This window comes from Archocentrus centrarchus, chromosome 12 (assembly GCF_007364275.1).
Source record: "Archocentrus centrarchus isolate MPI-CPG fArcCen1 chromosome 12, fArcCen1, whole genome shotgun sequence".
NCBI lineage: Eukaryota > Metazoa > Chordata > Actinopteri > Cichliformes > Cichlidae > Archocentrus > Archocentrus centrarchus.
In genome coordinates, this window is record NC_044357.1 from 7,146,806 (window position 1) to 7,251,829 (window position 105,024).

The 105,024-nt window shown below is 40.7% G+C and overlaps 3 protein-coding genes across 3 annotated transcripts in view; 1 reads left to right on the forward strand and 2 right to left on the reverse strand.

Annotated features, from left to right (window-relative positions):
- Window positions 1-2,109: 2,109 nt before the first annotated feature.
- On the reverse strand, window positions 2,110-69,780 carry col27a1a (collagen, type XXVII, alpha 1a). The gene is made up of 61 exons (XM_030743303.1): window positions 69,423-69,780; window positions 65,250-65,320; window positions 58,359-59,995; window positions 55,274-55,327; window positions 49,102-49,155; window positions 47,545-47,598; window positions 47,346-47,399; window positions 39,796-39,840; window positions 37,542-37,595; window positions 37,052-37,096; window positions 35,947-36,000; window positions 35,172-35,216; window positions 31,971-32,024; window positions 29,666-29,710; window positions 26,631-26,684; window positions 26,361-26,405; window positions 25,346-25,399; window positions 24,915-24,968; window positions 22,246-22,299; window positions 22,113-22,166; window positions 21,637-21,690; window positions 21,440-21,484; window positions 19,616-19,669; window positions 19,458-19,502; window positions 19,309-19,362; window positions 19,162-19,215; window positions 17,026-17,079; window positions 16,326-16,379; window positions 13,030-13,083; window positions 12,772-12,816; window positions 12,319-12,363; window positions 12,142-12,195; window positions 11,103-11,156; window positions 10,720-10,773; window positions 10,555-10,608; window positions 10,401-10,454; window positions 10,195-10,302; window positions 10,061-10,114; window positions 9,837-9,944; window positions 9,693-9,746; window positions 9,533-9,586; window positions 9,287-9,343; window positions 9,129-9,182; window positions 8,992-9,045; window positions 8,841-8,894; window positions 8,254-8,307; window positions 7,943-8,050; window positions 7,454-7,561; window positions 7,187-7,294; window positions 7,044-7,097; window positions 6,204-6,266; window positions 6,068-6,121; window positions 5,944-5,979; window positions 5,795-5,812; window positions 5,641-5,676; window positions 5,529-5,555; window positions 5,351-5,401; window positions 5,084-5,252; window positions 4,890-4,999; window positions 4,565-4,783; window positions 2,110-4,435 (listed from the first exon to the last, which is right to left on the reverse strand). Exons 1-61 carry the CDS (start codon window positions 69,473-69,475, stop codon window positions 4,289-4,291), a joined length of 5,421 nt encoding a protein of 1,806 aa, XP_030599163.1. The 5' UTR covers window positions 69,476-69,780; the 3' UTR covers window positions 2,110-4,288.
- A 27,717-nt stretch (window positions 69,781-97,497) lies between these two features.
- b3galt9 (beta-1,3-galactosyltransferase 9) lies at window positions 97,498-98,580 on the reverse strand. The gene has a single exon (XM_030742106.1). The coding sequence runs from the start codon at window positions 98,452-98,454 to the stop codon at window positions 97,498-97,500; it is 957 nt and encodes a 318-aa protein (XP_030597966.1). The 5' UTR covers window positions 98,455-98,580.
- A 2,748-nt stretch (window positions 98,581-101,328) lies between these two features.
- psmd5 (proteasome 26S subunit, non-ATPase 5) overlaps window positions 101,329-105,024 on the forward strand; it is a 6,680-nt gene continuing 2,984 nt past the window's right edge. Inside the window, exons 1-7 of the mRNA XM_030742706.1 lie at window positions 101,329-101,557; window positions 102,608-102,752; window positions 102,836-102,949; window positions 103,031-103,159; window positions 103,473-103,582; window positions 103,698-103,840; window positions 104,064-104,255. Of these exons, the coding sequence (XP_030598566.1) occupies window positions 101,385-101,557; window positions 102,608-102,752; window positions 102,836-102,949; window positions 103,031-103,159; window positions 103,473-103,582; window positions 103,698-103,840; window positions 104,064-104,255 (1,006 nt within the window). The 5' untranslated portion in view covers window positions 101,329-101,384. The remainder of the gene's footprint in view (window positions 101,558-102,607; window positions 102,753-102,835; window positions 102,950-103,030; window positions 103,160-103,472; window positions 103,583-103,697; window positions 103,841-104,063; window positions 104,256-105,024) is intronic.

The window sequence follows — 105,024 nt, forward strand, 5'->3', positions numbered from 1 at the left end:
TTGGTCAAAGCAAACACCGTGGGGAGGTTCACAAAGGCTCAAAAATACATACGCCGTCAGCTGGGAAACTCTTTTCAGCTGTCATCCAGCCACAGGTATATTATTGTGCTCGACAGTTGCAGGAAAAGACGATGAGTTTTTAATTATAGTGCCCAATAATCCGTATCCTGTGCACTTAGTATCGATTCAAAACTTCCACTTTTGGATCAATATCAAGATTGATCCAAAACAAAAAGGGCCAACATTGATCAAACACTGTAAATTTGGATCAATATTAGCGCTTCCTCTTTTCCAAGAGCACATTAGGACTAAACTAGTTTTAGTCAAGTCCAAAAGGAAATGAACCAGATGACAGATTTGTGTGTTTTCCCCACATATTTACTGGGATGGTTAAAAAAAAAAAAAAAAAAAGACATCCTTTGGGGTGATTTAGTGAGTAGGACGGCGGGTGTATTGCTTGGTGCCGCAGCATAATTAAGATTTGCTCCACTAAGTAGACTAATTACAACATTTAGTACAACGAGCTTACAGTAATGACTTCAGTCTGTATTTTATCGCCCATGTAAGTTCTGAAAAACATCTATACCCTCCCTTGTGTAAACAGCCGCTGCACATGAAATAATTCAGAGAACAATAGCGACATCATGTGGTTTCTAAATTTCAGGCAGTATTAGTCATTGTTTAAGTTTGGGCAGTTTGCATGTGTGGGAGAAGCAATATTGCTGCCCATCAACCCCAGGAAGGGTTATAAGGCCATTTCCAAACAATCTGAATTCCATCATTCTATAGTCAAAAAGATTATTCACAAGTGGAAAACATTCAAGACAGTTGCTAATCTTCCCAGGAGTGGAAAACTCAGGCAAATTCACCCCAAGGTCAGACCGCGCAATACTCAGAGACACTGCAAAAAAAAAAACCAAGAGCTACATCTCAGACTCTACAGGCCTCAGTTAGCATGTCAATGTTAAAGTTCATACCGGTACGATTAGAAAAAAGAAAGAGTGAAAATGTATGGCTTGTTTGAATGAACATGGCAGCATGGTTTATGGTAGCAAAGTTGCACCTGAACAAACCACAAAACATCTGGAACAGTGTCTTTTGGATAAACGAGACCAAAGTGGAGATGTTTGGCCATAATGCACTGCTCTGTGTTTGGTGAAAACCAAACATAGCATATCAGCACAAACACCTCATTCCAACTGTAAACCATAGTGGTGGAGAGGTGATGATTTGGGCTTGTTTTGCAGCCACAGGACCTGGGCACCTTGCAGTCACTGAGTCAACTGTGAACTCTGTAAAGCAAAGTATTCTAGAGTCAAATATGAGGACATCTGTCTGACAGCTAAAGCATGGCTGAAAGCGGGTCGCACAAAAGGACAGTGATCCCAAGGACAGCAGCAAATCTGCAGCAGAATGTTTGAAACAGAAAAGGCCCAGTCAAAGGCCAGACCTCAACCTGATTGAAATGCTGTAGTTGGACCAGAGCTGTAGATAAATGAATACCCACAAACCTCAAAGAACTGAGGGGGTGTCCGTGAGTTCCAGACTTCAGATGGTCACAGTCTACAAATGAGCTGCAGCAAAGTATTAAAACAATCCCTATATTTATATTAGTTTCTTATCAGTTAATTCTGAGTCTGGGAAAATGGATTGATTTGTTTATTCCTTAATTTGTCCAGACAAGCCAGTGGGCACTCGTGACAGTATCTAGAGGTAAAATGTCCATGCTCAATACTTTTGAACCCAACTGTAGTTGTAGGATCCTGAAGGCGTCTACTCAGCTAACCATGGTGTCACCTTGTGGAAAAAGTTACACCCATCTGGAGTCATATTGCAATGTTGAAACACACTATGTGTTTAACTATAGCTAAGTTCTGCAACCAGTGGTGTGAAAAGCCTTTGTATCTGCTACCCTTATAAAACAGTACATATGGATTGATGATGCCATGTGACCAAGGACATTTTTACTGTATGTCAAAGCTACAAATTTTTACAACATTATTAGACTGGTAAATAATAAGTTATGTTTCCCATCAAGTTTTATGGACAGCGGTTAAAGTAAAAATTCAGACACAAATTGAAAGTATTTATTGAACAAATGGACACCGAACAATGACTAAAGAGTAGACAGAGAAAGGATGAAGGCACCAGAAACCGTCTTATTCAGAGTTTGAGGACTTGCTTGCCGCATTTGGCTGATATTTCCAAATAGGTTTTAATTATAAAGGCAAAAGAAAGTTGCCTTTCCAAGTCCTGTGTAAAATTGTGAGGTATTCTTAGCTTCTTTAAATGTCTACAACAGATTTACAAAAAAAAGAAAAGAAATGGGAAAAAAAAAATTCACATATTTGCATAATTCTTTAAAACACGAGTTATAGTATAGCACAGTCCTGGTACAGTACATGTTTGATTATCATAGAGGAACATAACAAAAGTTACAAAAATAAAAGAATTAACATTGCAATAAATTTGTTCTCTGGAGTCCCAAATTTACACATAAAACAAATCTATAAACTCCAAGACCAGTTGGGATAACTGATTTCTAAAGTTGTCAGAGAGAGTAGTATTGCTTCACCCAACAGAAACCACATTAACAACATTAAATAACATTAAATTAGCAAGAGGGGATCCACTGTATACAGCAAGGTTTACACAATTATACACATGTGTGTCCAGCTACATCAAAGAAATGTTTTTTATTCCATTAAAAACTACCTCCACTAGTTAGTTGTGTTTCTAAACGTAATACATACAGCTGTGGGAGAGGAGGGGCTTTGTACAGAAAAAAAAAAAAGTCTTAAAATTCCTTAAAATGCTGAGATTTATCTGGGTATACAAAAGCAGAAATCAGGGTTATTTTTTATAGTTATCTCTAAAACACACCAATCAGAATGAGCTCTCTAATACACTTAAAACTGCAGCACTGAGCAGTTTTAAATAAACAATAGATGGCTGACTCTTAGGGAGCTATGTAGTGTTGGATGGGATATTCTAGTGCATTATACAGCTATGGCAATATTTTATGCAGGTCTTTAATTGAAGTATGCAGACACTATAAACATTAGGATATTTTAGCACAGTGTTGTAAATAGAGCACTACAGTTAGCACCTTAAACAATTTACATAGTACCATGAATTAGAGAGGACTGGCTTATAAATGGAGGCTAATACAAATTCCTGTATCCCCACTACTCTCTCATGTGGCTCAGTTCTCCTCTAAGGACTGCTATCAGAGAGATTATGACTGATGCGGACTAAATAAAAACACCTACCTTTTATTGTCAATGATAAATAAAGAAGCAAGGACACTCCACAGTTAGAGAAACACTACTGAGAACTAGAGCTCCATAGTCTTCCTAAATCTGACCCCTAATCTCCATCCAAATTCTCCCTAATCATCAGTGGCATCTGGTTCACTAAGTATTTTATATACCCCCCGTGGATATGTATTGGCTTGTGGCTTTGGATGTAATTTACTCATGGCAGACTGCGTGCCACTGGTTTTCCCCCCACACTGGGGAAATCTCCCAGTGGAGTAAATATAAATGTGACTTCTGCTCAATTTAAGCAAACAACTCTTCCTCTGGATTGATTCACCTATGCAAGATCATGAGGAGATGAGCACCAAAGGCAAATAAAAATGGCACCCCTGAAAAATCCTTCCATATAAGTTTAAAATACCAAATTATCTTCTCGCTTTCTATTGCACTTAGAGATTATTTCTTTACATAAGATATACATGTATAAAAGTTAATTAAAAGCATATGTATATAAATATGTACATTGAACTAATCCAGATTATTGAATTCCTGGTATTTCCAAAAAAAAAAAAAGTACACACAGTATACAGACTGTATACAAAAATAAGTTACTACAATGTCCACTGATTAACTTGGCCTTTGTCTCCCTTCACTTAGCAATGTTCTGGAGAGATTTTGTGGCATGGTGCCTTTATTTTCTCCAAGTAGACGTATATGAGAAGATCCTTTTTGAAGAGCCTGAAGAAGCTTTTGCCACACTGAGAAGCTTTTAGTGCAAGAACTCCCCTGTTCCTTCTCAGCTCTTCTTTGCACCCCCGGCTCCCTGTTCTTCCTCCCTCTGTGTTTGCAGTCCAACGGGAGTTTGGCAGACTGAAGCAGGATCTGTTTGAGGGTTGGTGGTATCTTCTTGCTTGGACAGTGTTTGGCCATGGTTTGTTTGGTTTGGAGGAGACTGCTCCATTTTCCACCTATGTGAATGTGTCTTGCAGAGGTGGTTTTTCATCCCTCTGTGCTTGGAAGACACAGCCTCACAGGAAGCAAACAGGGCCTACTTCTAGGTGGTAATGAGAGCCAGGACTTGCTTTTGGGAAGTTGTAGACGTCGACCACAGGGAGAAGGGTGGGGTCCAGGGAATGGAATACAAAATGTGTCTGGTGCCAGCGTCCATCTTTTAACTGAAAAATCGAAAATATCACAATTACAACTTTTTTATGCTACAGATGTTGGTATGCTTTGAATGCCTGAAATTCAGTAATTATATAATTTAAAATATACTGAACAAGATAACAGCATCTCAATCTTACCCAGCAGGAATCCTCCAAGACGTCTGGCTCCAGCTCTCCTCCCACCTCAAACACCTCCCCACTCCAGGCCTTGAATTTCACAGACCCTGTGGCAACAGGCTGATCCTCAGCTGACCTCCAAATGGAGACATCCAGGCAGTGGATGATGATGTGCTGCACGGCCTCTGAGCTTAGCAGGTGCAGGAAGTTCATCTGGACGGGACCGACACTGATTGTTGGCTACAGAAAAGGAGGCAGTTACCAAGTTTGTTTTGTTTGTAACATTTGCCATTCTCAAAATTTTAGAATTGTGTAGACACTGGGGCTATTACTGTCTCTTGGATACCTTGGACACTGTTACTGGTTTCAGGCAAGTCTGTCCACCTCCGGTAAAATTGCAGGAGACTTCTATTGTATCTGACATGCAACCTAGGTTGGGGTCAATCCAGTAAGTGCCTGAAAATGCAAACACATTTGGTATCATTTGTCTATCTTGACAAAAAAACTGTTCACCCTCTGCATCACGCACACCATCCTCACCATCATTTAACTTCTGTTCACAGCTGTGCAGGTCCCTACAGATACGTGCAGGGTTGTCCCGAGTGCCGAGTGGGTTCTTGAGGCTCTGGATCAGGTTCCTGAGGTAGTGGAGGGTCTTGGAGATCTCTGCACCTTGGTCCAGCATCGGCAGGTCCATCACAGGCTTATTCTGGAGAACAGACAAAAAAAAAAATAGTCTTTTAAGTCATGAACAGATAAGTATAACAATGGAGAAATGGAGAAACACTGTCATAATTTTCCACTGACCTCAGTCCTGAGTGGGGTGGGTAAATCCCCAAACAATACACCATCTTCTTTCTACATCAAAAAACAGTTTGAATTCGATCACTGACATTGTATCTTTTTGGATAACACATCACAGCATTTTTAATCTTCTTTAAGTCTTATTGGATGTAATGAAACAAGCAAATATAACATGTCTTACAAATGACAGAGGGACACCCGGAGGACCCTAAAGGAAATAAAAATAGGTAATTAGACAATGAATCGTGCATCCTGGAGAATTACATTTGGGCAAACATTAAGGGAAAACCTACTGGACGTCCAGGGGGTCCACGAGGTCCAGGAGATCCCTAAATAAGGGAGAGAATGTAATTTCCATATTAATTATTTTTCTCATTAAGAGTAAAATACAAATCAACAATTGTAACAATTGTAACAGGAGGAAAAGGCAATGCTATGCAAACATACCCTTGGACCTTGCACTCCCTGTTTAGAGAGAGAGAGAGAGACATATTTTTAGCCTGGATATTGCCATCAAATCTATTTTTTTTTTACAGATAATGTAAACAAATTAAAATAAAACTGATAGACATGAAAAAAAGATAAAGAAAACTCACAGGTTCGCCACGATTGCCTTTCTGTCCACGAGGACCCTGTAAGGCGATGTACACAAACCAGTCAGTGTGCTGAAGGACATCAGCATAGAGAAATGTTACAGCTTATGTCATGTACAATACATACTACTCTTCCACTGGGACCAATAATTCCCACAGGACCAACAACTCCTCGTCTACCCTAAAGGAGAAAAAAAAAAAAAAGAATGACATAGGGTTCCAGAGCATTTCACTAACATGAACCAAATTATTACATGACTTACCACTGATCCCTGGGGCCCTTTAGGTCCCCGTATGCCCTTTGGCCCAAAGTCTCCTGGAGGCCCCTGAAAATAGTAGTGATACATATTTATACACAGTCATTACACACTTTGTCAGTTCTGCTTAAAAGATATTTTTACACTTTAGCCTATCGCTGTCTATATAGTTTTGCTTTGTTATGGAACACTGGATAAGCTCTAACTGCTTCCATATTGAATTGAATTTGGGGTGACTTAGGAAAAATGAGCTGTAGCTGCCTTACTCGCCATGTCTGTCTTTGATTGGTCACACACCAGCTGATATGAGTTTCTTTAATGTGTGTATAAGATGTGATATATAGGTTTCTAATACTACACAACACAAACTTGTGCACGCACCAACAATTTCAGCTTAGTCAGGACCAGGTGTTGCAATATCTAGACTAGACCTGGACAACAAATCAATTGCAGTGCCAGTTCAGGCAGGAGACCACGTCAAATTTAGCTGAAGTCCTGGCAGATCAGCTGATACCCTTCAATGCATTCAATTATCATAGAGTATGTACTGTTTACACTGCTTTAGTCTGCATTTGCTGTACACCTGCAAGCTACTTTGTAACCCACCCCCCACCTGAGCTGTCAAAGATGCTTGCTCTCTTCTGAGCTTCGATCTTCCTGCTGTTCAAACTAGGTCTAGCCCCATCTGTAGCTGTAACTCAGTACTTAAAAAACACTTCCAGAAAAGTCACACTAGCTGTAACTGCTTTGTTTGCTTGCCTTTGTATGGTTTAAAGACTGCGCACTACATTTGAACAGCTCCATATATGTGTGGAAAATTGTGTTAGTGTTTCATTGTAAACATACCCTTGGTCCAAAATGTCCCAGAATCCCTGGAAAACCTGGTTCTCCTGTGTCACCCTGAGTGAGAATAGTGACTGAGAATAAGAATAACAATTCAACATCTATTCCTTGTTACATGCACTACTGTATCTGTTGCTGACACTCACAGGTTGTCCTTTAGGTCCTTTATCGCCCTGCAGCCCTGGCAATCCCGTTCCACCTTTGAAGCCTCTTTTTCCTGGAGGTCCACTCTGACCTGGAAGACCCCGCTCACCCTGAATGGATGAATACACTTTCATTAAGGTTGCTGTACCAGTATTTACCTTGTATAAGGGAGCTGCTGCCTACTTTAAAGAACATCAAAGATGTTGGTCTTTATTTTATTCATTGTTTAATAGAGAAACACAGTCAAGCGTACTACTTTTCTCTCCTACCTTTGGTCCAATGGCCCCCTGATCTCCTGGGAGTCCTGGAACGCCAGTTTTACCACGTGAGCCAGCTTTACCAGGAAGACCAGCCTCCCCATCATCACCATGCTCTCCCTAGATTCATATCGAGAAGGTCAAATGAAGAAGAAGAACTTAATTAACTGCTTTTGTCCTGATAGTGGCACAACAAGAAGACAAAATCAGCCTACCAAACTGGGCATTCATGCCTTTAGAGCACATTCAGTTCAAAATATCAACTTTTAACAAAATACATTAATTATTAAATAGTCATAGTATTTTATGATTATATTTATGGTTCCAAAGGGATAGAGTTTAATAAATCTGTATCAGGGGACAGAAAGCATTTTGCCTATCTACATGAGAGGTAGCAAATTCATAAAGCTGTTTTGCATCTCTTGGACTAATTTCCAGGATAGAAATAGGATTTAAAGACCAGTAATGAAGTGATGAATAAGATTAATTTGATTATCTCACCGGCATTCCTTTACTGCCATCTTTTCCTTGAACTCCATCCATCCCAGGTACACCCTCCTGCCCCTCTCGGCCCACCACACCTCTCGGACCAGGAGGACCACCTACACCCTGAAGAGCAGAGCAGGCTTATCAGATATCTGTTCCAACTCCTGTGCGATGGACCATTTGACGTACTTTTACTTGACAATTAACACAATCCATTTTATTGATTATACATTTTTCATGATTGATAGTTTGCAAAAAATGTGTCTTTTTAATGAAACACTAAATAAATAAATCAGCTGTGAGTGTACAGAAAGGGAGTCGCTTACTTCCGATCCTCTGGCTCCTTTTGGTCCTGACTGACCCTGTTTGCCTTTCTGACCCTTAAGAGTGAGAGAGAAAAAGTTTTAAGTGTGCAGTTACTGAATAGGTATTATTTATGGATTATTACGAGTGCGTATTGACATTTTCAAAACACTTTTATGGTACTTGGTAAAAGATGATTAATGATGATGGTAATATTACATGCTTACTGGGATGACATGTTATTCTCAGCCCCAAAATGATTGCACAGTCCTGTACCCTTTGTTAATTTTTTCTGATACAATATTATATATAGAGTAAATTACTCTTTAAGCACTGAACTAGCATCCTGTAAAGGTTTGCACTGGCGAAGCTACTCACATCTTTTTTACTTTAGCAATGTTACCTATAGCAAAATGCAGAAATGTTCCAAGTATGTATTTAAACATTAGTACATTAATAGTTGCATTTACATACTGGCTACTTAAGTCAAAGGACTCATTATGCAAACTGGCCGATTTCCCAAACTGTAGACCAACTGTAAGACATTGCTGAGAACCATTCTTAAACATGAACATCACACACATCATCGTTTTTGTTTTCCAATCCTTACTTGATCTCCTTTGGCCCCTTTGGGCCCTTGCTGCCCTCGAGGTCCAGGATGTCCCTGAAATTGGCAGTTATGTTAATGAAAGCATATAAAGAAAAACTGGGTGACCACGCCTGGTGTCTGCGTGTGCACGAAAATCAGCTTTGAGACTCACTGGTGGTCCAGGAGCGCCAGGTCTACCCCGCTCACCATCCACACCGATTTGACCCTTAAACATAATAACAGATTACTAAACACATAACCACAAATGAATATTCTAAAAAGCATGTTGAGTGATGGTACTGTACTTACTTTGTATCCAGGATCTCCTGATTCCCCTCTTTCTCCTCTGTCGCCTGGAGGTCCCTGATACAACACAAAGTATATTAATAAACTGAAAATTGCATGATTTCTGCAACTGTATAGAAGACAAACACAAGAGAAAGAAAAGTAAATTAGGTGTGACTTACTATGTCACCTGGAGGACCGGGAGGACCCTCTACCTTTCCATCATCCCCCTGCTCACCCTGGGGATAAAAATGAGAGCAGTAAGAATTAAAATTTTTTTAAGGAAGACAAACTTTCTTGATGCTTTCAAGCTTCTGAAATGCCTCGTGAATGTTACATATCTAGCTTATACTGGGCTATCTTGGGGGCAGACTGAGTATTTGACCTATGATACAATGGAAGAATAAGAGAAGCATGTCAAGATGTACCTTTTCCCCTTTTGGTCCTGGAGGCCCTATGGGGCCTTGTGGTCCCTGATGGCCCTGCAAAGACAGTCACAACGAATCACACGATCTAAAATGACAACACAAATTGACCAAAACTAACTTCCTTAATTGTGTCACGTCAGCACATTTTTAACAGTCTTACCTCATAACCTGTAAGACCAGGCTCCCCCTGTTGACCCATTCGACCAGGAGCACCCTATAGAAAACAAGAGCTGTGTCTTCAGTCACACTATCTATTAAATAATTGTTGTGCAAATTGCTTTACATCATTACTATTCCACCTTACCACATGTCCAATAGTTCCTCTTGAACCCTTTGGCCCAACAAAACCTGGTGGGCCAGTCTTCCCCACTGGTCCAGTCTCGCCAAGATAACCTTGATTACCTTTGGCACCCTAAACATAAAGGATGTTAAGATAAGTTACGGTATACCTGTAACTTATCTTAACACACAGCATTTCTTTATTTGTCATTATTTGTGAATGCTTGTGAGATGATTTGATGTTAGTACCTTTAGCCCTGGTTTGCCTCGTTCCCCAATTTTGCCAGGTTTCCCTTCTGGACCCTACCGTGAGAAATGGGTTAGACTGAGGTTTAAGAGTCTGCGTGTGTGCGTGAATTTTAAAAGAAATACAGCTGATTTACCCTGACACCAGTGAATCCAGGACTTCCAGGTGGGCCCTCCTTTCCCTTTTGTCCAGTTTCACCTTTTTCTCCTTTGTCACCCTCCTGACCCATGTCACCCTTTTCCCCCTGAAGGTGCACGATGGACAGCGAGATTCTTATACACCAAAACTATTGCTGTGGTTTGGAATAAAATATCAGGGACAGTTTGTAGAAAACATTTTTACCTTGGTTCCATCAGGACCAGCTGGACCAACTTCTCCCTCTAGGCCTGGCTCTCCCTACACAGAAACACACGCACATACACATGCATAAATATACTACATTCATGAAACAAACAGGGATGACAAAGATTTAATAGCATAATTCAGATAAACATACCCGCTGTCCTATTAGTCCCTGCTCTCCAATATTCCCGGGAAGTCCAATGGCTCCCTGACACACAAAGGCACACCGATATTAGAATTTGTTATCCTGTGTAACAGCACAGTGTAAAAACACACAGCATAACCAGGTAAATATAAGTAAACAATATTATTCTCTCACCTTCTCCCCTGGCTCGCCTGGCAGTCCTGTTTCACCCACTTTTCCTGGAGGACCCTTGAAAATACACAGAAGATGAAGAGAGGAAAACAATGAATGACTTTTTGCCATTACATATGAATAATATCGCAAGGTTTGTGTACGCATTGTCATGAGAGAGAAGAAAAAAGACCCCATTGTAATGTAGTTGATTCAATTAATCCGACAGATTGGTTGAATTAGAGAGTGTTATTGATCCACTGGGACAGGATGAAGAACAGATGCCACATATTTAATCATTTAGCCTTCACAACACTCTTTTTGTGCATGCAAATAACCAGTGCGACATTTTGCCCGTGGAATATGTATACATGCTTGTCTTTAAGGATGTGTGCGAGTGCGCTCACCTTTTGACCAATTTCTCCTAAAGGTCCAATAGTCCCACGTGGCCCTGGTTGTCCCTAAACAACACAGGTGTTTGAATTATAATCAGATTAAAAGACAAATAGACATGTTTCACCCTAATTAAAATCAGCTAGACTTTAATCTGCATAGATAAAAAAGGAGGAGGGGGGGGTCCTCTAGCTGATGTTTACTGTGAATGTGCCCGTGGCAGATAAATCAGCACGCCATCTGTACCCAGTTTGGGTCTGAAAGCAAGGACTAATTGTGTCACTGATTCTGCTTCTAAAACACTGATGCTTTGAGACAAATACTTCATAAATAATCTCAGAGACAATGAGTATTTCTTACTTACTGACTACAAACATTGTAAAAAGTAGAGACATAATCATGAAGAATGAAATGTGAAAAGATGAGTTTTCTCTGCTCTACAAAGTTCACAGCAAAAGAGATTATGCTAGTGCTCAATTTTCTTTTTAGACAGGAAGTCAGCATGCAAACTAAGCCTCAATTTGTGCCCTGCCTCTCCCGCTGTTCATAAAATAAAGCCACAAGAAGGACAGCAAATCTTTTAAAGTAAAGCCTGGATTCATTATGGCAATAACGAACACATTTATTTCCCTGCAAGTTCAGCAGTTTAACACTTCTATAAATACGTGTTCTTTCTCAAAGATCGATCTTTTTTGTCACTACTGGACAGATGTGCGACGAGTGAGACAATTCTTTGGCTGCAGTAGAGGAAACATTTAATATAGGCAAATATATTTCTAATAAGCACTCAAATATGTCTCATAAACTACCTCCTGGCTTTGGAGCTAACAGGGCTGGGCAGAGTGAGCTATGCTGTTGCTTGGTGCCAAAGGGAATGTAATAAAACTCTCAGAAGAAGGGAGAGGAAGTTTGATGAGCTGGAATGAAAATATTACAGGAGACTGAAAAGGAAGGTAAGAGGCTGAGGATGGAGGGAGATATAAAAACAGGGGAGGTGTAAAGGCGCAGAAGGAGCAGGAGAGGCATAAATGAGAAGATGGAACAGGTTCATACTGGCTCGCCCGCTATTCCCTTGTCCCCTGGAGATCCAGAAGGCCCCTGGATACCCTGGAAATGGAAAAGTCACATTTATAAATGAACAAATTAGAATAGAGTATCATGACTCCATCAAATCTTCCTTAGTTGTATTTAGTTGTACATTATTTATTTGTGTGATTATAAGGGACTTACAGGAAAACCTTTAGGCCCGGTTTCTCCTGACTCTCCCAGCTTTCCCTGGAGGGACACAATAAAACAGGTATAATTATTAAATGCTTCCACAGTGCAGTAAATGCAGAAATATTTTATATTGATGTTGTATTTACAACCCTTTCTTTAAAAAAAGATAACTAGAAAACACTGCATCAGATGCTCAAATACTGTATACCCCAAATGAAAGGAAGTCTCAAAGTTGAACTGTAATTCCAAAATCCCACCAACAAACCATAAAAAACAAACAAATAAAATGAACCCTCCATTGTCATGTATGTAAATCTAACCCACAGACTGTGGGCCTCCATGCTGTTGGTATCATGTAGGTCATCTAAATCATGCTGATGTCTCACCCCTCCATAGGGAACATAAACACCAAAAAATGTATGAGAGGAAGAAGTGGAAAAGCAGAAAGGTACCCAGGAGCTTTACCTGTGGTCCAGGGAAACCTATTTTTCCTGGAGGACCATCAGGGCCCTGTGGAAAGGAAGAAGGATGAGAGCTAGCAGCTGTCTGGACATATCACTTTATTGTAAATTTCCAGGTTTCTGAGTGGAAAAACAAGAGCTTGTGTGCTTGTGTGGCTATTTTTAGTGCACAAGATGCTGATTTAGCCATTTTGTTCTATTATACGCTGTTTTATGACTTGTGTCTTGCGCAATTTGATGAAATAAATCCCGGCGTCCTTACCTTCTTGCCCTCTGACCCCATCTCTCCGGTCGGACCATCAGGCCCTTTCGCTCCCTGAAACACGAGACAGCTGTCACTTCACCAACAGATGTCACTGTAATACTGCCAGACAGCCACATCATACTGTAAACAAACATCTCTGTACAGTTTGACACCGACACTACCCACACGCTGGAGGCCACGTGAGGGTTACGGTGCCTGTAAACTGCATTTGTCAGGATAGAGTCAAAAATAATGTATGTGCATGGAGGCTTAGTGTAAAAACAGCTGCTTTGCCGTAAGTTCTCACTGATGGCACTGAAGGTCACTCAAGTCAGGAGATAAACATATGCGTACAGTTCACACTTAAACACACATTTTTAGAACATATGACTGTTTATTTTACATGTATGCACCTGTCAAACATAATCAGTCTAAATCTGCTTAAAGGCCAGCTAGTCCTGCAAATAGTGATAATTAATAGGAACCAGGCAGTGGATCAGTGCACTCCATCTGCTTTGCACCTGCATCCAGACATCTCTCTCATCAGCGCTGTGGAAGATACTGGCTCACTACCACAGAGAAGATGCTCGCTGACTGATAATGTGACACCATACGGGTCAATCGCATCTGATGGTGGCTACAAACAAAAAGCATTTAGTTGTGACTTTCTCAGGATAATTCAATATTTTAAAGGAGAAATCAAAAAGCCTATAACATGACAGCTCCACAAAGGAGGCCTTGTTGTGAGAGTGATTGATGACTGGGCACAGTGGGAGTTTGGCCCATGCAGAACACCGCTAGCTGAAGTGCTATAAGCCTATTATACATGGAGCTGGATGAGCACTGCTCATTAACATTCCTGTCTGGGGTACCTGGTACCCACTGGTTACATTTACATAGCCTAATTAGCCGACATGTAGTGAAAATATTTTATTCTATCTAGACATTAAAAAAACAAAAAAAAACACTCAAATGTTGCGCCTAAAACTTAATTAACCACATCAAGTTCCATTAACAATGCAGAACGGGAACATCAGGAGCATAAATTCAAAAGAGTCAGCATCTATTTGAATCGGCTCAATAAAACCAGGATGCTGCCAAGAGGGACGGATGATTCGATGACTCTTCAGTATGGAAAACATTAGCAGAGGATTTCTAGTGTTTAGAAGCCATGAGGCGTTATTAGACACAAAGCATGATTGGGTAGACTGGTGATTCCTCATGGCTGGCATCCACAAGTTTCAGTGAAGAAGTTTGCTTTAAACAAGAAAAGAAAAGCAGCGGTACTAACTTCCCAAGGTCTGATGCCAACATGCAGTTTTATCTGGTTGCCTTTGTGTTTCCACAGTTTATCCATGTCAGAAAACACCAGCGCAATATCTCAGTAGAGCCAGATGTCACAGTTCACAAGGCCCTGTGCTTCAAGCCAAGTAGCGAAAATCTAAAACACATATGGTGTTCAAATCTTAGTTGTATGCAGTCTAATTTCACACTAAGATGTTTTATTCAAGCATGACAAAGTCTTTAATACAGAGCTTTCACAAAACGGCCTTACTGAGTTTTTCTATCCAGCGGGAACGTTAAATTGCTTGTGTCAGCCTGGACGTAACTGTGCCAATCAGTTTTAGTTTGTGTTTATCTGCTTCATTAAACATGGAGAATGCAGATTACACTAAATTTTTTTTTTTTTTTTTTTTTAAAGTTTTGCTGTGGCAGAGTTTGTGTGTGTTTAGACAGTGGGGGTGCGACATGAGTGTCTGCACACTTAAGATCACAGCTGCTAACCGAGTGTGTATGAGAACAACTCCTGGCTTACTGCACCCAGGTTTCTAATCTTGAAAAACCCAACATACTAAGTCATGTAGCAGCAGGCAGATTTATTGGCAGTGGAAGCTGCTGACATTAGTATTAACTGAAAACACAACTTGAGATATTAGCGTGTGGCCGGGCCCATCTCCCGTGGATTCTTCAGATAAAGAAGCTCAGTGCGTTTTAACCCTACTTTCCAGCTGGCTCAATGGACCAAAGCAATAAAAGTTCCCTAACTGAGAACAGGCTGAAGCTGAGGTATGTTCACAACTGTAAAGTATAACTGACCATAAACATCAATACAGAAATTGCCATTATTATCTTACTCAAAATTCATTATTATTGCACCTGAAAGTTGTTGTTTAATTATGAATGCAAGAATTTTTCCTCTGTGGTGTTCCAGATGCCAGATTTTATGAGCAACATTAATTATCAGGAATGAAATTTCTCTTGATGGTATTTATCCAGATACTATTTCACCTCTTATTCCCTGTTTGTCTGGTTATCGTCTTTCAAGAAAGTATGCTGGGGTTTTATGTGGTTCCCCTGCAAAGGTGGAATTTAACACATCTCTGTGTTGTTACTGGCATTATCTGCCAATTAGCTCACTTGCTGAAATCTATTTTGACAGAATTGGTTGCCATAGCACTGGGGAAGTGTTTAACAGGTTTTAACAGGAAAAAAAACCCCACAGGTGCAATGAATTATTGTAGAGTAATAAGCAGTGTAATATAATGTAATAACTCATTGCTCCTCCCACTTAATAAGTGAACCACTTGTAGCCATATTGCATTTGTTACACTTTTGATTGACAGTATAGGTTCAATTTGTAATGCTAATGTATTTACATCTAATGTTTTCCATAAAATAAATAATCCGAAGTTTACAAGTGAGATTTTTAAAAAATGAAGAAAGATTTAATGGTATTTGTGAGCCATGTTTTAGTTCTCTGCTAAAACTTAGAATAATTAAATCCAATCTAGTTAATTATTAACATAAATCCCGTTCCCCCAGTTTACTATATTCATCTGTAAGCAGCTTCCAGATGAGCCACAAAAGCCAGATCAGAGTTTCCAACCACAACACAAGCGATGTTGGACTAACAATGACTCTTTCCTATAACCACCAGTCATTGTTCCATTTCTATGGAATGAAGAAAAGACTGTTTGATTTATATCACTGGAGCTCTTCCAGCACACATAATGAGCACCCCGTCTAAAAAAAGGATGAAACAGACTAATTCTTTAACTCTGAAACTGCATATGTGTGGAAGGACCTGTGTCCTTTGCAACATCGATAACATCTGCTCAGATCCCATCACATATCGCTATATTGTGTTCACCGAACAGCTCCGAATGCTGTCGCACACAGAAAAGGGTGCGTACGCACGCCCTCCTGCCAGGTCTGTGATCTGTGCTCGAGGCTGGGATCTGTGACACGGTGACTGCAGAACACCAGTCAACACCTAAGCTGCAAAAACAACTCACGTAAACCTTCAAACTTACCCGCAAGCCTTTAGGCCCTCTGGTACCAGCTGGCCCAGTAGCTCCAGGAGGGCCCTGATAAACAAAGGAAAATGGGGGATAAAGAGGAAACAAGGTGGTGGGGGGGAGAGATAAAACAAAGGTTTACACTGACAGAGCACAGAGACCCCTGGCTGTTGACCTTGCAGGGCAGCCTGACCTCAGGAACACACTATAGGGTTTGTTGTTAGATCTGTCACTCACACCAATTAAAGGGTCTGCTCTGGAATCCTGTCCTGCTGCACCCCAAATCCCCCATATTTATGTTTGTTTTGGTGGCTCATTGGCCCCCACCTTCAACCAATGGTCGGCCCGCTCTGTCAAAGCTGGCCAAAGAAACCGGGGCCAGGGGAAACTTCTAATTGGTTATAGGTGTTGGGCTTTTGACTGACAGGAGGGTAATGCAGATCCAGCAGGAGGCTGCCAGGTCTTATAATGCTCACAGAAACCTGTGAGTTATTAAAATTGCTTAAAAATATCATCTACAAATGCTAAAAAGATACCTTTAAAAAAAATTTAACAAGCAACAGTGACTCAAAGTTCATTTATTAGTATTTTAAATGTCCTTAAAACAGCCACACTTACTATTGTTAGTAACCATCTACTATGATTAGAGAGGATCATATACAACAATGAATGAGTAAAAAAACAGTACAAAATATGCAAAAGAGTGGTGACTTACTGGTCTTCCCAGAGGTCCGGTAGGTCCGACCTCACCCGGTGCCCCGGGGTGACCCTGGTGTACGAACACAGATAGACATAAACTAAGCACATAGATTACAACTGACACAAAACAGGAAAAAAACAAAACAAAAAACACAAATAATGACACTGACACTTTCAGCTATTACAAAGTAAGTTTACTTAAGCGGAGAGGTGCTGACATAAAGGCCAAACTGATTCTCTAAATTGCAATGAAATGTGTTTGAGGCAATAAACTGTACTTCTTTCACACCCTCACTGGTAGTTCAAACGTACATCGGGATAAATATTCCATCCACTGGAAAGAATGTTTTTTACGTAATGATGAAAGAGAAAGCGGAACAGAAAGAAAATAGAAGGCACGAGGTGATGATTTTATGTTGGAAAACATACTACTTTTGGCTGCTTTTCTCTTTTTTATTGGAGGCCATTTGTAAAAGCTTAACTATATAATGGGGAGTACTTCAGGCGGACTACTCAAGACAGCTGAGTGTAATAAAATCTATCCAATATGCAAACTTATAGCACAGTAGGTAGCTCTGATGTCATGAAGGAATAAAACAAAGATGCCTACAGTGTGAGCTCTCTGTTAGCAGCTATAGATGTCTGCTGGTCAGCTCCCTTCACATTGTATGATGCAGACTTTTCCAGAGGATCTGTTTCTGCTTTGTAGCTGAGTGAGCACGCCAACAGAGAACTTCCTTGTGTGTGTGTGTGTGTGTGTGTGTGTGTGTGTGTGTGTGTGTGTGTGTGTGTGTGTGTGTGTGTGTGTGTGTGTGTGTATGTGTATGTGTGTGTGTGTGTGTGTGTGTGTGTGTGTGTGTGTGTGTGGTGAAGTCCTCAGAGAAATCTAACTGGCTGTCAGCCAGCAGGAAACCTCTCTGCTTGAGCAAGAATGATGACTAAATTCGTATCTACTCCGGTGAGTCATATACATTAGACAGTCCGTAAAAGATAAAGACCCTACATGATAAAGAGGTCACTAAGTCAAACTTTGAAAGAGCAAGGTAAGCTAAGTTATCCTTTATTGATCTTTCTCTGCGCTCAATGCATCCTGAGTATTAAGAGAATCGTGCAGCCACTGTGTGGAGCCTGAGGACCAAGTCCAGCTCTAAGCCGGCACCTCAGTCAAATCTCTTTGGGAGAATTTAACTTGTAATATTTTTGATGGCAGAAGAGACATGCTTCTCTCAGTTTGAACTTAAAACCTGAGGCAACAGTACTAACCACTGAGTAGAGCAGAGATGTCAAACTAATTTTAGTTCACGGGCCACATACAGACCAATGTGATCTCAAGTGAGCCAGGCCAGTAAAACCATTGCATAACAAACTCTAAAAAAAAAAAAAAAAACCTCTAAATGTTGCCCTTTCTTTTCATTCTCAAAATGAATGAACCAGCCATTTCCCTATACTCTATGTCTCAGTCCACTGTCATTATGAAGAAAGCATGGAAGAAAGGCTACTGTAATAACATTTAAACTCTGCAAAATCCTACATTGGTTCAGACTAGATTCCTTGGCGGGCCTGTTCTGGCCTGTGGACTGTGTCTGACACCCCTGGGGTAAAGGAAAGTGCATGACACTTTGGGAATCACTCAGAGGTTCTACAGATGGAAGAAAAGTTATCAAGGGTTTTCTCGAAAGACAATATCCTCTTTCTGCTTTTGTGCTTACTTCTGAGAAAATTCCAGCAGCACTTTGCTGCCCATTAATACCATCAGAGAGGTAGAACATCAGAATGGATCCACTAGAATTATTTCCACCTTTGTTTGAATGAATATTACAAGTTGCTTTTTTTTTTTTTTTTCCAGCTAAAGCCCTCTTGCCAATTTCCAAACCACTGCTTAGAATACAGGGTCTTAAGTTGTCTACACGAGCAGGAACATCTTGAAAAAAACCCAAAATATTCTGACGTATTCTTGTGGTACTGACTTAAGCCTTCACGGAACTATATTCCCATGGGAATAAATGGCAAAATTTAATTTAAAATGAAACTTTCTTGGGATTTTCAACAAAGACAAGACACCCTCTGTGGAAAATCATGTCATTTCATATTTTAGCTGACTCAAACATCACTGTTTGTCAGCCTGAAATCCCTCCACACCGTTTTGTCTTACCGTCGGTCCCTTTTCTCCAGGTGGTCCAGGAAGACCCATCTCCCCTCGATCTCCCTAAAATTGGACAAGCACAACATTCACTCTTCAAAGCGACCTTGTAAGGACAGTTCAAATAAATTTATGGACAGAAAAAAAAACTTTTCTTACCTTCTCTCCTGCCAGTCCTGCCTCTCCCACAGGCCCAATAAAGCCCACCAAGCCCTGAAACATTTTGAATGGATGAATTAATAGATGTTTGAATTAATGGATTGGCAAAAAGCTTCAACGCAGGAAGCCGCAAAGCTAGGGTTTCTTACTCTCTCTCCCGTGGGTCCAACATTTCCAGTGATGCCGGGCTCTCCCTGCAGAGAGAAATATGCGATTACTTAAAAGATTACAATAATAAATGTAATGTTCTTCAATGTTTTTGACAAAAAAAGAGACAAAAATCATGAATAAGAGTGTTTTTTTTTACCTTATCTCCCTCTGGCCCAACTTTCCCAGGGAACCCTTTTCTGCCCATTCTGCCCTGAAATATTTTAGCACAGGATAGTGAATAGTTTGACGTGCACTTGCCAGTGAACGCATCATTAACGTTAATCACAAATTCTCAGTCAGTATAAAGGATCCGTTTCCTGTGAGATGACAGTTTGAAGAGAGAAGTGGGAAGCAGTCGGTTCACTGTGCATGTACATATGCAGTGCGGTTTACAGGTAATGCTGACAGTACATTTTGGCAAGCTGGGAAAAGAGTTCAATGACTAACGCACAGACAGTCATTTCTGGGGTTAAATTGGGTGGAGGTAAGGGGGCTGTGCTTTTTTACCGGCAGTACCACCTTGAGGTCAGAAATGCCTGAGCCAAAGCCTTCGATTGTGTGACTCAACAGTTCCAAAGTTTACTCCAGATAGGTCAGCTGCTTTTGTAAGGCAGTTCAGGACAACACTTTATTTCGCTCACACACAAAGAGATTCTTGTAGTTAATTAGAGCTTTCCAAGAATTCTTGTGACTTGTTAACATCTGATTTAGATTAGAGAAAGAGCATACACTATACCAAGAGATAGAGAGATGAAGAGCAAACAAGAAGATGAGGGAGAGGATAAAAAAGAAAGGCTAGTGTAGGGACAGAGTATCAGTCTGTACTGAAGCTCAAAGACAGCTAGCCGATGAAATACAGGAGCAGGAGGCTCTGTGGCACCTGGCCAGAGATCAATCACAGCTCCCAAAGGAGTCATACTGAACTTCCCCTCGGAAGGAGCACAAAAAGACAGGCGAGTGGGTGGGAGGTGGGTGAGTGTGGAGGGAGTTAGGCTGAAAGAAAATGCAGATGAGCGGAAGGAAGACTAAGATAACACTTATTCAGGTAGCATCTAGATAATGAGTTTGTTTTTCTGTGGAGCGAAAGCTTGAAATTTATTATGAAAATAACCTTTTGTGTTCATCATTTCAAGAAGATTTTGATAAGCAAAGTAAACAAATTTTATGTTTCTGCAGTGGCCTATTACTGCCTTCCAGCATTTTATGACATTTATAATTCTTTCCACTTATAAACATGGTGATGGCAGTTATCGCCCCCTAGTGGCCATAATCAGGAATTGCACGGATCATGAGTGAATTATCCTGAGGCTACAACAGGCTCTGTCAGACAGCATATGACTTCTGACTTGTCCAAAGCAAGATAAATCCACAAAGACCACCTACTTTATCACCTTTCATATGATCTCTAACTGTGGTACAACAAATTTTAGGGATGCATAATTAAAGCTAAGCAGTGAGGTTTTACTGCATAGGATGGAGCTCGCTGAGAGTAAAAGCGAGTAACACGTGATTTAGAGCAAGCCATATATTGATCTTACATAGCTTTTTCTGTCTTTGTGGTTAGGCTGCTGTCTGCTCTGCAGTAAAAATGTGCTTCGGGGCACAAACACCATGCTAATTTCAACACTAAGTATTAGTTTAGTTAATTGCCAAGCTTGGAAGCAAATTTAGCTTAGACTAAGTGACAGCTCTGTCCCATCCCCTCTTTCTATCTTTGGTGACAAGTTTACCACAGATAGAAATAGGATGCTTCTGCATGGGATACAATTTAAACAAACATGCAAAATTATAAGATGTAACTACCGAAACAGGCAATTATAGCCCTTGTTTCTCAGTAATCAAACATATGCACATCTTGTTATTCTAACATGATACACTGGTGTGAAATAATGAACTTTATGTTTTGGCCTACATTAGGCCTGATTCCCTTTCTCTCTTATCCTCTCTTTTCACAAGACCAGGTGTTTAACCAATAACTCACCTCAAGTCCTGTTGGGCCCGGTGGTCCAATTGGGCCCTCGTCTCCCTGGAAACAGATGATATTGATCTTAGCATGACGTATGTTTAGGGACATTAACTGTCCCAAAGGAAAAAAAAAAAGCCTTGTGCCATAAACCTTTTCATGCCTTTAAGGCAGTCTGGGGTCATTCTTATGTGGGTGGCGTCTGACAGTCTTACCTCCAAGCCAGGAATCCCTCGTGGGCCTGGTAAACCTCTGGCCCCTAGTTTTCCCTTGATGGGTAAAAGATAGTAAAACAATGCTAAAGTGTAAAAGTAAATGTAGCATTTACACATGTGTTTTTAGCCACAGTAGCAGCATTGTTACAGGGAAACAGATACAGGATGAATCCTTATGACTCTGGTGTTATCTGACAGTTCCTCAAACGCCATCATCTGGACAAATGCTTACTTTGTCCATATGATGCTTGATTTATGATCAAATACAAGCAAAGGTAACCCTCTAAATTAAGGAGATGGTTCACATTCCACTTAAAACATCATATAAGCATTGTCACTGTGAGCCTGTTAGAGGGCTGACATTAGCATTTAGCTGAAGAGCCACTGTATCTCTCCTAGTGTTGCTGTAGAGTACCAGCTGTGCTCTGTTCCTGTTTTGAATCATACCTTAGTTTAGAGATCATAATTTTACTAACCTTTGGTCCTTCAAGGCCATTCTCTCCTGGTGGTCCCATGTCACCAGGGAAACCCTAATAATAAGGGGATGTATTATTATTCTGTCTCTGAAATACAGACATCAAATGCAACAACAAACATGTAAATACTAACTTCAGGGCCCGGAGGTCCGGGTGCACCATCGGGACCCTTCTCTCCTGGCTTGCCCTGTAAAACAGAAAAATTAAAACATGAAAGATGTGAAACAATTGGATATTAAAGGATATAAACAATCTTGCTGAAAATTAGATGCACATGCCTGTGCATTCAAGTGTAAAGCTACAGCTAGCAGCTGAGTCCTGTGCTACGAAGTAGGATTTGGGCTTATCCATGAAACTTCAGAGTTAATCGTGGGTATGAATGTGGTTCATTGCTCTGGAGCAGGTTAGGTTTGAAATTAGAGATCAACAAGTATGAAATCATTGCCCACTAATCAATCAATTCTCAGTAAAACAGCGTCACTGTTCCTGAAAGATCCCTTGGACTCCTGTGCATGAATAAGGTGTAAATTCTTCGTCTTTCCCTGATGAGCATCACTAATAAATGCAGAGTCTTAGACGTAACTTCATTCTTTTATATTTTTCCTGTTGGCTGCAATTTTATGGTTCTATAAGCATTAATATATGATCCTAAACAAGACAACTATTTGTACCTTATAACAAATTTACACGTACAGGAAGCCTGTGGTTGAATTTGAATTTTTTGAATTGTTGTTGTTGTTGTTATATAAACTCATATTTACTCCTTGCAGACTGTGAAAAACCACCAGGACTGCACCCGAAAAGAATAAAAATTAAGCGTCTTGTGCACATCTAAACATGAATTTAATGGAATAACAATTGCAATCCATCAGATTCCCTCGTGTCTCAATGGTTTGTGTTGGCTTATCCAGTTGATAGCCATCACTGTGTGACCGTTTAGCCTGGTTGCCAGTGTTAGTCTAAATGAATCCAGATGGCAGAAAGATATCCTGGATATGTCAGTACAGGGCCCAGGTTAGCTTAGCTAAGCACAAAGACCAAAAACAATAGTAGATCTTTCCTAAGGTAACAAAATCCAACTTCTAGTAACTTAAATCCTCATTAATATCAATATATACCCGAGTAAACACAAAATGTAGTTTATAAATGATGATTTCATTTATTAAGGGAAAAAAACCTACTTGTCCTTTTGTGAAAAAGTAATTACCCCCTAAACCTAATAACTCGTTGTGCCACCTTGGCAGCGAGAACTGCAGTAAATGATTTTGTCCCACTCTTCTTTGCAGAATTGTTTTAATTCAGCCACACTGGAGGGTTTTCAAGCATGAATGACCTGTTTAAGGTGAACTTGCTGGTGTGTTTCTGATCATTGTTTTGCTTCACAACATAATAAAGTGTGCTTGAGTTTCAGGGCTATAAAATCCTTAAGGATTTTAATCAGGACTGGGTGTGGTTAGTAAAACTGAACTCAGCTTTCCAAAAAAGAAAAAAAAAAAGTGGCAAATCAATTAATTTATGAACTAACGTTGGGGTCAGTTACTTTTTCACACAGGGCCATTTGCAGAGCTTTTTTTTCCCTCTTAGTAAGTGAAATCATCATTATCTTTGTGTAATATTAACCCTTTCATGCATAGTGTTCACTACAGTGGACGGCTGTTCAAAGCTGTTCTCTTGTATATGCCTGTGTTTTGTTCATATCAGTCAATACAATGGATGCTTGTGATCATCCCATACACTGCTACCGATTGGCCAGTCACGGGGAGTTGCTTTTTTAAAATTTTTATTTGTTATTTGAATGTAATGAACAGAATCAGGATTAGTGAATATTAGCAGTAGTGACAGTCGATCTGAGGATGCAATATAATTTTCTGTTACTGGTGTGTTAAATACACGTTTCTCTGGTTGAAAAGTCAAATGCATGGTGTCCAGCTGAGTGGACATATTTGTAACTCCATGGAAAATAGGTTTATAAACAAAATTTTAATTGCATTTTTTTTTCTTGCCTAAAAAGAAATAAAAACATTTAGAAAAAAAAAAATCTTGACTACAATTTGAAAGGGCTACAATTAGTCTGATGATCTGAAGGGTGACAAATATGCAAATCATATATAGTAAATGAGAACATCCAAAAAAGCTCAAAGTTGACCTGAGAGACTATAATGCTACCTTCAGCTGCTCCCTTATTCACAAGGGATCACCCCAGTGGGCAGCTCCACATGTTTGATTTGGCAGATTTTTTCCAGCCTTCCTGACGCAACCCAGAAAAGGTTTGTATGCTCTCTTGGGATCAAACTAGGGGTCTCTCACTTGTTAGGCAAATATGTAAACCACTACACTATGGAGCCACTTGGCCTTAGAAATGATGCTGATGACAGCTTCCTGGCAAAGAGCACTGACTTCCTGGACACTCTAATGACTGCATCTCAGCCTCACGGTGAGGACAAAACTAGAAAATCATTGCTTCTGGCCGAGAAATAGTCCTGGACATAGCACCCTATAAAAATTGTTATGTTTACTCATTATATTTACTCTTGATTTTGAAAACATTGGCCAAAAAGGATATAATGTGCAGATTTTGGACTTCGTAACAGCAGTACCTGGCTTGGTGTCTTTATGCTAAGATAACTAGCAGAACTACCACTTGAGTTTTGTCTTCTGACCAAACTGTTAGCGCAAAAGCTAATAAGAAATTAAAAAAAAAAAAAAAAAAAAGTAAATACAGTAAACTATTCCTTATCTAAATTATCTCCACATTTTAAAGTTAAATGTATTCCTGGTTTTCAAGCTCAGACCAGAACTAACCTGTGGTCCTGGTTTCCCATGGATGCCTGGTAAACCTGGCTCCCCCTGGATGCCCTATCCAACACAAACAAAAGTTTAAAAGTAAGAGAGACAGTCAGACAGGACGAGAAGCTTGATTTCTTTTCTAGTGAACCAGACATTCGACATGCATGACTCTGCTCAGGATTGTGTTATCTCTTGGGGCCACTTTGCTCTGTGATGGTTTAGAATTTTGCTTACACACAGAGACAAATGTGGAGGGTTAACATAAAATACATTTCCTTAAGCTGAACAGCAGACATCTGGAAAAGTCATTTTGCAAAGACAAAGGCTGTGCAATACGAGTGTAGTACAGGTAGCAGGCCGTACAGTGGCTGAGGACGTCAGAAAGTGGTGAGTTGGAGGGTGTGTGCATTTGTGACACGCACAAGTGTGTTGCAGAGGTGACCCACCTTGTCTCCTTTGTATCCAATCTCCCCTTGCTCGCCAGGAATCCCAATTTCACCCTGGCAGAGAGAGAGGAGGAGACGAACACACACACACACAGGAAGATGGATGAGGTATGGACAGAAAAAAAGAAAAAATGGAAAAACATTAGGGGGGAATGAAATGTTCTACTTTTTCCAATTACATTCAAGCTTTTTTCTTCTTCTTAAAAACAGACAGTACTAATTAGCAGTTTGTACTTCATGAATATCCACACATACAGTGAGTGTTATTTGTTGCATTAGCCAAGTATTTCATGTGGTGTCAGTCTGTATTATGAAGGGCAGTTGCTTCAGTTTGTCACACCACATGTTTTGCAGACTAAGCCAGTACATAACAAAAGAGTAATTGCAGTAAACACAAACGAAAGTGAGAAGTTTTAAATAAACTAAAGTGAATTTCAAATAAGGCCTATGACAAAGATCTTTCAGTCATTTTCAGATCTGGTTATTTGTGCTTTATCATCCTTCAGGTTTGATTTTGTACTGTGCATTTTTCTGGTTTTAGTAGAGGAAATATCAGCCGGGATCAGCCAGCTGAAGCAAATGCAGGCTCATTTTACTGCTGTCCGTAAAAGGCCTGCTTGTTGAGCCTTCTTAAATCATCAGTATTCAGCGGTCTTTTACAGACTCTTACAGATACCTTTAAGCACCTGTAATAAAAGGGCTTTTTAAAAAAAAATTACTATTATTTCAAGGAAACGTCTAAATTTTCCTTTGATTTTGTTCAATAGATTGGTTGACTGCTTTAAATTGAAATGTTCCTATAATAGATTTTCACAAAAAATGTATATGGAAACCTAATTTAAACCAACTGAAACAATCCTCAGAGGTTTATATAAGTGTCTTTGCAGGTGGCAGCTAATAAAAACATGCTGTCTGTCTAAACTTGGGACAGAGGTAGCTATGGTAGGATGCAAAAGAGTACATATCCATTACATGCTGCTCAAACACAGGCCAATAACAGGAATATTCAGATCACCTTATCACCTTTCAGTCCTGGTTCTCCTGGATTTCCAGGCACCCCCTGGAAGAAGCACCAACAGATTGGTTGAAAGGCACCCCCGAAAAACAAAATATACCAAGAGTTCATCTTTATGGCACAACAGCCATTTGAGAATGGCCGTAAATCCAAATTGCAAAGCTTCAAAGAAGCATTTTTTGATCTTGATTTAGCATATATATAATAAGAGATAAAAGATAAGTCTGTAAAGGCAACAGTTTCCATCTGTATGTGTGTGTGAGAGATTACCTTCAGTCCAGTAGGCCCCGGAGGGCCAATCTGTCCCACAGGTCCCATATCACCCTAATGCAAGAAGATGGGATAAATACGAAACATATTCATACTTAGTGATATCACATGCATAAAGAACAAAGACATGGCTCAGGCTTCATTGATGGAAAAAAAACACACATATGATAAAAGTATACTTTGGAATCCATTAAGAATAAATTCACTGTCTTGCTTCCAGGCAGTGAATTTCATAAAACAATGGGTGATAATATATGACTGACACTGGGAAGAATTAATAGATGTTGTTATCAGAAGCCAAGACAGTGCATCTGAAGCTTAAATCAAAAAGTGGCCTCGGCTCAGTGAATAATGTTGCATCTCCATGAGCGACAGAGGATGTCATTGAGTATAAGCTGCAAAACTGCACCTCAGAGCAACTCACTTAATTTGGTATTAAGAGTTAAAAGGCAAAAAAAAAAAGGTTTCTTCTAATTGAATGTAAGCTAATTCCTGATAATTAAGTCACATCCTGATGGAATAATTTGTCTCTAAAACAACAGTATCTGCTCTGTGGCTCCAGTGCTCTAATCTGGTGGCATATTTCCTGCTCGCAAATCGCTAGAAATGCATGAAAAAACACATCAGGATTCAGGTTAAACTATGACCCTACCTGAACTCCCAACACACACTTAGCTGTTTTTTAAAACAGCAAACTCACTCCCCTATAGCCCTTTTCAGGCATGGGGTATGTAACATTACTTGCATTATCAGTCTCTTACAGTGACATCATTCTGATTCAGACATGGATAACTGCTATGTTCCTCACAAATTAATTCAGACATGATTTTGGATTATGTGCAAAAGACTTAATGCACTTGTGGCGACACAAATTTGCAGCATTGGCTTTAGTGAAGTGCGACCACACCTTTGAATGCTTAGCTCCACCAACCATGGTCACTAAGAGCAAGAGCTGCGTGTATTATTGTGTGTGTCTCCGTTTTTGTGTTTTGCAGCACTGTTTCTGCAGTGAGAAATATCTGCCTCTGCTCCTTACACAGAGTGAAATCTGTCTGTGTGCGTGTGCTTGTTTCTTTAGCTGCAAATTCCTCCTGCACGATCAGGAGTTGAGCAACCAAACTTGGCACACAGGTACATCTTGGGCCCCTGAAAGTTCTTATCTATGACAGATATTATGATGTCATCATGTTACCCAGCAATCACATACCAGTGGGCTAAAATGACTTGTTTATGCAACTATAACACCTTACAAAAGCATCATATCATCTTTATTTCAGAACAATAAAAACTAATTTATATATACAAAACTTCAGTTACTCATCACATAATCAGATGCCATAAGGTTGCCTGGAAACCAACTCGCAACAGGCTAAAAAGCCCTGTTTTTGCCTTTATGCACCTACGATACCTTATGAAGCATCCCATCATTTTCATTTCTAGACAAAAGCACAAACAGGTCAAACAGTAATTCTATTATGGGCTTGTACTAGTAGTGAAAATGTACAATAAACAATCACATTAAGCATTAAGAGTTCCTTTCACTGTAATTAAGGGGCCAAGCTCAGCTCCTGAAAAACAACCCCACACCATAACCCCCCCCCTCCACCAAACTTTACACTTGGCACAGTGCAGTCAGACAAGTACTGTTCTCCTGGGAACCACCAAACCCAGACTCGCCCATCAGATTGCCAGATGGAGAAGCGTGATGCATCACTCCAATGAACACGTCTCCACTGCTCTTGAATCCAGTGGTGGTGTGCTTTACACCACCACTGGACTCCACCTTCAGATTAGCTCTGCACACTGAGCTAATCTGAAGGCCACATGCACCTCAGCATCTGATGACCCCGCTCTGTGATTTTGCATGGCCTACCACTTGAGTAGTTGTCATTCCCAATCGCTTCCGCTTTGTTATAATACTACTAACGGTTGATGTTGCACAGGTGGCATCCTATCACGGTACCACGCTGGAATTCACTGAGCTCCTGAGAGCGACCCATTCTTTCACAAATGTTTGTAGAAGCAGTCTGCATGCCTAAGTGCTTAGTTTTATACACCTGTGGCCATGGAAGTGATTGGAACACCTAAATTCAACGATTTGGGTGGGAATGTGAAGAGTTTTGGCAATATAGTGTATCACAGAAATGTCTGACACAATCAAAATTGTCTGCCTGTAATAATATTTTACACCAATATGTCAACTGCTAAACATAAGGAAAACAAAATTGAGAAAGATTGAACAATTTATCTATTATCTGTGCATTTCTAAGAGAGAGGTGCCATCTAGACACTTTCTCTTCTTAAGCATTTGCCAGTTTTCACCCAAAGCTCAGAGCCTGCAGTCCCAGAGAAGGGTGAATGTATATTTTTGTCTTTGAAGTGGTGCTCCGTCCTGCTGCTATGTACTGTACATTATACTGTTGGATAAGATGTATAAAGAGGACACAAAGCTCAGACTAGGGCTGTAATCAGAGCCCTTCAATTACAGGCCTACTACCACCACCGGTGGCCTAGAATAGGTCGGGAGGAGTGGCAGCAACGGGTGAAGACGGGACACAACAAGAGAAACCAGGGAGACATTATAATCAGACACAATTATGTGGCTGTCGGGCTGGGCAAGGATAGAGGGCAAGGTGATGGGTGGGCAGGGGGGCAGCTCTGTTCTAAAAATAGTTATTAAAAGGGAGCTTCATGAAGAGAACAAGCCCTGTTAAGGTCCGTGTGATTGATAAACTATAGATGACTGCCATGTTCTTCATGTGAGAAGAAGGCAGGAATAATCTGTACAAGTCAGGCTTTGCACTCACTGTGAAATAAATATCTTCTAATCTAACAGCTATCCACATTCACTGAATAGACATACAATAGTAAATATATTAATAATTAGTTTGCCATCAAAGTGCCAGGCAGTGTAAATATCAGCAAATAAAATGTTCTCTCTTTTTTCAATTTTGCAGGTATATTCACTTTCATTTAAACATTTGCAGCTGTGAATGATCGAGATTGTGCACAAAAACACACAAACTATAACTCACAATAAGTCCAGGAACTCCGTTTGGACCGGGGGCTCCCATGTCACCCTAGTTAGAGAGGAGGAGAGAGAGAAAGTGAGATGAAGGGAGAGGGAAAAGGAGCAACTTTCATGGGTTATTGGCTCTTTTTTTAAACAAACATGCTCAGAAGAAGTGGCTCTGTGTTCTTCGCAGCTTATGAGAGCGGGACTGTGTACATGTATATATGTGTGCATATTTGTGTGTGTGTGTGTGTGTGAGAGAGAGGGGGGGGGGGTCTCAGAAGCAAAAGGGATGTGAGCCCATCGTCCCACAGTGGCTCCCTCAAATATGCAGGTTCGTTCTGCCTCAAAAACATGGAAGACAGTGGACAGAATTTGTCCTACCTAAGGCTACCAACAGACTTTACTTTAATCCAGCATAAAAGATGCACATAGTGTCTGGATCATAGTATCTGGATCTGAAAAGCGAACCCAATGCAGATGAGTCTGAAACCTGCTTTCATTTAATGGCCAGCAGCGGGTAACTCCTCTGGGTGCAAAAAAAAAAATCTTCCAGTTGTGTAGAAGTGTAGAAGGGCCCTTGGCTCCCTTGCTCTGTGACCTCAGTAAACACTTTCCTCATGACTTTATAGGCTCAATCATGGTTATATTGGATAAATCTGTTTATTTTGTAACTTACGGTGTATTATCCAGAGTATGCTCACTGGATACCCTCACTAGCAAATTGAGTTTCCCATTTCTCATTACGCCTGGTTTCAAAGCATCAAGATGGCAACAGCAAAAATGATGGCATCCGATCACATCAAAATGGGATTACTCTAACCAGTGGGTAATTTCATCTTTTAAATGGTCTTTTTGTTCCTTTAGCATCATCATGAAGGTGACTGTTTTAGTAAAGTGTCTCAGCAAACATGGTTTGGTCGTGCTCCTCCAGATATTAATTATTTGGTGATCGACTGACTTTTCATGCCGTCATCAACACCGTCATTACTGGTTTATGACAAAATGCCAGCAAAACTGATGACATTCCAAAACTGATGACATTCCCATCAGCCTCACAGGAGGTTGATGGGAATGTAATGGTACATGTATCTACAAGACATTTCCTGTCTGTCTCTACTGAAACTACCCACAAAGACACAAACAAACAAGGCGTAGCATTCTCTTTGCATGCTGATATAAGTGCTAACGCATGACTGACAGTGGCGCAGTGGATAGGTGTTTGCCTTGCAGCCGGAGGGTTGCTGGTTCGAGCCCCTGTCCCTGTGCTGCGTTATGTCCTGTGCTGGATGACTGATCTGGAACAATCACTTTGTTGTGCGCACAATGACAATGAGTTGAATCTCTTGTTTTTTACGCATGTATGATTAAATAAGTATATTCAGTTTTTTTCCCCAACATTTTAACTTTCATTAAGATTTGGAGACAACTTGCTTGCCTTTAGACACCTTTACCTTTTGTATCAGGAGTAAAATGCATTAAACATGCTGTCACATGCAGAGATGACAAAGAGTGGAGAAGGAAAAAGTAAAATGCAAAAAGTAAAAGCTTGCCATACAGATTATTTCATACTATATAGACTAACATTTGATAAATTCAAAGCATAATCCACTCTGGAAGATGAGTCTTTTTCTCAGGAAGAGGATAAACGTCAGGCCTAAGAAAGGATTTATTAGGAGTTTAGTTGCCTGCTCTACAAGACTGACTCATCGGAAAAGTCAGGGGTGAGTGAAGTGTTTCCTAAAACATGCTCTTATTTTTATTATGTATATTTCAGAGTGTGTCAAGTGTAACTTGCTGATGTGTTTATGTTTTTGTTTTACAGTTTTCCCTGACGGGCTAATGAAGTGGTGCATTTGTAGGAATATCCCAAAATAGTTGAAATGCTATGATCAAATTATTTGATGTCTTCCATATGGACAGGATTAAGCTACAGACTGGGTTTGCTGGTCCATCGTTAATGAATGGGGAACCATTATTCAAAATAGCATCCTGTTACATCATTTAGTATTCTTGGATATCGTCTTCTTATAGCCTAATATATGTGTGTGTTGGTAGCCAGTGAATAGAAAAGGCTGCATTTGAAACCAGTCACTACTTAATACTGCAGGTTTTTCTTAAATAAGTGCCAAGTAAAATGATCTACAGCAGCTGGAGGCATGACATGAAATTAAATACAGTAGTGACGTTTGTCCAGAACAACTTCAAACAAAAGAGAAACACAGAGGCAAACTGCTGGACTGACAGATAATTTCACCACAAACACTGTCAAAACACTGCAGTAAACACAAGCGGAGTGTGTGTGGGTAAGTGGGCGTGTGACATACTGGCTCTCCATCTGGCCCAGGTGGTCCTCTCTCCCCAAAGTCCCCTGGAAATCCCTGAAAACAGAGAGAGGAACTTTAATGTCCGGCAGCTCACGAACGGCGACACAAACATAGATGTTCAGAAATTTATGCTTGCACTTCAACTCGGTGGCAACTGATTTTTGGGCCGCTTAGGGGGAAGTGGACAGCTGTATAAATATGGCATTGAAATTGATCTGGTGAGCAGCATCTTACAGACACATCCATCTGGAGTAACACTATCAATCAATATAGCAATGCTTCTGGCCATGTGATGTCCAATGTAATCTGCCAAATACTCCACTATGTTCACCATGTAGTCACTAACTGAATCAGTCTGTCATTTGATGCTGAGCAGGAAGTGTACTGCTGCTTTTCGGAGCTTCTTTATTTGCAAGTATTGCCTGCTACATCTGAACATGACACATTTAAGTACATGCAAGGAAGAAAAAAAACAAACCAGTAAGCTGAAAGATGGTATAAAGCTCTTTAGAGAAAATGATAACTGCAGATGGGTGATCATTCTCTTGAGGGTCATCACTACAAGTCATGTGACCTGTTGCTGAAATAAGCATATTTTGGTTGACAATTGTATTCGCACTGATTGTGCAAATACTGATGCAATTAAAAAAGAAATTAATTGTAGCATGGTGTGTTAGAAATACGGTCTTTCGGAGCCACAATGCAAATGCAAAGCAAATCATTTCATCCTTAACCAGGGAGTCAAATTTACAGAGCACACTTTTATAAATACTGCTGACTGTTGCACAGCCAAGAGTGCTGCTACTGTAATAGTGCCGCAATTATAATAATTTCACAGAGTCAAATATAGCATTAAATATAAAGTAATTTGAAATATGTACAAAATAAGAGTATAATTGCTCCATTAAAGGCATTAAATCTATCAGCTGTAGGGTGTGGGTAGCCAACTGTTCTACTGTTCTGCCATCAGCCAAGTAATTACTCTGTCCATTTAGCAGTAAAAGGGAAGCTAATCAGAGCTATGCTAACAGTTGGTGGTGCAGCACAGAGAAACCACATCTGCATAAAGCTCTAGGGACAAAGTGCTTGAGTGCTTCTAAACCAAACCATTCAGAAGCACTCATAATGGTTAGGTTCTGCTATTCTGGCCTCAATGCATTGTTTCAAAATGCCAATTACTGCTACCTCCAGAAAATGTCAGTTATTTCTGCAAGAGTGGAGATGATTCAGATATACTGCATTTAAATCTCTGTCTATACTTAGAAGTAAATTGTGCTGACTGAGCGCAACTCCTTCGCAGCTTATTTCTTGAAAACAAAATGCCATTTTGAGCCCATTTTTAAACAATAATATATCCCTTTGACTGAAATGTTCAGGTATCCTTTAATCTGCTAAAGCTTTGCATCAGGTCAATGAGGCGATCCTAACAGCACTAACTGCTGTAATTGTACATTGTTTCTGTAGCAGGTAGAGTACCATGCAAAAAAAAAAAAAAAAAGAAAAGAAAAAGAAAAGTAGGGTTATTGTACTGCAACTTACTTTATAGCACTATGAAATTGTGCGCACTGGGGGAAGCACAAGTGCAACACAAATCTATGAAGCATGACAGTGACTTGAAAAAAAATGAATCATATGGTTGTCACTGCTGCAGTATGAACTAAGGACAAATGTGGGAAACGCGGATTTGCCAAGTACTTAAAAAGCCTTTGAGGAGAGTCATATGAGCCTTTAGTGTATTTTGCTTTCACATTATGTCAGACCACCCTTTTCATCAGCTTCGACCTTAGAAAGGATCAAACAGCAGCAGCACTCACTGTAAGATACTGGGCTGATATGAAAGAACAACAACGGATGAGCCTGATAAAGACAACCACCAACAGACAAGCACAGCTGAACAGAAATATGTCTCACAAAAAAGTTACGTTGAAATGTTGGCAAAGCATTTCGGAAACTTTTTAAGCTTTCCACTGTTTTAGATATACTCCCTCTTGACTCTTTGGTAGATGGCAGACTGTGTGTATGTGTGTGTGTGTGCTTCCTCGACAGAGTACAAGTGCTGTGGTGACGGCCATTAAAATGTCTGGCTCATGTTCCTGTGGTTCTTCTGTTCCATCAGGGAGGAGAGGGATGATCTCTCAGGGATCATCTCATTAAGTATCCAAGCTTTCCATTTTCCATGCAAAAGGACTGAAACCAGATGACAGTGATGACGATATGTGTGTTTTTCAATTCCATTTGCAAGTCAGAAATGGCCCACTAAATGTATTGAAATCATCAAAATTACTCAACTCCTCCAACAACTCTCTTCTAAGGATGTTTAGTATCAATATGTATAATAATTGTTATGCTTGGTGACACTAAACAGACTAAAGTGTTTATATTTTTATATTCCTTCTGCCAAAGCTGTGAAGAAACCTTCTGTAACTTTTTTCATGGCTGGCCTGTCTTATAATGCAGCCCTCTTTAAGTGAGGAGAACACACACATGCGCACACAGTTAAAAAAAATCAAATCAAATCAAATGGAAATACAAAAGGAAAAAACCAGAAGTGCTAAATTTGCATCTGCGGCTGCTTCTTAAACATTCATCTAATTACAGAATAAGCTTGTACTTCTAAAAGGCTCACAATAGTGGACACTCGCTTGCGTGTGTTTAGACGTTTTGGCCTATAAATGCCTTATTTACTGAGAAGCCAATAAGCAACAGCTGCAGAATGATCTCAGCAGTGTGTTTTGGGGTTACACACTCTTTCTAAAACACTCTGTCAAACTGACTTTGAACACTATATCTGACACACACAACAGAATCAGCGGCTTCCTTCCAAATGGCTTGGCTCCATGCTGAGGGGGACCAAAAGCCCTTTACTCCAACAAAAGCCTTTTTCTTGTTGCATCCAAGACCCCAACATGCGGCTGGTGGGACTCCACTCTATTCAGGCTGCAGTTAACCCTTCCAACAGCCATGGAAACACTGAGCTGACTTAAACAGTGACGTAAATCCAGACCTTATAAATTTTCATACAAGTATGTGTTGGATTTTTTTTTGCACCAACAGCTTTCGGAATGACCCAAATTATATATATATATATATATATATATATATATATATATATATATATATACATTCAAAATGAGCACTTCCAGCACAATTTATCACAGTTTTGAAAGATTATCTGCAAAGTATGTTGAGACAAAACTTTACCGGCCTACCCATCTTGCCCCTCTTCCCTGGTTCGCCGGGCATACCCTGAAAATCCAAACAAGTTCAAGAGCGAGAGAGAGCAGAGGTACAAAAGAAAACAGAACAGAAAGGGTAAAGAGGACAGAGAAACAAAGAAGAAAGACAGAGTCAGACATTATGTAAAGACCATATCAAAACAAAAACATAGCACTTTTGGGTGAAACCGGTTCAAGCCCAAAACACACTGTTAAAAAAGCCATAGCCCTAAGCGTCTCTCTTCTCCTGCTTTGACAGATGTGAACAGCAGCTGACTGCAGCCTATCTTACATTGTCCAGCTTGTTATAAGAGATCTAGGCCTCCACTACAAGAAGCTTTTGCTGGAAGAAGAGAGGTGTATATATACTCTGTGTTTTATGTGCATCTTGCTGACTGCAGATTGTAACAGTCCTGATTACAGCTTGTCCTGTGCTGATGCAACCTCCTGGAGCATGTCATAAGTAGGCAAATGGCGATAGAGAAGTAGGAGGCCTTAGTGAGTTCAGGCAGTTTAAAGGCCTTAAGAGGGGGGGGGGCTTTTATTATATGAGTCATCAACACTCCCACACAGCTTTATACAGCAGCATCTCAGACAGCTGGGGACTGCTTCTCACATTATAACAACAAGACAGCTGAATGAAAAAGGCAGGAGAGGAACTGTTGTCATTTCGCCGGCCCATTAGCCCGATTCAGCTGGTTCATGTACATTTTTGCAGCTAGTGATTGCTTGAGAGAAATATACATTTGAAAAGAACTCACTCTTTCGCCATCAGGCCCAGGCAGGCCAAAAAGGCCAGGGATTCCAATGAAACCCTAAAGGAGAGAAGAGGAAAGAGGACGAATATGGATGTGAGTTTTTGGATGCCATAAAAGCAGTAGGAAAAAAGCCCCAGTGGCTCTAGGGCTGGTTTGCAGTGGCTGACGGTCCACCATGGACAGGGTTGGCTTCCATGACGAACCAAGCCATGAGGCAAGTGTATATGCCCATGGACTGCATGGTGCTGGCTTCCACGATGTAGTCCAAGGGCACATACCCTCACGCCAGGGATCTCTGAAGACAGCCAGGACATCACACCGTGCTGTAAGTATGGTGGAGACACGCACAACAAGCAGAAACACCACAGCTGAACACTGGAGGAACAGTTCAGATGCTAGTTAGACATGAGCCTCAGCTAAGTTTACACAATATACAGTAGGCAGCACAAGAAAGAGCAGAAAATAGAGAGAGGTAGTGCAGTGAGCAAAAGAGGGGACTAGAATGCCTCCTTAAGGGCCTCAAATGGAGCTTAAACAGGAAATTCCAGCCAGTGGGGGCAGGGGAGGCTCTGGAGCAGCCAAAGGAAACTGATAAAGAACCTTTATTGAAATGCAACATAAAAATCAGTTTGTGTCCACAGGCGTCTGTTTTTTTGTTTATGGACCTAAAGGGTGCGTGTTTGTATGAGGAGGCTTATCAAAAGAAGCCACTCTTTCAGTACGTGTCTGTATATGTTTATACTACAAGTAAAGGCTCCTAAGTTTAGCATTCTATTAATAGTGGTACACACTGGTTGAGTGTGTGTTCATGCATGTAGTGGTGGATGCTGGTGCACCTGATACCATACATACATGCATTTGGCTGTTTTTGCAGTCAAGTATGTGCTCATGCAGCAACAGCTTTACAGGACAAAATACTAGTATTTGTGAGCAACCCCTTAATTTAGCAACTTTTTTGTGCATTTTCTATAAATATCATGAGACGAGCAGAGCCAGTTAGCTGTCAGAGTGAAAGTGTAAGCATGTTCAGTGACCCTGTCAAAGCATCAAAAATGGTCATTTAGACAGATAAAATTAAACATTTGTAGAGCAGTAGTTGACTCCTTACCCGAACGCCTTTAGGCCCCATTGGTCCTATAGGCCCAGGTAAACCCTGAAAATCAAAGAGACGAACTTATTTTAGCAGCTCTGCATTTTAAACTATGTCTGAAGTAATTAATTTGTGTTATTACAAAGTCTACAACTGATATTAGAATATTTAAATAAAACAATGCAATGGAGACACATGTCCTGAAATGATATTTTAATGATATATTTAAAAATAATAGTAACCCTCCCAATGGGTATGGGAAGACACAATAACACACGCTCCTGTAGAATACACTGCCATATATTTCTGTATAGCACCTATGGCTTTAATGCCGTACTGGATCTCTTTGATAATGATGAAGTTGAAGCATTTATTTTTAATATTCCAACTTCGCTGTTTAGTATTTACCCAAGCCATCTGTTAAGCATAACCTAATTCCACTTGGCCCTCTGCCCTTACTATGGCCCTGACTACAACTGTACCAGTCACAGCAGAGGATTTACTGCACCTGCCTGCCAGGATAACCTTTGGCACCTGGGCTTCCAACTGGACCTTGCTCGCCCTGCAGGGAAGAAAGAGAAAGAAAGAGAGAGAGAGGGAAGTGAGAAGGTGAAGGAGAGGGAGAGAGGAGCAGGATGGGTGATCAAAATTGCAGCAACACAAACACACACAAGCAGACCATTCATAGTAGTGAAGGGTTTCAGTGTGCCTTTGTAATGTTAGTGTTGCACATTATGGAGATATTGTGTATTCTATAGTACGTGGGAATATATATTGTAAGATTTAATGATCAAAAACTTTGATACATCCCACATCTTCACAGGTATGGCCCATTTCTTTGACATGAATGAGTGGATTCGATCATTTATCGGGAAATCAGTATGTATGCATAACTGTATGTCAGTTAAACTATTCTTTTCTTCTCCTATCCCTTCCTCGTGATTCATTGTTTATTACTTGCTGGCTGTGAGGTACTGTATCTACTGATAGGTGTTTTGATTTAAAACAATACATCATATTTTATAAGGTTAGCAAGATTGGGATTAGAGGTTACATTGGTAAGGAGATAAATCCTCAAGAAAAGTATATGTATCTCAAATTGGTACTTAAGCAGAGTACTTGTGTAAATGTACTTGGTGACAGTCCACTCCACTGACCCATTCCCGCTGATTACGGTGAATTTTTTTTTTTTTTCATTTCTCACTTTTCAGATGTGTTCCAGACCACAGACCCTAACTAGCAGTTTGTTTTGCATGCATATACTGTGTATGTCACTGTCAGAAGGCATAACACATGTGCACAGAAGCAGGTTGTGTTCAAAATTTGCAGAGGACAAGCGTTCATGTCTTACTTCCTTTCCGTCTCTTGGATAAATGTGGTGTATAATGCTTCCAGTTACAACCAGACCAAAACTGGGCTTTGTGACATTTGGGACTTTAACTGACCAGCAGCAAGGAGGAGCTCTGAATACAGTCTGTGGTGTATTACAGTAACAAGGTGTCATCAACACACACAACGCACACAACACAGCAACTGGCATTTGTTTCCAATAGCTGGAGAGTCCACACAATGCCAAATAGTTGTGCTTATTACTAACTTGGTCACTGGTGCTATGGTGATTTAGACTTAAGGCCAGGGCTGTGATCATCATCAGCAGGAACAGCTGTGTGGGAAACAGGGGGGCGTTTAAGGATGAGTAGAGTGGGAGGGCATAATAGTAAAAAGTACCCTTTCTCCAGGATGAGTAGAGCAGGAACTCCCCAAACTGATGATGTCATCTTGAGCACGGGGATTTATTCAAAACTGTGACAGTGAGGAGAATGTTCCACTCTGCTTTTCGTGACTAAGATCTTTCTTTAATGCAACGATGACCCTGTCCGACTGAAAATAACTCTGGACACAAGGCTGGACGCTCCATGCTTAAAATAGTCTTGGGCTGGACTAAACAGCCAGAGTCATGTCTTCCCTCACTTAGCAGTGAATAAAAGAGTCCATAGAACTAATTCCCACAGATTAAGGAAATTCAAATAGATAAATTACATAGAAAATAGGACAGTAAAGAAATGCATACTTGAAAATAACATAGCATTAGAGTAACAGGTTGTAAATCAGTCTGAACACTGAATGACAAGCAGCAGTTACAAGCCCAGAGTATGAGAGACACACAAAGGGAAACTTTCTCTAGAGCTGCAGAATAACAGCCATGAGTGTGTCACTGTTGGCCTACTTGGCATGTTCCTGTTTCTTTTCTCTCTATTTTCTACTCTCTTTGGCATCACTTTCTGATATCCTGGAGTGCATCGCTTTAGCACAGCGCTTTGGCCAGATGTCTGTCCTCACCAGTGCTTTATAACAGGCTAATCTAATCTGGCTGCCCAGCTGGCATGCTTGGTGTGCGCACACATACACACAGAGTGAAAGGCTGAACACCTGGAGTGAATGACGACTGATATTTTGAAGAATGAAGTGAGAATAAGGGTTTAGACTTAAGTGAGGTGGGCAGCAATAGAAAAATATTGGGACACTAATGAAGGCACATGCAGTACAGATATTGTGATGTGCACGAGGTAGAGAGAAGTATTTAAAAGAAAAGAGTGGATCTGGGGACATTTAAAATTAAAGACACAAAATATAGTAGAAGATATACAAGATATAGAAATGAGCATTTGTTTTCTAAGTGTGGGGACAACTGTTGTAGAGGCAAAAGAGAACACAATGTTGCATAACCACCAAGTCTTTATGAAATAGAGAAAGATACTTACAGGCTCTCCAGGGAGTCCAGGTGGACCAGGAAAACCTTTCTGTCCCTGAAGAAACAAAAATAACACATGATAAGTGAGTATAAAATAATAACAGTAAAAAAGAAAGAGGTAAGGAAAGTCTGAAATAGTTCACAGTTTAGGAAAAACCTGACAAACACAGGAGCATGTGTGGGAATGACAAAGGGGGTGGGTCAAGTGTTAATGCTAACAGCACCGACAGACAAATTTGTTGCCATATGCAAGGTATCAATCTGCCCTTCTGTTAATGGATCAGACTTTCCACTGGCTGTGCTCACAGGGTCTTTGGGAGGCTGTGCCAGGATCATGGCATGTTGAGGATATAAATGCCTTCCTGTTTGAGTCAGATAGCAAGGCCCTCCCACTGCATGCAGGCCCGACTGCAACACTGAGACAGCCTGACATAGTGCTTTTCTGCAGTTCTGCTGACTCCAGCAGTACAGACCCCCGACAAAGACTGGAGAAAAACTAAATCAAAGGTAGGAGGAGACGCCTTCCCAGACCACAGTTTGATAGAGTGAGAGAGCAAGAGAGAGAGAGAGAGAGAAAGAGGGGAAAAAACAAAGTAAAAACAGACTGCTGAAGAAAGGAAAGACTCCTGTTGTCCCGTTTTCCTAAACCACAGCTCCAGCGTACCAAGCCAAGACTCCCAAAGTTCCTGTAAACTATCCATTGCTCTGTCAACTGACTGCAGCAAAAGAGGACACAGCATCCCTCTTCTCATTATGTTACATGATCTCTCTTGTTGGTTTACAACTACATACCACCACTTTAAGCTGCCATTCTCAGCATTTTAAAACACCACCTTCTGCACTTTAATAGGTCCAGCAACTGTGTCAACAATGAATTTTTATACACTTTTGATAATTGCCATCGCAGACCTAAATTCTTTTAACATTATGCTATTATCTGTGTCTGACACGTATATAAGCCTTGTGTTGGAAAACTTGTATGCCGACCGTCACCTCACATCATCTGGTGCACATCATCAAAAGACCACTAGGAGGAGATGCCTGTAGCTGAGGGGAAAATACATGAGCAACACAAATAAACAAGCAGAGTTGTTAGCAGGTGCTGACAGACTGATGCCACAACACAGCGACCCGAGCAGGAATTTGTTTGCCTTTTCATATTTTGTGAAAGCTTCATTGCTATCCACAGCAAAGAAAGCAGGCATGGATGCACTCAGAGACACATGCTGCCTTATAAACTGCAGTATTATGGTGGTCGGTTGGGAAGTATTTGTGTTTGTCTGCCGATCAGCTAAGCATGTCCTGATATTTGTGTTGGTCTGTTTATACTGAGTTCAACCAGTGGTTTGATTTTAGACTTAAAATTAATTTCTGTTTTCCATCCACTTCTTCTGACATATTTTCTGGTGGTGACCTAAAGCCTTTCTCAAGCTTGGAAACACGTACAGGTTCACAAATGTGTGCACATCCACGCATGCGTGCACAGACAAGCACAGACGAAGATACATGCACCTCATTATACCTCTCTGTCTTATTACATGGCTTACTTATAGTACAAACATGTATAGTGGTTTATGTTCCCATGCTGCACTATGAGGTCCAACAGCCAGACACAAACACACACACATACACACACACACACACACACACACACACACACGCACACGCACACACTGTGGTTCATGTGCATTAACCATAGCCTCTCAACCTTAGCTAGACCATCTTAGATCCTTATCTCGCTCATTATGAGCTTGCTAATGAGAGTGGCCATTCCCACCGGGCTGCCTGTGTTTACAATGCCACTTGTTTAACAAGCATGTGTGTTCAATCAGATAAACCCACCAGAATGCTTTTCATTTGCAACAGCTCCCCGGTAGCACTCTATAAGCACAATCCCTCCTACCCTGCTAAGCTTAGGAGTGCCCCAGGGAACGCTAAGCGCATTTTGGCAGAAAGAAAATAAAAGACACATTGTGTCTGCTGATGACATGTCATTCTTCGGACTCGCTACCAGTTATACACACTTAACTTTGTGGGTGTTCAAATGAATACCAACCTCATGTGTGTTAACAACTGTATTCCACAAACAATGTGCATCTGACTGTCTGCCTCAACTGTGCAGCACCCTGGTAGCAGAAATATAGCACTCTCCTCATTAATCTCCGCTTTCATCTCTCCAGCCTCTACAGAACGGAGCCAGATGATTGCTCAGTGTAATCGTCTGGCTCCATGTATACACTGAATGTACAGGAGAACATAAACCCCTTCACGCAGGGACAGACAAAACAAACAACCGTGTGAAGGAACTGGACAATTTGGCTGAAATGTACCCAGTGGAAAAAGATTTCTCATCTCATCCCTGTCTGCACAGCAATTTCAGCACAATGTTTCCTTGCATGCAGTATCACTGTTACTGCTACTAGAAGACAGAGCAATGATTTGTTGTAAAACATGCAAAGAAAATGATGGTTGATTTGAATTGTCCCATAATTATGATGATGACTATGATGATGATGATGATGATGATGATGATGATGAGCATGTGGATTTGTTAGTTTGAACAGTGAGCGGGAGCTAAATGGGGAGAATTTGGTTTGGAACAGGTCTCCAGACAGATTAATGTCATACAGCTAAGTGCCATGCAAAAATAATGGAAACAAGGATGGTTAATACACTGTCTAGCTCCTGCAGGGAAATGTAGTATATGGCTCTACCTTGTATTTATAGGATGCTTTTGCATTTTGGTTTGGACTTCATTCGAAAGGAAATTCATGTGTATAAAACTGGAAAAACAAGCAGTACCATACACGTACATATAAATGTTCATTTTTCTGTACGGAAACTTATTGTTGCACAGCTTGGGTATCCAAGCTTTGCTTACTGTAAAACAGTCACATGTTTGGATAGCACATATGTGAAAAGCACATCTACGGAGACTTTTTATAAGCACCATAAAGTGTCTCAAGACAGTCATATTTTCCCACAATGTTGCATAACCACTGAGTCTACTTGAGTGTTTATGAATTACTTTCCAGCTGTCTGGATACATATTGACTGGCTAAATATTTCCATTTTTAAGTCTCTCGTAGTCTTTAGAAATCTGCACATATCTGGCAAATTATCAACATTTACAGATGGTTCGGTTCCCAAATGCACTGATGACTGTGCTGATTCACATGTCCATCACAGCTGTGTTCAAGATGATGAATACACAGTTTGAACTTGTACTCAGTGGTGATGACATCTACAGCATCTACAGTACATGAATGGCTTATTGTCCTGCAGCCACAAAAAAAAATTACATGATTCCTATCTTAAAAGAAGAAGAAGAAGATGAAGAAGAAATACATCATTGCAATTTCAAAAGCAAACAATACTAAATGTCTACATGGTTGTAAAGTTGTTCCATATAAGAAAATAGAATTCTAGGCCTGCTCAATAAACATAAGTTACAATACATGAGGCAAGACAATAAGGAAAACAATGATGCTTTAAGTTTAAGTTTAAGGAAAAATTAATATTTAAGTTCACTGGAAAGAATTCGATGAGAAGAACGATGCTACTCAGATGGTTATGTATGGAGCTCCAGACAGGAGGTGATTAGCTTAGCTTAGCATAGCATAAAGAGAGGGGTTCAGCTAACCTGACTTACTCCCAAATTAAGTCATATTAATACAAGCAGTTCTGAAGGTTGCCGATTAACATATTTCATCTTATTGAGCACAGCATTAATTTAGGCAGGCCACAAAGTCAAGCCTCACCAGTCCAGCCAGCCCATATCAGCTAAAGACTCAGCTGATACCCTTCTATGCCTCCAGTTGGCAAATTTCATAAAAGTGACACTATTTAAGCTGCTTTAGCCGACCCCAGCTCCTCCTTTCATGATGTATTTGTATATGTCATGACTTTTGTTATTTCCGCTCATCTTCTCCCATCTTAGTTTTTTGAAACAGGAAACATCTAACAAAGCATAGACAAAAAAGTAAATGAGACACCTATTAATACTGGCTTATCCTAAAAACAGCATAAAGTAGCACAAAACAAATACAACATAAACTGTGTTCAGTTTAGCTCTTTTGGTTTTCTAAGAGTTTGTGTTTTAAACCCAGCAAACAAAAATCATACTGCTTGATGGTATGTCTTGACTTTCAGGTGGAAAAAGTATGGATACAGTCAAAAATTGAGAAGAGACAGATCAGCTAGCCCTGGGATGAGACACAGAGGGATCGAAGCAGTAAGGTGAGGTGTGTGGCTTGTACTGTGGATTTGTAGTTGAGGTTTGGCCCTGTGTATGTCCCCTCTCCCTGACCCTGGCTTGACATACTGAAAAGCCATTCAGAGTCTGCCTGGTAGAACAAATGTTGTACAGAGCGGAACATGCTTGGCTGGTCTGACAGTGTAAAATCACACTCTAGTATCACACATTTAAAGTACCACTGTTTCCTCCATTAAAATTTCCATGAAAGAAAAAAAAAAAAAACAGCAGCCAAATTCCAGAATTCCCGGTCGAAACATCACCGCTTAGGATGAATTAGGGTCTGGATATTTGTGTGTGTTTGTGTGTGAGACAGAGAAAGCGGAGGGGAAAAATACAGAGGAGAACAGAGAAAAAGCTGCTGTTGTCCCGTTTTCCTAAACCACAGAAATCCAAGCAAACGAGACAGAGAAAGTTAAACAGCTAGAAACACAGCGGGAATATGTAGGTGTTTCAGGGTGGCCTATGAGGGAAATGCAATGGCCATAAATCTTATTATTTCTTTTCAAATATTGCATTGACTTTGCACCAGGCTACTGTAGAAATGGAGAGATCTGCATCAGTGCAAAACACGAACGGGACTTTCCACCTTAGTGGAATGAAAATGAACAGAACAAGGCCTGTTTGAGACTGTCTACTATAGAACAGTTTGGAGACTGACTCACACATCTGTCATAGCGCTGCATAAAGGATGGAGATTCATTTAAGGAAACTGCTGCTACAGTGGATAGCTGAGAACTACAACAAGTTATTGTCCTTTGCTTACTGCAGGATGGAAGTGAGTTAATCAGCTTCCCTGTGCTTGTGTATGGAAAAGAAGTCGACTCCTTGTGGTTACTTTAACAAGTTTCCTTTATAGTCAACTTATCTGTGGTTCATTCACCATACCTGAGGCATGCTTTGTTGATGTCAGTCTGTATGTATGAGTGTGTGTGTATGTGTGAATGAAGTTGCTATGGAAACATCTCCCTAGACAACAGAGTATGATGTCATCCTGATAAATAGGAGCTATAATGTGCCCTTGGGTTTTATTAAAACAGTTTACTCTGCCTCTGCACTGCTCACCTCAGTGTAGATGAGCAGAAAGTGCTGCTGAGGGTAAAAAGTAAGCATAGAGTGCATACTTTAAAGTGATCTTACATTTGTGCTAGCAAACAAATTACTGCCTTAACTAATCGCGCCTAATCTGCATAGTCACCCGTGGCTGAGTCACACGTCACTGACTAACTTTTTGATAAATCTTTAAATCGCTGGTTTAAAAGGAATCTGTGAATGTTTTCCACCAACCTTACTTTTTTTTTTTTTTGTTTCCATTCTGGCTGAGTGTGTGTGAAAGAGAGAGGCAGGGACATACAAATAGACTAAGGCACACACAACACACACAGAAAAGCAGACACCTAACAAAAGCCATATGTTGAGCCTGAGGTAGCCATCCAACTAGAGGCTGACACTCTGTTGCAGAGCACCATGGCTCTGGGAAGAAAGGAAATACAGCCAAAAGTGCTTTACACCTAGACCTGAAAGGCATACAGCCAATCTGCAACATTCAATTACTGACCTAATTTGTTTAAAATGTGTGTTTGGTTCAACTGTATTTGATGCATGATGTGATTGGAAGCTTTTAATATGATCTTCTTTTCATCTATCAAATATATGTTTAGAACAGTTTACCTGGGAAAAGGTTAAAAGGATGCCAACTGGAAGACTGAACAAGGCTTTCGCTCAATTGATTCCCAGTGTTCTTGTTTTTTTTTTTTGGCTCATGTGCAATCTCTGTTTATACCTGCCATGTTTTAGATGTATTCATTTTAATTAATTGCCATCAGCTGGAGTTTACTTAGCACTGACATATAAAACTGTGGCTCGAGCCCCACATTAAACTGGCTTGACCAGTGTATTTGCTGCTTTATCTCACTATGTCACTGAGTTTACATTACTTGCTTAAAAGCTTGTTCTTCAACCTGTCCTCATGCCCAAGTCAAACTGATGCTAGGTCAGGACCTATAGGTACCCAGTGCATGACATTGTAATACACTAGATACCTTTAGCATAGTTTTTCAGCTTCTCACTGGAAAAGTTTAAGAGGAGTTTAATATCTGAACTAGACACAGTGAGACAGGGGAAAAAGTACTCTGCCGACATAGTCACTAAGGATGCGTAACCATGGTATCGAAGGAAATGAATGAGAACCTTGTTGCAGATGGGAGAAATGTGCCTCTTAATGTGTATTTAACATTGACAACTTTAACTTTTTCCATAAACCTAACCACAAAATTCAGCTGCGTAAACGTAACAATGAGCCAAAAATAAAAGTAACATCAAAGTAAAAAAAAAAGAAAAAAAGTTGTCCCAGCCATTCATCTCCCAACCTACCTTCAAATTCGGACTGTAAATTTCTAATCTTCCTCACGTTGGAAGTAGATGCTAAGAGTTATCCCAGTGTATTGGAAAATTATGTTAAAGGGGGGTTATCCTAGAGTTAAAATAGAAGGAGGAAGGGTTCCTGACCAACTATCAGAACATGAGTGAGAATGTGCTGCATTTATTTCTCTAACTACTACACAAGAACCCATGTTTAATTGCAACATATTGTATTAGGTTGATCATCATCATTTATACTGAGCTACAGTTCATCCACCTAAACTCCAAATGCTGAACTGCCCTCAGGAAACAAGTGTTAACAAGTAGTAACACACACACACACACTCAGACAGACAAGCACACAGGGATGCATACGCAGCTCAGACATTCAACTTGGTCTTAATCTCAGTCTGTACTTGTTACACTTCTGTCTACCAGAAGGTCTGCCCCACATTTACTTCCTTGCACTCATGAATCACTCAACCAGTGCCTTAAGTAAGATTTAAGACACTAGTAATTTGATGATTGAGTGCATGATCCCCATCCTCTTATCCCTGTTGAAAAAAAAAAAAACCTGACCCCTTTATCTCTTATAGCATCCTGCCTGCCAGATCTGTGCAGGATCCAGTAAACAAACTGGCGAGCACAGCACAAAAGGAAAACGAAAAATCGAGAGAACTAGGAGGAGATGAGTAGAGATACTTTTACAAAGATGACTGGGTTATACACCAACAACACTACACAGACACAATACAAATACACAGCGGTGCAGTGACTCATGCACTGCCTGGGGCCTCACTGCTCACAGTTTGCAGATGTAAACGCTTTAAGTGCTTTTCAGCTGGTAAATGGGCATTTCAGAACAATTCATTTTAGTTAACTAAAAGCAACTTGGCAAAAGAGTTTTGAGAAGCTCTGGAAGAACATTAGCAGTTCAGTCTTACCTTTCGACCTGGCTGGCCCATCATTCCAACTGGGCCAATAATCCCTGAGTCTCCCTGGAACACAAAGTGGGAATGTTAAAAGGCACATGTGGAAGAAAGCGAGGTCACACAAATAGCAATTATAAATGTGCTCAGAGCCTGCCAGACAGGACATCATTACAAATTAATAGGGAATATAAGTATAGGGAGGATATTATACCTTCTCTCCCTTGGGTGCTGGCCCAGGTGAAATGCCAGGGTCACCTTTATTTCCCTGAGAGAAAGAAACAAAGGAAGACTTTACACAGGTGGAAATGACCCAGCTCATGCAGGTAACTCAATCATATCTGTCATATGGATAAAATGATTTAATAGGCCAACATTTTTCTTTCACGGAAGACTTAAGACTGCAGAGGCTTCCCTTTATAGATCACATACTAAAAGTGTTTGTTGTGGGGCAAATTTAGTAACACAGATGCTTTTTTAGTAGACTCAGTGCCTCTTCAGTCACACACACACAGACCAGGCTTCATTGTCAGCAGGTAACAATAATGGGGTTTCAGCACATCAAAGCCACAGATCGGAAATTACACTGACTGCTTACTCCCTCTCTTTTCCTTTCGGACCCCTGCCATTTACAACTTTGTCTCGTTTATTAATGATGAAAGAGTGAAGATTGCGGTGCACCCCGAGACATCAAACGCTTCATAATCTTTCTTTCAACACACTTGCCAGGAAGAAGAAGCCTGCCCCACACAGTCTGCCTACAATATACCAAAGTTCTCATTAAACTGCTTGGCTGCTGATCATTCCATCGTGTTTGTGTATACCTGACATTACTTGTAACTCGTGAGATTTAGAGGTGCTTTGGACAGTTTGCTTATATTTCCGGTGGTTTTTGTCTTTCATACATTACAGCTCTCAGCAAGGAAGCAACAAATTTGAGTGCACTCAATAAATAAAAGTGTATAATAATGGTAGGAAGGTTCGGAATAGTGCAAATGTAATTCAAACAAATTCAAACACAAATATTAATAAGGTTCTTGTGGGACTTTTTGAGACATTTTTATAATGCACTTTGAATGCAGGCCCTCAGTCTTCACTCTAAGCACACAGTGTCAGAGGTCAATGGTGCTTGCAAAGGCATACAGCAATTCACACAATTACATCAGGGATGCAGAGAATTTGTCTTGGGCAGGGTCAGCTCCTGTTCATATGTTAAAATCCTCACTTTCCAAGTCATAATGTTTTTTGGGTTTTTTTCCCCCCGGAACTCTAATAAATCACTTTGACCCTCCTGATGTCAAAGTGCCATTTTTTTCTTTCTGCTGAGAGATTCTCTTTGATTTTACTCATTAACAAAAACAAAAAACAAAAAAATATATATGTATGTATATATATATATATATGCAGAACAATGTAAGTATAAGTAGGAATCCCAACATTGATTTCTTCAGCACACATGTTAAAGTGATACAACATCTGCACTGCAGGGTTTGTAGTATCTCCAGCTGCCAGGTATTGCAGCACTGCTGTGAACTTAAATTTCCTTTATTTTCCAGCCATCAAACTGCTTTTTGATGCACCTTTACTGCTTTTTAGAGATTCCAGCTGATGCAGAATATTATAAAATCGAACATGCCCTCATGGGATTATTATTCACATTACATCATATTTAACTAGCAGTAGAGGCAGAAACCCAATCATGTAATGGTTTCATGTGGGGAAACCAACATGGGTAGATCACGTGTGATCAGGGGTTAGACTAGATGTGTACCTTGAGTCCAGGTGGACCAGGTCTCCCAGGATTTCCATGAGGACCAGGGGGGCCCTGTGTTGAAATGAGAAAGAAGGAAACAAAATCAAAAGGTGATCAAGATCCCAATCAGCGGCATTTCCATAAAAGAAAGCGCTGATACAGACTGCGGCTTTGTTGCTATGAATGAGAACAGAGATGAGGGGGGTAAAGACTGTCTGGAGAAGCTCAGCCTCAACCTGTTTTTCTATAAATCAACTGTGTGTGAGCGTGCTGATGAGGTATTTGGGGTTGGTGTTGGGGGTAGATGCTTATGGAAAAATGGGGCTCTCTGGAGCTGCTTTACCATATGGATGTGGTTTTCCTGCCCCCTCTTGCCACAGACTCCACAACCCCTCCCCCAACACACACACACACACACACACACACACACACACACACACACACACACACACACACACACACACACACACACACACACACACACACAAACAAACACGTTTTCCAGGCATCTTAATGAGTAATACAGATCATCCCATTTCATAACATTTTGAATTCAATCACTGGTGTACATTTCTGTCTGCACCGGCAGTTGGTGAAGAAATGAGCTCAAACAAAGTGAGATCTACAGTGGTGGCATATTTGTAACGTAAAACCATCTCACTCTGTCCAGGAAGCCCCCGTGGGAAGGTTTAAAAAGAAATGTTTGAAGCCAAAGAATTAATACACACCAGTCTTTCTTGGGTTTGAAAAACAGCCTACAGACAGAAGCATGTGAGGTTGCTATATCCCCGTCACTCATATCTATCTGCCTGTCCTTCTCTTCCTCTGAGTGACATTTTCCTGTATAATGCCCACTTCGCTGCCACTCTCCAAGTGGTTTGCCAGCTTTGGGTCCATAACCTAGCCCTGTCCTGGGTCAGGAGTTGATTGAGTCCGAAAAGGTGGAAAAAGAGCAACAGCTGTTTTAAGAGCTGGGTCAGCGAGTTTCAGTGAGGTGAGTCAAAACAAATCAGGAAGTTATTATGTAAAGGAACTGGCCTACCGCATCAAAACCCAACAACTACTGAGAAACAGAACATCAACAGGGGAAACTGTCCCATAGAGAAAAAAGAAAATACTTTAAGTCTTAAAACAGACATATTGGTCAGGTACAGACATGACAACATACTGTACAGTATGTCTGAGTGACTCAGATTTTCTGAAGGATGAGCATGGCATTTGTGTGACACAAGGTGCTGATTAAGTAACACTCAGGAATTCCAGGCTAAAGAGATTTGATGAACTCTTAAGTATTCACAAAACCTGATCTGTTTTAGACTTTTTTATTGTTTGCTTTTTTATTGCTTTTTTATTGTTTGCTTTTAAAGAAGTCCTGGTATACTTTGCATGATCTACAGGTCAAAATAATCATTATATATTTTGTATTGGGCTTTTGTGCAGCCACTCAATCCATCCTTTCTCTGAAACAAGCTATTTTACAACCCTTCCCCTGCCTTTAAGCCAACTTTCTTCCAATTGGTTGCCCCTCACAAAAAGAAGACAGCACATCATTGGGGCTTCTCTTGTGCCTCGGACGACCTTGTTAAGGATATCTCCTTTCTCTGACATTGTACAGAGAACCATGATTAAATAAAGAAAATCCCAAACTGAGTATTAAGAGCAGTCTGAAGCCTGAGCTTTTGGCTTACATTATTTGTACATATGCTGACCCCATTATTTGAAACTTTGGCCATGTTTAAGATGAGGATGCACCATTGTAACAGTATGCATATGACAGAGAATATAAAAAAGAATACTATAGAGCAACTCTGAAATTTCTCATTCCAAGCATTCTCAAGTTTTAAAGACCTCGCCTCTTTTCCTCCCACACGCTTCCCCTTTCATTTTCAGTTTGTATACAGCTGGAATTCCTTGAGAGCTGGTTTGTCCAGACAGCATTAAGGGTCCCTGTTGTGCCCTAAATAAACTTAAACAAACAAGACATGTTTGAATTACATGATTCAAAATTAACCCTGTGGCTTACCACAGGTTGGTCAGTACACTAGTAGGCATGAGCTGGCACCGACATTTGGTGCTGTGCTCTCGCCTCCGTGTCGTGTTCCTTCTCCCTCACAACAGGTGTCTAATTAGAGAAGACCAGGGTGGGGCACACAAAAGCTGAAGGCTATCAAATAAAAAGCCACCAACCTCTGAACAGCAATACAGGGCGTTGCTGTGGTTCCTGCGGTAATAGTACTGCTAGCTCTGTGTAATTCATACCAGCTCTTTGGAGACAAAATGCTGAAAACCTAAACGGTAGCTTCTAATGTTTCATCATATGGTTACATGTACCATGTTGTATATAAATGTCTCTGCTGAAATATACAAAATTTCCAACAACATATGCACAAATTAAAGCCAAGAAATACACTATATGCACTTAAATCTAGATGCATGACATCACTCTGAAGGTTACGTTCACATGCAGAATATTTTAGACAAGCCCTTTTGATGGGCTGTGCTGTAAACATAGTCTGACTTTCAACACTACCTCGTAAAAGAGACCTTAAATGTACATACAGCCACCATATTAAAGATAAAAGAGATTCTGTATGATGCCGTGCCAAATGAGAGCCGACAGGGCAGTGTCTGATTAGCTAACATTAGATCAAGAGAGCATGTGAAACTGCTGGATGTCTTCATAATTAAAGATCCCACCAAGCGCACACGCATTCACAGACACTAGAAACTTTGTCCGTAAAGTTATTTCACTGTTTGTTGGAGTTGGAAAACAGGCTGTGCCATTGCTGTATAAAAAAAAAATGGAATTGCAGCTTAATGAAACATAAATTACACTAAAACTTTGTAATAACAGAAGCAGATGGGGTGAATGAATTGCTTCAGCGCCAACATTTTTAGAGCTGAATGCATCACGCACTGACCAAAGTATATGAAAAAGGAAATGGCAGGTAATCCAAAGGATTATTTAGGTATTTACAACAATAATCGTAATAACTAATAATGGGGATGACAAGTTTGGAAATTCCGATTGGCAGCCTAGATATAATTTTTATGCCAAAACATTCAAAATCTAGCACTGAAAGTGCCCAAAGGTGGATTGGTCTGTGATTTTTATAGTCCCGGAGCTTATTACAAAGTTGTTCCAGAGGAGAGACCCATGCACACAGTTTACTCAAGGGATTATAAAGACCCTTGAAAAGCTGATCTGTTGCCTGCCGTTACCAAAAAAGGAGCACATGTTTTCATATTAAAGTTCTTTAAAGTTTTCCGTGTCCCTATGAAGCAGATGAAGCAGGGAGGGGAAATTTGTTTAGTGACAGAGGAGTGGTTTGGAGGGAATACATGAGGAAAGATGGGTGACAGTGATATTTTCACTCACACAAAGACCCTTTTGACCCAGCAGTTTCCAGATGAACACACACACGAACACACTCGGGCTTCAGATAGATATAGGCCTGTGCATCCACATTTCCACTCACACCCTCCTACCATCGTCGTCATTATATACCCACAAACACACTCGAAAAAGTTTGACCTGACTATTCATGGGTGCTGAGCAACAGCTTCTGTACTCACATCTGTTGCCATAGAGATGGCATCTCGCACTCACATGTGTGGGATCGGAGGTCAGGATTCATGGGTGGGGTTTCTTGGGCTCAATGGTGCTCTGTGTGTCATCATGCAGACTTCCAGTAATCCCAGGCTACAGAAGGTCAAAACTGGTAGAGCTGGCCTTGCCCCTGCCATGGAGGACTAGTCTTTCAAATAGAAAGACCTACCTGTGACCCTGAAGACTAAACAACCTGCACCATATATTCCCTATTTGGAGTTAATTGTTTCAGTGATCAACAAATAAATTCCCCCTCCTAAATTGAAACCACACACACATCTGGCCAAGAGGGAAGCATTTGCACAGCATGTCTTTGCATAGAGTGCATGTTAGCATGTGTGTGTCTTTCTATGTGCACACACGGCAGCAGCAATTAAACTTGATAAATGCTTTTGTTTACAGGAAAGCTCCATAATCCGTCTCACTCTTTATATAGGCAGCCCATAAACGCACCCACATACAGTATGTCTGCGCTACACAGTATGGGACTAGTGCTGTTGCGTGTGTACACTCCCATGTGAGCACCCACGGGTACTACTGTGTGGGTTAAACAAAATGACTGTGAGGTCAGAGTCAGACACTGGCAGTGTGTTTGCAAGTGACCCCTGTTAAAGTGGAATCAAAACCAATTGCCTTTACAAGTACATTTTTATTGAAAAGACCTCTTTTCATTGTTTGCGTTTTGCAAACCAACCACTTCCACTGACAACGCCACCAGCAGTTTAACTGCTGTTTTATTGAGCCTGACAAAGGCCATGTCTAAACCATGATGATAGTAAGGGGTCAGTGCTCAGGAATGAGGTTTGACACATGCTGAAGCTTAATCAAGGGCGCTTTAGAACTGCACAGTCCAGACCAGCCCAGGATCCAACCAGAGATGAAGGATTAAGCTGCGGTGCATTTTTACTGCTCAAATCACTTTGTTGTGACTGATCCTTCTGTTCATTTGTATTTATTTTACTGATTCACTGCTTTCGAGTCCTAGAGAGAAATTGACATGCAAAGAGCCTTCAACAGCTTTCCTTGTAAATTCCCAAAAAATACATTTGGAGAAATGCTTCAGCTTTCTTGCGCAAAAATATTTCCACTCAGACTCATGCTTGGCTTGACCAGCTTCACACAGCTCTCTGCTTAGATTTTTAAACCCTATTTAGGATTTATTCCAGGTAAGTTTGATTTGGATCATAAGAAATCCCACAAGAGGGACCAATGTGGTGGAACTGGTACTAAAGACAGAATGGGAGGTGCTGATGGGGCTTAAATAGCTTTAATCAGAGCCAGACAAAGAGCTTTTTATACATATGGAGTTGTGGTGGGGATCGCTGAGACTTTAGCTTAAGGGTCTCGCAGCCATGGAGGAACACAAGCACTAAGTACATGTTATGCTTAAAAAAGAAAAAACATAAGGACATAAGCATATGGATTTGAAATTACTGTACAGTGCATAAAATGTCAGTCATTTATTTTTCATGCATTTAAGTTGTTTGTAATGCTTGCCCTGTAATTAACAGTGTAACACAAGGAGCCAAAGGCCTATCCAAGTTCAAGACTAAGCCAGCAGTTCTGTCAATTTGTCCACAGGCTAAACATTAATATCAATGTACTAACACGTGTACAGGGATAATGTAACATGCTAATAGCATGTAGCAAGTTGTAGATTGGTGTAAGTGATGTAACTTTAGTTTGGACAAAAGCAGTCCACAAACAATGGAATGCAACCAGGCTGCTATCACGGTTAAACACAAATGTCAGACTGAATCAATGCATTTTATTGGAAGGAAAGTGAGAAACAGAGAAAGAGAACTCCTGTAAGAAGATCAGATTTATTTAACTGCCTTGGAAAAAGAAGTCTTTCATTAGCCCAGAATGGGATTCCTATTCCTAAGTGTTGGTGCAGTCTGCTGCAACAGTTCAGTCAAGAGTAGAAAGTCCAGCGGAGCCATGTGTTCTCTGTCTGTTTACAGTGCTTTTATTAGGCATCCTGTGGCAAAGGCAGCCTTTTGAAAGGCTGTCTTTATAGAAGCTTTCCTGTTTATGCTAAGGGGTGGGAGGTCAGCACTCGCATCCCCATGCTGAATATGGTCAATCTGCCTGCATAGGAAAACTTTGTGTTTGAGTATATGAGGAAATTCATGTCTGAGCGAGTTGATAGGAGGGATTTAAAGTGAAGTGGGAGCCTGACTTGGCAGGTTATTATTTTAACTGCAGAAAAGAGTCCATAAATATGTCTTTTTAGGCTGGAGCAGAGTTGTCTGTCAGTCCGTCTTTCTGAGTAATTTCTCTGCAGAGATGTTATTGTGGCTGTTTGTTTTTGAGCTTTCAGTCAACAGGTGCGCCAAAACACACACACACACACACACACACACACACACACACACACACACACACACACACACACACACACACACACACACACACACACACACACACACACACACACACACAGATAACTGTCAAAAACCTAAGTTATTAAAAGCTTTAATTAGTAAAAAAAAAAAGAAACAAAAACAGACAGAATCCTTTCTAATAAAATCTGTTTGATGTGGTCAGGGGTGTCAGAGGATGATCAAAGAGACTTACCCGAGGACCCCTCTTGCCTGGGAGGCCTGGCTTCCCTGGAGGTCCATGAAGTCCCTGCAGAAAAATGATCTGGTCAGTGTTGCATACTGATAATACTACTTATTCGGTGACTGAGCATCTTCATCTAGCATGCGCTGTCAAAACCATCAGCTCACTGAGACTCTTATCCACAGCCTTTCCACAGTGGATTCGTCCGTGTCACACAGTTTGCACCGTGTCCACAGAGTAAAAAGTGACAGCTTTTCCTTCTGAAATAATTCCATCTCAAGGTGTTGAGAGTTCACCCTTATCCCTCAAGAGGTTTTGAGCTCTTGTGGCAGGAAATCATAGAAACGCTAGAAATAACAGGTCGTTTCCTGCACCACTCAATGCCCCTGTGTGTCTTTATCAGGCTCGTTTGTTTTCTTTTAATCAAAAAAGAGGGAAAAGGAGAAGTGAGGGAAAACATAGCACTTGTGGTTGTTTTGGCAAAACAGGCCAATATGTAGGCTTCTGGTTTTAAAGCATCTATATAACATATTTCACATATTTTGTCCTCAATAAAATGCATTATAGTATCTTTACTATATTGCTAAAAAAAAAAAAATAGCAGGTTAGTTAAAAAAGCAGCAGCATCTACCATAAAGTGCAGCCACTGGTGTGTCTGAGTACCCTCGCTGACATTTTCTTATTTCAATTCTCAGTAGAACTTCAAGAGACAAGACAGTGGTTTAAAAAGTATTTAAATAAACAAAACAATAACCCTGTCTTTACATAAACAAGCTAGATTCTGAGGGTTATTGTAATAATAGCCACTACCTGTACACAGTGTCTTTCTATTCCCAGATTTATAATTGCACTGGAACCATCTCTTCCAAGCTGACCTCCTAAGTAGAGACCACCCCTAGTGTTGCAGGTGGTGTGCCCTATGGTGGCCTTAAGACCTGTCAACATCAACATACACTACTGTGCATCTTCACACCTACAACCCCCGCCCCCGCTTTAGCCTTCCATTCCAACACTGGTTTGTTTATTTACTCCACTGTCTTTTCCTCTTTGCACCTGTCAGTATTACCACATTTCTTTTTTCTAAGGCAATTTGTTCTGCTCTCTGCATTTCAAAGCCAGTGTGATGACAAAGGATGTTTTCAGTTATGCCAACTGTGCCCATGAGCATATCTGAATTGTGAATTGCTGTGCACAGAGTTGTTCTTTGATATGTGAAAAGATCTGTTTCTAAGTTAGCAACGACAAAAGTTTAGGCAAATTAGACAAATTAACAACTTTTTAAAGTTTCCCTTTTAAAAGCTTTTTATAAAGTACAGTTTAACTGAACACAGAAGCCTGAGTATGTTTCCATACAGTCAATTCAGATTCAAATTAAATTTAATCTCAGGGCCAATACTACTTAAATAAAAAAAATGCAGTGGAACAGATGTCAAAGGAAACCATTTTTCACAGTAGAAGTGAGGTGCCAAAGGTGCTCCAGAAGAGCAACTGCAGCATATATGTGCCTGTGCTGGATGTTTCTACTGGCAGCCAGAGTTCTGCTTCTGTACAACAGGAAGTCCAAATCACACTTCTGCTGTGCCTGTTAAAGGCTCTTAAGATGTGCAAGAAAAGTGTGTGTGTGCTATTGGGAAAAGAGTTGGAGGCACAGTAGACTGATGGTATGTGTGTTTTTAAATTTTTAAGTTCTACACTGAAAGGAAAGAATAACTGGGTTCATCTGGGATCTCCAGGGGTGCTACATAGCTACGCAGAGACAGAGAGGCACGTGTATATGCAAGCATCCACATTTAAAATAAATAATTCTTCTTCCAGTCTCATAATATCCCACCCAGTCCTAGAACTGCATTTAAGTCAGGCAAAACGCACATTTCATGCACTTTTAAGATAAAGCCTAGAGTATTTCTATGGCTTTAATGTACTTCTGGGCCACAACTGCACCACAACCCACCCTGCAGTTAGCGTAACTTAACCTACATTTAGCATAAGCCCCAGCACAGTATCAGTACTTGTGGATGTGCCAGACAGTCCTTTGGTAAATAATCTTCAAACTTCCCTTACTGATCCTTCTACAATTTATTTTCTATGGTAAATTACTGCACTTCATATCAAAATTACAGGTCCTGGCTTCTAAATGGCAGTAACTTGGTTCACGTTAATGACAGTAAAGTATCTAGTGGACATCACTACAGAGGTAAATTAGCCTGTCCTAGACACACCGTATTCTGCAGTCTACAGCACCAAATGACAGGCTACTGCAAAGAATAAGCAAGACACACGTATCAAACACCCAGGCCCTGCTCACACTTTACACTAAGATGACTTAATCACAGGTACAAGTATGAACACACCCAAGAGACACTAACAGAGACATTGAGGTCTGATTATTCTGACCCCATTTGGAGTTGAAGAATTGTGCAGACACTTATCTGTATCTTATGACAGCTAAAACTCAACACATGGTTGATTTCTCTACAAACCACCTTGGATATTTAAAAAAGGTATTCTCTGCATTGTGGAGCCAAGCACATATTCTGAGACTGTTCTGATACTGAATGAGAGCTAAACTCTGAAAAAAATGTTGTTTACGGACTGCTTGAACCCTTGACCTGGACCTGGCTTTGAAATGGGACCATGTAACCTCCACCAGAACTCTCTGAAGGAGGAATCTGGTGCAGAGACGGCAAGGCGTCAGACCTGACGCATCACACCCAGACTGGAAAGCTCTGTGCATGGAATAAGGTGAAAAGAAGAGAGAAATAAAGCTGGGCTTCAAACCTCTGTGGGAAAGGAGATGGTTCTATATTAACCTAAATATCTCTGTGGTCTCTCTGTGGTCAAACTCAAATCAAAACTGTGCTGGTCTTTGTCACCAATGACAATGACCAGCACAGATCGGGATGAGCTCAAAGAAAAGCTTGATTCACTTTTATTACATTACTTTTGTAAGCTCACCACCCGCAGCTGCTGGCACAGAGATGAGGCATAGTCTGTGCACTGCTTGCACACCTTGATTTTGCAAGAGATCTGATTTAGCTTTTTTTCTAGCATTTACACACCAACACTAAACAACTCAGGTTGACAAAAAAGTTCTTACCGGCGGGCCTGCATCTCCTTTTTCTCCCTTAGATCCTGTCAGCAAGGAGAACTGCGTAGGTGGCACCTCCCAGCTCTGGAAGCCATCAGTAGCAGGTGGTGTTACTGGGTTGTATGAAGGCTTAGTAGGTCGTGGGGTGACTGAAGATTTGGTAGTTATGGCTTGCTTTGTTGGTTTGGTAATTGCTTTGGAAGCTGGCTTAGAGGTTTTAGCAGTTGTAGTTTTAGGCACTGCTGGTTTTGAGGGGTTGACCTTGGATATTGTTGGTTGAGAAGGAACAGCTTTGACAGAATTTGATTTGGGTTTGGACGGAGTGGCTTTGGATGATGTAACTTTAGGCTTGGGAGATGTTTTATTGGTTGTGGTGGGTTGTAGTTTCTTTGGGACTGTACCTTGACCTAATAACGCAGGCTCAGGCTTTGTCTTGGAAAGTTTGGTGCTGGTAGTGGATGGTATAGTAGGTTTCTTTGAATTGTCTGGTCCTACACGTGTATTTTTTTGGCTGTTTTGAGGAGTGGGCTTTGACGGAGTGGGTTTTGACGGAGTGGGTTTTGACGGAGTGGATTGTGACAGACTGGGTTTTGATGGAGTGGATTTTGATGGACTGGGTTTTGATGGAGTGGATTTTGATGGACTGGGTTTTGATGGAGTGGGTTTAGCAGGTTTCTGATTTGAAGCTTTAGGACTGGAGGGTCTTGGGGTTGATGGTTTCGTGGGTGTTGCTCCTGTCCTGAGTGGTGTTGTGACAGTGATGGTTCTGGTCTTGGGAGGTGGTGAAACCAAACCAAGCTGGTCTGTAGCTGGTATCACAGTTCCCAGAAGGGGTGTAGGAATGGTCCCTTGATTTGGTTTAATTGTTTGGGTGGGGGCCACATATCTGACAGCTGAGGCAGCAGCGGCAACACTCTTGGCAAGACTCAACCCTGTGGTTTTTCTGGCAGTTATTGGGCCACCACGTTTAGGGGTAGCCACAGTAGCTGTGATGTTTTTTTCTCTTGGTACAATGGGCAGCAATGGAGAAAGGTTAGGCCTGTATGTGTCAGCTTCCCTGCACTGTTTCTTAATGTACCTGCAATAGTTGTGAGCTGCCTGTGCAGAAGGGACCAGATCAAACTGGCAAATGGCTCCTTCAAAGTGTGCTGAAGCTTGCTGCTGGTTTGTCCTCCCCAGCAGGAGCGAGCCATGGAGCTCTGGAGCTAGCCCCTCTTCACTGTCCCACCCAAAGTCTGCATGAACACTCTGCTCTCCGCAGGAGGCATATAGAGTCACTCTCTGGCCATTAATTCCCAGTGCCAGCTGGTGCCACTGGCCATCATGGGGCTCATAGGGCAGTGCCACAGAGGTATTTGGCCCTGTGTGTAGGACCAGGTTTCCCGGTACAAGTTGTAGACCAAGAAGAAGCTTCTTGTGGTCTGAGAGCAAGGTGAAGAGGAAAGCACTGTTGACACGGTGTGAGCGTACACTCAGGACTAGTGCCAGGTTAGGCCAGATGGCCGGAGGAAAGACTGAGCGCAATGGAGCCTCAACATGCGCCCGCTGGTTGAGGATGATCCCCGATCTGAATGGAATGACCCCTGCCGGCACAGCACGTGACGTCCTCTCTCCCTTAAGCCCCAACTTTTGGAGAATGTCCACATCTGCAGAGAAGGAAAAAAGATGTTAGATATGCAGAATTTATGAAAGGCTTGTTTCTAAAGTTTATGCTCATTATTATCTAATCTTTTTGGTACCTGCTAACCATCAGGAGCAAGACAGCAAGGGAAACAAACTTCATTCAAGGCCTAGAAAAGAGCACACTGAAAATCTGGCCTAACTTGAAACTTACTGCCACTTGTGACTATTTTGTTCAAGTATCCTTAACATGACACTCATCTGTGGAGATAAAGTATTTTTAATGGTAGTGAAAAAAATTTAAATTAGACAAAAATGCAAAAATATTTCACCTTTTGAAATTTTGCATTAGCTAAATAAAAGCAATGTACTACAGATACTGCTGTGACAGGGACTAGAGCATTATGGCCATGCATCATGTCAGACTGACTTTCCAAATGACTCAGAACAGCAGTTGACAAATTACTGCAGCTTAAACACTGTGGGGTGAAGAGATGGCAAAAAGACTGAAAGAAAAAAAATCAAAACAATAATGAACTCAGCAGGTTTTGAGGACACCTACGTGCTTCTGTAGGCGGTTTAGTGCAACTTTAGGCCAAAATAAATTTATGTCCAGACAGACATAAAACTGATTGATGATGATGGAGGAGTATATAGCAATATTGTTTCCCTCCTCTGCTGGTGAGCAGATGTTGCTGTACTGCACAGACGTCTGCTTCAAATGTCAGTGGTTTTGCAGATTCACATTTTTCTGTATATCTGACTTTTGTGATGCACCGAACCGCTTAAAGTGTCTGCACAAGAGTTGCACGTGTACTGCACATTCTAAAAGAAGCAGCTCACAGGAAAATATAATATTGCATCTGTGATCTTTGCTAATAATCTAAAACCTCATTGAACCCTGAAAGACTAAAACTCCAAGAGATCCATCTCATCTTAATGTGATCAGATTTTAACAGGTCAAAAGTTCTACAAAGAATCATTTGAAAATTTCCAATAAGACAATTCAAGTTGGTTGCAGCTAAGCCAAAACACCTCACCAAATGTGTGCCACTATTCTAATTTTGTTTTTCCTCTGGACCCGATAAACTTCAGATGAAATTTTGGTTTATATGGAGCAGAAAAAGAATAGATACATGGTTATGAAAAAAAATTAAATGCTAACCTAATTAAGCATTGCACTCAGTGCAGGCGGGTCAAGGCTAAAGCATGCTGCCAGTACCAGGAACGCAGAAGCAGGCTAAAGCACCTAATCCTTTCTTAGTAGCCACCTAGCTAATGCACTCAAAAAGCAAAAGCAGGGTCATTGGATACTGTGTAAATCTAACAAATATGTGTTTGTTGCAAATGTGTGGTTGAAGCACACAGTTGGGACAGAATTGATTTATTAAATTTAATTAATCTCTACTCATATTAATGCATGCATGCTGCACTGCCAGCTAAAGTATACACACTGGAAATATTCGCTTTTTACTGATATCAGTGCATTTCTTTGTGGCTCCTTGTTTTGAAGCCTAAGTGTGAGAGAATGAACCAAATGACATCAGCACCATCATGTAACTTCTTTCCCATCATGTCTGTCCTTCTCATCAGTATACAGTCAGTGTGGACATTCAGAACATGGCCACAGAAACCACAAGTGAGTTCAACATCTCCCAACTCGAGGCGGAACACAGTTTCCAATCTTTCAGCCAACTTTGACTCTCTGTTCAGAGTTTCAGTCTCAGTAGTCCCAGCCCTCATTCTCTCCATGACCTGTGATCTCAGATCTAGGCCCCTCACCATTTTTATTGTCTGTGGGCTCACTCTGACCTGTGGTCACTGGGGCTTGTCTAATGGGGACATGTGTATAGAATCCATGGAAAAGCAATGTTGATGAGATACCAGAAAAAGTGGGAAAGACAGATGGGATGTGCTAATAGCTGCTGTACTGGTAAGCTATAGACAGTAAGGACTTCAATGACATGCTTGTCTTTCTATAATACAAGGCTTGCTTTATTAAAATGCTGGGCCTCAGACTACGGAAATATATAATTGCACGGAAAGTTTAAAAGAGTTTTTTGAGCTGAAAGACAAAGACGTTTAGAAATCTTTGACATATGCAAACTCTTTCTTCAATAAAGACTGCAACAACAAAAACCTGGCTGAAATGAATCTTTCCGTGCTGTGACTGCTTTTCCTATACAGCCAGCTCTTTATGCTCTGTGCTCCGTATGAGGTTATAAGACCTCCCCTTCTTTAAACCATTGGAGCTTAATAAAACAGAAATAATACACCGGGTATATAGTGTATTTTGCTCTCTGTGTGGTCTCTGATGCAGTAAAGGACAACAAGAACTTGGCAGTGAGGTGGGGGGCGGGGGGGCATTGCCTCTATCTGTTCTGTACATTGTCCACTATTCTATTACTGAGGCATAAATTAACCAAACGATCTCAGATATAAAGCATACTGTAAGAGTCTGAACAGATGCATGTTTAACACATGGTCGAGTTTATAGTTTCACAATGTGCCAAATCTGTCAAATAGGACAGAGAGATGTTCCAAGACTCTTGTCTCTGATCGTATCCCTTGTAGAGGATGAAGTCACTGATTCAGACTGAAGTAATCCCTTTTCTGAGCGGTCTGATAGTTTAAAGCCATTTGTGATATTTCCTCATCATCCCTAGTTATCACCACAGCAATACATTGCACATATTCCCTGAATATCAGATTTGGAATCATAACGTATTAGACTACTGCATATGTATAAAACAGAAAATCAAGCCTCAGTGTCACGATTAGTGCTTAGATAAGAGACAGAACATGGAAAAATAGGGTTTATCTGCAATTTTCCTCTTTTTTGTCTTTTGTTCTGGTAATTTACCTTTAGGTAGAGGTTTCTGCAGAGACATACAGGCAAGAATGGAGGGCTGGATGCAGAGTAATGTGATGTGGAAACTCAAGAATCAAGAGTGAAAGTGAGGAATGGTAAGCAAATGTGGGTGTTGTAGTTATATGGTATGCACCTTTATCATTACCTGGTTGATCTCCTTGGACATTTTTTTTTTAACTTATTCCATTGCAGTGCTGTTATGAATGACTAAAACAAACAACCAAACAAACAAAAAAAACTATTCATGTGCAATTTTCCCCAATAAAATCATGTCAGTGTTCAATATACAACTTAATCCTTGAGTATGGGCTTCAAAACAACTTTTAGGCAGCACTGAGACAGCTGTGTGCCAAGCCAGTTCTTCGCTGGCTGATTAGCAAGTACTTATTGGTGAACATTCCTACCCTTATTGTTCATCCTTTCAGAGACTCTTCAGTGAATAAAAAGCTAATTAGCAGCTGAAACGGAGCCTAAAACTAAACTCAATGGTCAAAAAAGGAGCCAGACATGTCAAACTGACATACTAGGTCTGACTACTAGATTTCACAACTGGATGAATTATCACCACCAAGTCTTATGTTATATTAAATGTCAACGCAATCGCTGTAAAGAACAGATGGGGTCTTTTCCGAGGCTTATCACAGAGCTGTGCCTTTGCAAAAGTTTTGATGTGATGAACTGATATGACATTTGGTTCTGTTGGCCATCAGTTCTCAGTCACTGCTTTGTCTGGCTTACTGAAGTCTAAATGCTGTCAGTCTCAATCATAATGAATGGGGGGGGGGGGGGGGGGGGGGGGGGCAATTCACTGGACTGGATCAATAACTTTTCATCAGAGAAAACCACCAAATGGTACCAAAAGAAACTCTATGCCATACATTTTCAAGGAAATCTGCAATAACTGACTTTTTATACTACTTGGATGCAAAACTATAAACACTACATTGACTTAACTTCATTGTTCAAGGCAAATCACTGCTTTTTTTTTTTTTTTTTACATCCAGCGGTTGTGGAGAAACATTATTATATAATGACTCTATTCTCCTATCAAAGTCAATATGCATTCTCTTTGGTCTGAAATAGCTGTTAAATGCATGAGTATGTTGACCAGTTAGTCTCTAACTATTCTGTCTGCTTTTTGGTCAGAGGACAAAATGATAAGTTTCATGTTGCTTGTGAACAGGTGCTATATCAATAAAATATGATTAAAACTAACTTAACTGAATTACCGTATTTTCCGGAGTATAAGTCGCACTTTTTTTCATAGTTTGGCTGGGGGTGCGACCTATACTCCGGAGCGACTTATATGTGACATTTATAACACATGAACCAAAATACTCCAGCCACTTGACATCTCCGTGAACTGCAGCTTTAAGGCAGTCTTGCGTAACCTGTGGGCGCAGTGGATGATGGACGGAGAGCACAGCTTAACGGCAACTGGGAGAATGCGCCACCCAACTTTCCTGGAAGTCGTTGGATGGATCAAGAAAACATGGGCTTCAGTGACAAACCATCCTGTTGGGATTCAGAAAGGCTGGAATAATTGGAACTGCAGCTGACGACGAGTCTGACTAACGCGACACAGAAGAGGAAGCGGCGCTTCGTCTACGTACGGAGTGTGCGGAGTTGTTTAGAAGTGACACCGAGGATGAAGAATTCAATGGATTGATGGTTTGGTTAACTTGTTAGCATGTTCTTTATGCTATGGTTATCTGAATAACTGTTAATGTTACGTTAACATACCAGACACGTACTCGTACCCCCCCCCCCCCCCCCCCCCCCCCCCAAAAAAAGTGCGACTTATAGTCCAGTGCGACTTATATATGTTTTTTTTTTCTTTATTATGCATTTTTTGGCTGCTGCGACCTATACTCCGGAGCGACGTATAGTCCGAAAAATACAATAAATGTCCTGCAAAGGCGAGGAGAGCTCCTGATTTAGGATCTGTGTAGAAGGCACTCATGAATACCAGCACACCTTTCACATTGTGACATTTTCCCTTTGCACTTTTACACACTGTGAAAAATATCAGTTGTGGCCTTTACAAATGCTTTGCTAAGAAGGGTCTTCAGCTGCACAGTTGTCCAGCTAAACCTGTGACTTTAACATCTGACTGACAAGTTTTTTTGTTTTTTGTTTTTTAATTAGATTAACGGTCATTTTTGGATCTTTGAGATGATCACTTCCTCGCTCCTTGGACTAAGCTCACTCAACACCTGTTGCCATAGCAACGGCCAGCCCAATTCTCATAGCAAAGTGTTTATGTGCTTGGGCCATGACCAAACAGGCAAAGAATAACTGTAAAATCTCCCCAGTGCTCCAATAAGTCTTAGAATTTTGGGTGTTTTTCAGCACAAACAAAAGAGGTGAGAAAGTGAAGTGCATTGAGGTGAGTGGTGAAACCTTACCTTCAGAGTGTACTTGTGTAAGTCCCAGGTAACAAGTACAGTATAAAATGGTACAGAGCAATAGGGCTCTCCTGAGGAAGAGAAGGGAAGGATGTCAGAGAGAGGCAACAATCACATGACACTGAACAGACAACTGTTTAACTCCTTAAAAAATTTTCTCATAGTTATTCTTCACTGTATCCACAACATCAGTTAGCATGGCATCTGATCAAATGTGCTTGCTGGATAAGGTGGAGGTGTTGATCATATTGGCACTTTGAACTGAGCCATAAATAAAGCCAGAATGTATTAATATTAAAGTTATGATTCTTTTCCCTGGAGTTAGGCTTGGCCTTGTTAACCCCAAATAACTGCCTGGAGATGTTGCAAGATGACTGCTGAGTATCAGATTGCTTCTAAAGGTACTCTAGTCATATAGTCAGATCCTGTTGGTCAAACAGGCTAACAAGTCAAAGGGAATATTCACAACATGCCAATGCAAACGTCTTTATTACAACATGTAACAAATCCATCCATCCATCCAAATCTCTATTTAAGGATATATTAGACACCTGTTTCAGCTCTGTCAAAAAAGACGTATTGCATTTGACTCAAAGAGGAATGCCATAACATATTCTTTAATAATGACAAAACTGTTCACAATAGGAACGCAAACTAGTCGCCATGTGAATAACAAATAGAAGCAGTACTCTGCCAAGGGACTTACATCTCAGAGCGCCTCTCTCTCTGAAACACAGAAACGCACAGCTTCAAGTTGTGGTTTCTGAGACAAAAGTACTGTAGTAGACTCCCCAAACCAACAAATGCGCAGACACGCATATACATAAACACACAAAAGTCTCTCCACACCTTCACCCCTTCACCCCTTCACCACATCCAGGTGTGCAGCATAACTTAAAGAAACTGACTGGCAAGTGGACTGAGATCCCAGTAGGGGTCCGGGATCTGGTGACAGGCAGGGGAACCACTGTTTACCGCTGGAGGTCATCCAGGCACACATGGTCTCACACACACACACACACGCACACGCACATACACACACACACACACACACACACACACACACACACACATTGGAGGAGGAAATGTATATAACAGCTGTGGCTGGTGGGCCACAGTAGGCAAACAGGGCTCCAAATGCATAAATGTGGGAAAGACAGCAACTGTTGCATAAGCCTGACTAGCTGCACTATCCCAGACAAGGACGTGTGTCTGCCTCTCTTTAAAAATAATTCTACAGCCTCAGCATTAGCCAGTGGCTGCTTCCTTTGCTGGCCCGAATGATTATATTCTACAGGTGTGTGCGTGTTTGTGTGTGTATCTGAATGCACGTGTGCAAGGATGTGCTCACATTTGTGGTGTCTATGTCTCCTACCCTTCCATCCTCTTGTTACTAATAAAGCTTCATCGCATTCATCCCCACACACAGCTGGCTGTGGTTACTCGGGATGTGTTTGTGTTTGCGTGTGTGTGTGCGCGCGCATGTGTAACTGTGTGACTCAGTGTCTTATCAGTGGAGGAGAGATCTGCTTTCTGAAAATGAGTCATGAATACTGAGATTTTTACTGCAACCCCAACAACTTTTCTTCTGCTCCTCAGGCTGTTTACATCTGTGGAAACTGGACCAAGTTTCCTAGGAAACAGCGCTATTTTCTTTGGCATTTTACATTTAAAGTTCTCAGTAGCTTGTTTATATATATATATTTTGGGGGGGGGGGGGGGGGGGGGGGGGGGGGGGGGGATTGAAATGTATGTGACAGGTTAGACTTTCTCTTCCGTGGAGAATCTGAAGGTGGTTGCACTGAAGGGGATTTGTGTGCAGTGGATATTTAAGTCAAAAGAGCTGACATCTGTACACTGACCCTGTCTGGTGTGGTTTTCATACTGCAGCAGGGAGCTATGACATGACTCCCTGAGGGCATTCTTCGTTAAGCTGAGTGGACAAAATACAGACTGGGTGAACAATCCCTCCTCCTAAGTGCCTAACTTAGTAACTGTGCTGTGATTCACTGAAGTCACAGCATAGAGTGGGGAAGAACACTGCCATGCACTGCTGATAGCATCTTTATTTTCTGATTAAAAACAATTAGCCCACAAATCTGATTGGCTCTCTAACCAAGGAAACTAATGGTGTAAGGGATCAACAATTTGACAGAGCAATAAACTGATGGAAAGAACAAGTCAGTGAGTGAGTATCTGAATATCTGTTACATATTTGCATAAAGCCCCATATGGCAAAATTATTGAAAAGTTAGGTTTCATTATAGAATCTGTATCAGTAATCTACAAAGTTGAGGCACAAAGAGTGGATAAAGAGGAAAAATTAAAAAAAGAGAAAAAGAATAACACAGAAAGGCCAGTGTAGTTTCTATTTCTATTTACAATGTTGGCCTTCTCATTGATTCCCTTTAAGGATTTCCCAAAGGTGATCCTTCCCCGACCACAAATGCACACTCACATACAGTGGAAAGTTCCTGCAGATGAGCTGACACTGACTGGGGCTGATGATGATGATGATGAGGAGGAGTGCCAGTCCACTTTTCTCTCTGCAGTCAACTAATAAGTCACTTCAGAATATTTTTCAAATATTCCACATCAGTCTTGTTCTACAGAGTATCCAAGCCCAGAGCTTGTGAAACAGGTTTTTCGAGGTGACTGTAGTTAATCAATACTTTATTCAACCAGTCATCAGTCAATCATTTTAAAATGTAACCTTTGTTTTTTTGGGGGATAAAAATCATGCATTTCTAAGGCATAATTACATGTGAATAGACCCGGGACACAAAGGGCGACACCAAGTGGACACGCAGAGAATGAAACTCTCTGGAGCTGACACCTCGCAAGCAGACTGCTTTATCACAGTCCACGCACATGAGCAAATAATGTAGTCGCAGCGCTGTGGAGTCGTGACTAACACTGTGAGGAGGCAAACCTTTTGAAAGCCATTTTTCTTTACGCACGACAGGTAGGTGCGATAAACTGACACAACCAAGATGTTTTAATGAAAAACGAGCAGACGATGGACTTTCCTACTCCCTATGACTGTATGACTGCTGTCTCGCCAATAATCTGTTAAATAAACCAGCTGTTCATTACGCATTAACGTCAACTAGCAGCCTAAAGCTAGAATCGCGCCTGCGTGTGCAAATAAATATAAATGGATCAATGAATGGCTTTTCAGCGTGAGCTGAGCAACATCAGCCTGCTGCATGAACTCCACTAAAAAGTCAACAATGTAGCCACTGCTTTGCAATGTGTATTTATTGTTGTGGAGATCTTTGCTTTAAACACGTCCACAAAAACAATCTGTAATTTATATCACATTCTAGGAAAAATCATATCAGTTGCAGATGTTTTATTAAACAAATTAAGGCGGTCGTAGCAACGTATGCAATCATTTAGGCGTGTTTGTTAAAAAAACAAACAAACAAACAAAAAAACAGGAAAAAAAAAGTTTTTAACCTTAAATAAAATCGCCCTTTAAAAGCCTGTGTAAAAGCACCATGTGGAGAACGCGTAAACGGAAAAACATGAAAAGCATCCCTACAAAAATCTAACAGACGGTCTGGTGGATGCTGATGGACCTCTCATGAAACTTTATGGGTCTGAATGATCCCCTAATTTTCTTGCTCTGTCAGATGATTCACTTTGGTAAACACTATTTGCCAAACCTCCAGCAGGCAACCTGTGTAGAATTGCCAAAAAACTTTGAGTCACTTCAATGAACTGCGTTTCTTTCAGCAACAAACACAACAACAGTAGGATCTGTTATTAAACACATATTAAACACAACCTACACAAACTGCGTCCGAATGAACCGGAAAATCTCAAAACTGACACAGGGGGTAGAAATACTCGCACAAGTTGATTTGTTTGGCATTCCGTGCAAATGGCAAATTACACCCAAGGTCCAAACAGACCCCATTCAGAGACTCAGCAGTACTCATGTGGACATCATTCCTGCACTGTGAGCTGGACAACAGCCAGCCGGCACATCATCAGGTACGCACATGGAAGCATCTAGATGAGATACCAGAAAAAGTGGGAAAGACACTGTCCAGAACTGTTGTTCAAGCCCCATCAGACTTATCTTTTGAATATTCTCTCTTCACAAAAACACAGAAAGCCGTTAAAATGAAATAAAATAAAACAGTGATAACAAATGTCACTTACTTTGTGTCTAGATGAGAGGTTCTGCAATCTCTCCTTCGGGTGCCTAAATTCATTTGTATTCATTTGTCCTGGCAGTCAAAAACCTGATCCTTTAATCACAGCGTGACTCCTTTGCAAGGGGGGCAAAAAAAGACACCGGTCGCCGCTTTACGCATTTGACAAGCTTGAGATGAAGTTCCAGAGGAAAAAACTCATGTTGAATTGCCTGTCAAGTCCAGTATAAATTCCTCCTGACAGGCTGCTTTGACAGAGAGTTTTCCTGTGCGGTTGTCTGTCGATATTCCCTTGTGTTTCATTCATTTATGCCGATCCAGATTGGAGGGACGCGCGGCCGGAGAGAAAGCTGGGTTCTTTTGAAATGGGGTTACGGAGTCAGGAGCGTTGGACTCATCTCTTTCCTTTTTAAATAGGCTTTCTGTGGGTAAAGCGATGGCAAATGCACCGCACGGCCAGGTGTCAAGTTACAAGCCCAGCGGTTGCATCGAGCAACTACACGCCTTCTCAGGGGGTGGCCACAAGGATCTTACCCCAAATCCAAAGCGCCGGTTAACCATATGAATGAAGCATGGTGACACGATAGGCAGCACTTCACTAGAAAGTGCCAGAAAGTGGCGCCCACAGCTACTGCGTAAATATTTTCATTTATCCATCACATTGTCCTGCAATGTATGGGAAAATGGAAATGAACAAGCTCTGGATTTTCCCAAGAAAACTGGTAACGGCAAATGAGAGCTCTGTGACTGCAAACTTGGGGAGTGTGTCATAACTCCCCTAGGAGTAAAAACTGGGAAAATGTAAGGGGGGAATTTTGAAAACCATATGATTAACCACTGAGCAATAAATATAACATTATATTTAAGGTACTGATAATAGTTGTTGGATGGAAAAATCTCTTTCCTATTCAGTTGAACTGGCAAAATTGGGCCAAATTGCAGACCTCTTTTTTTTTTTTTAAATTCACATATGAGATATCTGTATTTTCACTGGTTTTGCACGTAGTGTGAGAGGTGTGTTAATGGAGGAGCACCTGGATGAGCTCCCATTACCTTAACAGGGGTCACGGCCTGATCAAGGATAAGGCTGGCCAAAGACCACCCTACAGGCACCATGAGCCAGTAATTACCACCTGCCATCTGTTTGAGGTGTTTCATTAACATGTACATGAACATTTGACACGATATTTTAAGTTCCTTTCAAAACTGTTCAAAAGAGAATGACTCCAAGAAACACATTGCTGCCATTGAAAATAGTTTGCAGCAAAGTCTGTGGATTATCCTGAGAGATAATCCACGTCCAATTTATAGGAGCTGAGGCGAAAATACAAAGGAATTCTCACAAATACGTCCAAAGATTTCTGCGTGGCTACAGGACTCTGCTAAGCAACAAAAAAATGTTTTTGTTCTATTGTTTTTGTATTTGGGTGTATTTGTTCATTTCTGAGAAACACTACAGTACTTGGGCCTCATCCCATCATATAAGTTAATTCTCCAAATAATATTTTTTAGCAGTCTTGTTTTGCTTGTAATTAAATCAATTTGAAGGGAATATTTAGATAATTTCTGATCTTATCGCTAAAAGACCAACTTAAATTCTAAAATCAGAATGAATGAATCCAAACACTGTAAATTGGTGTTACAGCAAACCGCGGGCTCGGATGAATGCTGCACAGAGCAGCATTGGTGGATAAACAGTTAGCTGAGGAGGCGGAAGAGTAAAGATGTCAGTGTCGTACTTTCAGAGCTGACTGATCAGTTAAAAAGGTCACCTTGAATGACACTCTGTGAGGGTGAAGCTGACTGCTATGTGTAAGCACTGGTGATCTTCCCTCATTTTAGCCATAAGCTGTTGGTGAGCTAGCCTCCGGGGTGGGTGCTAATGGACGTAAGTCATTAACATCCTCTTTGCAGTCTCTTTTACACACCGTGCCTTGTGTTTCAGAACTGGGTGCCACCCAACCCTCCCATGCACTTCCAATGAGCCACAGCAACGCTGCCCCCTTCTTCCAAATTACAAACTCTGTACTTGCTAGCGCGCTCACTGCCACCCCTTAAAGCTGCTTAATTATGGTCATTGGCACCACGTCTGAAAGCTCCCTTTATCCCCCCCACGCTCCAGAAATAGGTCTCGCTGAAGCACACAAGCAGCCCAGATCAAACGCTCCCCATAGGGAAGGGGTCATTACTGGTACGCAGGGCGGACACAGCCCAATGGGTGCCGGGCCACGCCTTGAGCCCAAATTGCAGCCTGGGCCTAGTGAGGACACAAGACTGTTCTTTGATGCACGGCAAGGGAAACAGCAGCACAGCCTATTTGGATATCAGTGTTTACAGTGAGCTATACTGTAGATACACACAAAAAGCCAATACAGCAGGCCAAAGGCTAAGAAAATTAGGTGCTGGGTTTGGTTGGGTGTCCACATGATTTTCTTGATTTATATTTATCCAAAAGCTCTTGCTGTTTTACATAAGTAGCATGCGTACAAATTTTTCCAGGTCACTGTACACTTATGTAATACAAACTGCATTTGTCACAATGCATTAGTGAACGCAAAAAATTCAAAGCATATGGATAAGATGCTGGCTAAATAACCTAAAAATTAATGTTTTCAGAGCATTTAAACAACCTGTTGTCACCCAGCAAATAATTAGACTGTAAAGACAGCTACCTTAGTGTAGGTGTGTTTTCATGGTGGGCAGTGGCAGAGGTTATGGAGTTGGTGGCGTTTAGCAGACAGTGCTGTCTCTCTCAGTTCCCCTGCACACAAGAAGGCTGTTCATAAGAGGAATGTGTGTGTATGTGAATGCTCATGTGAATGTGTGCGTGTGCGCGCGCGTGTGTGGAGTGTCTCTGTGGTTTGTGTTTTTCCTTTACAGGTGGTTGTATCCACTTGTTTGTGTTCCTGGTTCTGTCTCCTTCCTGTGTAGGGACGGTTTGGTGATGCACTGGGAGGTGGCAAGTGGTCAAACAAGCTCCTCTCTCAGCTGTGATTTTCCTGTCCTCCTCAGTCCCAGTTTGGCTCCTTTATATTTCTTGTTCCCCTTTCTCTTTGTCTTTCCCATTTAATCTGTCACCGTCGACCCACGCTAACGCATCTATCTTCTTCACTTTAGACTGCTAACTCATCTCACCCATCTTCCCTCGCTCTCCTTGATCCGTGTCTCTCTTTCTCTCTCTCTGTCCCTGTCAGTCCTTCACCACAAGCATTTCCAGTGTTGGCACACCAGTGTTGACAGCCACCCTGAAAACAGTGCCACAACCATAATGAGCATGTTGAGTTCTCATAATAACACCAGAATAACCTGCTGGGGGAGACGAGCTCTTTAGGGGGCAGGCTCCCAGGCTTGGCTAGCCTGGAGTGTCAACACCACATAGATCTACACTTGTTGAAGTGTGAAAGATGAAGGAAGTTTCCACACTATGTGCTGTTTTTAGACTGATTTCTGCAGTGTTTGCAATGTTCTTACTGTATTTTGTGCTAAAGTTTAGACTTCTCTGTAAGTTAGAATGATGCACATTCAATCTAACACGATGCTTTTCATGCTGCCCTCTCTGGTTGGGGGTGGTGGAGTGTTCACAAATGTATCACTCCAGAGACAAGGTTCACTATCACACAGCCGCCTCCACCAGCATCTAAACAGAAAGGAGGACAATAGTAAAGTTGAATATGACTCAAAAATGTAAATGTACAGAGGTACAGTCTTTTTGTTATGTCATGGTTTCTTATTTTGTTTGTATTAATATGTGAAATCCATCCATTGCCAATTTCATGTTGAAACTGAAGATCTTTAACTTTTAATAACAGATAGTTAGGGCCACTTGGGGGCAGAGGAAACAACCAATATTTACCTTTTAAAAGACCACTGTATAGGTTTTAGTGACATCCAGCTGTGAGGCTGATTGCAAGCAATTGAATAACCTTTCCAGAAAGGCCTACTCCAGAGCTTAGAACTTAATTTGTCCATTCTGGGCTGGTGTCTGGTTAGTGAGGGAAGGAATGAAACTGCAGATACATGTGGTGGAAATGAGCTCCTTCGAAGGGTGGCTAGGTTCTACCTGAGAGGGCAAGGAGTTCTGTCATTGGAGAGGAACTCAGAATAGATCCGCTTCTCCTCCAAATTGAAAGGAGTCAATTGAGGTAGTTTGGGCATCTAAGTAAGATGCCTCGTGTATGTTTCCTAGGTACAGGGTTTCAAGCTTGGGAGACCCTGAGGCAGACCCAGCACACGCTGGAGAGATTACATCTCTTGGCTAGCCTGGGAACACCTCGGGGTCGACTCCAGAAAAGTTGGAGGAGGATACTGGGGGGAGGGAGGTGTGGGCATCTCTGATTAGTCTGCTGCCCCCGCAATCTGGACATGGATAAGCAGCAGAAAATTAATGGATGGATGGCATTCTGGCCTGCTGTGAGAACATGGCACCACAACATGGTGGAGGTCAGTGGAATGGGGCCCTCTCCCTGGATATCAAGTGCTCATTCTATGATTCATAGCTTCATTTATAGATTCATTTGCTAATAGATCCTACACACTGGTCCATTAAGTTGTAAAGTTTTTAGCCATCAGAGTCTTCTTTATGCTTCTAGCAGTTACAGAAATATTACCATTGCTTTGGAGTTTTACTGGCCACCTGAAGAGTCCAATAATCACACTTTTGTTTGTTCCACCAGTTTAAAATACCTGTTTCTTGTAGTTTTTAACTGTTAAATTCTCCACTCAAGTGACAACCTGTGTTATTAAAAATGAAGCCAGTGTTTAAGTGCTGAAGCTTGCACTTCCTCAAATGGCCACTTGAGGCTATCGCAAAAAGCAAGTCTGTCCCCATAGTCCATCACAGGTTCTCTTCTAAAAAAAAAAAAACGTCTAAACAGAAATAAACATGTTTCCAGCCCGGTACAGAAAACACTTCTGATCTCCCTAGCTAATAGCTATTAGGGATAAATTAGCACTCCGCCCTCTAATTCAAGTATAGTTACCCCTGGCTCCAAAACAGCCCTTTATATGCAGTCTATGGCTCCACTATGTTCACCAGCAAGCCCACCTGTCTGTTTTCATATTTGTCTCATGCAGGTAGGGTGTAGAGAGCATTTAGCTTGTGTTAGGACAAAACAGTCAAGTTGTAGAAGAAACAGATAAACAAAGTGCTGAAAACATTACAAGTGACAATTTTCAATTTTTTTATTTTATTGTTGCCATAAAAGACCATTTTGTACACTTTGAGAAAGATTCTGTGGGTAAGTGTTAAATCTAGGCAGGGCCTTTTTAAAAAGTGAAAACCAATGTTTGTTGCCCCATCTCTAACAGTTTTCTGTAGTAAACCCTTACTAACCTGAAAATGAAATATCTGGCAAAATGTGGAAATGGAGCAGTAGGGTTAGCAACAAAGTTATTTCCTGTTTTCATTCCTAACGCAGTTTTTGGAGCAAGTGCAAATAAGTTAGTACACACCTGGGTATAAGCATAGAAAATATACTGTAGCTACTGTAAGTGTGTGCACAGGTATGCAGGGTTTTAGATATGCCTATGGCTCAATTGGGCACTGTGAAATTCCACATTTCAAGCTCCTCCCTTCATAAATAGTAGACCCTGACAGCTTGTAGAGTTGGAAAAGCCCTTATTTTAAATTCAAAGCGAGTTTTTATTCAATTCACTCTGTAATGAAATCCCACCTCAATGTGTAATTCATCTTCTGATTAAATCCAGCTTCAATTTCCGATTCAGTACTTATCATCTGTAAAACAGGGCCATAATTCATTCTTATTCTGGACACAAGGCTCTGTATTGAATTTGGATTGGGCCACCAGAGACCAGGGTAGCCTAAGTAGAAACAGCAGGGCCTAGTGAAACCTGCTCTCTTTGGCATGAAATCAGTGTCCAGATTCCAGTGATGCCTTCTGTAAAAGGACTTCATTATGCTCTCAGAATATGGACTAGACAAATATTTGGCTTGGTCATTATGATGCTGAGTCCTCTCCCCCCATGGATCTGTGTCCTACACCAGGCTCAGTGTTTCTGCCCCATCATCCTCGCTGTCTCCTTCCTGATACTAGTCCAATGAAAAGGTTTTAAGGTTAGCTGTTCAGGTTAATACAAAGATACAGGAATAGAAAGGTATTAATGCAAATTGTAAATTAAAAAATGAAAAAGTAATATACTATACAGCATGTTTTTGACAATCAGAGTAGACCGGTGCTAATCACTAGGGACCAAAGTTTTGGTTTGGGGATAACTCTTCTGTCTCCATCACTCTAACATATTTCAAAAGAGGTGAGGAAGTGTGGTTCCCTCAGACCCCCAGATCCCTCAGAACAGATGGTCTTTCACTTGGATTTTTTAGTTACTGCTCCACGACTCCTCACTCCCACCTTCCTCTCTGTACACAAACACACACGGACAGATTGATATTTTTGTTAGTTCAGGGGTGATTACACTCAGGTACATTCATTTCATAGTGACATGCCCAAACCTTAAACCAAGTCCTTACACTAAACTTTCAAGATCTTACTATTTACATCACGAGGAGTTGCTTATTGCTGTCAAGAGGAAATTGAGTCCCCACAATGTGGCTGCAGATTCATGCACCCACACCATAAACAAGGCAAGTATACACGTATCCTACTATCTCAGATTCTTCAGATGAGCAGATCCTCCCTTTTTCATACCTGAACTGTTTCCCTCAGAACAGGGAGACTGTGCATATGCATTTCTCTGATGTATCCTCTACATATACCAGAAGATTTTAAGGAACATGCTGATTTCTGCTTTCTTTGTGAGAGTTACAGTGGGGGGAATAATTATTTGATCCCCTGCTGAACTTGCTGAACTTGCTGAACTGAACTCACTTACAAAGAAATGAACAGTTTCTCATTTTTATGATAGTTTCATTTTAATGGAGAGAGACAAAATATCAACCAAAAATCCATATATACTGTATGATTGTATAGCATTTTTCCACTGTACTTGACCACTCAAAGCACTTTATACAACATGTCTCACGCCAGTATTTTTCCCAGGAATACTTTAGCATGCAGTCTGGAGCAGCCAGGGACTGAACCAACAACCTTTCAATTAGTAGGTGACCTCCTCTACTTCCTGAGCTACAGCCAGTTCACATACTAAAATGACCAACATGATATGTCCACATGTAGGAGTGCTCATTTTGGAAATGCTCATATGGGTTGTTTTAGACCAAATGGCTGATATTGCCGTTTGATTCCGAGGACATGGGTGCCACAGGCTGGTGTGAGTGTGTGCACTTCATGCAGCTGGATTGGACATAACAGTTTGTGTTTTTGTGCATGTATGTGTCAACCTTGAAGCTTTCCTGTAAAGCAAAACTTTTAGAGGCCACTGCCTGTGCCTGGGAATCACTTTCAGATGATTCTGATAGCTGGATATTATCCGACTCACTGCGGCTGCAATGACTGCAGGAAATTGGAGAATTTTTCCTATAGACACGAGTCCTGTCCACACCAGTGAGATGACTTCCTCTTCCGGACCATGACACAGGCCATCACTATTAGCGTGGCCAAATCGAATGCTCCTTCTTATTAAAACGTCCCTAGCTTGGAGCCCAGTGTCCTTACACAGCAATATGTGGCTTACTGTACCCCTCTTAGCCTGAAGCACTGGGCTTTCCATCAATAACATCTCTAGAATATCTCAAGATTTACAGATAAGAAAACTGTATTATTTATGAATTTATTTTTCAAATCTGCTATTGAGAAATATGAATTGGATTTCCTGTAGCAAAACAAGCCCTTAGGTCAACCTTTTTCATGGGCTCCAATTAAATGTCTTTATTTCCAAATCTATCTGTATCATCGGGTTTTGATAAATCGGCATTTATCAAACTCTCCAGGGAAACTGTCCAGGGAAAGTGAGTAAATGAACAGATATAGGATCCATCCTTCCAAAATTAAAGCCATCTGTCACCGGGGTCATGAGGATTTGCATGCTTCAGAGCTGTAACAGGTGTGTTAAAGGTCTTGTTTGGGCAAATGAACCTAAACTCTGTTTAGTCATGTCCAGTGGAAAGCGTGGGTCAAGGCCCATGCGGGATGCAGAGCCCTGACTGTGCTGCCAATATTAGTTCTACTATATCTGTGACCCCACCTCTACGTCCTGCCTCTCACATGTCACAGGAGAAAGCCAAGTTTGGAGAAGAGAGGGGAAAGGCTTTATCCTTTCTTTAAGTCCACCAAAACTTTCTCTGCAAAAAGCCCTAAGGGCTGTACAATAAACATTTCATTTCCTCTGGCAAGCAATGTGAAGGCTTATATGATGTAAAAAAGTAGAAATAGATACAAAAAAAAAAAAAAAAAAGCTTGTTGTTCTGTGTTTCTCTGGTTTCACTCATTCCTGTAGTTTTAGGTCTGAATTTTTGCAAGAAGAGTTTGGGTTTCTTATTGGGAAAGGATAGAAGTGCTTAATTCTAATCAAATAAAGGACAGGACTTATTCTGAAAGGCACAAGTCAGTTCATGATTATTTCTTCTTAGCTGCTTTCACACATGAATTGGACTATCAGGTTGGGACTTTGTTGCTTTTTCTCACATGCAACACACAGCAGAAGATCCTGATTCTTTCAGCTGTGTTTTCATTACTGGAAATATTCTGCCTGGTTTAAGTGAGGTTGCTGCCCGGATAGAGTGTGCAGGAGGTAGCACACATGACGCCCACGCTATCACCTCTGTTCTTACATCAGCGCATTACACAGAGTTTGCACTTGGGAGCTGGGAGGGCAAAGACTATTTAATGTCTGATTCAGCAGAGCTGGTCATCTGCATTCTCACGTGTGCCTCCGCTGGGTAATATTTTGCAAAGTGTAGTGCTTGTGTGAAAAAGCTGTTATGTATGATAACTTTCAGTTTTATCAGATGCCTTCACTGTTTTTCCCATCATTTTCCCACAGACATCAGAAAGCTTAGCTAAATGATAACATTTAAGTTTTTTAAGCGTATTTTTTAATTCAATTATATTTATATGCGGCAACCCTACAATAACCCAACATTATTAGAAAGAGAACTCCAATGGTTCGAGAACCCCCTGTGGGCAATGGTGGGGAGGAAGAACTCCCTTTTAACATGAGGAGACTTCCAGCAAAACTAGAGTCAGGGAGTGTCAGCCATCTGCTGCAGCAGTTTTGGGGTTGCGAGCAAAGAGATGACAGAAGTGAAATGTTATTCTTAAAACTCAGCTTCAAAAACCTTTTAAATCTCCTTAAACTATTATTAAATATTATTATAGAGTTTGGTTGATACAGTGCATGGGCTTTATAGATGTACGGGACTGTAAGGTTTTACATTTGGACTTCTGTGCTGAAGCAAGCCAAGCCACATATCCCATAGTGGTGGGATGAAGACCACACCAATTTTTGCGAATATGCTTTTAGAGGGGGCATTTTGGTGAGAGAAACGTTGCCTTCTGCTTTTCACGTCCTCACTTATCTTCCATCATTTTGACACAAGTTCCACCCTCCATGTAGACTGAAAAATATTAAGGAAGCCACCCCAGCCCATAAACATGTCTCTGCTTGAACTTAATGACCTTTAATTGTGACTGTGCACTATATATTTAAAAGTAAAAAGAAAGATGTTTCCCATCAAAATCAGGGCCATGTGAACGGCAGTGATTTGATCAAATGCCAGAAAAGTGCTGAAAAAAAGAAAGTGGAAGAAAACATCCTACAACAAGCTGGAATTTTCTTGACTTTTATATGGTCATTTGTCAACCTTTGCCTGCTCATTTGGCACTTTAGTGCCCTGTAAAGTGGCTGCGGCGTCCAAAGTGACACAATAAGGGAGGGAAATCTGAGTAAATGTCACAGTCCATGGTACCATGAAATCTGACACTGCATGGAAATCAGTTAGAACCATGTGTTTTCTCAGGTTAGTGTCATTCAGTGAATAGTTAATAGTGCTTTAAAAAAACATAGATATTTGTAGGAGGTCATCTACAAATGTTTTACTTCCCATCGAGCCAGAATGACAAAAACATACTGTGGTGCGAAGGCTGGAGCATGGCTGGTCAGGTGGTCCACCTCTTTGGTTCAGATTAATACAGAATATCAGAACAACGGTTGAGTGGTTTGCAATAAAAATGTATTCAAACTCATGCAGGCTTTGGTCATTCCCAGGCTTTCCCTGTAACTTGTAATGAACTTTGGAACAGGACTCCTGAATCCAGCAGCTCAAAATTTATGTTAAGTAAAGTGAAGCAAGCATCACATCTGCCAGACGGACAGGCATGAAATTTTACATACTTTCAGTGATTCCAGACAATGTACAGTGCCATGAAAAAAACATTTGCCCTTTTCCTGGTTTTTAATTTTTTTTGCATATTTGTCAAACTTCTTTTAAAATTTTCATGGTTGTTTTTAAGGCCCTTCATGCTCTGCAGCCTCAGTGTCCCTCTGACATACTAGTAAACGACCAACCAGCTCGACCCCCAAGGTCAAAACTGAGGTCATTTGTAACAGGTCTCCTGATTATTCTCCACCGATATTGGTGAATTCACTTTTACCTTTTGTGCACGTCCCAAGCCAATGGTAGGAACAACCTACTGAATCATTATTAGTTTAGTTGTCTTTTAATCTTTTAGTGTAGGTCTGTGTGAGTCTGTGAAAGTCCAAACAAGGTACAAAAGAACCCAAACTCCAGAAACAAGCTGACATACAAGGCAAAAGTCTCAGGAAGGGGAAGGAGTTGCAACAGTGATCAAACAAAGGGTGACACAAACTAAATGCACACACTGCAGAGTGGGTTAAAACACACAGGTGAACTCAAGGGACAATGAGAAGGGTGGGAAAAGGGACAAAGGCAAGAAACTTTAAAATCAAGCAGCAATAATGAACTGAAAACAGCAGTGAACTTTCAGAAAAATACCATCGCTTTTTCCAAATATTTTACTGAGCCATGCCTGATAACCAAAGATGTATTGTCAGAGTTTGTTTAATGAAAACATTATGACATAAAAGCCCAAAGAGAAATGATACAGTATATTCCACCCAACAAAGAATTCAAAAGGTGCGATTTTCTTTCTTGTTGACTCGTTTTAAGACTTTGTGTTAAACTGTTGAAATGAACAAACTTTAGCATTAAATCAGATCCAAGGTTGGAGGCAAGTGTTACCTCCAAAACGATTTAGGAAATAATTACAACACAGTATGAATAACTGCCTTTCTTGGACACAAAGAAGGGGCTTGTTCCATAACATCACTGCAACTGTAAGTGCTTTTATTGCACATTCCCACTGTCTTGCCTCATATCGTCTTTACTGTAAGTTTCTGTTGGTTTCCACTCTCTCATCAAGTGAATAACTCATGAGAAGATTTCTGCTCAATGTGCTGATGGTGATGATGTGTCTTTAAGTGTGTATATTGTGATCTAATGCATCGTGCATCTGATCTTGCTATTTATACATTAATGCTGGGCCTCACAAACATTTCTGGGATGTGGCCCCATTTTTAGAGCCCAGAAATCTCGTAAGTTGGGCTAATGTCACGCCAAACTGAGACATTGCGATAAGGCCAAGCAAATCCTTCAAATAAGTCACCTTTTCCAGATTCTCTTAATTTTCAAACAAACAGATAAGGCTAACTAGTGTATATACTCATCATCTCTGGAACAGCTCCTCAAATTGTCACTTCTGGCCTCTGGGGGAAAATCTTGAAAAAAATGTATGTAGTTTGCCACAAAATTGGATATTTAATGCCATTTAAGGTATCCAACAGCAGTTTGAAGTGAATTTTTTAAGCAACATCCTGCATCTAGGCTACATGCCAAAACAGCATCCTTGCTGCCCTCTCTCTAAATGCCACTGGTTCAACACAAGGTTAAATAATTGAAATAGTAACTGACAAGAGGCAAAAACTTTTGACATGTGGTCTCCAGTTTTTTTTGATTGTCACATCTTTTTTTGTTGGGAAGTTAAATCTCCTGATCTCATGAGGCCTGTCTAACCTTTGGGATATTTCGAGACATGACATCACCTCTCAGTGAGATCCTTTATATGATGATGATACGCTATCTAAAGTTAAGGAGGCCTTTATGTGATAACAGTGTCCACGCTAATGATAGACAGTGTGATTCTCTTCCAAACAAACAGTCTCTCAGAGTCCGTAACTCACTTGAGCTTAACTGGACTCCCACTGCACACAGAGCCATGTTAATCTGCAGCTCAGGCACACGTGACTGACTGCAACCGGACTGACTTATACTTATGCTGAATGCAGTCTCTATGCGCCTCTGTTATTTCTGCAGGAAGGAGGGAGCCATTCCAGTGCCATTCCCAGTGGCAGTCACCAAATGCTGGTCCTCTCAGAGCACAGGATGTGAAGTGCTCAGAGGTCCTTGCATGTTCAAGTAAATACTCTCTTTTGGTAGGGGCGCCTCCAAGGGTCAATACACAGTTACATCACAAAAGCTGCATTCATGGGCAGTTTTGTCAAGGTGTAGAGGAGGAGGAGAAGGGTACAGTCCTGCCTCTCTTGTGGTCTTTATCACTTATCTGGTTATCTTCTTGCTTTGTTAATCTTGCCCCTTTAATCCCTCAATCCATGCATTTCTAATTAAATGCAATTTCTTTCATTTCATTTTGCTCCCTTCTTTCATGCATACTAATTTTGTCAGTGTTGTTGCACCCCTCCTTTCTTGGCTTCTCATTTTTAGCACAACAAACACCCTCCCACTGCTTCTTACTGTCTTTCATTTTTCCTGGATCCAGGTAAATGATGGCTCTGAGAGGGACTTCGGTGACTGTGGCCACTGCCGCCCACACCACAATGCCGCCCACACCACAATGTAAAAAAGGCACAAACTCTTAGGCAGAGGTGGAAGTGTGTCTTTTGTTGACCATTAAACCAGCAGCATTGCCAAAACCAAGTGAGTGAGTGTGTGTGTGTGTGTGCGTGCGCGCGCGCGTTTTGGCGCACCTGTTGACTGAAAGCTCAAAAACAAACAGCCACAATAACATCTCTGCAGAGAAATTACTCAGAAAGACGGACTGACAGACAACTCTGCTCCAGCTGAAAAAGACATCTTTGATATTCCTCAACACACACCAGACTGCAAATATTCATGCAGTGTTTAGGAGCAATGGGTCAGTGGAGTAACAATGCTACCTCTGGTGGTTGTATGTGTGCAATGCATGCTGCAGAACCAGTTCTTAAGGCTTAGATGTATACAGAGAGCTTTAAGTAGAATATAAATAGGTACAATTTCATCAGATTAATCAACAAAAGAAAAGCAACAGTTTACTCCATTTCCTTTTCCCTTGCAGTGCTATTTATCCATCTGTTTTGGTGTGCATTACCCAATTTTTAAGATATCGACAAAAAAGATGTTTGCCTGCTCTCTAAAATCCTTTAACCGGCTGTCACTTGCCTTGTGGTGCTCCAGCTGTTTACGATAATGTTTTTTTTTTTTTTGAGTAACCAGGTCATCATTTCTAAAAAGAGACACTGTTGCTGAGTTTTTCAAATGAATTTGAGCACCACAAGGCAAGTTCCATATTGTTCCATTATATTCAAGAGAAGGCAGACATCTCTAGCTGCATAATCCTGATAGATAAATAGAATCACAGGCCAGAGGTTAAACATGAACATTTCATTTTGGGATGAACCGTTCCTTTAAAAACAAACAAGAAAAAATATATTTCCACAATGTGGAACAACTACACAAATACAACCCTGTAATCGAAATGTTGCAATATGAGGGTTTGTTATTGAAAGCCTAATATCCAAGCGACAGAGAAAATTAGTAGCAAGCTATAGCCTGCTATATTTTTCTTTGAGCATATACAATAATTAACTTTACATATATATATATATGTCCCCAAAGCAGTCCTTAACCGTCCCCAGCAGTATATTTTTAGTGCCAGCAACCAGGCTGAGGCCACTGTCATTTCCCAACACGGATTCAGTCTTCTGCAGTCCTGTGTCATATGAAGCCTCCTGGCTTGAAAAGCCACACTTGTCCCAGTAAACCAAAACCTTAATGATAGGCTTGTCTAAAGCTGGAGTCTGTAAAAGTGCCTCTGGGCACTTCTATTTGTCTATGTCTATTTTCTATATCTTCTGTTCTGACTTTCATTTGTAGTTCAGGTTTTTATTTCCGGTCATGGGAGAAAATGTTATTTCAGCTGTGAAAAAAAGAAGAAGAAAAGGAGATTGGGGGCTAGTACTGAGACATTTGTCGTGTGATGTTTCAGGTTTCAGCAATTCAAACAGAATATAAGTGTGCAGTTTATAATGTGATTCCACTTCTTCCATCTCTCCAAAGCAGGCAGGATGCAAGCTCCAGTGAAATTCCAGTGGGGCCATGTTTTTTTTTTTTTTCCTCTTTTTTTCAGGGCCTATTTTGAATAGGGCCTTTCTACAAAACTCATTAATATCATAGTACAGTCACACCTATATTCGCTGCCTGAATTTCCTGCAGAAATCCAAACAGGTCAGAAGAGACAGATGGACTTTTGAGAATTCCCCATGTTTGCCTCCCACTAGAACAGCAGGTCTGTGTAGAACCAGAGCCCGGTTTCATGAAGGGAACTCACTCAGGTATGATTGTGACTTGTTTCACTGAAAACATCCATCAAAAGGCTTCATTTAACCAGAGATGAAAGGTGAGCCTTTTAACTCCTTCCTCTACCCTAAGCCTGGCCTGTTGACTTTCTCACCTGTTTATGTTTCAATGCACAAACATCGAAAGCGACGTCTGCATTTGAGGCTCCTTGCTTCTCATGCTTAATGAGCATCTCCATGGAGTCCTCAAATTTTCTACATGATGGAAAAGTATGTCCACCTCAACAGATCAAATACACGGATACCCGCAACAAAATGTGTTTGTCAGCAATATGTGTACAGTAAATTTTTGAATAGTAAATGTACATGTACTTGGTATTTATCGAGCTTCTCATGTTCCTTCATCCTAATGTTGCTATTGCTACATCTATCACTACAGCCTTCTTCCTCCACTTGTCCACCACTATTATGTCTGTGTGGTTAGCCATCACCAGTTTGTCCATCTGTATCTGGAGGTCCCACAGGATCTTAGCTCTGTCATTCTCAACCACTCTTGATCAACCATTTTGATCTCGGGACTTCAGCACAGATGTTCCTGTATACTATGCCAGCCACTTGGTTATGGCGTTCCATGTATGCCCTGCCTGCTACAGTAGCATCTTGAACCCTGCTGTTATGTGCTGGATTGTCCCAGGGGCATCTCTGCACAGCCTGCACCTGGGGTCTTGCCTTGTGTGGTAGAGGAGTGTGGCACATGTATTGAGCCGTGTGCCTGTTCACCTTAGCTGCTCTTAGGAGTTTACATGTTGTACTGAAACTTGGGGATCAGGACTGTATGATCTTCGGTGTTCTTTTTTTAATTCATTGTATTGAGTCTTTGCTTTCCAGTTGATACCGCTGTGTGTGATGTTTTGTATTGTTTTGACTTTGTCTTTTGCCTGCGCCTCAGCTGAATTGTTTACCCTGTTGAGTCATCAGTGTTCAAGACCTTGGCTTGCTTTGGATTAAAGATTTGTTGATTTTTATTCTCTCTCCTACTTTGGTGCTTCTGGTAATTGGCGCAAGTCATTACCTGACAATACAGATAGCCTACAATATTTTTTAATTCTGGCTGCAAATGGGAGATTTTCAGGGGGCACAAATCGATTCTTAAGTTGCTTTTTAGTAATTTGTTTGTTTGTTTTTGTTTTTTACAGTGGCCACATAGGCACCTCCTCTGTGCATAATTACATTACTGAATTAATATTGAAGCCAACTTCAATATCAGCTGTGGCTCAGCAGCCGCAGTGGGTTATCTGCTAAACACAGCAGTAACTTTTAATCCCCAGATTCTCCTTTCCACCTGTCAAAGCAAAACACTGGGTCCCAATGACTCCCTGTGGCCAGGCCAGCAGTTTGCACTGCAAAACAGTTCTTATATAGTTCACCACTTATAGCAGGTCAGCATTACTACTCCTATAACTTCATTAATAGACAATGAAATTGAACGAAGAACATCATTGTATACTCATCCATCCATCCATCCATCCATCCATCCATCCATCCATCCATCCATCCATCCATCCATCCATCCATCCATCACTCTCTCCCAGCTATCATAGGGCATACCTTCCTTCATAAACTACCTGTTTACCTGTCAGGCAAAAGGCAGAGTACACCCAGGGCTAACACAGAGAGACAGACAACCATTCATGCTCACATTCACACCTACAACCAATTTAGAGTCATCAGTTAACCTAAGATGCATGTCTTTGGACTGTGGGAGGAAGCCAGAGCTCCCAGAGAGAATCCACACAGACACAGGGATAACATGCAGACTCCACATGGAAAGGCCTCAGTCGGCTTTCACATTCACTGTGGTAATAATGTATCCCTCACACCTGCACAGGGGATTTAGGCAATTGCATGATAAACTATGCAACCGCTATTATTATGTGTAGATCTGTGGTAATTTTGTGATTCACCATAATATTCTTCATTGCTGTTTCGGTATACTAAATGTCCACAAAGTGTCAATCAGCTATATGAGGTTAATCCAGTATCTGCAGAAATTTCACAGCGGTCTCAGAAGTGGGAGTAAATTTGCCCTCTCAGTAGCTATTACTTGGAACATCTGCCTAATTTCCAGATTATGAACAAACTGATAGCATCCACTTTAATGGTTAGGGTGCATTACCACATAACCACATGCTCCTTTCTCTCCCAGTGTTTCCTGTATGTATCATCACTGTTGCTAAGAAATGAAGACATAAATTGGCAAAAACAAAACAAAACAAAAAAAGATGGATACAGCTCAAGTTTTTTTCCTCTAAAATGTTACTGAAAGTTAAGGATTTTACTTAGAGCCTAAGATGGTCAAAAATGGTACAATCGTTAAGACATGAAACATGAAATGAAGGCTCTTAACTTACATAAAGAGGCAGCATTCTTCCTGCCATTAAAAGACTATATTCAGCCTGCCGCAGGGTTAGGAGGAATGTGTGTGGGTGCATTTCAATCTTCCACACTGTATGTAGAACATAAACTGCAAACACACAGTCCATCAAAGGAAATCGCACCCTAGCTATAAAAGATGCAACAGTTCCCACATACCGCCAGCAAAATGGCATAACTTGGCTCTAATATTCAAGTATTTATAAAGCTACAAAGATTTCTATTCAATAGCTACCTAAGAATAATATATCAGCACTGGGAAACACTTGGCTGTGGCTGAAACATAAAACGTGTATTACACAACACATTTTTAAGTCTGACTAAGCTTTAATAAAGGAGGTGGGGGTGGAGCTGGGGAAAAATTAAAGGATAAAAAAAAAGTGACTTGATCCCTGCAGTAAGGGTGAGATAGTTTGGATACATTGTTGACTCTGCCTGTCCTGTCCAGCAGCATTTTTATTCGGAGGGCCACACTGACTTAATGCATTAAGCAAAGGGCCACATGAGGCGCGACCAAATAGGAACATGACATACAGTAAGCTGAATTATGTTAAAATCCAAAATGTGAGTAGATATGAAATATCACTTTAAAACAAGATTATTGTTCCAAAAACCAAGAACTTTGTTGGAAAATCTTGACTTTTCTGTCATTCTGCTTGACAATCAACTTAGATATTTAATACATTTAAAAGTTCTAATACATGCCTAGAAATGGATAAAATAAGTATTCACAGATACAAATACATATCGAATATGAATTCAATAATTTTATGTTATGGCCTGTGAACCTGAGTGAGAAGTAATAAGCGTAGCATGCTACAGTACAGACCTGCGTCACAAGGAGAAATGCTCGACTAATATTTATTATTTATGAACACATGTTGCATATATAGTTTTTCCCACACATATCAATTACAAGGGGAGGCTGCCTAGGTATATTACTCATCATTATGGGACTCATCCCTCGGTTAGATCAGCTCTAACTCCACAGTCTTTGGCTGCAGCTGATGATCGTGCTCGCTGATGGCTCACTGAGGCTGCGGACCAGAACACGGAGTCCTGTTGCAAATGTCAAGACAATGAAGTTTGAGTCCATCCAAATAAAGAGAAACGTGGTGGAGAGAGAGCTGATTTTTGTTTCATTGTTTATTGGCACAAAATATATTTAGTATGGGTCAGTAAAAAAAAAAAAAAAACTATACATGTATAATGCCCCCATACACATGGTACAATAGAGAATACACTTGCTTGCAGAATTAAAGATCTACTCCTGCGGTTTGTTATCATAATTCTATAAAATTGGTAGATTTGCATCAGAATCTGAGATATCTAGACTTTTAGTCCCCAGTATGGTCAAAAATCATTGGGTCCTACATCTCCCATAATTTTTCTTTGTAAACAACTATGAGAAGTTCAACCACCCCTTTTCAAAATTTCTGCCCTCAAGTTTTTAAATCCAATCTTTCTTAAATCATATCTGTGGAGTGTCTCTTTAACCGTTCTCCCAGCAGTGGCCAGAATGTCATGGATGAGAGGCAGATGAACTGAGAGTGAACACCCTCAGGAACTGACAGGCCAACAGCGAGCCGCTTTTAGCATTCTTCTGCTTTGAAAGAGCGGAGCAGGCTAACTATAACTGTTCTGAGGCCACAGGAAACAGGCACTGTTCGTGGTGCTAGAATCACGCTGGTGACTGATAACTGGCTCGGTCACTCATCTTTCTGTTTCTGCTTCACTTGCGTCATTGCATGTCTGGGTATGCGGATGCAAACGTATAAAATACTGTGAGGGAGAGCAATGAAAGTGAGGAAGCATCTTTCAGAATTTAAAAGGAGGAGGAGGAAAAAAAGGGATGAAATAAGAGGGTTAGCAAGATACAAAAATCCAAAAGCCAGTTCACTGGCACCTGATCCAACAGACAGAATAGTTTTGTGCTTCACAGCTGGGCCAAGTCAGAGCTATCATTACAGAATAGCTGTTTCTCTTCCTCAGAAAGAGACAATAGACTGTGTCCATTTTAGCACAGACATGTTTTTATTCTCAAGCAATAAGCATCCACTGGAGGTTCCTTCAAATAAAAATAGAGCTTAAAAAACTTAGTAAAAGAAAATTACAAATGTGAGATAAAATTCAAGCTTTAAGCAGGGAAACTAATAAAAAGTATTATAAGATCCCCTATATTATGCGCAGATAAAAGTCTCCAGTAAAACCCGCTGACTAGCCGAAGCTACAAATCTTTCTGCTATGAAATCTCTGCCTTCAGCGCTCACAGTGGAAAAGCAGCCCACTGCAGATTGCCTCACATATGACCGGTTCTAAGTCCTCTCTGAAACAAATCTCCACTCAGGTCAGAGCAAGATCAAATTCTGAGGGAAGATGCAACTAATGCCAAACAGAGAAGATTGCTTTGCTGACTTTGGCATGAGGGCAGTTAAAGATAATGGGAAACATATCTAAAAGTTTTCAAGATTGCGCTGGGAGACATTTTAATTATTTAGAGGCTGAAAATGGGTGCAAAATAAAAATTGATTTGTTCAAGGTGACAACAGACCTATGATAAGATAAGAGATAAGATACATCATAATTAATCATAGTAGAGATACTTGTGCTATTGATGTTTCAACTATTAAAAGAATACGTTTTTGGGAATACATGCCAGAGTTTGATGAGGAGCCATTTAATATGAGGCTATGGCCACCTGCCACTTGGGAAGATGTTGGAGAGACAGAGAAATGGGCATAACAGCATCTGAAAAGCTCAACGGTTTTAAAGCTTTTTGTCACCATTTCCAGACTATTTAGTTCTCATTCAATCCAGATGCACTTGAGATGAGTGGTTAAAAACCTGGCTGAAATGTTTCTCTCTGTGCATGCCACGGCTCTCCGCAAACAAGCAATATATGCCAACCCTTTGCTTTTACTGTCTCATTTCTTTTTATTTCCCCTGCTCTTTCTTGAGGATACAATAAATGTAGTTGCCACAAGGGCTGAGGGCAACGACTCACCGGTAAGCAGCACAAGGTGGGGTGAGATGTATTGCTTCATGTGTCCTTTCTGTTGGTGATCACACTGATGCTCATCTGTAACTTGTCCCGTCGAGAACAACGAGAACTGCTGAGAATTAAAGCCAACCTAGCATAAAGTTGTGGAATACATAGCTTCAAGCACAAGAATAGTACAAATCTGTGGTGAGTGTATTGGAGCTTTAAACCTCAACCATAACCACAAGTGTTAGGTTTGATATACAGATTCTACACATGGGCTTAAAGAGAGCTATCCTGAACCCGTCATAGATTTGACGCTGATAACCATCAGTTCCTGTGAGCTTCTGAGGGGGAAGCTGTAATAAGATGTGTTGGTTTTATTGGGAAACCCAGCTTTTATAATGACTGTTATTACAAGTCAAACCACCTTATAAAATGCTTACACGCTCTCCCTTTCTCTCGCTTTTTTACCCTTTCCTGTCCAGATTGACTTTGGAGCTTACAGACATCAGCTCTGTGATTTGTTTTTCTTTTCTTTAAACATTTCAGGTATTTTAAAGTTTCAACACAGCACAGTGGGAGGTAAGTAAAGAAATGTCATATTATGCTACCTCAATCATTAAATAATGCAATGAAAAGACTTCATTTAAAACTGGAAAACCCCCTACTTTATATGTGAATATTTATCATTCATTTGCAGGATATGAAGACTTAGACATGTTTACCCTCATGCCCCAACCAGTCGAAGCAGAAGGCTGCCCCTATTTGAGAATAGGTCAAAGGTCTCTTCCTATTAAAAGAAAGTTCTTCCTTCCCACCATACGGGACTGTCTTGAGGCAGTTGTTGTAGTGAATTGAACTGAATATCATTCTCTGGGGTAAGGATAGCGAGACAGTGGTGAGGTGTGTGGTAGGAATGACTGATGTTTTCAAGGTGGGGTGGGATTACATCAGGGATCGACTCTGAGCCCCTTCTAGTTTGCAGTGTTGATGAACAGGCTGGCAAATGAGGTCAGGCAGGAGTCTGTGGACTATGATGTTAGCAGATGATATTGTGATGCGAGTAGGCAGAAGAGAGGCTGGAGAGGTGGAGGTATGCTTTGGAGAGACAGAATACTTGTGTGTGTGTGTGTGTGTGAATGAGAGGGAGACACCTGTAACAGAGAACCGATGAAGATGCAAGGAGAGTACCTGGGTTCAACAATCCGAGCAACAGACAAGTGCACAAGAGAGGTGAAGAGAGAGTGCAGGCATGGTGGTGTGGGTGGAAACGAGTGTCAGGAGTGATTTGTGACAGAAGGATAGCAGTAAGAGTGAAAGAGAAGGTTTACAGATGGTAATGAGACCTGCTGTGATGTATGGTTGGAGACGGTGGCACTGACAGAAAGATAGGAGGTGAAGTTGGCTGGGGGGGGTGACAGAGCTGAAGACACTCAGGTTTTCTCTGCGAGTGACCGCAAGTGACCGGATTAGAAATGAGTATATCAGAAGGCCAGTTCAGGGTGAGTGGTTTGGACACAGAGTTAGAGAAGCAAGGCTGAGATGGTTTGTACATCTACAGAGGAGTGAATATACTGGACAACAGATTTTGAATATGGAGCTTGCCAGGAAGGAGGAAGAGAGCAAGACCACAGAGAAGATTCATGGATGTGGTGAAGGAAAATGTCCAGGAGGATGAGCTGTTGTAGCGCCCCCCTAAGGAGCAGCTGAAAGAAAAGAAGAAGAAGAGGAAGCTCGCTTTGTATTGAACAGCCACATATCAGTTACACACCATTCACAAGAAAATTTGTAATTAGTTAATAAACACAGAGTCTTCTACAGTTTCCTTGTATATGTTTAGAACCATGTGATGGTGCCTTATAGGTCTGCTAATAAAGTGTTTTATGGTGCTTCTTCAAGCTAAATTTCTAGTATTATTTTTATGTTGACGTTTTATGGTAACTTTAGCCAATAAGGCTTTTTTTATAGAGTCGAGTTTGAGTTGCATGTTCGGTTGCAAGAATATAAACTTTTTCTGTAATACACCACATCATTATTAGGGACCCCAGGAAGAGTGTCTACTGCCAAGGTAACTAATGACTGAGATTTAATTATACTGTAAACTAGAAACGAGCTTTAAAATGAAGCCTCTAATTGTAAACGGTGTTAGAATATTATTATCAGTAGTCTCAATGCTTGATTAACAAATGCGTCTTAAATTTAAATGGCAGAAGTACAAGCATAAAAATTCTTGTAAGCACTATAGTGTTAACAGATTTTTTTTTTAATCATCTGGCGGAGAACATTTGAAACTAAAGGGAAAGGGGAAATACTGCTTTGCCAACCCAGGGCCCATAAACAAATACAGTACAAGCCTCTAATAACACATGATGCTCCATTGCAGACTAGTCTCCACCCAGCAATGATCGTGACAGCGTGACTGAGGATCCTTTGATAAATCAGTCAGTGCCTCAGGATACTGACAGGGCAGACAGGCCCAACCCATTCAGCTCACACTAGTACCAGTAGCAATTACCCAGCGATTTATTTTTGCATTGACAGCCTAAAAATGTTTCAAACCTTGGCATGTCTGTGGGAAAAGGAAACCAATCTCACACCAATCTCCCACAAGCATAAGAGAAAACAAAGGAGCCAGCAGGGCTGTAGCTCACACTGAGGGAATGCTGCCTTTTTACATGTAATAGTTTCAAATAGTGTTTTAATGGTCTTAAATAATTGATCAGTTTTGCATCTATCACAACTTTTTTGTTGTTAAATACTTTAAAACACAATAAGGTTGTCTCACTTTAACAGATGATGTGTTGTGTTTGTGCTATTTTTCAATTAATGGTGTTGCTGGATTGAGATCAGGTGACTGTGGAGGCCATTTGAGTACAGCGCAGCTCATTGTCTTGTTCAAGAAAGCAGTCTGAGATGTTCTGAGCTTTGTGACATGGTGTGTAATTCTGCTGTAAGCAGCTATCAGATAATTGGGATGATATGGTCAGCAACAATACTCAGGTAGACTCGGGTGGTGTTAAAGCAATGCTCAACGGTACTAAGGGGCTCAAGTAGTGCCATGAAAATATCCTCCCCACCATTACACCACCACTACGACCGGGCTGAATTTTGCACACTTAAGTTGATTTAGTGTACAGCACCATGTCACTTTGCAGCTCAAAAGTAGCCGAGGAAAGCTAAAGAGAGACTGGGAATTGTGTTTGCTGACACTCACTTGAGCTTACCTTGTCAACTTTCACATGATTGAAATCACTGTCTTACTAAACCTACATATTTTGTTTTACATGAGCCACAATCCATCACAAACATGATAAAGAGACAGCAGCTAACCACATGACTATAAACCTTTGTCTATTGCTCTCATTAGGCTGAATATTCCATTAGTCCAGGACTTTTTTTTTTCAAATACTTTCAAAATTAAGCTATTCTCTGCCAAGCATCTCACTTAGCTGTGTTTAGCAATTAGTAAAACCTTTTTCTTATTATATCCTAAACTAAGGCTGTGACTGTAGGCATACTGAGGTCAAGCATTGGCTCATACTAAGCAGTAAGCATTGACTAAGTTTTGAGTGATCACCTAATCATCAAAAGTCATGTAACACTCATTATATGAATGTGGCACAATCCATGTTGTTAGCTGGAACCGGTGCAGATAACTGTTCCTATGCCTCAGCTGCATCTTATTATGACATCACAGTTAATGAGTAATGTGTCATATTTAATTAATATTTCAAGTTTACATAATGAGCATTACTGTCACCAACAGAACTAAATTATTTGAAATAAGATGTTAATACTGAGATACTTTTCCATCTGTGTTCTTGTTCACTCCCAGAGCCTTTAGGCAGAGAAGTGGACTGAGTCCTTCATGTTTAATGCACTTAATTTCAACCAGATGGAGCAGTTTTGAGGAAAAAATAGTCAGGCAGAAGCTATAGAATGCATAATTAAAACACAAGAAGTCAAAAGCAGCTCCACAGAGAGGCACATACTCCTGGCTTGGCAAAATTACCAAAACCTCAAAGGAAAGATTATGGAGTTTACAAAAAGGGAAAGCAGGAGAAACCACAGATGTCGTCAAAAAGAGAAAAAAAGGGTTTATCCTTGAGGTTACTGCTCCTATGTAAATGAACGTGGGCGGGAGGGCCACATGAAAACCGGGCCTCAGCTCCGAACATAAAACTCACAGCAGTCTATAGGGATTCTACTCTCACCTATTGAAGCGCACACTACATGTCCTCATGAACGAGATGTAGGCACATACAAATTAACAGACAATTATTTTCTTTCATCATTTGTGACATTAACACCCCTTGAAATTAGTGGCAGTGGCTTAAAAACCCAGGGCGTCATTCGTCAGTGTAAACACTCTAAATAAAAACAGTCTTCTCTGGTTTGATGAGTCCATCCCTACAGAGATGGGACTCTCTGAGAAGCATTCATTAGAGCACACCACCCACATGCAGTTTACCAAGCCCTTAACCTCACATTACCAATCTTTACAGGCTGTGCAATCAGTGTGTATGTACATATGTGTGTCCTTGCATGCGCTCAAGTCTACATGTGGTTTGGAGGGGGTCTGTTGCCTTTCCCACTCTGCTGACCATGTTTTCCACTTTCTCTTGGAAACATCCTACCAAACCTAAACAGAATTTTGATCCAGCAGTTTATGTTGAGGATTCTGTGTTGAATAACTGTACTCACAAATGCTTTTGGCAACTAATTTTTAAATTCCACAGTAGCAAGAAAACACACACATCTGAGCTTATGGTCTTTATTTATTTATTGTAAGTATGTGTGGTGAGGACAGTTTTTAAAAGTAGAAAACTACTTCTAAACAATGAGGATTGCAGTGGAAAAATCAATGCAAACTGTAGTGTAAATAGAATAATCCTAGATGGTCAATAGGCCACAAATTAAGTGTCGGTGGAGCAAAACAGGACCAAACTTTGAAGCAAAGCAACAGCTGGGTTTTTTGCATAGAGGTCAGGCATCTGTTTTACAGGATTTGTAATGGGATTTATATGATAGATTTCTTGCTATCCATTGCTTACTGTGGTAAAGCACCAACTTAATGGGATTTACATTTTTCCTGCCATAGCAGTTCAGCGTGAATTGAAAAAAAAAAGAACTTTTTTTTTTTTATGGGGGATCATGTGATGGATCATTCCTTGACTGGTCTCAGTGGTATAAATCTTGTCATGAATAAAGAAACCGGTTAGTGCAAGAGATGAATGTAGAGTCTGAGGTGGCAGGGAGTTGTAGAGAGTGAGAAGGCAAGTAGTTTCCCAAGACAGGAAACTTCCAGGTGTGAGTCTGGCAGGAGTGGAGGTCCACAGAAGTCAGTTTTTCAAAGGCCAAACTGGCAGGAACATAAAGCACAAGGGGGCATGGGTAAGCATGAGGAACCAAACACTGAGCAAGAAACTTGAGCAAGCCTGACATTATCGCCGCTTAGCGTGTTGTAATGCTGCAACAGCAAGTGGATAGATGAGCCTGTCCTAAATACAGCAGGTGAGTGACTACTTGATTGAGTACAAGCGTGTCAGGTTGAGATCCAGCTGGAGTCAGTAAGTAGCCACAGCCTTGAGAGACCCTCAAAACAGCAGGGAGAGCTATTAACTCAACACAGCGGGCAGAGAGAGAAAAGAAAAGAAAACAAGTGCAAGAGAAAAAGAGAAAGTGGTTGGCAGTGATGGCGAGCAGGTATCACAACACTTCTACTATACAGCTTTCTGCAAGCTAATGAATGATTAAGTATTCCCTTAAAGGGGCCCTATAAAGATTTTCATTATTTTATATCACACGTGTTCACTGTTACAATGGTAGATGCTCACATTAAGCATGGCCAAAGGTTCAAATAATGAGGTCAACACATGTACAGGTATTCCCTGTGAGCTTAAACCCAGGCCTCAGACTGCTCTAAAGGTACAGGTTCAGATATATTTTTTCTTGCATCTGTATGATGCCAACAGAGCAGAAAGCCCACCCGCCTGCTGCTCAAAAGTTTTGTTTGCAAGGTGCAGCCAATTAGAAGAAAGCTGACTTAAAGGAAGGAGGGAGAGAGTTAAAATTATTAATTATTTTAAACTGTGAGCAACTCTAGTAGAGTGCAAGAGAAAAAATTGACTGAAACTGAGCATATTAAGTCCTGTTTAGGAGTTTTGTTTTGTTTTTTTTACTATTAACAACAATCCATTACTAAAATAAAAGCCCAAACCATATAGGAATCTAAAGATCTTGCTCTCCCCAACAGGGAATATTCTGCTATGACCTTTAACTAGTTTTATACTTCAGAGAAAATAGTGACATAACTTGAACGACCATAATATGACATCAGGTCTAAAACTAAAGCATCATGCGGTCAGTTGTTAAGGAACAGACAGACAGAGAAGCCAGAAATCATGTGGTGCTCAGGCTGTGGACTGAAAGTGTTGATGCTAATTAATCCTGATTAACCCTGAAGAGTGATCTGGGTTCAAGATGATGGTACGCCAATCAAGCTGTTGCTATGGCTGGTCAGCAGCCAGAATTATTGTAGACATGCTGAGATGTTATTCTTTGAATGCTTTGGCTTGATGTACAGAGACAGACAGCCAAGGTGAACTTTGCAGACACAATGGAACCTGGCCAAGGTGGATTTAAGTATTGCAGTGCGAACCACTGGCAGGAAAACAGAAGAGAAGAAGGTTGTAGAACACCCAAACATTTTGTTTGGTCAGCCTGTGGCCTGGGACAGAGGCCAAACCTTCCCTTTGTGGAATTTAGAGTGAGAAGCAGCAGCATGAGCAACATCTGAAGGACATAAAATTGCCAGGAAAGCTCAAATAGAGCTGGGACAGATTCATTTCCTGTAATGCTAATTGCTGTGTGTTCACACTAACTAGCTCATAATGAAAATGCAAATCTTGCAACTCTAGAAAGCAGGTGTGTCACAAACACAATTTTTAAACTGGAAAACTGAATACTTCAGATTTAGATTATACCTAAAATGCTGATTTTTCTCTGTAAATGTAATTAAAGCCAGATTCAGAGATTTAATATAAAAAAAATTGAATAAAGATTCTGTAACACATTCTAAGATCGTGCAAAACATTTTTTTGAGTTTTCCTTGCAGGATAAACAAAACTAAATGTGCCTTTATGCTAGTATGTATTATGTTGGACACTCAGTGTCCTCTTTTGTGTTTTCAGTGAACTGTGTCCCACTACTAAACTGGAAGTTCCTTAAACTCAGGAAATCCTCCTTATGTTCATTAAATAAATTTGTCATTATTTATTAGCATTTTATTATCAGTCCCAGTTCAGTCATCCTCCATACCTGATACTAATTTTATAACAAACATGACTATTGTTTCTTTTATTTTTCACTTGATTGTTATTCATATGTTCAGAGTGGATTTTAACTAAAACGGACCACAATGTCAGAAATCATACAGTACCACAGTGTTTTGTCCTTTCGCTGTGCCACATGGCTACAGGGGTTCTCAATCATTTTTGCCTGATTGGACCTCCTCTGTGTGGGCATGTACAGATTGTGCTTCACTAACAGCTCCCTAACTCCCCAGCTTTTCTCATGTGTACCAAAATCAAGACATCTTGGGGCCTCTTTTACATTTCATTCAAAGCATGCTAATAACAAGGCTTCGTTATATGTAAATGTTACAGTGAGTCATGACAATATGAGTCAGCCAGCATGCACCCTGTCTAGTCCCAAGAAATGAATCAGAACCACTTAAGGAATTTTGTATATACGTTTTTTTTATTTACAAATGTGCTTTTCTTTTGAACAGATATCTAAAGAGACAGAATAACTCAAAACTGTCAGAATGTGCAGGGCAGGAATAACAAAACTCCTTATAGTTTAGACCTGCTGTCACCATTTCCCATCATCAAACCTTTTGGAAGCTAAAAAAGGTCCCAATGCATTTTGACTTGAGATTTTGCAAGCTTAAATTGTTATTCACTAGAAACTAACATAAATGGAAATCATTTTATCAATCACATGCACAATTCTAACAGTAAATGGAGGGGAGGCATGCAGTTCCCTATTAGAAGTTAGATTTACCGTACTTTTTTTTTTTTTTTTACATGTATCTGACACATTGTATACACTTCACATCCACTGTTAATTAACCACATGATTAATTCCCTCCCTGTGAGTTGAAGAAGGACAGTTTATCCAGGTAGGTGAGGGTCTTGCAGGTCACCAGCCCGTAATAGGTCTGCAACAGTGAACATTTTCTACCCTTCTGTCTCAAGTCTGTCCACACTCTCTCTAGTTCATGGCTCCCCATTCCTGCTGAGCTGAACATGTAATGGTAACAGCAGGCATTGTAGCGGATGTGTTTCTCTCCTGAGAATCTGGCACTGTGTGTTGGTGCAACACCGGCCTTCTTAGCACAAAGACCCACAAAAATATCAGCTGGAACGGGTGCACGGACTCCTGCGGATGCTACGTACACTTTTCGGACCACGTCCTGGGACAGAACATAAGCTGCTCCTTCACAGTATTCAGGCAGGTATTTGTTTGGGTAGAGAGATGGGGGCAGGTAGCCAGGACTATTGGGATCCCTGTCAGGGGAGTCTCTCTGGATCACCCTTCCTAGATAGAAGTCCTCAGGATGCCTGTGTAACCCAAGCAGATAGCCTACAATGACAGGAAGGTTGACAAAAACAGACTCCTTGGACAGCAGAACAAAGCGTGCCAGAGGGCAGAAGGTGATCACCCAACGGACAGCCAACACTGTCTTCTCTGTTGGGCCATGGAGGGATGAGTCAGCTGCAGCATGACCTTGGACCACATCCCCATAACGTTCAGACTCTCTCATGAGGGCCTCCTGTGCCGCAGGAGTCTGAGTAGATCCCAAGAAAAACAGTATCCGTACTGGAAACCCTTGGATGACTGTTTGATTGGCCCATGTTCTCCTAACTGCATCTCTTTGGGTGATATTAGCTGGAGAGCTGAAGACCAAAGTGAGGAGGAAGAGGTCAGAGTTTCTGCAGGCATCAGGGTTAGTGATAGGGTAAACCCGTGACACGTTTTCCTTGGTGTTGCTTAGGTCCAGTTTCCTCGCTTTCTCCCTTACATCTACAACCATCCCATCAGCGTAAACCCCAGGCGAAGGTTGCAACAGGTACTCCTCAACAAAATCAGCCCCAAATAACAAGCAGTGGAAGAGCAGTACATTGAAGAAGAGGAAGCACCACTGGTGGGTACGCAGCTTGCACAGAGAGAACTGGAGCATCAGATAAAAAGATGCAGTATGGATTACCACAAAGTTAGTTAACATAACTTATATTAAAATTAAATAGCTGCAAAGAGTTAACTCTGTACCTGCATGACACCTGCTTCCGTCAACTTGTTGTTATTCTGTTTGTTAGTGACAGACGACCAGAGGACCTCCTGCACTAGTCGGCTTTAGAACAATACTAGCTGACAGACAGCGTTTCCATTTTCATGAAACTCGAGCAGCATGTAACCTTGCACCGAAACCCAAAGTCAGTTCCTCATTAAGAGGAGTGTACCTTGCATCTTTCATACAACATTAATGACACCTAGAAGGAACAGAACAGGAACATTAAGTGTCCCTTTAAAGGTATGTTATAAAAGTACTCTTTTGAATAATAATTTGAATGAATACTCCTTCTAGACACATACTGAATTTATTAATCTAATGAAAGATGGTATATTGCTTGAAGTGATCAACATCGTTTATGGTGTAAAAGAAATCGAAACATATCAGGCCTTGGGCACATTTAAATAGAATTTAAGACAGATGTGTAAAAATAAATAAATAAACATAAAAAAAGAAAAGAAAAAAGGCCCAGAAAGCAAAAGGTGGTGGTAAACAGGAAAATGTATTTAAAAAAAGTAAAAAACTAAGAGCTGGAGCAAACCTCAAGTTTCCTGCGAGTTTGCTCCAGTTATGCGGATCATAAAATCTAAATGCTGCTTCCCCAATGTTTAGTTTGACTTTGGAAATAGAAAGAAAACCTTAGACTTAGACTTTAGACAGCCACTGATCAGAAATGTGTTTTTGGGCACTAACCATTCAGTGCTTTGTATACCAATAGCAGTATTTTTAACATCAATGCTTTGCCACACAGAAAGCCAATATCTGAGATATTTTCAACAGTTACTTTTTAGAGAAAATCGTAAAGACACCATTACAGCACTTAAGCCTACTGAAGACAAATCCTTGGACAAGTCTCTCTAAATCATGTTGAGACATTGATATTTTGTTATTTCTAGTTATTGATAATTGACTGAAACACCAAAATTCCTGGTGACTGATTGTGATTCTTTTAAAAAAAATTTATGTTAGTATCTGGGACGCTGAGCAATGGACTTTTAATCTTTCTTCTTTGGGTTTAAAAACATTTGTCTGTAGTTTATTTTTATTTAATTGAAGAGGATGTTGGTATATCATAATTACTGTAAGATTATTATGAGATTGTTACTGGCCTCCATGCTCAGGACTGCACAAGAACAAGCAGATGTTGAACAAAACTGGCCCCAGAGTGGAGCCTTGGGGACTGTACACTAACTGTACACTACACAGTTGACACAAAGTAATCCCTGTCTTTTAAGTAGTATTCAATTCAGGTAGTACTTTCCCAGAGGGTTCCACACACTTTTCCAGTCAGGCTAATGTATATAGTATATATGATCTATAGTGCCTAACAGTATCACATGGCGTGTTAAGGTACAATAACACTAATATTAGCAAGAAGGCTACATTGTTCTTCTTATGGCCTTTGTTTTAGGGCCTTTGGGTCCTTAACACATACTGAAAAAAGTACTGGGCCACCTACATGTTACAAATACAGGAGCTGCTCGACTATGGAAAACAATGCCGTGAAGCTCCTGGTGCATGATTTTTGCGCTGATGTTAATGCCAAAGGAGGTTTGGAGCTTTGCAGTTACTGAGTCAGTGCCTTCTACTAGGTAAACCCACTTTGTAACTTTATATGATCTGCCACTTTGTGTCAACTTGCTGTGGTTCCTAAATGCTTCCACTCTGAAGTTTTGAAGGTTGCAAAGATCAAATTGTGCTTTGATCACTGAGTTTGTTTTATAAAGACACAGACCCTAAATCTTATGTGGAGACACTGACTGCTTGTTTAATTTTTCTGCTTTTTGTTAGTGAAAAAGAAGGAACATTAATTGCACACTTTAGTAGCTATAAGTTCAGGGCCTACAGATGAATGAGCAGTTAGCAGCAAATTCACTTTACCAAATAAAGAATGTGTATATATTATGTTATAAACTTAAGCATTGTCTTCAACTTCACATTGCAAGCTGTTTAAATCAAGAGGGAAGCAGGGTGGGAGGGGACACGGGGCAGGGATCATGTAGAGCAGAAATGAAGGCTGTTGATCCAGATTAAACCTGAGGAGCAACCAACACACACGCCACTGCTGTGTCCTCATGATTGGTCAGATGCCATGACATATAAAGCCTTTATTGTTAAAGCTTTTACCTGATGTGGAAAGACAGACAAACACAATGGACCCTGGCCAAGGTGCAGGGAGCACATTTAAGTCTTTGAACTGCTGTGAACTGTGCCGTCAGCAAAGCAGCCTTTGACAGACTGGGAAAGTGACTTCTCATTATTTGATATAGTAGGATGTTTGTGGCTTTATAAAACAAAGGGGCAAATTAAAAATAATTTTAAAAAAATAGAAGAGATGTATGCTGAACAAAGACTTCTACAGTCTTTCACAGACATAACATTGCTGAAAATTTTGCAGAGAAATGCTGCAATGCCTTGCCCTTGAAAGAATGTGTCCAAAATTTTGACTGCTACCACATGTGTAGCACCATTTCGTGTAAAAGCACCAACCGTGAATGTCAAGAAATAAAACGAGAGACTTTGGAGACCGAAAATAAATAGAACACCCTTTGTAGTCCAGCAGGGGGTGGTATAGTGCCATAACGTTGGATATTCACCGCATCCGGAACCGATGGAAGAAGAAACAGTTTGGCGGATGCATTTGGCCGAAGTCTTCCGAAACATTGAAAGCCATGGCTGCCTCCATTGACAGTTTACTGGAGGAACTCGCTGGCGTTGAAAACCCAATCGAAGAACTTCAGAGTTTAAAAACAGCTCTGTTGGCGATACCTGTCAGTGCTTTGAAGGACTCAGTGAGCGGACAACGTTTAGATGTCATTTTCTCTCTGCTCAACTCCAATGAGAGGTGGGTTTGACTCAGTGTATCAGCTAAACGTGACCCACAAGTGCTGAGTCAGTACGCGTTGTTTGTATCACTTGCAGTTGTTGACAGTGTTAATAGTAGGTTAATGTACCGGAGTGGTATGTTAGTTAGCTTTAAAGGGCTGCTTTAAAATGACCTAATTGTTAGCAAGCTAACTGGTTATAATGCTACAAAGAATACAGTGAATCCAGATCCAGATGTAAATACCTGAAAATAAAAGGTGAGATGTTGATCTTTGATCTCATATTGACTTTCTCATGTCAAACTGATGTCAGTCTTCAGTAAAAATAACGGGACTGCCTCACTGTTCCAGTACATTTGGAGGGAAGTTTAACCCCAAAAAAGTTGGGAAGCTGTGTAAAGTGTAAATAAATCAAAATTCAGTGATTTACAAATTGCATAAATACATTTGATTCACAATATAGAACACAGAAAATATATATTAAATGTTTAAAATGAGAATATCTTCCATTTTAAGAAAAAGAAATTGAATTTGATGGCAGCAACACTTCTCAAAAAACTTGAGACAGGGCCATGTTTCCCACTATGTAGCATCTCCTTGTCTTTTAACAACAGTCCGTAAACATCTGGAAGCTGAGGAGAGCAGCTGCTGGACTTTTGGGAGAAGAATGTTGTCCCATTCTCGTCTGTGTGTCCCTTACACACAGAGAGTTCTGCAGATTCTCTGAATCTTTTGATATTTTGTGCTGCAGATGATGAGATATGGAAAGTCTTCTCAATTTTACAGTGACAAACATTATTCTGAGATTGTTACACAATTTGTCGATGCAATTTTTTTTTTTTTTTTGTGCAGACTGCTGCCTGTCTTTACTTCTGAGAAACTTGGCTTCTCTAACATGCCCTTTTCATACACAATCATGTTACTGACCTGTTGCCAATTAGCCTAATTATTGCAAAAATGTTCCTCCAGCTGTTTCTTTGCAGTACCACTTAGTTTTCCAGACCAATAATGATGAACTAAAAAAAGAAAAAGAACTTGTCTGGATCTTCTAATGCGAGCTGTGATCACAGGGTGCAGATTGAGCTGTGCGTTGACATCCTTGAACGCATCTTAATGGCCCTCAGCCCCATGCATGTGGTCCAGCACTACAGAGCAGAGCTGCAGGGTGGGTTGACTCATCCAACTGAAACTGTTAAGATACTGGCCTTGGAACAGGTAGGCTGCTTGCACACACACATGCACAGAAAGTATCCCAAAAAACATAGAAAATATCAGTTAATCCCATCTACCTGTGTCAGATTGGGAGAGTGCTTGACGACCCCGATGCTGTCACTGAAATCCTCAACAACCATGACGTCCTACGAGCAGTGATCCGCTGCATCAGAGAGGAGAAGATGGCTGTGGCAAAGCAGGTGATGAATGAAGCATTAAAATTATACTACTCACATTTTTATCAATCGACAGTGTGTGCAGTGTCTGTTTTTATTTCTTAGGCGATTCAATCCTTAACTAAACTGAGCCGCTCCAAGCCTGGATTAGACAAACTATTCCAGACTGACCTGCTGCAAGTCATGAAGGATGTGATGGCTACAAGTGACATTATTAGATACAGAATATATGAGGTATGTTAAAATTGGCTGATAGCACTGGCACAACAACCTTTGTTTGAGTGATTTTTAAATTCCATTCATTTTGATGGTATCAATGGACAGTATGACACAACTTACAAATTCTGTCTTTTATGATTAATGCTTATTTTAAAGTTTTATCATTTATCTCATTTAGAAGACCAGTGTAACCATCATTCATAGTGGATTGTTAATTAGTTTGATTGCTGTAAGGTTAGCTGATGGAAAGACACGACTCCTATGATACTCAGACTTTGGCAGTTTCACAGGAGTGATCTTAAGGAGCTGTTCTTCTTTTTGCTTGCAGCTAGTGGTGGAAATCTCATCTGTATCTCCCATTTCTCTCGGTTACTGCGCCAACAGCGGCCTAATTTCTCAGCTGCTCAGTGAACTGACAGGAGATGATGTATTGGTCAGGTAGTTATAACTAAGTTTGTCTACCTTTTGATTACCTTTCTCTTGCTTTCCCATGTGCTAATGCTGTTAATTTGCATTTATTTGTATCATTGTTTTTTTTTTTTTTCTTTACCAGGGCCACAGCTATAGAGATGGTGACAACTCTTGCACACAGTCAGCATGGCCGGCAGTATTTGGCCCAGCAAGGCATAATGGATAAAATCTCAAACATGATCAGAGGAGCAGAGACTGACCCCTTCTCCTCCCTCTACCTTCCAGGTGAGTGTCTCTAACATTTGTGTGATTTGGGTAAATTGACTTGAATTGATCAAATTAGTTACTTTAAAGCAGCTCTTGAGAATTGCTTCTGCTGGTCATCTCCATGATAAGAAAATCAGGTGTCATTAATGCAAACTTACTGAAAAACAGCATGCCTTTTACATTCTTATCCATACAGTACAGCATTATTCAGTGCTTTATGGTGTGAATATTACTGCTGCAGGTTTGGTGAAGTTCTTTGGGAACTTGGCCATTATGGACAGCCCACAGCAGGTTTGTGAAACCTACCCGGCTTTCCAGAACAAAGTGTTTGAGATGGCGCTCGATCCGGACCCTGTGATGATCGGGGTGGCTTTGGACACTTTGGGATTACTTGGATCTAATGTGGAGGGGAAGCAGGTCCTGCAGAAAACAGGTTAGCTTTTGTTGGTTTGTTTTATTGAAGGTTAAATAGGTTGTCACTGATTTAATATGTACAATCTTTGTATGTACCCTTTTCTTTTTTTCTTTCTCTTGAAAATTAATAAATATATATATTTAAAAAAGAAAACAGGTTAGCTCAGTACCTTGGCTTCATGCAAGGAATACTGACGTGGAAATTAAATGAGATTCAAGAACATTTACAATAAATTTACACACGTCATGTTAAAAAAAAAACCTTAAATCCAAATGAATTCTTTAAAAAAAAAGGACAACTGACACAACTTCACCTACTTCAACAGTGCACATCAAAACCAGTTTTAATGTGTGTTTGAGATTATTGTGTTCTTGGAACACCCAGTTGTGTCCAGTAGAAAGGAAAAAAGTCTAGTTAGCAAAACTACTGCAATGTTTGTAATATGAGCTGTAGCACAACTTTTCTTTGGCATTCATGAAGGACACAAGCTGAAGTGTGTTAGTCTAACAAGAAAGTTGTATATTCTGCAAGAGGTACTGTTGTGGTCAGAAGTTTACATAGATTGTTGAATGTCATGGTGATTTTGCACTTTTAATGATTTTTTTTTTTGGATTGTTCTTTTTGAACTGAGGGGCAACAATGAGACAACCTCCAAAACAGGAATGGTTTTACAGGCGGAGGGCACTGACATTTTTTCCTTCATCTTTTCTGGTTGTTTATTTTTTAAACTAATTTTGCTAGGGTCAGTGTCACTACTGGTGGCATGAGGTGATATCTGGACTCTGCA

Excerpts from the sequence above, each read along its gene's own strand:
- col27a1a (XM_030743303.1), bottom strand. The coding sequence starts at position 69,475 with ATGAATTTAGGCACCCGAAGGAGAGATTGCAGAACCTCTCATCTAGAC. Across the intron at positions 49,156-55,273 it reads CAGGCAAGAGGGGTCCTCGG|GGCCCCCCTGGTCCTCATGG; the intron begins GTAAGTCTCTTT and ends ATTTCAACACAG. Across the intron at positions 9,587-9,692 it reads CTGGTCTTACAGGTTATGAG|GGCCATCAGGGACCACAAGG; the intron begins GTAAGACTGTTA and ends CTGTCTTTGCAG.
- b3galt9 (XM_030742106.1), bottom strand. The coding sequence starts at position 98,454 with ATGGTTGTAGATGTAAGGGAGAAAGCGAGGAAACTGGACCTAAGCAAC.